The sequence below is a fragment of the Apodemus sylvaticus genome, chromosome 7 (genome assembly GCF_947179515.1).
Source record: "Apodemus sylvaticus chromosome 7, mApoSyl1.1, whole genome shotgun sequence".
NCBI classification, from domain to species: Eukaryota; Metazoa; Chordata; class Mammalia; order Rodentia; family Muridae; genus Apodemus; species Apodemus sylvaticus.
Window position 1 is genome coordinate 66869578 of NC_067478.1, and position 144179 is coordinate 67013756.

The 144179-nt window shown below is 42.3% G+C and overlaps 1 protein-coding gene across 3 annotated transcripts; it reads left to right on the plus strand.

The window, feature by feature from the left end:
- Positions 1-43632: 43632 nt before the first annotated feature.
- Positions 43633-118099, plus strand: Glce (glucuronic acid epimerase). 3 transcript variants are annotated; one of them, XM_052188103.1, is made up of 5 exons: positions 43633-43856; positions 78162-78251; positions 100777-101375; positions 102116-102361; positions 114215-118099. In XM_052188103.1, the coding sequence occupies exons 3-5, from the start codon at positions 100790-100792 to the stop codon at positions 115237-115239; spliced, it is 1857 nt and encodes a 618-aa protein (XP_052044063.1). In that variant the 5' UTR covers positions 43633-43856; positions 78162-78251; positions 100777-100789; the 3' UTR covers positions 115240-118099. The 3 variants fall into 3 exon arrangements, with proteins under 3 accessions (XP_052044063.1, XP_052044064.1, XP_052044065.1); XM_052188104.1 differs by lacking the exon at positions 43633-43856 and adding an exon at positions 55229-55312; XM_052188105.1 differs by lacking the exon at positions 43633-43856 and adding an exon at positions 55805-55825.
- Positions 118100-144179: the final 26080 nt, after the last annotated feature.

The following is a 144179-nucleotide window of genomic DNA, read 5'->3' on the forward strand; positions in this document are numbered from 1 at the left end:
TTTCAGGAGGAGGCTCAGCGGGTTAGCAATGCCTTAGAGTGGCTAGGCCAGGCATCTGCTTGGGATTTCTATGAGGCAGGCAACCTAGGAGAGCCCCCGTCACATATGGACACAGTGTTTGCACTGTAGCAGTCTCTTGTTGGCTGGGGTCATGAAACATATGCCCCACTAGTTCACATCACCCATGTGTCTCCCCAGAGACTCAGGCAGTGGGCACAACACCAAAGGTCTAAGGCACACGCGCTTTCACCTCCATTCTCTGTGCAGAGCCACTGCACAGAGGACAGTTGCATAGCAACAGCAGGAAGCCTGGCCCTCCAGCAGCCCAGCAGCAGAATGCTCCATGCATGGCAGAGAATCTCTGTGGGTCCTCAGGATTCTCCTATCAAAGATCCCAGGATGTGGCCCAGGAAGTGAGGTCTCTTCTTTTTCAGGGCCAAGAATGGAAAGAAATAGCCCTCAGTGTCTTCCAGCTGTGGTACCTCTCCCCAGCTCCCAAGCCAAGCTAATGTTTATATTCATTTTTATTTTGAGTATTTGTGTGGTATACGTATGTGTGTGTGTGCATGCTGCACACATGCATGCACTCATGTGTGTGTGTGTGTATGAGTATAGGCACATGTGCTTTGGCATGAGTGTAAAGGTCAGAAGACAACCTCAAATGTTGGTCCTCCCTTACCTTTGTCTTGGGTCCATTATTATTATTGTTGTTGCTACTACTACTACTACTACTACTACTACTACTATTACTGATGTACTTCTGAGGCCTAGTTTTACTCTATCACCTTCTGCCTCTGCATACTGAATGCTGGTTATAGGTTAGCTCAAGGCTGTCTGTCACAAGCTCACATTTAAAAAAGGACTCCTCAGGTGTGCCAGGAGCTGTGCCAAGGGTTTCACACATGTCATCTCCTTCCACACTCATCAAAACCTGCTAGCAGAGGTTAGAGAGATGCGCCAGGCTGGAGGAAGCTCTGGGCCCAGCTGGGAGACAGATTAGGTTAGAAGCACAGCAGAGTCCACGGCCCCTCCTTCAACAGTTGGACTTGCTCTGCCCCTAGCCTCCCAGTTCTAAAGCCCTGTGTCTGGGAAGCCCCTACCCCGGCTGCCTGGATCATGGTTTTCTCTAGCTGTCCTTCTCTGTTTCTCTCCATCATAATATGAGCTGGTGGCTTCAGGCACTCTTCTTGACAAGTTGTGAGGCTGAGATTTGAGGACTTGGGGATCACAACCACAGAGTCACCTCCAGCTGACCCAGCACTTAGTCTACAACCAAACTGTCCATCTCCAAGGCTGGTTGCCCAATGTGTCTTTAAAACCTCACGGTACACACTGTGTGTCTGTGTGGATTCTGGATCACTGTGGGCCCCTGGCCGCCCATTCAGTGCTCTTTAGGAAACTCTGGGCTGTACCTGCAAGGCAAGTTCCAGTCTCCTTCTTGGATTTAAGTTCTGGGTGACTTGGTAATGGACTTTACCGCTCTGCCTCGGCTTCCCCAGCGTAACGTGAGGCATCAGTCATCGGTCCCGTTTACTTTACTCTGAGTGACTGAGATGCAGAATAAGACCCAGCATGATGTCTGCAGATTGTGTGTTCTCTACAAACCTTAGGGCATTGACTCCTCAAATCCCAACAAAATCACCCAGAACATAACTGCTGGGGAGACAGGAGACTGAGCAATCGCCTCTAGGACAGTGCCAAGTGACCTGCAGTAAGTAGGATCAGGCCCCTGCCTCAGCTCCTTCCCCTGAGCCCTTCTAAGGGAGTCCAAGGGAGACCTGAGATGGAGCAACAACAGTCCCCAACTCTTTTTCCTTAAAGACTTTACAGAGTCTTGACCTAGATCCCTCCTCTCTGTCCGGGGTGAGACTTGAGCCTCGCTTATAGCTTATTGACCTCACTTAGCTGGGTTCAAATTCCAGTTCTGCTCTTTATTGTCTAGGCAACCTTTAGTTCCTCCTCTTGAAAATAAGAATGTAATAATATTTGTTAAATTTGTATAAGAACCAAAGTAATGCGATTTGGCCCAGCATAGCACTTAGTAAAGGCTCAAAATTAACAGTGTTACCTGAAAGGTCCTTTGAGTCTAAGGACTGAGTTCCAGCTTAGGGGCTAACCCTATCCCACAGCTGAGAGCACTGATGGCCATGAGCTCCTACTAGTGTGGCAGGGCTGCTACCTGGGTCCTGGGTTATTCAGATGACGTCCCTTGTTACCCATCTCTTCTTACCTGCCTTCCCTCCTGCCTCAGTTTCCCAGCCTTTGGAGATGGATTGCTGAGACTGCTTGGATGTGCTCCAAGCACCTCCTTGGTGCCCTCAGAAGAGCAGCTACTCTGCCCCCCCCCTCCCCCCCACCTAACTGCTGTGTGTTAATTACTGCGCAGGTGAAGGCAGCTGCCACAATTGGGCCACACCTGCTCTGGCCTGTCAGCCCTGTGTCAGACACAACCTCAGGGCAAATAGCAGTCCAGCTAATGAAAAGCCCAGCTTTGGCCCCGGAGCTGCGCAGCTGCTGGCTTTGTGTTTCTCTGCTGTTTGCTTGGTGATCCCGGCCTCAGCATCCAGAACCAGGGCCAGAGCCTTGGCACCGCAGTCCCCTTCTCCAGTGATCTGGTTACAGAGCACAGGCTCTGGCTCATCTTGAAAAAGCAGCTTTTTGCTATAACTTCAGGAACTCTGGGGAGAAAAAAAAAACTCTCCAAGCCTCAAATATTTTCCTACTGTAAATTTGAAATTCTACCAGAGGGCCAATGATTCAGAGCAGCAGTTCTTCGAGACCAGACATGTCTCCCGTGTAGTGTCCATTGGCTTGGTGGAAAAGCTGATTCTTGAGGCTGGGACTAGAGCTTAGTTTATAGAGTACTTGCTTAGCATGTGTGGAGCCTTGAGCTCCGTTCTCAGCAGCACATAATCCAGATGTGGTGATGCATGCCTGTGATTCCTGCTCTCCCAAGGTGAAAGGAGAGGGGAGGACCAGAAACTCAAGGTCATCCTCCAAGTATGAGCCCAAACAAGTCCTTTCTTACGTTGTTCTGTCAGGGGCTTTGTCTCAGCGAAGAGAAGATGTCTGAGGTGACTGCATGGAAGGATAGCACCAGTGATGGGGAGGTGAGAATCCTAGAAGTATAGACCAGCAAGGGGTGGGGTGGGGAGAAGAACCAAGAAAGAGATGCTCGCTTCAATCTCCCCACTCGCTCTATTCCGCAGGGACCGATTCTCAGTGCCATTCTTCCTACCCAGTTCCATTCCAAGAATGGTGCTCAACACTGTGCTCACTCTTGATTTGTCTTCCTAACCTCCTTCAGGTGCATGTCCCACAGGCTGTGAGTCTCCTTTACAGCAGTGGCTGGTGACTAGAAATATGGGAAGGCTGAGCTCTTCTGCCCTTCTGGATCCTTAGCTTTAAGAAAAGAGCTTTTGCAAGTCATGCTGAGATCACCTTGGAGACTGACTCTTGACCAGATACCTTGAGGACCTCCTGGTTAGTCCACAGGCAGACAGCCAGGAGCATCCCCAGAGAGGAAGACAAGTCCCTGGAGAAGCAGACATGTACAGTCCATAGCAGCACATTCAGTGGTGGCTTGAATGAAAGCACCGTCCAACCCACCCCTCCTGGGCTCAGATGTTTGACTACTTGTCCCCCCAGTTGGCAGTGATGTTCGGGTAGTTTTAGGAGGTGTGGTCTTGCTAGGAGCAGTTTCTGAGGTTTGGAAAAAAAATCTCCCACAGGTAGCATATACCTTTAATCCCAGCACTTGGGAAGTAGACGCAGGTGGATCTCCCTGTGAGTTTGAGACCAGCCTGGTCTACAGAGAGAGTTCCAGGGCGGCCAGAGTTACATGGAGGAACCCTGTCTAGAAAAACAAAACAAACAGACAAGCAAACTAAAGTCTCGCATCATTCCTAGTGTTCCTAGTGCTTTCTCTGCTCTTCTCTGTACTTGGAGTTTTAAGATGTGAGGTCTCAGCTTCCAGTTCCTTCAGCCATGCTTGCTTGCCCCCCCCCCCCCCCGCCCTCCCCTCCCTATCCCAGCCCCAATGGACTCAGCTCTCTGGAACTAAAAATCATCCAAACCTTTCCTCCTATAAACTCCTGTGGTCGTGGTTTTATCACAGCAATAGGAAAGTAGCTAATAAACTCCCCTTGATTTTCACTTGAGCCTCAGGAGGGGACTGAGCTAAGATCCTGCAGGCTCGCATGCAGGAGCTTTTAGGTCTGTTCCACTTCCCTCTTTTCCCGTTGCCAGTGATTTCAGAGTCAATGTTTCATCATTAATTTAAGGCTGTAATCCCGACTGGAGTTCCATCTCCATAGATTGGGTTCTGAGTTTAGGTCAGTCAGGGTTCAAATCTTAGTTCTACTGTTTGTTGGTCGTTGCGATCTGGGTTAAATATTTAAACTCTTGGAGCTTTGTGGTCTCCTTCGTAAAATGGAATCCATGTTTTATGCTTCCAGACACACATCTAAAGTTACTCATTATTATTTCATTATATTATTATTATTTCAGGGGTTAAATAGGTGTCTGGATTTCTCACAAGCGCGTCTTCGTAGTTACATAAAGAGATGTGTGTTTAGAGACAGAAGTGAGTGGTTGAGGATTCTAACATCGACTTGGATTGCTGGTGTTTCTATAAATGCGATTATAAAATAAAAATATAATATGGACAGAGCATTTGGTGGCACATGCCTTTAATGCCGGTGCTCAGGAGGTAGAGGAGAGGCAGGCAGGCCTGTGAGTTCAAACATAGCCTGGCTGACATAGGAAGTTTTATATTGAGACCATGCCCCGCCCCTCTCTCTGTATGTGTGTGTGTGTGTGTGTGTGTGTGTGTGTATGTGTGTGTGTATGTGCATAATTTTAATATTGAGTTTTGCCAGACAAGACCTAGGAATGCAGAGGATTTCTAGTATGACACAGTGTAACAGTATGGAAATGTCTCGTGTTTGTGTGTGTGTGTGTGTGTGTGCATAATTTTAATATTGAGTTTTGCCAGACAAGACCTAGGAATGCAGAGGATTTCTAGTATGACACAGAGTAACAGTATGGAAATGTCTCGTGTTTGTGTGTGTGTGTAATGTGTATTTGGCAGGGTGGGGCTGGGAGCATTACTAACCTGCATTCCCTTCCCTGGTTTACTTACTCCCCCTCCCAGAAGGGGGAAAGGCAGACTCTGACTTGCAATTCCTAGCAGTAGAACTGAAGGAGCCCATTACCTGGGCTCTTCAAAGGCGAGCGCGGAAAGAGCTACTTAGCCTCTTAATTGAATGCAGCCTCCCAGCTTCATCCAAGGCTTGGAGCTGTCCCCAGTCTCTGCGCCTGTCCCCTTGATGGTCATGAGTGAACTCTTTTATGTGTTCTCGTGAGGAAAGAGAAGAGTGCTTCTCTGTAACAGCCTCAGACACATGTTTGTGAGCCAGAAAGATCACGAAGCCTGTTTCATCAGGGTTGAATGAGAGCTGGGCGCTGAGGAGGGAGAGAGGCTCAGAGGAATCAGGCTCCCACAGGAACCTGAATTCTAACTTCCTGGCTGCTTGGAGATCAATGGTGGCCTTTGTATGTGCTTCCCAGCTGGAGGGCCTCAGGCTGGCAGGTGTTTTACATTATTAATAGTGAGATCTCTTTCCTTCCCGATAATCTACTCTCCCTCCACATGTATGGAACCACTTAGAAAAGCAGCCGAGACTATGTGAGTGTTAAGTAGTAGCAAGGCAGTGGCCCTTCTCACCGAGTGTGGCGGGCCTTGTGCCTAGGACCCTCTGGACTGCCAAGGGCCAGGAAGCTATTTTAATTTGGGTCTCTCTTCAAACCAGGATGAAAAGAAAGAAAACTAATGAAAGGAACAACAATGACTATAGTCTGAGGAATCAGCTATTTGTCTATACTAGTGCAATTACAAAATCTTATTTTGCTGGAAGGACCCACAAAGGCAAAAGAACATGGAGCTTGGGGAAATTATATTTTGGTCTTAGACACAGAGTTGCTGCCATATTTGTGGAGTCTGAAGATAAAGATGTGATTCTATCTTAGGTCTTGGTAACCCCTTGTCCTCAACTAAGTCATTCCCCTACATCGTAGTGGTCTTGGTGGTCCAGGGTTCTGAAGTGCAGAACAGGGCTGAGTGTCCTCCTCTCCTCTTCCTCTCTGGCCAGCATCTAAGGACATTATACAACTGGACCTTCATAAGCATTGAGTGGATGTGTGCCTATGGAGACAATGGGCTCTGTACTCCATTGTGCAGGAGTGAAGGCTTCCCCAGGAGCACTGAAGAAGCCTGCCATTATTTGTCCAGTTCCTAGGAAAAGTAAGTTAGTAAATAGCTGGGCTATTGAAGGTGTGTGGAGTCCCAGGCAATGGGCTGAGAGATCTGCACAACCCCACCAGAACCCAGCAAGGTGAGGCAGTCTGACTGAGGTACAGCAGCTGGTAGGGAGAGAAGGTTCCAGAAGTGAGAGGTGTGGCCCACCTGATTATCCAGCTCAGTGGACCCCTCAGCTGATATGAAGAGTTGAAGAGATCTGGGAACTAAAATGTCTTTTAATAAATACACTTGGGAGCCAGCAAGACAGCAGGGCCAGTAAAGGTGCTAAAAACTCAAGTTCAGTCCTAGAACTGGGGATGGGTAGAAGAGGAGAACTGGATCCACACAGATGTCCATTGTCCACACATGTGTCACCAAATACACACCTCTCCACACAAAAGCAAACTTGAAAAAACAGAAAGAGGGGGGCTAGAAAAGGGGAAATCATTTGAAATGTAAATAAATTATATCGAATAAAAAAATTTAAAAAAAATAAAATTGAGGAAAAAAAAAGAAAAAACAGAAAGAGAGAGAAAGAGAGAGGGGGAGAGAAGGAGGGAGGGAGGGAGGGAAGTAGAGAGGGAGGGAAGGAGAGAGAAAGAGAGAGAGAGAGAGAGAGAGACCAAGGATGGTGTTTCCCATTCCAGAGGAGGATCCATTCAGCTACATAATGAATTCGAGGTCAGACACGGTTTCATGATACCCTGTCCAGTGAGGAGCGGAGAGAAAGGAAGAAAGAGGGGGAACGTGAGGACATTTTGGTTGGGATCTGCTGTTCTTGATGTGCCACGGCTTGTTCCTTTTTCCCAGGGACTCATGGGAAATGAGGCAGTGCCAGAACTGGGCTGTGTATTCTGAGAACTGGGTTATATGTTCTGAGCTATCATTTACTGACAAACGTGTCTGCCTTGTGCTCCAACCCGCCTCCTCGTCCTTCCTCTCCTTCCTTTTCCCTGTTCTCTGTTTCCCGCTTCCAACCTCCCCTATTTCACCCATTCTTTATTCTCCTCTTTCCCTCCCTCTTTCCAGAAAGTTCTTTCTTCTCACCAAAGTGCAGGGACCATGTCTATCTAGTCTTCCCAGCCATGAGGACCCCAGGTTGGCATGTCAGGAAGGCTTCTGATAACAGCTGCTTCATCTTCTGGTCACATGATGCACGGGCTTGGGTGCCTCGTTTTGTGAAGTCTCTCTGGGTTGCCCCAGCATCATTTGTTGTTCATTTTCTGACCCTCTCGTTGTGTTCCTTCTGTGCCTTGGTAGAGAATGGAGGTGCTCCTTTTCATCTGGTCCATAGGAACAGGGTCCTGGGGTCATGCCCAGCCAGCTGTGGAGAGTCAGCCAGCTGTGGAGAGTCAGCCAGCTGGACTTCACTCTGCCAGCCTGCAGAGCTGGCAGGTCAGATGCCTACGGATACACGCCCCATCATCTGCAGGGGCAAAGCAAAGACAGCTTGAACTAGTGAAGGACAGCTTGGCTATGTTATACTTACCCTGTCGGGGAGAGGAAAATCAGGGCTCAGCCTGGAGGGTGCAGGTCTCTCTGTGACTGTGGTGGGAAGTAGAGCTGACTGAATGGCAAACAGAGCTTTCTCCCTCTGTGGAACTCTGCCCACCCCAAGCTACTGCAATTAACAATCAGAGAAATGTGCATTCACGTAATCAAAAAACCATCTTGAAACTTATCAGATGGGCAGTTCAATAATAAATGCTTTTGCTGTCTGCCTCCCAAGCAGGTGTTTTCAGAGCCTACAGGAAGGGTCCTCTAAGCTTTCTGAGGACATGGGTTGGGGGAAAAAAAGGAAGCCCAAATATATTTCTTGACACAGCAATTCATTCCTAAGAACGACCCTAAGAAAGGCATGCCGTCCAAGAGTGAGGACCTGGGTTTGAATCACCAGAGGCTACATGAAGTCGACATCAAGGTGGCCCAGCACGCCTGCCAACCCAGTGGGCTTGTAGTGAGATGGAAGATAGTGGGTCAGAAATTGGTTCTCTCCGGGTTCTAGAACCAGACACCTTAGCAGGCTGCAGGGCCACACCTTTCCTGGCTGCAGCCATTCTATGGGGGTGCTCCCTCCACTCTAGTCTCTGCCACCATTGCCACACATTCTCTTCTCCAGGTGACTCTCCTCTGTGTGTCCTTTATAAGGACATGAAATCCTGGATTCATCTGAATGATCCAGGATGGCCTTGTCTTGAGACCCTAGGCTTAATAGCATCCACAAAATCCTTGTCTTAGTCAGTTTCTCATTTCTATGACCAAAATGCCTGACAAACAACTGATGGAGGAAGGAGCCATTGTGGTTCAGACATCAAAGGGCTCTGTCCATTTATGGTCGGTCCATTAGGGTATCACGGCATCAGGAGGAGACGGCCTAGAAGGGCTTCTACCTCATGGCAGACATGAAAAATAACCTAGTGGCAGTGGCTTGGCTAATCATGGTGTGTGTGTGTGTGTGTGTGTGTGTATTCATTGATTTTCTTTTTCTCCCTCATAACCTTTAGCTTAGCAGAGTGCTGGGTACTTGGTACTTGAGAAAGAGGTGGGAGGGCCTAAATGTGTTGGATTGACCATCAAGAAGCCACACCCACTATGTGACATCTAGTCATTGCTAGTCTGTGTCTCTTGTGATGGAGAGTCAGTGAAGTCAGTGGTTTCTCAACTTTGTTTTCTTAGGAATAGAGCCCAACCCCAGCCCCACCCATTACAACTAAGCACAGAGATGGCTGGGGAGATGGCTCAGTTAGTAAAGTGCTTGCAGTGCAAATGTAAAGACCTGAGCTCAACTTCCAGAGCTCTGCCACTGCTACTGCCACCATTGCCACCACTACCACTACCACCGCCACCACCACAACCAGCCAAACAACAAACAAGGCAGATGGCAGAGATGGGAGACTCCCTGGGGCTTGCTGGCCAGCTTGTGGGGCTGAATCAGTGAACTCCAGGTTCAGTAAGAGACCCTGTCTCTAGTGCAAGGCACATGAGAAAGTCATTCTTTGGACACACTTTGCCCATGCTTATAGACATGTATGCACACACACACACACACACACACACACATGCACACACACACAAAGTAAAATGAAATAAAATAAACCCCAGCACAGCAGTGAGAAGAGTCCAGGAACAGCCCAGGAAACAGCCTGAGAGAGCACTGTGTTTCCACTCAACCTCAGCTGACCTTCAAGCTCACTAACATGTCAGATGCCAAATGTTCCATAAATACCCATCGGTAGCCAACTGCTCTGATTCCTTCCTGGCCTTTCCCAATGCCACATTGCCTGTGTCTCTCCACCTGGCAGAGTCTGGATGTTCCCTCCTCTTTCCTCTGTGGGCAAGGCTGCCCTGCTTCAAATACTGCCTGCCCTGTGTGTGCTACGGATGAGTCCTCAGGTCCAGACATTGCTTATAAAATTTCAAGGGTGTCTCCAGTCAGACCCAGGGCTCCCTGGGTAGGTGGAAGGCAGCCCTGAGATCCCCTGTTAAGCTAGCCAGAGTCTCTGCTGTTCTCTAAGTTTCTGGATAAAAACCCTCCAGGAGGTTTCCTGTATAAAGTCAAATATCTAGCCCCCAACATCCTTAGCTTCCCAACTAGGTGCCTCACTGCCTAACCAGACTTCAGGAAGCTCTCTTCAGCCCTCTGACCTCTACACCTTATCTATAAGATGGTGCTAGCAGCACCTACTGCTGAGCAGGTGTACTTCAGAGCATGAACCCTGGTTGTCTGTCACTCCCTGTGGCAAAGCTAGTGCCCTCATACCCCAGCACTCCTCCCTCCCTGCTGGAGATCCAGAAGCCCACAAAGTCACCAGCTCATGTCAGCATCTGACCTAGAAGGAGCCGGAGACCCCCACAACAAGGCTGTGGTCAGGCTCAACTCTGACAACTGATGTCCGGGCCTTCCTGGTTATTAATGCTGTAGTTATACCCTTGGCTACACAGATACAAGGCCGTGTGCCAGAGGCACTCTGCACTCTAGTTCCGGGGAGCCAGAGAAACAGTATTGTTTAGAATGGTCATGCGGCTGGGAGGAGGGTTCCCTTGGTCAGTGTCCGGATAACACACCTCTCTTTTGGCTCTTTCACAGTGCCGGAGTCCTCTCTCCGGGGCTGACACAGAGGTGGCTGTTAGTTTCCTGTGTTGTCTTTAAATGTTCTTGGATCTCCCAGTTGGTTTTCTGCTTGTTTCCTTGGTGGGTTGGCTCCAGATAGGCGGTGAGAAGAGATGAAGCCATTTGGCAGTGGTCCAGAGACGAGATTCTGTATTTAGCCGCCAAAGCTGCTGGCCACACCAGGAGCCCTACTCCAGGGTTGGGGTGGGCAGCACTCTGTTAGAACACACCCTTTAGTCCTCTCTGTCTCTGTCTCTCTCCGTCTCTTTCTCTCTTCCTCTTTCTCATCTTATTTCCCTTCCCCCCTCCTTTGTTCCCTCCCTCCCAAAATCAAGCCACACCCTTGCAGTTCTCCTCTGGAAAGGAGAGTTGATAAAAAGCGGTACTGTCGATTTGAAGCCCCTCCCTTGTCCCCTTACAGCTTCCAGGTAAGTTTATGGTCTCAGCTAGTGTCTGCCTCACCCACCCATCTGCTGAAATCCTGTAAGATAGAAACTCCCTTTGTTCTGGAGGGTCTGAGAGAAATGAGGGCCCACAGGCTCCGTATCTCCCCTTCAAGGCCCTTCACGGTTGCCCGTGATCAGGATGCTGTATCCGCTCTAATATTCTGAGACTGGAAAGGCCGACTCTTTCTCCCTTCAAGGTCTCATTATGACTGCCAACGGCCATGACCCTCTCTAGTTCTCTCTCAGTCCAGGGCTTCGTGATGGACGGCTGTGCTCATGAGCTGAAAACGCCCCTGGGAAAGTTTTTCTGAAGGCTGCTTTCATGTCAGTCCTTCCCTATAAACCTGCTGTCTTTCTTCGTTCCTAACATTCTCCAGTGGACATACGGAACAAGACAGCCAAGTACGTACTTTGAAGCAGTGTACTGCTGGGTACCGGTGCCCGCTGGCTCAGGGTGCCCCTCCCAGAGGATATGCCCATATCCTGACTCTCAAAGTCTATCAATATGAATTTCCTTACAATAAATGTTTATATAGTTTGAATATAAAATGGCCCCCACACACTCATGTATCACAAGAGAAAATTATCGTACCTCCAAAGAAGGAGACCTTTCTAATCTCTTTTTCTATAGATAAAACAAAAGCAGAAATTAGAAGTTAGGACAGGAAGGGGGTTTACATTTGGGGGGGGCCACGGAGACTCTGACCATGGGGATGTCCTGTATCACTCTGGCCCCCCAGCCAAAGACAATTCTCAGTACACTCTAGCCCAAATAACCCTGCCCTGGACCCAGTTAGACCTGTGACCTTTGCCCCACTGCACAGTGACTCTCACTAATCCATCTTGACACCTCAGGCTGGATGGTCCTGTGGAGCCTCGCCTCCCCCAAGGGCTGACAGGGGGAAACTGAGTGAGAGGGGAGGGTCTCAGCACTGACTGTAGGAACCCCAAATACAGCAAGTTACAGAGGACATCCCAATCTGCCGCCTCTGCCACAGTGTAGTTAAATTACTCTTCAGTGAGGGGAGACACCCCGAAATTCATGAATAGAAGGGAAACCTGGAAATGAAAGAAAACAGCATTATTAGGAAGCTGTGGTTGGCATTTCACTTGCCCCCATCCTAATGTCTGTAGGAAACCAGATGAAGACAAGTTTCCCTTACAGGAACAGGCAGGCAAGTTTGTTACCACCCACACACCCTCCATGGTATACCCAATCTTCTTCCAAAAAATATTTATAGCAGGTATAACTAGGCAAAAGCTATTATTTTTAGTGATTAAAAATGAATTTAATTGGGAGGCAGAGGCAGTTTGAGATTGAGTTTGAGGCCAGCCTGGTCTACGGAGTGAGTTCCAGAACAGCCAGGGCTACACAGAGAAACCCTGTCTCGAAAAACAAAACAAAACAAAACAAAAAAAAAGAATTTAAAATATTTAATCTTTTAGTATGTTGACGGGGACAGGGAGAAAGAGGAGAGAGAGGAGAGGAGAGGAGAAAGAGGAGAGGAGAATCGCTAGAATGACGCACAGTGGAGAGACAGAGATGGAAGGAGGGGAGGATAGAAAGGACAGACCCTCTATAGCACAAGTCCATTTATAAAGCAAGCGACCTTTCTCTCTTCCTCTGCTATGTTCTCAAAAGGCCTCTGCTGAGCAGTATTGATTGGAGAGCTGGCCACAGTCCCTGCCTGGCAGAATCCATCAAGGCAATACCTGCTTTCAAAGAAGATGGCTTTCTGGCGGCTGATGGATCAGGATCCAGCCAGTTCCTTACAAGAGAGTTTAGATTGCATCGTGCATCGCACCCCAAGGAAGGATGAGTGGGCTGCTTTTTCCTCTGATCTTATTCAGGAGGCTGAGCCTAAAAGACATTGGAGGATAAAAGCTCAAGGTTACCTGAGCTATGTAGTAGATTATAGGCTAGCCTGGTCTACATACAAGACCCCCATCCTCACCCTGCACCTCAAAAAGCAAGCAACAAGTTAAAAAGATTAAAAGTAGAAGAGAGATAGTAAGATGGTTCAGTGGGGGAAACATTTGCTATGCCAGAATGAGGACCTGACTCTGACGTCCCAGAACTTACACAAAGCCGAGCATGCTAGCCTGTGTTTGTAATCCCAGAGCTCCTACACCGAGAGAGAAGGGAAACCAAGCAGGAAGCTGAGACCAGATATTTTCCAGAAATTCCCAGCCGGCTAGCCTCTCGTACTCACTGACAAACACGAAAGAGGCCCAGTCTCAAACAAGATGGAAGGCTCCTTGTGTGTGGCTTGGCACATGTGTGCCCATACTCAAACACACCACACACTGGTCCGCAAATACCACACCATGCACACCACACACAGGCCCGTTCATACCACACCATACACACCACACACAGGCACATGCAAACCACGTCATGCACACTATACCGTGCATACATACTCGAAAATAAAAAGAAGCTGGGATGAGAGCTTTGAGACTTTAGATTTGCTTCCCCCTAGATGCTTCAGCACTAGGGCCACGCTCACTGTTCTGGGGAAGGCCCTGGAGTCCTACCCTGAGCTCATGGAGTGAACTGTTGATCAGCCAGCCAGCCAATCAGTTGACCAACAGGTCTGTATTGAGTACTTTAGGCGTTCCGAGGAAGTGCTTGAATGCTGCCCTTGAGGTTGTTTCGAGGGAGAAAATGTTTTTGTGCAATTTTAAAAGAGCCACTCTTGACAGCCGATCATGGCTTTAAACCATAAAGGAAAGTGGAACGGAATATCGGTGGTTTGGGTGACTGCCCTTATTAGGAAAGAGCTGGCCAGGTGATAGCCAGAGCAAGGTCACTTAGCCATAGGACTGAAGTGAGAAGGCAGCAGCCTGGCCCAAGGGCCCGGAGTCTAGAGCCACAGCTGCCAGGAGCACAGGCAGCCAGTGAACAAAGAAGGCTGGAGCTGAGACTTGCTGCTTTGGCTTTGATTCATCCCCTGTGAATCGCTAATGCTCCAGCGTACTTGGGAGATAGGTGTGTTTGCAAGGCCTTCCTGGCTGCCTGCTACTCACCCAGCACACGGGAATTGTTTTGCTTCTGAGCTGGTGATCTCCAGGAAGTTTTATATGTGTATATAGTTAGCCACAGGGTATCGATTCTCCCTTGGCTAATACAAAGGCAGAAGTTTTTATGCTGACCAGTCCGAGCCTGCTTTTCATCCACACATGAGAAATCAATTAATCATTCTGCCCCAACAAAGGGGAAGAACAGGAGAGTGGGATGATGGATCTTACTTCTGGGGACGACTTATGCAGTGTAGACACTCAGCCTGCAAAATAACCCTTGTGCCCCTTACTGTTATCATCACCACATTCTACATTATGATACTTTCCGTCCCTTTTTGGGAAGATAGGCATTTTCTGGAGCTGGGGAGAAGGTTTAGTTGGAAAAGTGTTTGCTCTGTAAGCCCGAAGAGCTTGTTCGGATCCCCAGAGCCTATATTTAAAGCCAGGCACAGTAGCATACACTGGTAATCCCCACTGTTGGGGAGGCAGAGGAGTCTGGGGTCTGCTGGCCAACTGGTCTAGCAGTATCAGAAAGCTCCAGGTTTACTGAGAGACCCTGTCTCGATATATAAGGTGGAAAGTGATTGGAGGAGACACCTGACCTTGACTTCTGTCCCCCACAGGCATATATACACTTATGAACACCCACCCCCACCCGCGCACACATACACACAATGGTGGAAAGGACACACAATTGTCCTGCTTCTTTTTGCTGCTCCAGGGCACTGCATGAGGCTCAGATTCCTTGTCTGTAAGATGGGAGCTGGGATTGAGGAATGGAGAAGACTGCTGTTTTCTTCTCAGTCGCTTGGATTTGGTGATTCCTCTCATAGCCTTGACCTCAGCTTCTAGGGCCCAAGCTGGCTGCCTGTTCTCTCAATGGTCCCTAGCAGGCACCAGCTCGAAGACTCTGCTCAAAACTGTTTCCTCCCACCCTTCCCCAGGGCCATCTTGAGCATCTGCCATCATTTCCTGCTCCTTGGCATGCATTGGGCACAAGGGGTGCCACCCTGTGGTGCCAGGCCAAAAGGCCAGAGCAGGGCAGATGGCAAACAGATCTGTCACTTGCCACCCTCATGTTGGCTGAAGTCTTGCTCGGCTGGCATCAACCCCTGCCACTCAGTTCTGCCAAATGGCCTTCACAGACAGAGCCCTGACAAGAGAATATAGTTTCTGTTTCTCGTAGCTTTTGATCTTCCAGCTGGATGAGGGCGCCCAGCTCCTTCTCGGCTTCTAATGTTCTCGGGTATTGATTGCATCAGACACATGAGAGGCTTGATGGTCTGCCACCCTGCCCGCACTGGTCAGAAGGGCTGGATGCCACAGCGGAGTCTAAGTCCTGCCAGGAGAGACTTAGCATGGCCACAGGGTATAGAGGGAGCTGTGGGCTAGAGCCTGGGCCTTTATCTTTCCTGCCCATCTATCTCAGAAATCTTTTGAAAAAGAGGTGGGAATCAATGATCTCTGGGGGAAATCCCACCTGCTGCCTCTGTCTCTGTTTCTGTCTCTGTCTCGTGTGTCTCTGTCTGTCTCTTTCTTTGTGTATCTCTGTCTCTTTCTTTCTGTCTGTCTCTCTGTCTCTCTGTGTTTGTGTCTGTCTCTGTCTTTGTCTCTTTCTCTGTCTCTCTCTGTATCTGTATCTCTGACTCTCTTTGTGTGTGTGTGTGTGTGTGTGTGTGTGTGTGTGCAGGTCAGAGGCCAACTTCAGGTGTCATTTCTCAGATGCCATCCACCTTGTCTTTTGAGTCAGGGTGTCTTACTGGCTCAGTTTGCTACCTGGGCTAGGCTGGTGGGCTACAGAGCCCCAGGGAGCCACTGGCCTCCACTTCCCTGGCACTGGTTTACAGTCACACACCACTATGCTTGAATTTTTTTTTTTTAATCCACAGCTTCTGGGGAATTGGACTGAAGTCCCCTCCGCATGCTTACGCGGCAAGCCTGTTGCTAAGTTAGCTCCCGGCCTTAAACAAAACTTTATTAGCATACAGCCATGTTTGCTGGTTGAAGCTGAAGTTGCACAACAAAGATGAATTGTTGCAACAGAGGCCACATGTGGCCTCCAAGGCCTAAAATGTTTGGTATCTGGCCCTTTGGAGCAGAGCCAGGCAAGACCTGCTCTCCATATCTCTTTGCGTAGACAATAGGGGTTATAGAAATGCCTGCTGCTTTCTGTTTTGTTACAGTGGTTTAATAATACAGATCTTATAGGCTCAGGTGTGAGTCAGACCTCAGAAGTGTTTGACTTGTGGTTTCCTTTACCTTGCATGGCTAGCACGGCATGTGTCATCTTGGTGGGTCTGGGACCGCATCCCACAAGCAAACACATTACTGTTTTAAAATCTATTTTTTTTTTATAGATTTTTTTATGTGTGTCACTGTGTGGGTTCTGGGACCTGAACTCAGGTCCCCTGCAAGAGCAGTGTGCACTCCTAATTACCAAGCTATTCCTCAGCCTCACATGAGCTTTTTCCTAGAGTGAAATAGAGAACTATTCCAATTTTATAAGTAAAACCATGAACAGGTTCCCTCCAATTTAGGCCAGTTTCTATGACAAAACGTATTCATGTCACATGAAAGGTGGCTGCCAAATGAGTTAAATGGGCCACTGTTGGACACCATAAGAGCTGTAGACTGGAGGCCGCTTGGAGTGGCCCCGCGTGGCTGAGGAGGAAGCAGAGCCTGGGTAGGTTCGTGTAAGGTTCTCTAGCAGGTAAAGAAGCATCTTAGGCCCTGACTGAAGCCGATTTGTCTCTGGATTCATTTCCCAGCCCCCAGAAGGCCCACGTTTCATTCTGTTGTCTCCTATGTCACCTTGCACAAAGCTTCTCTGAAAAGGAAAACCTATATTTACCTCTAACATTTCCAGAGGTTCCTTGCTTCAAATATCTAGTACTTAATTACCTGTCAACTGGTGACACCATCCCTCGGTGGTCTCTGCTTGAGGATGGAGCCTGGGCATTCATCTTTTCTGGTCTTCTCCAACGGGCTGAGTGCTCAGTCTCTGCCGATGACTCAGTACCAACTACAGAAGGCATGCAGCAAATGACTTGAGAGGTGGCTCAGTCTTTAAGTACAGGCAAGAGGACCTGAGTGCCATCCCTAGCACCTGTGTGAAAGAACCAGATGTGGCAGCATGAGCCTGTGATCTCTGTCCTTGGGAGACAGACACAGGAGGATTCCTGAGGGCTTGCTGGATAGCTAGTCTGCTGAATTGGTGAGTTCCAGAGCGAATGAGAGGCTCTGTCATGGATGGGAAATAATTTAGGACGATGTCAACCTCTGGAACGCACACACACATACACACACACATACACACACACACACACACACACACAGAGAGAGAGAGAGAGAGAGAGAGAAGAGAGGAAGAGAGAGAACTCAAATACATACACATATACACACATAGACAGATACAGATACAGACATAAATATAGACATAGAAACATATATAAACACTCAGACACACACACATGCACACACACAGACACATAAACACATAGACACACTTGCAAACACACAGACAAATATATACAAACAGACAAATACACACATACACACATAGAGACACACAGACATATACACACACATAGACATACACACAAGCATACACACAGACACAAACACAGAGATACACACAGAGAGACAGACAGACATAGAGATATACACACACATAGACACATACACAAACACACACACAGAGACTCACACATAGACAGACAGAGACATATACACAGACACATAGACATACACACGAACGCACATACAGAGACACACACAGAATCAGAGAGAGAGAAACAGAGACAGACAGATATAGAGACATACACACAGACATACACACACATAGACACACACACAAACATACAGAGAGACATACACATAGACAGACACATACACAGAGACATACACACACAAACACATACAGAGAGATACACATACACACAAACAGGTGCACAGTTTAATCTGGGCAGTAGGTCGATGTTTTCTGCCCAGCATGGGATGGAATACAGGGGGTTGTAGGTGTCTGACAATGGAATTAGAAACATGTAGGACACACCCCTTTGACTCCACTGTAAACCTCAATACTTCCTAACATCAGGGAACAGATTTGGAAACAGATGTGTTCTTGTGGAATTGAACCACGCGTGTGCCATCATTGTTGGGAAATATACCGCAGGAAATCAGTAGATCTGGAATCAGGTAGTCCAATCATCAAGGGTAACAAGCAGGCGAAGACAGCCATCCTTCTGTGGTTGATGTCAGCAGGAAAGCCAAAGATAGAGTCTGCATTTAGGAAAAGCATTTAGGAGAATCTTGTGGCTGAGGGCTCTCGTGGGGTTTGGGTAATACTGATGAATATGTGCGTTTTGAAATGGTCAGGAGTCGTCTAATAATCCATCACATATAAAGATGCCTTGGGGAACCACTAACCCTTTCTCTGCTGCGGTGGAGTCTAACCCCTTCCAATGACGGGTGCCTGGGCTGCAGCACCACTGATTTATCATCGTTGTCAGCCATGGCAGAGACTAAAAGGACCACCTGTGTGTGGTGCTTGATAAAGCTCTGCCCAGGGTGAATCTTCTCTCTGCCCTTAGTGATCGTCTGGCCCAACCTTTTCTATGAAACATACTAAGGGACCATGCTGGGCAATGGAGGGAGGGTGTGCAGTTGTACTGGTAATCTAGGTGGAGAGTCTAAGTTTGCTAGTTTATCAAGCCTTAAGCAAATTATTTCCTTCCCTAAATCTCACATTTTCATTCATAAAAGGGATTGCCAATAATATCCCCTTTTCATGGTTGTTGTAAGATATGATGAGATGGACACTATTAAACATTTATAAAAACAACTCTGGGTGTGCATGTACACACACACACACACACACACACACACACACCTACAAGGGTACTCACCCATGCAACTGCATACGGAGACCAGAAGGTAAGGTTGGGATGCCTTCTTTAATCATATCTGTCTTTTTATTATTTTACTTATTTATTAACTTTTTGAGACAAGATTTCTCCCTCAATTTGGAGCTTGCTATTTTCAGTTAGATTGCCCAGCCAACAAGTCCTTGAGGTTTACCTGTCTCCGTCCCCCAGTTCTGGGATTATAGAGGCGAGTGCTACCCTATCCAGCTTTTAACATGAGTGCTGGATGTTCAAAATCAAGTCCTCATATATATCTAGCAATCATTTTGCCCACTGATCACCGCTCCAGTGCTATAAGTAAATCTTAAGTCCCCTCCTTTCCTGCCCACTAGCTAGTCTCAAAAGGTAATGATAACCTAGATGGTGCTGTGATTGATTATGGATGCCCGCCACATGATCTAGAAGGAAGAGGGGTAGTATGTGTCCCATATGTAATGCATGCAGCAGGCATTAGAATCAATCATTATATCTTGCTTGTCTTAAATCTAGCTCTGAAACCTTCAACACAGTGTTCCAAGCTCCAATCATTTAGGGTTTAGATCATCATACACACAATTCCATCCACTCATCCCAGATAGTGTGGGATGTTTGGTTTGAACCTGAGCTCTGATCACAGTCAGGTCAAAAATGGTTGTTGAACTATCAGGACAGGCCCAGCAGGAATTTATTCACAAGAAGACCAATTAGCCACCTAGGAGAGAATTTACCCATCGGGAAGAGAAAGGGTGTCATACAAGATAAACTAAAGGTCAGAGGTCTGCAGTGGAAAGGAATCCAGAAGTATATTCTACCATTAGAATGACCTCTGCCCAACCCACTGGGCCAGTGTCTGAGCGCTTTTGGTGGTAAAAACTATCAAAAAATTATAAAAGCAGTTTTCCAATGGTAGTCAGAGATAACGGGGTATAAGGCAGCTACTGCCTTAGAGACAGGAACTAATGTGGGCCATGGGCAAAAAGGGGAATGGGCAGGGAGGGGCACGGGCAGGGAGGGGCACGGGCAGGGAGGGGCACAGGCAGGGAGGGGCACAGGCATCTTCTGCACAAGCACCAGGGAGCAGTTGTACCTGCCGAATGGCCTTTGGTGGTAGCCTAGGGTGCCTGGGTTTGGCCACTCCCTGTGGTGGCTACTATGTCATTTATAACGACTGAGGACCAGTACAGTGAAGTGTCACAGGTGAGCAAGCTAGTGTTTAGTGCTCTCAAATCCCCACAGACAGGAAGCCCCCCATGGGGGGGCTCTCAAATCCCCCCAGACAAGAGTAGTGTCTAACACTACTCCGAGCTCCCCACAATCCAGGCTCTGTAGCCCCGATAGTACCGTTTCTATGAGCTGGAATCGCCATGCATCTTGCTATTTTTTAAAAAAAAAAATTAAAAATATTATCTATATGGGTGTTTTATCCACATGTATGTTTATGTATCATGAAGAACAGAAGAGGGTCTCAGATCTTCTGGAGCTAGAGTTACAGACAGTTGTGAGTTGCCATGTGGGTGCTGGAAATTGAACCCTGATCCTCTAGAAGAACAACCAGTGCTCGTAACTGCTGAGCCTTCTTGTTTATGTTGTGAGTTTCCTTTCTCATATTTTCAACTCTGTCAGGTTAGAAGGAAAGGCTGGGTCAATTTCCCATTAATTCACTCATTAGTTAATTAAGTCGATAACTGTTGATTGAGCTCCAGCTGTTACTTTGCCCATTCACAGAGTTTCTTGACGTGATGTTTGTTGAACACCGGTGATGCTTGGAGCTGAATGATAGCAGAAGAAGAAAGATCTCAGCAAAATCTTTGCTCTGGGGGCCCAACATAGACTGGACAGAAGCTGTTAATAGAACTGGACTCTACTGACCTGTGGTCCCCCAACTTGCCCCTCAGTCAGTTTCCCCATTCACAGATTGTCAAAAGCCAGTTTACCCCCAAGACTCTGTGCTGTCTTGCGCTTTAATAGCTGGTCAAGCACACTGCTGCAGTGGCCACGTGATTAATATGGCATAAACAGAGGTAACCAGCCCACCTCACCCCACTGCCCCTAGTTACCCTACTCCTCTCACTTGTTCAATAGTTTCTGTTCCTTTGTAGCCTCCAAAGGGAAGAAGTATCCAAAATGGAAGAAGCGTCAGTGTGCTCTGGAACTCCAGCACCTCGTGTAAAGCCCCCATCCACAGCCTCGGCTTATCTCTTGCCTGTGGTCAGTAATTCAGCTACAGGCTGCTTCCTCTGCTCAGGACTCTTCTAGTCTAGCTCCACTGAGGCAGAGCCACATACCAAGCTCAAGTTGACCCAGATTATCCGGACACAGAGGTCAGAACTAGGATCATCCTGACTTAATGTACTAGCTTTTGCTTTCTTGATATTAGAATCATTGCTATTAGTTTTCTTTCCTGGATTTTCTTTTTATGGTAAACATCTCCAAGTCTGGACTGGGGAGATAGCTCTCCAGTTGGTAAAATGTTTGGTTGCAAGCCTAGGGACTTGAGTTCAAGCCCCCAGCACCCACACAGAAAGAAAGAAAGAAAGAAAGAAAGAAAGAAAGAAAGAAAGAAAGAAAGAAAGAAAGAAGAAGAAGAGAAGGAGGAGGAGAAAGAAGGGGAAGAAGAAGAGGAAGAAGGAAGGAGGAGAAGCCATAGCACCCAGGTATAGTTATGTGCTTACATTATTTTTTCTTTTTTCGAGACAGGGTTTCTCTGTGTAGTTCCAGCTGTCCTGGAACTTACTCTGTAGACCAGGCTAGCCTCAAACTCAGAAATCCGCCTGCCTCTGCCTCCCAAGTGCTGGGATCAAAGGCGTGAGCAGTGGTTTCAATGCAGGCACTCAGCCCTGGAGGGGAGGAGACACGTAAACCCCTGGGGCTTACTAGCCTAGCCCACTTAGCAGGCTCCAGACCAATAAGAGACCCTGTCTCCAAAAATAGGGCAGAGAGCACCTGAGAAATGAAAGATAAGATGTGTCCTCTGGCCTCCATAGGCACATGGACACACACACACACACACACACACACACACACACACACACACACACGCACACACACACACACACATCCTTAACTTTTCAAAATTTAAACATGACCTTTTTCCTACAGAGCCTTCAGAACCTGTGCTTCAGAACCTGTGCTGTCCCCATAATGAACCACTACAAAGACCGCTAACCAGGAACTGAGGCCAGCCACGCTGCTGTCTGGTTTTAAGTGACCATTACATTTCTCCTTGTGAACACTTGGTTAACCACTTCTGACACACTCTCCAATCTCATTAAGATGATACTAAACCGCCACAGTCCAGCCGGGAGTTTAACTCAGAGGTGGGATTTGCCTCAGATATGAGATGTTCTGGATTCTGTACCCAGCAGAGCAAAACTCATGCAAACCAACAAACAGAACAGCTATTTTATGAATTGAGTATCTATTAATATTTTTAAAATTACATTCTTGAAATTATTAGCAATTTAATTGTTGAGTGTTCACATTTGTCTTATATTCAGATACTTGGCTCAATTCTTATATTAGTTCTAAGAATTTGTTGCTCACTTAGGATTCTTAAAATACTTATAGTAATTCAATAAATGATTATTTAGAATATTTTCACTGCCTGTTTTTAACTTTAATTTACCTTTCTATGACCCAATAAAATTTTAAAACAAAAAATCCAAGTATTTATTACATGGATAAAATATGAATGTGTATAATAATGTTGAGATAAACTATGAGGATTATCTCATAGTCCAATATACTACATTCATTCATTCATTCATTCATTCATTATTAGTATCGATGTTTTGCCCATACATACATCTGTACACTACCCACATCCCTGGTACTAGGAGACAAAAGGCATCATTGGATGTCCTGGAACAGATAGTTGTGGAATAGCCACATGGGTGCTGGGAGTTGAACACTGGTCCTCTGGAAGAACAGTCAGTGCTTGTAACTGCCGAGCCTCTCTCCAGACCATTTTACAGGAAAGGAACTGCAGTTCACAAAGGACAAGTTGAGCTCATGGTGAAAGTTTGTGTGGCCTGGCAATGGACTAGGGCTCCTGAGTCCTGATCAGCTTCCTTTCCGCTATGTCACACAACCTACTGATTGACAGCCACCTCTGAGAAAGCAGAGTGGGGTCTTTCAAGTCAATTTCTGTCTAGCTCAGTGTTTTGTACTACTCTGGGGTTTTGAAACTTAGTGCATCTATTGGCTCCTTTTCTCCTTACTATGACAAAAGACTCAACAAAATCAGCTTGAGGGAGGAGGGATGAATTTTGTGCATAGTTCAGGGATCTAGTGCATTATGGCAAGGGAGACCCGGAGGCTGGAACCTGAGACGGCACTCCCAGTCAGGAAGCAGAGAGAGAGGAATGCTGGTGATTAGCTCGCTTTCACAGTACACAACTTGGAGTTCAGTCTCTTGGAGTTTCTCCTCGATACTTCAGTCTGAGGAGACCATGTCCAGCCTTGATTTTGTCATGTCTTACCATAGCAGATACTCCTGGTCTGTGCGCGCATCCAGGGGGCTCCATGCTCTGCGACCTACGCCAGTCCATTGCACTGCAGGCCTGGCAAGCAGAAGGCACCCCTGAAGCCAGTTGTACCTCAGTCTCCTCCCCTGAAGCCAGCCCAACCTCGGTTTCCTCCCCTTTCTTACTCCTAGGCTGTTGCCTTCCTTTAGAGCCCTCTCTCCCCCTTGCCTCTCCTGTGCCTTCGGAGCCCAAAATTCATTCCAGGCTCTACTGCCAGAATGGTACAAATTGTGGCAGATAGCACAAGTGGGTCTTTGGCTTCTTCTGAAACACACCCTTTCCTAAGAATCTACATGTTGCAGTGAGAGAACTCTGATGCAGGCGTGTCCAGACCCTGGGTCCTCTCCCTCCCCTGATGCTCGGTATTTCTCTGTCCTCAGTTTTCTCATCTGTATAACAGGAGGAGATGGAAACTCACAGCATAGTGCATGTCCCGTGCAAGGAGCCATCCCCGGGCCACATTTACAATCTTCCATTTAATTATCGCCACGAGCCCGTGGAGCAGACAGCATCCCTATTTGAAAGAAGAGAAAACTAATGTGGGCAAAGTTAATTTGCCAAGGATTACCCAGCTGGCAAGTGGCAGAGTTTCTTGACCTCCTGCCCTTCCTTGTTGGGTTATGATAAAAATCAAATAATTTAGTAATGACTGTGAGGCTGCTTTGAATGGTAGCAAGCACTCTGTAAATATAAGGGAGTATTATTAAAACACCCAGGCTCCCCATCCACTCCCTTTCTTTCTCCTTTTCTGGCACTTCCCTAACATATAAGCAGCTGCCTTTGGTCCAGACCTATCAAAGAAATGTCATGAAACCATTTTTCAAAATGTCAAATGCCCATGTACTTCCCCCCAAAGTAATTAAGCCCTTTTATTTTCTCCCAGTCTTGATGCAGAACCCTGGGAGCTTCCAGAACATGCCCTTTCTCCTCCATCCCGAACTAATGGAAATCAGGGCTGAAGGGTGAGGTTGCCTGGGACGCCACAAGATCCCATCAGTGCCACCGAGGCCTGGCCTGGCTTTGGCAGGCCTCCAGTTGTGACCACAGAACACTAATAACCGGGGGTCAGTTATTTATCCAAGGGCCAAAGACTCACAGTAGCATGGGCCAGTCCTAGCAGAGGCCAGGATCCCTTCTCCCAAGGTGGGTAGGTGCTTGTGGGCGGACTGCAGTCCTGACAGCTAGTCCCCTCATTCTGTCATCTCCCCTGGGTCACTGAAGTCATCCCTGCCTTTGTATACAACACCAAGCAAGAACATCCTGCCCAGAGGGCACCTGACATTTCAGTGGCATTATTGGGTGTTGACATTGAGCTCGATATTTGTACATACATTTTCCTATTTCATCTCCATGGCAACCTTTACTTTCCCTATTGTCCCTGACAAAAGAACCAAGGCTTATGCACTGTGTAACACAGTTAGCAAAGGGCAGAGCTGGAAGGAGAACGCAACTATTTCTTCAAAAGAAGTTTTGCATTTATTTATTTATAGGAGTGTGTGCACAGGCATGTGCCATCACAAACACTAATGTGAGGGTCAGAAGACGAGCTATTAAAGTCAGTTCTTGTGCTATATAAGTTCATTTAAGAGATCAAGCTCAGGTCATCAGATCCATAAAGTCATCTTGTCCCTAACCCAAAAGCCCAGGTGTTTCTAGGACATGATGTGTAGTGGTTTGAATGAAATGTCTCTCCAGTCTTAGGTATTTGAACTCTTGGGTCCTAGTTGGCAGTACTGCCTGGGGAAGCCTGAGGAGATGTGGCCTTGTTGGAGGAAGTATGTCACTTGAAAGTTTAAGACCTTCACCCACTCCCAGTTCCTCCATCTGTTTCCTGCTGGCAGTTCAAGAGCCCTCGGCTTCTGCTCTGAGTGCCGAGTGCCGCGTCTGCTGCCTGCTTCAGTGCTTTCCTGCCATGATAGATTTCTCCTCCTCCGGAACCACAAGCCAAACAAACCCTTCCATCTCTAAGTTGCTTTGGTTATGGTAGTTTATTACAGCAACAAAAAAGTAACTAAGCTACCACGTGAGCTTTCTTGCAGATAGCTTCTTATTTTTAAAAGCTCAATCAGGAAAGCTTAATGACAGATGCAGTCTTAGGAGGAGTGAATTCTCTGTTTATGGTTTTCCTAGTTTCACTCCTAGCTTCTCATCAGGTATAATGGAACCCAGCCTCAGAATCATCTAGAAGGTTTGAAATACACATTCTTGGAATACACTCTTGAAGGTTGACCACAATCCTAACATTGGTAGTGGTGTGTAAGGATTGGTATTTTTCAGCTTCCCCCATGATTTTAATAATCTCTCAGGCCAAACCCATCATTTTAGGCAGGCCCTTTCTTCAGTCTCTTTCCAAATTGCCTTCTATAGTCTAGCATCACTGAAGTTGCACAAGTCCATGGACGTCAGTTAGAATGAGTGGGATTTTCTTTCTCGTACCCATCACTATTTTGTTGCTGTTGCTGTTTTTATACATTCTTATTATGTAGCCCAGGCTAGCTTAAACCTCCTAAGTGTTGTGATTACTTACAGGTATGTACTGCCAAGTCCTTCTTACTCATCAGTATTTTTTTTCTTTTTTTGAGACAAGGTCTCACTGTGTAACCCCTAATGGCCTAGAACTTGTTATGTAAACCAGGCTGGCCTTGACTCCACAAAGGCCCTCCTTACTCGCCTCCCATGTGCTGAGATTAAAGGCTTGCAGCACTATGCCTAGCTTTAAAGATCTGTTTTTAATTATGTGTATTTCTGTGTCTGTGCATGTGAATCAATTACCTGGAAAAGCCAGAAAGGGCCTCAGATTCTCCATCCTAGGAGAAGGAGTTACAGGCGATTATGAACTGCAGACCAGTACTGGGAATTGGGCTTGGGTCTTCTGCAAGAATAGTATGTGCTCCCAACTGCTGAGCCATCTTTCCCGGGTCTCATGAGTCTCTTAACTCAGTTCATGCTCTGTGACCTCTGGGGGACACTGACCACCACAGCTTGCAGGATTTGCCCTGTCGTTTGTATTCCGTTTTCATCCAGCGTCTCTATTGGTTAGAATCCCCGCTTAGAAGGTATAGGAAAGGCACAACAGCGGTGCCTCATTTAGCACTAGAAATTGCTTTCTGTCTCTGGGGGAAGAATGGGTCCAGCAGTATCCCTGGGCCTTAGAGACCCAGGCTCTTCAGTGTTGTTGCCCATCCACAGCACAGTGCCTACGTTCCAATGAGTTGAGCCAGCAAGCTCCCATTTAGATGTTCCTGCCAGTGGGGGAGGGGAAAATAGGGTGAGGAGGAAATGCACGGCAGAGTTATGAGCACACCCCACTGTCTAGAACTTGATTGCATGGCCACACTCAGCTGCAATCAGGCTTACAAGATTTGGGTTTATTTTGCCCAGATTAAATCAGTTGATTATGCTAGCAGATGTGGAAAATGGACCACGGGGCACAACCTAGCAGCTTTGACTTTGACTTGAGTTTAAATTTTCCACTCATGCCCATGCTGCAAGCTTCACTGTAGAAGCTCAGTGGAAGCTGGGCCCTGACCAACTCTTTGTGACCCAGACATCCATCCTGCGAGGCATGAGATGAGAGCCACTGACCAGCATGGGGCTGGAGTGACGGGCAGAGCTCCACAGGTAGGCAGGGCTTTATCTGGTTTGTATAGGCTAGAGTCCAGGGGTGTCTCTAAACCTCTCTGAGCTTCAGTTTCACTGAACCATAAAATGTAATTGAAGGATGCTTCAGGCATCTAGTCCTACCCTCTGGTTTGGTAGAGTAGGAAGCTGAAAATTAGAAAACGTAGTTACCTGTCCAGGATAAACATGCGCGAACACACACACACACACACACACACACACACACCAACTTAATTATAATGTTTTGAAGTTCTGTAAATAGGAGAGCCAGAGATCAGGCCTCTCAACAACCAATTCAGGCACAGCATGAAGACATCTTATCGCATCTGCAAAATGGGGCTGCAGGGACAGGGTTATCTTCTTCAAGCTCCTCCCACCACCCCCCAACTCAGAAGCCCTGGTGCACATACTCAGCATCCCTACCACTCAGCCAAATGAAACACACAACTGGGGCAATTTCCAAAACTGGGACTGCAGCACCCATCTGGATGGCGATACATACTCTTCTAGCAGCTTTGAATGGTGAGCCAGAGGTGGTGGAGGGGAGAGTGTGGGTTGCAGAGTCAGCTAAGAAGTGAAGCTGGGTGGAGAAGCAGAGGGCAGAGACCTGGGTGATCCTAATACTTGACCAGAGGCAGCCATGTTCTGAGAGAGTCTGTAGGACACTGGTCTGGGTGCCACAGGGCCTCTTCCCTCAGGGACTTAGAACCCGGGTGGAACACAGATAAATGACAGTGGAGGAGGGTGTCTGTAACGTTCAACAGAGGAAATGTCACAAGGCAAACTGGCCATCGTAATAATAACAGCTTCCGCTTATAACTCAACTACCATGTGGGCTCCGCATCGCCATACGTATTTATTTTATAGGCTCGATCTCATTAAATTCTCACGACAAGCTTCTGGGATTACTGAAGGTCATACAGCTGGTAAGTGGTGATTAATTGTCGGAGGAGTGGTGTGAAGAACATAAATTATGGAGTGGTTCGGGAGGAGAGGAGCATGGGGATGGAGTGGTCTAAGGAAAGCTCTAGGGTTGGGGGAGGAGAGACTTCGGTGGGATTGCTGAGGCAGGTAAGATTGTGGGATTGGGGAGGGAGTGCAGAGGGCAAAGTCAGCCTGGATTTAGGGGTGCTGGGTGAATGAATTCCTAATGTCCCAGTTGGAGGATGGTAGGGCTCACCTAATAATCATTCTCCCAGAAAAGAATGAAAAAGTCAGTATTGTCCCTTGCGCCTCCATGGCCTGCTGCCAGAGGAAAGGGAGAAGGAAATGAGTAGAAAGCCCCCAAAGCAGTCTGTGTTGAGTGCCCTCCACCCAAGAAGCGAACTTCTTGGATTTAACCTAAAGAAAATGTCAAGAGACTCCGATGAAAATAAAAACAGTGTAACATTGCAAAGTAGGAAAGGAGCTTGTGCACCATACCCACGCTTTACGCATATCTACCACAGTGTTAGCTAGCTTGTCCAGCACATACTTCCGAGGACAATGAAACCAGGGCACAGGATACTGAGTGAGGCAGCAGAACCAAGTTCTTAGCTTAAAAATCTACAGATTTCGGGGTTGGAGAGATGGCTCAGTGGTTAAGAGCACTGACTGCTCTTCCAAAGGTCCTGAGTTCAAATCCCAGCAACCACATGGTGGCTCACAACCATCTGTAATGGGATCAGATGCCCTCTTCTGGTGTGTCTGAAGACAGCAGCAGTGTACTAACATAAAATAAATAAATAAATCTTTAAAAAAAAATCTACAGATTTTGTAAAATCATGTGTGTACCTACACATGTACAGAAGATAAGACAGAAAGGAAAAATACTGTACCATGATACACTTAAAAAAAAAAAAAAGACAGGCTAACAGCCCAGGTTGTACTTGAACTCTATATATGACTGAGGATGATCAAGAACTCCAAATCCTCCTCCTGGTACCTCTCAGATGCTGGGAATCGAACCCAGGACTTCATGCATACTAGGCAAGCACTCGCCCAACTGAGCTATGTACTCAGCACCCCTCCTTTGATTTGTCTTAAAGGCAGTTTAGTAGTTGCTGCTGCCAGAGTTTGGGGAGTTCATTTAAGCCTGATTTTCTGGGGCTCTTATGTAAAGCTTCCAGATGCACGCCCCTCCCCACCCCCCACTGAATCAGAAGCACTAAAGTCTCCCATTAATGGTCTCTGTAGCCATTTAGATAAATTGTCATCCATGGAGCCATAAATCCTAAGTGAATGACACTCTTATTCCAGGGGACAGGCACCAAAGCCCGTTTCAAACTCAGTGATGTATGGATCTGTAGCTTTGAAAATGTCAGGGGTTCTTTGTCAATATCTGAAGGACCTTCCCAGGTACTGGAACATCCCACAGCTAGTGAGAAGGCATTATTGTATTAGGGTGAAGAGTTTTCTCCCTTATCCTTCTGCCGGGTTTGGTTGGGGAGGGAGAATGCTTTTCTGCCTTCCACTGATAGGGTTGGGATATCAGCAGGAGGACAGTGTATCAGGTGTAACTTGATCTGAACCTCTCTCTCCATCTGCAACATAAAGGCTAATAACACCCGAGAGAGCCCCTCCTCTCTTGACCCCAGGGCAGCACCCCATCACCAGGTGACAATTAGGAGCCTCCATGAATACCAGTGACCAGTGATCAGGCAGAGCTTTGCCCAGACTTCTACTGAGCTCCAATCTCCATTCATCATGCAAGCTGACAGCACCCAGAGCCAGAGGATGAGCACCAGGCTCAGTCTTTCTATTTCTCCCAGTAAGATGATGGATGTTGCGAGGACTGAGTGGGAGAGAAGCAGGGGAGGGAAGCAGAGAAATGAAACGGGCTTGTCTTCCGTGAGCTTGGGCAACAGCTCAAAGTGTCTGTCTGAGACTCCCAGAGAAATATTGCACAATGATTTTGCTTGTTCCTGCTCGCCGCCTCCTGGCTCTTGGACAAGAAAGGCTCTACCTTCAACGGTTCTCTTTGTGGAGGCGAGGCAGCGTGACAAATTGGAGCAAGCGCACAGTCAGTTGTAAGATTTTTGCACAACTTTCTCTGGGCTGTGTTTTCTCATCCATGGAATGGCCAAGCTTAGGATTTTATTTATTTTTTTAATCAGAAATTGTATTTTAATTTATAAAACAAGTGCCCATGTCTCTCTCTTATTTAAAAGACTTATTTTATTTTTGAAAGGTGTATGTCTCTGTGTGTATATGCACATGTATGCAGGTGCTGAGGGAGACCAGAAGAGAGAGTTGGAGCTTCTGGAGCTGGACTCGTAGGCAGTTGGTTGTGAGTTGCCTGACATGGGGGGGGGGGAGGATGGGGGGGGCTGGAAACCAAATTCTGGTTCTCTGCAAGAACAGTAAACACCCTTAACTGCTGAGCCATCTCTCCACCTTCTGTGCCTTTATTATTCTGAATTTTAGAACAATGATTTTTTAGAATAAAAGCTTTTAGAATCTACAAGCTAGTGTACAGAGACTCCTTACAGCTGGCAAAATCCCAGCCAAGACAGAGTCCTTTGTGGAAACATCTCACCCTGCACTAAAGACAGAATCTAAGCTTAGCTAGCCAGCTGCTCAACTCCATGTGTTTGTACCATCCCTGGTTACTTCCGAGTCCTTCCAGTCTCTGGATGGGAGACCTTACTTAATTATTCCCAGAGCTGCTAACTATGTTTCCTAGTAAAACATGGCACATCCCATAATGATCAGCCCACAGAACTCTTATCCTCAGCATGCAGCAAGCCAAACTCCTAGGCACAGGGCAGAATGTAAATGTTAACAGCCTCATAGCTCATTGGTGTAAAGACTCTTTTATGAGAACCTAAATAACTGGTGATTTCCCAGAGCCTGCAGCCCCAGCAATATCCAGGCTCCCACTGGGAATGTGAGAACATATAGGGCCCATTGGTGTTTGGGAAGAGCCAGAGGACCTTATCAACACGTGCCTACTGTGGGTCACAATGCTACAAGGAAGGGAGAGGCCCCTTCCTTCAGGCCCCTTTTTTTGTTGGTTGGCATCACGTACTGCTGGATCTCTGAACTCTTCAGAACTGCTTCTTGTCTCCGTGAAGTCTCCCTGGCCTGGCACTAAGTGGCATTTGGCTGGTCACTAAACTCAGTGGCTCCTCTCAACTCTTCTCCCTGCAGCTTCTCCTTACTTGTCTTGTCCAAGGTCTCTTGATCCTGTCTTACACAGTGAGCTCTGATTTCCTGGTCTCCACTGTGCTGCTTGAGGTAGCTCCAGGGCTTATTTTCCTCTGCTGTGCTCACCAAGTCTTCTTGAGGGTGTGACTATCCAGCTGTTCCTGGAGTACGATGGCTTCACAGGACTGACATTCTATGATCTTCATTCTTTGTTCCTCTGACATTAGCCCCTGGGCTGGGAAGGTTCTGTCTCATTTCTCTACCACCAGTTTGGCCTGTGGTCCAAGTCACCAAGTACATTATGTCCTATCCTTTGGTTTGAAACTCTCTCTTAGCTGATTCCTATCTAAGTGTTCTGATTGTTCTGTTTGGAAAAATAAGGCCACGCTTATCCTTTCTATGCAAACTGTGTTCCCAGGGTCAGTGGGAGCTCCAATCCCTGACTTGCTTGGCCATTCTTGGCCCAGGTCAGACTATGGCTGCAAATACCACATTCACAGCCTTAACTTCTAATTTGGGCTCTGAGTTCTCAACCTGTCCATCTCTGGCCAGGTATTTTGTCTTTCTACAAGGACTATCTGTTGCTATCTGTTGCCGGGTTTGCCTAGCAACCTGCTACATCTCACTGATAGATACCAGGACAATCTTATATACCAGCAGCTTAATTAATAGTGAGGTCATCATTTACTTCGGGTCAACAGTTTACCACATCGTGATAGAAGGACCTACTAGCCACCCCCTCATCTTCTAGGACCTTGGGATCCTTAACTGTTTCTTTATATCCATATGGCCAATAGGTTAGGCATGCAATAGATGACTGAGACAGCAGAGGATACCTCAGGAGATCTTAGGGCCTGACAGAGAAGCAGCATTTATTGCCTCTATTCTCATGACTGGCTTGAGCCTAGTCAGAGCCTCCCCTAAGCAATGCAATCTTCTGAATTTCATGGGGGAATACAATGATGAGAGGTAAGCACAGTGGAGGGCCCTCTCCTCCCAGTCCAGCATGCCTCCCACCCTGGTTTCAGTTTGTCTAGTACAGAAAGGTTCAAACACTGGAGAAAACATCTTAGAAAATGTGGCCAGGGATATGGACATGTTTTGTTTCCTCGATTGATACCTGAGCAGGAGATGAGTTCTGGAATGAAGGTCACTTAGGAGTTCCTCAAGTCCTATATAATTTTACAAATTAGGCTCTTTCTGATGAATGACAGGCTTTCATGACTTCCTAGAAATATTTTTCTCTTCCCACTGGGGACTTGTTCAGAGAGGAGATACCCAAATGATAGATGCTCTCCAAATATCTAGATACAAGAGAAAAAAAATATGAGGAAAACTTTAGACTAAACAATGTAGATTCCCATGGAAACAATCTTTAGAACACACTAGAGGGATGGAATCATCATTAACATGGGTCTTATTTTGCAGATATCTAATCACAAAATTCAATTTCAGACCCTTCCATCATGAAACCTTTAAATTCTAGGGTTGTTATGAGCACATAACCTGCGCTGGCTCCCAGGGAGGTACTTACTTAGTACTCTTTAATGAGGGTAACACTTTCATTAAACAACTTACTGTTCCCCCCCCCCCCCCAACCCCGAGTGATTAATTCAAAATCAGTGAGAGGAAAGGTTAACATTAACCTATTAACACCACAATTTTACTAAATTATTCCACAAGTTTTTTTTTTTTTCTTCATTCTGTCTGAGAGTTGGAAGAATACAGAAGAGGGACATTTTAGTCAAAATGTGTACCAAGAAAGAACAAAAGGAGAGAGAGGTCTGTTTTTTAAATGGCGTAGAGAGAAAAGGAGAACATGTTCTTCATTATATAAAAGCAGGCTTTCTTACTTTTCTGTCCTAATACATGTGAAGAGATTCCTCAGATTAGACGCACTCAGTCAGTGACAATGATTCATTGTGGCTGTTCAAACCAAACCTCTGGGGGCTGCTGTGTTAGTTACTTTTCTGTGGCTGTAATAAAACACCATGACCAAAAGCAACTAAAGGAAGAAAGGGTTTATTTTAGCTTATGGTTCCAGAAAGATAAATTCCAACCTGTTAGGGAGGGCATGGCAGAGGAAGCTGGGTGATCACATTTTCTTCCTTTACCCACAGAAAGGGGTGAGAGGAGGAGGCAAGGTGTAGTGTGTAGTTTGTACTACCCTGCTGTAAGCTCTGGGCAGACTGAGCTACCAGCCACCACCCTGGTTCCCTTGGATCTGAGGATAAAAGACCACACAGACACAGACACACACATACACACACACACACACACACACAGACACACACACACACACACAGACACACACACACACACAGAGACACACACACACACACAGACACACACACACACACAGACACACACACACCTACACACAGACACAGCTCATTTTTAACCTGCCTTGGGGCTCAGTGGCTGGGCTATTCTAAGTCCCCCACAGCTAGTGTGCCTTTTCCTTTACTCCTTTTCAACACTCTAAATCTACCCTTAGCTTAGTTGCCTAGTTACCTTCTCCTTGCTCAACACCTTACATCTGCCCTTAGCTTACTTGGTTGAGCAAGTGGCCAATGGCTAGTGATTCTTTCTCCCTCTGAATCGTGGTGAATACCCTTTTTTCCTCCTGTGGCATACTTTCTTCAGCAAGGCTTCATCTCCTAAAGGTTATATATATACACATATTCCTTAAGCAAAACCGGGAACTGGGGAAAGTGTTCTAATACATAAACCTACTAGGGACATTTCTTATTCAAATACCACAGTTTCTAATAAATCGTTTGTCCCAAAAGTTTCTAAATGTATGTCAGAAAATGGCCATAGTATGGGTGCTGGATTTGAATCCTGTAGTGTCTGCCCACAGTACCCTGTCCAATGGTCTTTTAGGATTCTCACAATGCCTGTCTATTCTCAGGTTCCAGCCTTCTTGGAGAAAAGCTGTGTGCCTTCCTCATAGGAAGGCAAAACCATCTGATCCTGTAGTTGGGGAATCAGAAAGATATATATACCTTGAAGACTTCCAGAAAGTGTCTGCATTCCTTTCCATGAAGTTCATATAAAACAGAATAGAACGTACAGACAAACACGAACATCCTCCCTTGCACTTCATCTTTAGATGCTATACAATGGGTAATAATATGTCCATGTTATGTGACTAGGTGCCTCACAGCATTGTTCAGGAAGTGAGAGTAAGAGCAAACAGTAAATTTATGTTCAGTATGAACACAAATTTCTTCCATGTGTTTTTGATGCATGGGTGATTGTGTTCATGGATGTAGAATCAGGCTACAGAGAGCTGATTATACATGATGATGTATATCTCAGGGAGAAGAAAGCCAATTTTTTAAAAAACCTGAAACACAAGCCAAGCCTTCTTTATTTCTTGATTTCATTTCTTTCTGCAAATCCCTGCCAAGCATGTGCTAGGAACTAGGCATTCTCTCCAGTGCCAGAAGTGTTCTCATTGTATGCCTCCTACCCATCTCAAGGGTTTCCCCTTGTTCCTGCATAGCATCAGATCCCTCCCTATCTATTGCTCTGTGATCTGCACACCTGTGTCAGATGGCAGTTTCTTCATAATTGAGCCTTTTCCTTCTTGGAGGGAGGGAGAGGCTCTGGAGATTTAGGAAGTAGACACAAGGTCACAAGTCTGGAAAAGTGAAAATTCTCCAAGGCCCTTTCCCAGCTTTACAAAAGGAGCAAGGCAGCTGGGAGAAGACTGCTGGCAACCGGGCTGCAGAACGATATAGCAGGGCTACAGAACGATTCAGCCTGCAAGCCATGCAGAGAATGCCAGGGCTGGAACTTTGGTGAGTCCTCACTCATGTTGGGGTTGGCTTTCTCGTGGTGCAGCTGTTTTGAATTATCTCCACTCACCAATACCCTTTGTAATAACCCTAATGCAAACTCATTGGTTTTCCAAGTTGGACTTCAGTGCAATCATTAGCTTTGGTCTGTGATGGGTTGGTTCCCTATCTAGAGTGTCCACATGTACACATGTACATCCATCCATCCATCCATCCATATGTACGTGTGTGTGTGTGTGTGTGTGTGTGTGTGTGTGTGTGTTGTCTCCCCAGGAAAAATTTGTGTCATGTAACAACCTATTCTCAAGAAAGTTCATGAGTTGTTTGTACTTTGGTGCAAATATGAGTGGTCACGCTGCTCTTGGAAAATTAGCATTTTCCATCTTGTGTTTACTGTTATGTCAAATGACTGCAGTCATCACTCTGCAGAGGAGATAGTTTCAAGGCAAAAGAATTCCCACATAATCTTTACCTCTAACCATCTGTTGGGTGTCGACCACCCACTTAGACTATAAATGAGATTGGCCCCTTGTTGGCTTCTTTTTGTGTGTGATCAAAACAACAAATGGAATTGAAGGACCTCAACTACAACATGTTAGTATTGCTCTTAGATTGACAACACAGAGAAACTGACAACCTACTGCTTCCTACCTAATTCTTCTGATGTATTTCTCATCTCTGGAGAAAAGCCACACTGGAATTTTCCACACCTCTGATGAAGCATCATCTAATCTTAGCACATGCTTCTGAGTGAATTACCCATCAACCCCCCTCCACCACATTTAACTCCTATTCCTGCCTTAGACTTACCATAGCTGTCACTTCTGCTGGGACATTCTCTCTGATCCTCAAACACTCATGGGATTGGGATAGTTGCCCTGGCATGAGATTTCATAGTACTCAGTAATTCTCATAGCATGTATTATGGTTGGGTTTCTCTTCTCTTCTCTTCTCTTCTCTTCTCTTCTCTTCTCTTTTCATGGAAATATACCCCAATAATGTCAGTCTTTGCTTATTTCATCAAACTCCCATCTGAGTGTTGGGCTCAAAGTAAAACATCTGTGGAATGTGTACATGACCAATCTTGAGGTTTATGTTTCTAAGATATTCAATCACTAACATTGAGAGTTCCCGTATCTACTGAAATGCTGATCACTGGGCCTTGCTGAAAGGTTACCTACTGTTGAGGTTCACACATCTCAGAAGAAATCTGCTCTTGGAATCTGCTCTCCTTGTCTCATTCCTAGGAGGTCCCCACTTCAAGCCAACTTGTGAGAGCACACTGGTTATTCTTCCCTGGGTACTGGGTTGACCAGGTCACTTTCAGTCTTTAAAGCCTCTTGGTGGTGGCTTGGACTTGGCTTTGAACCAAGCTCCAACTGTGACTGACCTTTGAGTATGTCCACAATCTGATCCTAACCTGCATTTCAGTATTTATTCTTCTTCACAGGGTTGTCTGTCCTTTTTAATGGTCTTGAAGCTTTTGTCTGTATTGTTTATTCCAACAAGAAGCATTCACACCCACACCTTTCTGTGTATCAAGCTTCTACCCATCCCAAGAGCTACCGGTTTTCTCTCTATAATAGTTCTGGGCCACCACTGTTAGGACTCTTTCAGGCAGTGATCTCCAGATAAAAACAAACAAAAGACTGAGATGTAGCCCAGTCAAAGAGTGCTTGCCAAACATCCACAAAGCCCTGGGTCTGAACCCCAGCACCCTATAAATTAGATATGGTAATGCAAACCTGTAATCCCAGCACTTCAGAGGCAAAGGAGGAAGATCAGGAGTTCATGGTCAACTTGACTATATAAAAGATACTATATGTGTGACTCTCAGGCACGTGCCCCCCTTCAAAGATTGAAATTCCCTTTCTGTCTCTTCCAATAACAGTATTTTAATCATCTGCTGGGAATTCACTCTTTAATGAAGTGTGTAGGTCTAGTCCCACAGGTTTCAGGAATGGAAGGTTTGGCTGCCCATGGGAAAGTCCTCTGTCTGTTCTTTTCTTTCTTCTGCAGCAACTGTGTTGATTTTGTTGTGGTTTTGTTTGTCTCTTCCCTTCCATTCTTCATGATTTCCTTATGTACTCATTGTTTATATTTGACAGTGAGGTATTGAAGGGTGGAGAGCTAAGATTTTTTTCTAGGATCCTGTGGTTCAAAGAATTAACTTTAGTCTTCATTGCTAAAAACAATAGGATGTCTACCACACATTTGAGTCATAGAGATGTGAATGTATTCAGATGCATTTTCTTAGCTGAAAGTTAATTGTTAGTTAGTTGTAAATGGTCTATGAGTACGGCCTATCTATATGTCTCTTATATGTGTAAAATGTAGTTTACTGTGTAAGTGTATAACTTGGCTGAATGGTTTTCTTTTTATATGGATTTTCACCTTAGATCTATAATGGAGGGGGTGGCTCATGCTGAAGCACATGTTGGATGAGAGGACAACGTTGTGGACTCTGTTCTCTCCTTCTATCATGCGGGTCCTGGGGATTGAACCTGGGTCATTAGGCTTGATAGCAAGCCTTGATATGCTACACTATCTTGCCTCACTTTTAATTAGTTAGAGAAACTAATTCTTACTGAATTTTAATTCGTCGCGTGTTAATTCAGAGACATACTATCATATTCAGAAACAATTTCAATCTTCTTGCTGTCAAAAAAGACCTGTTCTTGTGTGAACACTTCATGTCCTCAAAATGTCACTTTTTTTGATAGAGGCCCTCTCAACTTTTCATTCTGGGATAATCTGGATGGGTAAGAGAATGCTTCCCCACCCCCACCCCCACCCCCTGTATTCAAGAAACATGTATTTTCCACATGATTGACTGAAAGTGGTGGGTTTGTGGAATGATCTGAGTGTTTGGAAGAAAACAGTTCCCCGACCACTGAAGAGCTACCATTAACTGCTCTGCACTTGCTGTCTGTCCAATTGCTGTAAAGCTCTTCGGGGCCTGGATTTGAGAGCATCAGAATAATTGTTTCCATCAAGAAAGGGCTTCTACTTTCTGTGGCTGTAGAGACCGTTGTGTTTTATATGCAGTGAGTTGTAGCTACTGCTCTGTTGTCCTTGCTTTTCAGGTGTCTGATGCTGTGGGAAGGAAGATTTCCATACAGGGGTAGGAACAGATCAAACTACTCTTAGCAACTACTATCACTACAGATTTGCTGCATCATAAATGATCTGGAATGAGGAGTTTTCAAACCATACACATGTATTATCATACACGGTCTTCGAGGAGCTTGGAGGGACTTTCGCTAGGTGGTCCTGACTCATCTCTTATGAGGTTTGGCCAAGCTGAAGTCTCTTGTGATGGCCAATCTTGATTGACTACAAACTGGAATCAACTAAAGAGCAAGCAGCCGAGCACATGCATAAAAGATTTTCTTGACCGGATTTTTTTTTTTCTTTTGAGACAGGGTCTCGCTCTGCAGCACTGGGCTATCCTGTGTAGAACAGGCTAGCCTCACACTCCAAGACATCTGCCTGCTTCTTCCTCCTGGACACTGGGGTTACAGGTATGTGCCACTATTCTCGGCTTCTGATTACATCATTTGAAGTGGGAAGATCCACCCCAAACCTGGGCCATACTTTCTGGTGGCAGCTCACATAAAAGTGCCTGGAAGGAGGGAGCTCTTGCTTTGTGCCTGTTTGCCCTCAGTCTTGATGGCAAGTTCATCTATCTTGTTCCTGAGGCATTTGTTTTTTGGTATTATTAGAGTCCATTTTTTGGGGGGAGGGAGTTCCAACAAAGTCTGAAGATTGGCTGAACATGTATCAAACAACTACCAGATTTTTGTCCTTTTCATCAGAATGGTCCATTGTTGGGCTAACCAGACCATAGCTGGTAAGCCATTCTAATAAATCCCATATATGTACATATAGTATCTATCTATCTATCTATCTATCTATCTATCTATCTATCTATCTATCATTATATCAGTTCTCTTCCTCTAGAAAGACTGATTAATACATTATCTTAAGGATCCATTTTGTGCTGAGCTGGGATCACCAAGATAGGCCACTTACACAGGGGTTACCTGGAGGCCAAGTCTATTTCCATGTATTGCCCTGTGTGAAGGTCCTTAAGCAGTTGGTTCCTATGAGTGTGTGAGAAAAAGAGATCAAGAACTGGGTCCCAGAAGTCACCAGCTTTCATTTCTGCCATACTGTTTGTTAGGAGTAAGTCAGTAGGTGTCCCTCATGTCTCCAAGAAGGGCAGCAAGCTCCCGTTCTTGAGAGAAGGAGCTGCAGTGAATCAATTGTGAACCTTTAAAAGTCCTCCAAGGTTGTTGTTATTTCCCCTTTCATGGCTTCTTTTCAACAAACAATCACGCAAACTGCAACAACAAAACAAAGTCAAAGGTGCACTCAGGGGTCAGTAAGTGACAGACGAATATCATGGCAATTCATACAGAATTTCAGTCTTCCAATCTAACCAAGTAGGTACTCTCTAAAACTTTAAAAGAGTAGAATTTGGATCTGAGATCTGTATTTCTTCTTCCAACTTAAAAAAAAAAGACTTTGTTTTATTTTTATGTTTATGAGTGTTTTGCTTATACATATGTGTGCACCACCTGCAAGAAGTGGCCACAGACCACATTGGATCCCACAGAACTGAAGTTGTAGTAGGTTGCACGCCTCCATGCGGGTGCTAGGAACTGAACCCAGGTCCTCTGCAGAATGGCAAGTGCCCCTTTCAGGTGAGCCGTTCTCTTCTTGCAGCTTTATGTGGAACACTGTCTTGTGTGGTCTTTGTGACGTTGAGGTGAGCCGAGGTAACGAGTGCCAGGGTTTGCTCTGGTGGTAGACTAGTAAAGCATCCCTGCCAACAGGGGGGTAGAACTGTTCAGTTGTAGTCTTTCAGACTAATAGGTCAGAATGCAGGCTGCAGATGGTATGACCTCAGGAAGGAACAGGCTGGTTCTCTTCTACTGCTGGTTGGCAAACACCAGTCACAGATGGTGGTGAAAAGGCTATGAGCAGACCCCAGTGCCAGGATCAAGCAAGTCCCGAAGCCACCCGCTAAAATCACCCTCAACACCACTGCCAAGTGGCAGAACCCTTGAGTGGAATTCTATGCTTTGATCTCCAAAACAGAGACCAAGGTGGCTCTGGTCCTGCTGTGGCTCGAAGAGCAAAACACAAGGAAGGAGGCGCTTGATACCAGATGGAGAGGTTGTGGGAACAGAGATGACTGTTAGGCCACAGATGGATGCATCATGCAGTAAAGACAGATGGTGAGAGAGGGCCCCAATCTACGATGGCGTTCTGCCTTTTCAGCACTCGCCCTCCCTGTGTGCCCTTCACACACAGCCTCCATCAGAGCTTCAGACTTCCAAAGCATTTTTATTTAGAAGTCAAACACAAAGTAAGTGCTCTGAGGGTGTATGTCCCTCTGGCTGAGAGCACTTCATCTCTGTTCAATTTTCTCAGCAGATTTCTGATACACTGATGATTGAGAGACACACTAGAGTGACCCAATCCATGAAACTGGAACACTGGAGAGAAGAGGGGCTATACGGATGTCAAGTCAAGAGTGCAGGTTTTTTTTGTTTTGTTTTGTTTTGTTTTGTTTTTTTGGTCCATTCCTGTCTGAGACAACAGAATAAGGGCTGAGTTCGTGGGAACACAGAGAACACATGAGTTTATTCTTCAAGATATAAATTGGTAGAACTCATCATTCCTAAGAGACATAATTGGCTCTGCTAATCCTCTCTTTAAAGGGACCCACCTTTAAAGGATTCTGCATTGGCCCTTCTACATAACCACAGGGATCCATTAAGCTGAGAGGTGAACCATCCAGCCTCCACACATGTGCACACACCTGTACCATGGCTCATGTGTGGAGGTCAGAGGACAGCTTTCAGGAGTCATATTTCCCCTATCACCCTGGATTCTCACAGGTGCTTTTTATAAGCTGAGCTCTGCCCTCTGCATTTGTAAAGTGCTTGTTAAATGACTATTTTAGAGTGAAAAGAAGCTTGGATAGGCGAGCCTGAGTGACCAGAGTGGCAGATCCTTTGTAGTGTGGGCCTGGCCCGACGTATTGATACTTCAAATATTGCGGGACCAAAATACCTGGCAAAGGAAGGGTTTGTTCTGACTCGCAGAGGGTACAATCCATTATGATTGGGAGTGACAGTGGCCCTACCAGCTTGAGTCAACTGGCCACCTTGTGCCCACAGTTTGGAAGCAAGCAGAGATGAATGCTGGTGCTCGGCTGTTTCTTCCTTTATGTGATCTAGGGCCCCGCCTATGAAGTGGAAATGTGGGAAATGCCTCCCACATTTAGGTTAGTTCTTCCATCTCAATTAGCCCAATTTAGAGCAGTGCTCACCGGCACGCCCAGAGACCTGCTTCCTAGGTGCTTCTAAAGCTCTATTAGGTTGATAATCAGTGTTAATGATCACAAGGGGCTGTGGATGTGTTGTGGGAAAGGCTTCTTTATGTTTTCTCTCTTTAACCTGTCTACTTCCAGCAGAAGACTCTGTCAACAGGATTTTAAATCCAACCTGGCCATTCATGTTTACCAAGTGCATTTGTCAAAAAAAGAATGGGTGGGCTGGAGAGATGGCTCAGAGGTTGAATGCACTGACTGTACCTCCAGAGGTCCTGAGTTCAATTCCCAGCAACCACATGGTGGCTCACAACCATCTGTAATGGGATCTTGGTGCCCCCTTCTGGAGCGCAGGCAGAACACTGTACATAATAAATAAATCTTTTTTAAAAAAATGCTTTTTAAAAATGTCATAGGATGTTAGCTTTTTTATGTTTATATTTGTGCATATGTGTGTATGTATGTATATATATATATATATATATATACATACATGTATACACACACACACCATTTGATAGAAGTGCTTTCACACCTAGCTTCCTTACAGCCTCTACAAATGTTTGAATTTGTTTAGGTTTCCCATTTAACACCAAATCAAGTCCAATTTCTGTGGCTTTGTCTCAGAACTTTTCAGTATCTGCTTCCTTTCTGTCCTTGCCTCCCACTCCCACCCAGCTTCGTGGGGATCTATTTACCCAACCATGGAACTTGCAGCCCGGCTCAGTTCACGTGCTTTTTATCTTTGCTCTGGTTTAGATTATTTTTTCTCAGAAAGGCTTTCATTTCTGCTTTTAATTTATATGGGCCAACCTAGTATCTTACCACCCGTAAGCTTCACAGCCGCTTCTCTTCCCTCTGGATTTTTCTAACAGCTTTTGTCTGCACCAATTTGTGGCTCTCAGAGTGTGCAGTGGTGTGTGGACATTTTTCTTATTATGCACAAGGTGTGCAATAAGATAAGGAGTCATCAATATTCAACCATTGTCAAACTAGGAGAGGAGAGTTAAAAAAAAAAAAAGTAGCTAAAGAATGAAAAGACCACAGCTAGGCAGGTGCTAAAGGAAGACAACCTGAGCGTTATCAATAGGCTTCAGCGAGGCCATTGGGGAAAATGTCCCACCAAATAGACCATTTGTCTATTAGGCTTTTGAAACGGTCGGGAGAGCAGGAGATTGTGTGGGCAAAGCAGCATTGTAGTAGGGAAATAAGGATTGAGAAGGTGGGCACCACAATACACTTAAATGTTCTCAAGACATAGGATTCTCAGAAGGACAGAGCAGCTTGAGTGGATAGAACCGGCAGGGCAGTTTTGTTCTGTTCAAAGAATAGGGGATAATGAGTGTGTTACGGGGATAAAGGAGTTAGAAATTGATAATGGGGGGAGCTGACAGAAGAGTCTGGGCCTGGCGGAGGTCCAACACACAAGGGCAGGAGTAACCTTGAGAAAGAGTAGGGCTACTTTTTTGTCTTGGGCAAGGGAGACTAGGGGAAGATGAAGGAAAGCTACAGGGTAGGCATAATAATGAAAGAAGGGACTTAAGCGTGAGGGGGAATGGCTGCCGTTATAAAGGAAAGGTTAGGAAAGCCAAGTTCCTGAGGCCAGTACAGATAAGCATCAGTTTCCACTCCTTTCTGATTTATTGAATGCCCCACCATGCTAAATATTACTGGGCCCTAGGGTCTGCAAAGATACAAGTTTTTGTGTACTTCTCGGATCTGTTAGGTCAGCACTTACCTGGGAATTTGTTTTTTTACCTTTGTAGAAGACTTGAAATAGAATGCACAAATGTATTAGAAGGGTCCTTTGTTAGACCAGATATACTGGGTTGGGGCTCAAAGTACCTGTGACAATATCGCCGTTTGAAATAAATACGGAAGAGAGGCCGAGATGGAGGAAATCTACCCTAGAGGAGGAGACAGAAATGAGTAAACTGAGGCTGTAAATCTTCAGGCTGGCAGATGGGATGTCCCTACTCACTTCAGATAGCAGTGTAAACGGAGGTAACAGTTCTTCAATTTAAACAGTATCAAGTTTAGCTTCTTTGTTATGTGTGTCTACGGCGGCCGAAAAAGACCAAACTTTGCCCAAACCACGTCATCTAAGACACCTTTGCAACTGCTCAGGTCTCCAGACGTCGGGTCAGCAACACCTTTGCCCGCGATTTATTGATGAGAGGCGGAGAGAATTAGCTTTACTCTTTTGCAATTGGTCACAGGAGGCTGAGAGTCCCGCCTCCTACGCTGCCACCGCTGACAGGTTTTCGGGACTGTCATTCAAGGACTCTCCGCCCCTCAGCATGGGCCCCGCCCTTTGATATGGCCCCACCTCTTGGTGACTCCGCCTTCGACGCCGTCGCTAACAGGCTTATGGGGCTGCCATTCGAAGAGCCTCCGCCCGCCCTCTCCTCCCCGGCATGGCCTCGCCCCTCACCGTGGCTGGGATCTCGCGGGAAGAGCCGCGGGCACGGCGGCGGCTCAGCTCCCCGGTAGCGCGCTGAGCGGGCGGGCTCTCCTCACACGAGCGCTTCCTCGCTGAGAGGCTGGAGCTGCGGCAGCGCAGGCCTGAGCCGCCGTGTCTCCGCCGCACGCTTCAGTTTTCCTCAGGGCTCTGGGGTCCGCTCGTCCGCCGACGCGCCTCAGGTGAGGAGCTCGGCGTGTCGTGGCTGAGGAGGCTATCGGGGCGGCCGTAGCAGGCGGGCTCACGACGGGGGCGGCTCCCGGGGATGCGCGGCGCTCCGAGTGCGGGGATCTTGGTGACGCGGCGGGGGCTGGGGTCCCGGGGCTCCTTTGGCTTTGGGGTGGGGGGTGGGTAGCTGCCCAGACGGTCCCGGGTCTCTAGGGTCGCGGGAGCGCTTCCTGTGTCCTGAGAGCCCGTGTGCTGGCATAGCGCGGGTCTGGGACTTTGAGACCATTTCTGGCGATCTCCTGCAGTTGGGGGGCTCAGGATATAGTTTAGCCTTGTCCGGAGGGCACAAGGAGCCCTATGAGCGGGGAGGGCTCCGCTTGCCATTCCTGGGATAAAGCAGGAGGATGTCAGGGTTCCAGAGACCTGGGTTTGTTTAAGGTCGCCATGGGGTGATAAGACGATGCCCGGGTCCCTCTCGGGAAGGAACGGACTGGGTGGGTGTGGGTGGGGGCGGGAAGCGTGCACAGGGAGAGCAGCGTTTGTATTGGGGTTTCTGCTTCGCCCAGAGGGGGGCGGTAACTGTGTGTGATGGTCCCCATTCTTTTTCGGGGCGACAAGGAGGGTGATTTTGCCGTGTGGGCGCGGCTCAGCGGTCTCTGGGTCTCCGGGGGTGCCAGACTCGCTTTCAGGAGCCACCCCATGGCACTGCTTGTGGCTTTCGTTTCGATCTGGTCTCTTTCTAGATGAGATTTAACTCAATGTCTAGTTGGACGCTTGATCGGGGCAGTTGCTTAGTTGGAGACACAGTCGGTTTGTTCTGCAGTTTTCTTTTCTTTGCCCCAGGATACCTTTGGGGACGCCTTGCTGGTGTAGCCTGAGCTCGGAGCTGTCTGGGGTATCTGGCAGTTGCGTGGGGATTTAGCTCTGAGAGTAGGGACTGCTGTGCGATTTGGGCTTTCTGTTCTAGGAAGTGTTTGATGGTCCTGCATGGTTAAATCTGTCCTGAATTTGTCTGGGTGTTAGGTAGTGCCGGGAAGCATCCTTTATAAAGCATTTGTGGAAGAGGGGTAACTGAAAAAAAAAAGTATAACATATTATATGTATATGGTCTCAAGTTCAGATTTCTGTAAAAATGTCATTGGTAACCTGTTAAGGATGCCCTATAGAGCTTTTAGAGAATCCTGGTGCATCTGTTTTTACCGTGGTTTGAATCTTAGAGTTCTTCAAGACTCTGTCAGACTTAGGTAGAACTTAAAATGACTTACCAGGTAATCTACCTGTGAGTGGTTTAAAAATGTGTGTCAGAATGTCTGTACATTTGCCTGAGAATCCTCCTGGTTAGGTAGTCTAATGTCACCTTAGTCTAAGGAAACATTGCTGAGGTGTTTGTAAACAGGAAATATGCTATAAGTAGGCAAATTGAAGTTTTGCTTTCCCAGTCTTTTTCTTGTCAGTTTTTTAAAAAAGATAATTTCTTCTGTCTTTTTAATCAGAAAGATTGGGGACAAGTTACTGAAGCTGAATTTTGCAATCATATAAAAACAAACAAACAAAGGGATGTACTGTAGTGCTAATTGGGCTTTGGGGCTGGGTAATAGATTGGTTTTCATTTTCTCACACCAAAGTATGGGATCATCTTTTATGATCATTAAAACTGATCAATTGTGCAAATACTTGCTTGAAACCAAAGCCCAAAAACTCAGGTAGATTTCCATCTTCAAACTGTTTTTTGAGAGAAAGACAAATGACAAAATAGCTAAATTTCAGAAGCTTCGATTTCTCTCTGTGTCTGTCTTCTCTCTCTCTCTCTGTGTGTGTCTGTCTTCTCTCTCTCTCTCTCTCTCTCTCTCTCTCTCTCTCTCACTCTCTCTCTCTCCAGACTTCTAAATCAGCATAGACTAGCCCATCGGCAAAGACAGGATCATCTGTTAGGTGTCATGATGCTGTGATTGCAGTAATGCATCCTGTGTCCAGAAGGAAGCAACAGATAAATAAAACCATTACATTTCAATGCTGATGAGGAAAACAGCGTCCTTGGGAATCAGCATTTTTTTTCCTTAAGTAATCCCTAAGTCTTAATTACCATCTGTTAAGATAACCAGAAGCTGAGTTCTATACCTTCAAAATTATTTTTTCAAAAATTAAATTATGATCAATAGAGTTTGAACATTAAGTAAATGTTGCCTCTTTGAAAATGTTTTTGTGATGTAAGCATGAAGAAAATCTGTAGAAACACAAATGGAACTTACCATGTTTGCAGGTGTTCTTAGGAGGAGGATGGGTGGTAGGAAGGTGTCTGATTTTAAACTTTAATAGTCCTTGAATTCATTTCAGTGAGCAGTGTTGCTCACATGAACATTAGATAAATCCAAAAATGAAAGCATTTCCTACACTGCAAGCTTGTGAACTATACAGTATTTACAGGCTTTTGTCAGTGTTGCCATACTTGCCTGTTTGTACTAATGAAAACTAAAGATCTTTCCATTACCTAAAAAATATAGGAGATAGATGGGCAGTGAGGTGGGGAGCACAACAAGATTAAAAAAATATACAGCTAAATGTTAAACTATTTCAAGATACTGAGTATTTGAATATATATATATATATATATATATATGGTATATACATATATATACCATACAAACACGCACGCGCGCGCGCGCGCGTGTGTGTGTGTGTGTGTGTGTGTGTGCGTGTGTGTGTGCGTGCGCTCTTGTGCTGACCAGAAAGATTTTTTTATTCTTTGGTCAAACATAGGCATATTTAATGGATGTATTTTTCTTGTGAGGCATATGAGCCATAAAAATAGTTTTATAGTTTCATTACTACAATGCTGAAAATGAGAGTAACAAAGTGGGTTTTAGATTATCATTCAAAATTCTAGAACCATAATGTTATATACTAATGCAGTTTCTAGAAAGGAAATTATGAGGCATGCATGCTAGCATCACTGTACTGCTAATAGTGTGACCTTTGATAATTCTTGGTCTCTCAGAGCCTTGGTTTCCATGTGTAAGTATATATATAAATAATGAATGCCAGAAAAGCCTTGTCAATACTTTGTACAAGCCTCAGTTCCAGGGATTGTACTGCATCAGTTTGTCTGCTGCAAATTCTACAATGAGACATTCAAAAGCAAAGAGTGGTTCATTATCAGGATATAACTAGTTCTATGTAACATAATATTTCCATTATATATGATTTCAGAAACTTCTTTATAGAGATAGGATTTAATTCTAGAATACACATTCATGAAGGTAAATGCTTTTCTTTGGATCATTTAGTGTCACATATTACAGTGGTCTTTTTTTTAGCATCTTTGTTTTTTGTATCTGATCCTTTACTGTGTGACAGAATAGCCATGCAGTAATGTTAGGTTCTTATTTAATTCTGGGGTAGAATGAGTGAGCTCTCTAGTCACTGGCCCTAGGCTTGCCCCCTGAATTCCATCCTTACGCTGCTTTCAACATAATGTGGATCTGTTCATGTGCCTTACTTAATACCCATTGTTCTTTAGCTCTAGGATTTAGTCCTAACTGTCATTACAAGGCCTTTCATCATCCCTTTGACTCATCTGCATTTTCTCCACCATAAACCTCAAGCTCCAGTTGCACTAATGAGAGCTGCGTACTGAATGAACCATCCTGTTTCCGTGATTCAGCCTGCAGTTATAGTCTTCCACTGCTTAGCATGCCTTTTCCTCCTGCTGTAAACACTGAGTTTTAATTCTATGTCACACTGTGCATTTTAGATCCTTCATCCTGTCTGGCACTTCTTCCCCCTTCCTGGGTTATTCTCTCAGGTATTCTTGATCATTCCTTCTGTAAGTTTATTTTTTACTGTAATTGTGTCTTTTGCTGAACTCAAGAACAGTTTTTTTCATTCCTCTTTCTTGTTTACACATAGGTGGTTCTCTACTTACATGTTTGAAATCTAGAAACCAGGCTCAGTGTCTTCATAATGTCCAAGATTAATTAACCTCACATGTCAGGCCTGTCCTGCTCTCCTAAGCTCAGCTTCATCTATATGATCTTTACATGCCTTACCCACACACTGATATTAGAACTGTAGTTCTAAGCCTCAAATTAAGAGTGAGACTCCCAGTACAATAGGAGTTAAGGTTATACAGTAACATTTACGGGAAAGTCCTGTAGAATTTTGAGGCAACTACTATTCCTTAGCTCTGGGATTGCTAGGTGGGATGCCAACTTTCTAGTCCTGGACATAGGTGATTGATAGGTGGTGTACCTTGATTGCTTCTTACATGGAAAACAGTATTTGCTAATGTGTGTGTATATTTACATTGGCTTCATCGTTTTCAATCCATTGCCTTTCAGTTTCAAAGCAAATCATGACATTAACTTGCTCTCAGTCATTACCTCCCAAGAAGCAGACAGTGAGTGTGTGTAGAGGTCTGTGTATACCACGTTCTATGCTGCTTCATACTACTACACTGCTTTCTGAGTTAGGTTGCTTATTTGTTTTAACTTACTGATAGGTATTTTACCCATTTTATAAATGGAAGAAGTAGGTTATAAAGTTTGTCTATTTGGTATGCCCCCATACCTCAAAAGGAGAATTTGTGATCACTTTGGCTTTAAAGACTAACCATAAAGCTTTAGCATATGAGGATTTATATATGCAGTAGTGGTTGAATAGCTTCCTTAGAATCACAGAGCCTATCTGTAAGATATTTTCTGCTAATCTAGTTGTGAACACTGATATGAATCTATTATTTGAGCTGGGAATGATAGCAAATATCCATGAGCCTTCATTGAGAAGGCTGAGGCAGGATTTTGAATTTGAAATCATCCTGGGCTAAATAGTGAGACTTAGTCTCAAAATACAAACCCCTCTTATTTTAAAGGAATACTAGATGCCTGATTTTTCCTTCCAAGAAAAGTGATGCCAAGGATCTTAGAGTCTTAAGGACATGACTCAGAGAAAACCCTGAACTTGGATCATGTCATGTGGGCCTCCTCAGTGCCTTCACTCATCTAGTTCCCTAATCTTGTTTTTTTTTTTTCTTCCCTTTTTTTTTCCCTAAAAAAAAAAAAAGCTTCACAGATTACTGAGTTATTAGTATTAGGCTACCAATAATCTTTTATGTGCCTTGATATGTGCCAACTCTATGTCAACTAAGAGGGCTACAAAATAGGCATAAAATCTAATCACTTTCCTGAAGGGACATAGTGTGTGGGTGTGTATTTGAATATGGTCATCTTCTAGTCCAATATTTCCTAATACTTTCCTAATGCTACAACCCTTTAACACGGTTCTTTATGTTGTGATGATTCCCCAACCATACATTTATTTTCATTGCTACTTCATAACTGTAATTTTGCTACTGTTATAAGTCATAAAGATCTGATGTGCAGAATATCTGATATGCGACCACAGATTGAGAACTGGTGTTCTTAACCTAGGAATAATTTTTTTTAATGGCTAGCCTAATGATTTTTGTTTTGTTTTGTTTTGTTTTGTTTTTTGGAGACAGTGTTTCTCTGTGTAGCCCTGGCTGTCCTGGAACTCACTCCGTAGACCAGGCTGGCCTCAAACTCAGAAATCTGTGTGCCTCTGCTTCCCAAGTGCTGGGATTGAAGGTGTGCACCACCACCGCCTGACAGCTTAATGAATTTTTGTACATGTAACCACCAATCTGGTAAAGATAAAGAATATCTATATGATATCATAAAACTTCTTTATTCTCTGTCCTAGTTAGTACTTTCTGAAGATAATTTACCTATCTCATCACCATTATTAATCTAGATTGTTTGCTGTTTGCTCTTGAACTTCATTTTTTTAAAAAAAAGCAAGTTTTTTTTAAAATGGTTTTCTTTATCAACCTTAGAGTCAGTAATTTATTTTTTGACCATTACTATGTATTATTTCATTGCATGTGGACATATGTGCCTATTCTGTTGTTGGATATTTGGGCTGTTGACGGTTCTTAGTTAGCTCTTAAAAACACAGCTACTAATAAAAGTTTTGTACATGTGTTTTAATGGACATATAGATTGACAACTCATAGATCTGTCTAAGTTGTGTACCACCACTCCTGGCCCATTTGCTCCTTAAATGGAGAAAAATTTTGAATGGTTATCACAACAATCATAAAATTTCAAAAACCTAAGTCTCAGATGCAGTCATTGTTACCTCAAGTTTTTGTGTGTACTTCTACAGATAGTAGGTGTTGATGTGTATACATCCATTTCCCAGCATGCTCAGGGAGTAGTTATCAGTGTCTATATATACGAAGTGGTATAGTGCCCATTTGCAGTATTCTTTAGGTTACTTGTATTAGCTCCTCATATAATGTAAAAGCTATACAAATAGGTATCAGACTCTATTTTTAGGAAACAATGATTAGAAAAAACTCCATTCATGTTCAGTGTAGGATTTTTCCCTCCAATATTTCCAACCCTGGGTTAGTTGAATCCTCAGTGTGAAACTAGTAAATATGGAAGACTAGCTATGTTTGTGGTGTATGTGTGTACAATGTGTTTGTATACACATAAATGTGTATCATATAATGTATGTGTCCATGCATATTGTAAAGACTGAATGTGCATATATATGTCAGAATATGAGATGAATTTTCAAGAACATTCATTTAAAATACTGTCTGCTTTAGATGTGGGATAGTATATCATATTGTGTACTAAAAATTAGAAAGGGTCTAAAAATGATTAGTATCTGGCTAGTGGCCCAGAAGGAAGAAAAGCAGGGTCTGGCAGCATTCAGCAGTAATTTTCTATAAGACAAGTGGCCATAGCTCTTTTTATTATTAGATCAATTCTTTGACAGTAGCACTTCTGTTTATAGTACTGATTCAGTACCTCTGTTCTTTGAAGGAAAACTGTGGGTCCATGCTCTGCCCCGCTGCTGGGGTGTGGGACAGTTTGTTAAAAAGTGGACAGTTGATATCTAAAAGAAATTATTTAAAGTACAAAAGCTATTTGGTGGTATTCAGAAGACATTTTGGAGAAAACTACATTAGACATTTCAGTCTTTCTTTGCTTGTAGTTAAAAGAGTTTTAACAGAATTTTCATGATATTTTTGGTTTACAGTGAGAATTGAAGTAGAAAAATTGCAAATAAAAGCCATCATTTTTCTAAACTTATTTGCCTAATTAAAAAGCTAATCAGCCTTGGTATTAACATTTTAAAGTATATATTTTATAAAATTTTCATGCTAATAATATAGAAGTAATTTATATCATACATCAAAGATCTTTTTAAGCTTGACTTAATGTGACTGCTGAATAAGTGATTTGAGCAATAAGAGTCAGATGGGATTAAGAGTGCTTGCAAAAGGGCCCAGGTTCAGTTCCCAGGACCCATGTCAGATGGCTTACAACTAACTCCAGCTTCAGAAAATCTGACACCCTTTCATAGACAGCCATACATGCATATACTCTCATACAGAAGCAGGCCCATACACATACACAGAAATAAATAATAAATAACATAAATAAATAATAAAATATACCTTTAAAACGTTAAACAGATATTGTTTATTTTGTACAAAAAATATTTTTTGTACAAAAATTTGGATTCTATGGTGTTGTAATGGTTTAGGGAGAAGATACTTACTCTGTCAGTAAGTTTTTTTTAAAGTCTTCTATTTCTTAAAATAAAATTTGGAGATGACTTTATTTACTGAAAACTAGCTGGTTATGTGACTCTGGATCAGTAGGGATAATATCAGATGTCCTGTTCAAGATTGATTATGCCCAATAGAGATATGTAATATTTCTTAGAGGTAGAAAATGCTCACCTTTTTTTTTAAGTGTTAATTTTTTTGTCTTTGAATTTGAGACAGGGTTTCTCTGTGTAGCCCTGGCTGTCCTGGAGCTCTGTAGACCATGCTGGCCTGGAATGCAGAGATCCAACCTGCCTCTGCCTCCCAAGTGCAGATTAAAGGTGTATTCTATTTTAAAATTGTATATTTTTTATATACAATTTATATACAAAAATAGCATAGAGAATTACTTTTACCATATACCCATCTTGGCATCCCCTAATGCTATAGTACCTTATATAATTGTGTATTTATCAAAACCAAGAAATGCAGGCTGAGTTTTGAAAAAGGACTTCAACAACTTTTGGTGGGAACACCTGTTACATATGAAACATGTTAGCTTCTGAAGTGTGTACAGTATTGGAAAACAAGGTCTTTACATGTAGTATTACTAACAAACTGGTAAGCTTGGTGTTGTGGCTTAGTAGTTTTTTTTTTTCCAGTAAACTTCTTTTAAAGTTCTTTTGGGGACTGCAATATAGACCACAAATAAAAAGCTATGTTCACATAACTTCATTGTTTTGCTCACTTGGTTTGTTTATTGATTGATTGATTGATTGATTGATATCCCTAGGCTGGTAGTCCTGGGTTTCTCTGTGTAGCATGTAGTAAGTGCTGCTTACTGATGTAGTCCTGGAACTAACTCTGTAGATCAGGCTGGCCTCAAACTCAGAGATATACTTGCCTTTGCTTCCCAAGTGTTGGGATTAAAAGTGTGCACCACTACCTCTTGGTCAACTTTATTGTTAAGTACACATAATTTTAACTTATAAGGTCAGTCAGTGACTTTAAGGGTAGATCCTTAAGTTGTTCTTATTATCACAGAACTCTGTTGCTTATTATTTTATTCCCAACATTTTAATAGTGTCTAATAGATAGCACATGCTACATGTTGTATTAGTGAGTAGATCAGTGACTGACTGAAGCCATATAGATACACCCAAGATCTAAGATAGAAGAATTGGATGATTACAGTTTTTTCATCTCTGCATTAAGTTTATTTTTTTGTTTTGTCTCAATTATACAGTGTTTGTCAAAACCAGAAAGTTGTTTTGGTTGTTATCTTAGGACTTATATTGCTCTGATGAAACACCTCAACCAAAAAGCTAGTTGGGGATGAAATTGCTGTTCATCACCAAAGGAAGTCAGGACTAGAACTCAAGCAGGGCAGGAACCTGAAAACAGGAACCGATGGAGGAGTGCTGCTTACTTACTTGCTTCATATGGCTTACTCAGCTTGCTTTCTTCTAGAATCCAGGACTACCAACCCAGGGATGACACCACCCACAGTGGGCTAGGCCCTTCCCATTGATCACTAATTGAAAATGCCTTACATCTGGATCTTTTGGAGGTATTTCCTCATGACTCTTTGATGACTCTAGCTTGTGTCAGGTTGACACATAAAAGCATCCAGTAATTGCAGTTGGCTTCTGGGATTTAGCTGAAAATGATTGATAAGAATGTTAGTTTCATCAGGTAGTGGTGTTACATGCCTTGAATTCCAGCACTTGGGAGGCAGAGGTAGGTGAATCTCTGAGTCCAGCCAGGTCTACAAAGTGATTTCTAGGTGGCCAAGGAAAGAAACCAAAGAAACCCTGTCTCCAAAAACCAAAAAATAAAAATTAAGTTTCTGGGGCTGGAGAGATGGCTCAGCAGTTAAAAGCAATGGCTATTCTTTTCTGAGGTCCTGAATTCGATTCTCAGTAGCCACATTGTGGCTTACAACCATCTATAACTGTAGCCCCATGTAATTCTCATGGAATCTAATGCCTCTTTCTGGTGTGCAGATGTACAAGCAGACAAAATACATAAAATACATAAGCAAATGAATACAGTTTCTGAGAGTCAGGGCATTCTTTGTTAAATTGAACAATGTTAATGTTCAATGTTAAAAAGAAGTCGAAAATGTGTTAAAGCAGAATTAGAAGCAGTAATTTACATTTGTTTATGTTGCATATGATGAATATAAGTGAGGTCAATGAAATGAAGTACCACTGTTTAGAGGAGTCCACTTGCTTTTTTAAAATAGCTTCACTGAGGTATATTTGACCTACAATAAACTGCACACACTTAAAACATACAATTTAATAAATTTTTGGAAACCTTTGTATTCAGGATTGTAAATAAACATCTCCAGAAATGTCTAAATGTAATCTTTCTGTCATGCCTCTTCATAGACCCATATTCTGCTACTTCAGACCATTGGCCTGCCTTTTGTCACTAGGTTGTTTTGCATTTTCTGAAGTTTTATATGTATGCAGTCAGTCAGATACTATGTGATGTGGGAAGGAGATATCTGACTTGACATAATCACTTTTAGATTCTTTTCTGCTATCTGTCTCAGTGATTTATTTCTTCTGTTATTGATGTTTGTCTTACTGATGCACTACCTGGCACTTTGTAATCCAGGCTGGGCTGACAATCTCCTTATAGCAGCTCAAGTGCTGGAATTATAGGGTATGTCTTAGGGTTTCTTTTGCTGTAATGAAACACCAAAGCAACTTGGGGAAGAAGTGGTTTATTTCATCTTACATGTAAATCCATCCTTTTGTAAATCCATCATTAAGGAAAGATGGGGCAGGAACTCAGGCAAGGTAGGAGTTAATGTAGAGGCTATGGAAGGATGCTGATTGCTGACTTGCTCAGCCTACTTTTTTATAGCACTCAGGACAACCAGCCTGGGAGTGGCATTGCCTACAGTCAGCTGGGCCTTCCCATATCAGTCATCAATGTAGAAAATGCACCACAGATTTGTTCAAAGGCCAGTTTGGTAGAAGCATTTTCCCTATTGAGGTTCCCTCTTCTAAAATTTTCTAGCTTTTGTCACCTTGACATAACACTAACCAGCACAGGTGTATCATCATGCTTGTCAATTTGTTATTTTTAAATTGTTTAGTACCAGAGCTAAACATACATGATACATATACACTAACAGTTGTGTATCATTCATTTGTTGACTTTGGAATGCTTTAAAATTTTATTTATAAATATAGCCATTGTGAACAGTAGTGTATCAATGTAATATAAAGTTTTCTTCTTTATTTTTAAGATAAATACTTAGGAATAGTAATGGCTAGGGTCCAAGTTACATTCATGTTTTAACTTTGTGGAGGAGTAGCATTATTATAAAAGGCCGATTTTCCTAATACTGCAGAGATAGCTTACAAATTAATAAGAGTAAAGAAAAAGCCAACAAAAAAAACTGGCAGAAACCATAAACATGTACTTCATGTCAAAAGAAATACAGATGATGTTAAGCATAGGAGAAATTTCCTTGGAAGCTAAAGATATTTTAGGAAAACATTTTCTCTTCCTCCCTCCCTGCCTCCTTTCCTCCTTCCTCCTCCTCCTCCTCTTTCTCCTCTTCCTCCCTCTCTCCCTTCCTCCCTCCCTCCCTCCCTCCCCCTTCTCTCTGTGTGCACATGTGTCTGTCTGTGCGTGCATGCGCGCACACGTGTGTGTGTGTGTGTGTGTGTGTGTGTGTGTGTGTGTCTGTCTGTCTGTCTGTCTGTCTATCTGTCTATGTATGTACAGGTTAGAGAACAGTTTGTAGACACCGACTGTTTCCTCTTACAGGGATTGAAATCAGGTCATTAGGCTTGGTGGCAAGCACCTTTATCCACTACATCATATTACCAGCTGAAAGCGGGGGAAAAAAACTTTAAGGTACTGTTTTATGTTTAGTCTGCAAGATAAGAATGCTTGGGTTTGTATAGTTTTTTCACTTGAAATGTAATCTGTAATATCAAGTTTTAAAAACTACTTTGTGATTCAGTTTCTTTGCCAATAAAATCAAAGCAATAATATTTCCTTGAAGGAATGTAATGAGAATTAGATGAGTTAATATACACAAAGCTCTCACAGCAATCCTTGACACACGTATGTCTTCTTTTAAAGAAATTATTCTGAACCAAGCATGGTGGCACATGTCTGTAATCCCAGCATCAGGCAGCTGACACAGAATTATTATTTGGAGATTATTCTTGGCTACAGAATGAGATCTGATCTCAAAGAGCACAAATCAAACTAAGAAAACAAAATAGCTAATTACTATTATCAAAGTACAGATTTAAACAAGGGTATTCTCACTTACCAGATTAAGCAGTAATGGCAAGGGTATGTGCAACTCCTCTTCTGTACTGTGGACAGGAATGGAAGCATGTGCAATTTCTTTGGAAGGTGAGTTGATTTACTGAAATGATAAATGTTCAAGCTTTTTAATTCAGTCATTTAAAAAGATTTCTTTTGCTCATTATAGCATTAATTATATTATCAAAAGCTATAAATGACTCTTAATATGATCTGGCTAAAAAATAATGGCACAGCTACACAATGAGGTGTTATATAGCCATAAAAAGAAAGATAAGCAGCATTAATGTCTTCATCCTCAAACATCTTTTTTTTTTTTTTTTTTTTTTTTGAGACAGTATGCCCCCATGTACCCTCAACTGGCTTGGAACTCACTGTGAGGACCAAACTGATCTTGGATTCAAAGAGCTATGATGGCTTTGACCCCCTAATGTACTATTATACCTGGCTCTACTCTTCAGACATCTTACTGAGTAGGGAGGGAAAAAGCTGCATAAATGTTTATGACATGCCAGATAAGAAAATTAATTGTATATGTGTAAGTGTACATAAACATGTATATAGTAAAACACATTTATTATTCAATATGCATTGACTTCTTAAAGAATATGCGTAAAAAGGAGACTAATTCTAGAAGAACTGAAAAAAAAGGACTTGAAGGTTAAAAGTCTGGGATGCTACACTGGCTTGTGTTTACATTTAAACTGCTACAGTGGCTCTGTGTTTCTGTTTAAATTGTGCCCTTTTCTGAAGCATTTATAGATCCTTAGACAGTTGATATCTTGATACAGAAAAGTCCCACTTATCCTTACTTCTGTTGGTAACATTTTATATCATTGTAGTACAGTACAAAAACTATGACACATGATGTAGTGTGCATATTTTTCTCAAATTACGTCAGTGTTTACATCTATTCACTGTGTGTTTATATGTTATACATCTTCAAGACTAAATTTTATCACATCAGTTTTACAATCGTTAACATAGTCAACATACACAACTGTCCTCTCACCACAAAAAAATCTCTGGGTCATCCTGTAATAGTCATATTTGTCATCCTAACCTCAAGCCTTAAAAACCATATACTCTTCATTTTAATAATAATAGTGATAATAATAATAATAAAATTAACATATTGACATATTAATTATTATATTAAATATTAACATATTGGTGTACTATAATTAGCATATTAATGTATTAATTATTGTATTGTATTAAATATTAGTATATTAATATTAATGTGATAATGATAATAATTATTATTAGCAGTAGTAGTATATAGGTGTTTTGCCTGAATGTATGTCTGTTCACCATGTGTATGTCTGATGCCTATAGAGGCTAGAAAATGGCACTGGATCTCTTGGAATTGGAGTTGCAGATGGTTGTTAGCTGCCATGTAGATGCTGGGATTCATACCTAGGTCTTCCGGAAGAACAGTGGTAAGTTGGTTGATAGGGTCAACAGAATTTGTTGACAGAGTCAGAAAAAAGGGTCCAGAGAATGAGAGAAAGCAAGAAGTTAAGCATAATGTGGAATTCTTGATATGATTGCTTGAAGGATAGAATTTGCTGTGGTGGGTAAAACTGAAGGAAAAGATTTTTGAGGAGAAAAGTTTTGGACAAAGTAATTTCCGAATACCAATTAAGTATCTAATTGGGGAAAAAAAAAAAAAAAAACCCTGCAGATGCCTGTATCTTGAAACAAAAGAGATGGATTAGAGATTTAAGTTTGAGAATTGAAAGAGATTAGACCAGATGGCTTCACAGAAATAGGGTAGAGAGCCTCCTAAGATGGAGATTTGAGCCACTACAGAGTTTAAAAGTTGGGTAGTAAGAAGCCAGAAAAGTAAACTTAGGAGGACCTGATTGAAGAGAAAAAACTAGTAGGTCAGTGTCCTGGAAACCAGATAGAGAAGAAAGTATTCCAAAAAGGGAGGACAAAACCTTGTCTAATGCTCTTGACAGTTAAAGAGGAGGACTAGTAATTATCATCATTTTTGGCAATGTGGAATTAGAATTCTAATAAGAACAGCTCTGATAATGTGGCAGTGGTAGTAGGAGATCTGACTGGAAAGGTCAAGAGAAAGGGGGAGAAGTTAAAAATAAGCAGAAAGCACCTGAGACATTATGTTGAAGAAATGGTGGTAAAGAGAATGAAAGGTTGGGAAAATATCTGTTTGTTTTTTAGATTGAAAACTGACATTTTTGTAGGGGCTGAGTAAGGGAAATTTTGATGGGGGTGGGACTAGGTAGTGAATGAGAATGGCGAGTGTGACTAGAAGACTGGGCCGTCTGACTCAACAGCTGGTGCAGTAATGAGAGAGCTGAGAATATTTGGGCACAGATATACTTAGATGGGTTTGTAAGCTTATAGAAGTTTGTATGCTTTATTTCTCAGTAAAATGGGAAATAGAGTCAGCACATGAAAGAGGAAGCAATGGGAGATTAAAAAACAGGGTATAAAGTAGTTGTGGAGGAGAGGGACAGGAAATAAAAAGGTATACTTGTTAGACATCTTTACAGAGTCACTTGAGCTTTCTGATCCTGAATTTAAAGAGAAAGTAGTTACTAACAAAGACTCTTTCTAGCCACATTGAACTGTGTAAGTACCAACATGGAATTGGCAGAGAATTGGCTTGGTTGGTACTGGTTTTTAGCCAAGATTGACAAAGTATAAAGGAAGAGAAAATTTGTTGAGGTTTGCGCAAGACAGGGAAGTAATAAATGGTTGAATAAGAACTTAACCTAAGGTAAGATGGGGATTGAGAATACAACAAAAGGGAAGGAGAGAGGAGTGGCGGCAGACTAAGCAGGTGTGGCACAAACCCACAGGCTCAGGACTTAGGAGAATGCGGCAGGGAACTGCACATTTGAGTTCATTCTGGACTACATAGTGTGTCGGTAGACTAAGATGAGTAAGTAAAGGGAGTGAACTGATAAAGTGTAGTGCTTGAATGTGTATATGGTTACATCATAATATGCATATATACATATTTATTGAATGTACATAGTTACATTCATTAACACATTTTAAGCTTTGACCATGGCATAAGTTACTCACATAACAATGGAATTAAAATTAACTCAGATTAAGCTTTGAGTATGTGTATTAGTGGATAAAATAAAATTAGAATAGGATCATGGGAAGAGAGACTGTCAAGGAATGTGAAGCAAGGATTTGGGGAGGAACCAAGGATAATGGTAGAATGAGCAAGCAGCTGTAGCCTTGAAGAAGTGAGTGGAGCATTTGAGAGGTAGTTGGAACAACAATAGTCAGGTGGCAGTAGAATCCAAGCTGAATGCTTTCAGGGAGGAGGGGACAGAAATGTGTGGAATGGACACAGGATACTTGTTCTACGACTGTGGTACGAGGAACTGGGAGAGTAAACATAGCACACAAGGAATCAGTAATAAGGGAGAACCAAGTAACAGACAAATGTCATATATGGATGGAGGCATAGACAGCAGGAAGAGTTGATGCTGATAGCAAAACTAATGCAATTTGGAATGATGCTTTTTACTTCCTGTTTGATGTTTTTGCAGGTCTTCTCTCTTTTAGAATCATATACAACTTAGAAGCATTCTCTGTATTTGACCGTCTAGAATTTTATCCTAAAAGATGAGTGCCATCTGATGTAGTAGCATATTCCTTTAGTCTCAGCACTCAGGAAGCAGAGGCAGGTGGATCTTTGTGAGTTCGAGGCCAGCCTGGTTTACATAGTGAATTCCTGGACAGCCACAGTTACATAGTGAGACTTCTATGTCAAAACAAAACAATATCATATCATCCCCCAAGACACTAACAGAGGGTTAATTTTGCCATCCCTAAGGTTAGCAGAGTATAATTTAACTTTCCCAGGACTGATTGTGAACATTAATAAGGATTTTTGTTGTAGCTGCCCAATTATTTTCTCCATTCAATTTGTAACATTGGGCATTCAACATAGAATAATGACAGGTCTCCCTTAATGGCTTGTCTCCTTCCAAGTCTGTCAGGAATATCTAAACCAGAGAAAAACAACATCTGTAAAAAATAAGCAGAGAGTTGTTCCATTTCTTTTCCAAAGTTTGTTCTATAATTTAATCCCTGCCTTTATTAATAGTATCTTTAATTTTTTTTACATTTGAGAGAACATTTTGTTTCACAGATGCCCTTTATATAATGTCAACTAATATTTGTTCCAGTTATGACTGTTTGAACATTAAGTGTAAAAAGAACCCAATTTAAAAAAAAAAAAAAAAAAAGCCTGTCTGTGGTGGTCCACGCCTTTAATCCCAGCACTTGGGAGGCAAAGGCAGGTAGATTTCTGAGTTCAAGGCCAGCCTGGTCTACAGAGTGAGTTCCAGGACAGCCAGGGCTACACAGAAAAACCCTGCCACCCCCCCCAAAAAAACCCCAAAAGAACCCAATTCAAGTAGCCTTACACAATAAGAAAACCAACCAGTTTTGCAGTTTCCAGTTTGGCTGGAAGTAGAGGCAAGGTAGGCTTCCAGGTTTTGTCAGTGAATGCATTAATGCAGACTCAGAAGATTCCAATTCTTTCTGTTGGTTCAGTCCACTTTGGATAGGAAAGAACCTTATGTTCTAAAGCAATGTTTTTCAACCTTCTGAATGTTGCAGTCCTTTATAATACAGTTCCTCATGTAGAGGTGACCCCCCCCAACCATAAAATTATTTTGTTGCTACTTCTAACTGTAATTTTGCGACTGTTAAAATTTTTAATGTAAATATCTGATATGCAACCTTAGAGGGGTCACAACCTACATGTTGAGAACTACTGTTCTAAAAGATCTCAGGAAGCTGATTTCCTCCTAACAGAAAGTACAGACATAATCAGAAACCACCAGAAAATCTTGTATGCTACTGATCTGATTCTCTTTCATCTCAGAATCAATTTATGGCAGTGAGATAGGCCCATTATTGAGCCAAAGTCAGTTCTCCAAGTTGCTGTCACTCGGTTGTAGAGTTTAAATATTCATGGTAACAATCATAATATCTATTACAGCTTCTGCCTTGGTTGTGTACTAGTGTCTTGAAGCTTTTTAATGTTTCTATAATGAGCCAAAATATGTTTGCTTCTGTTTTGTTGCTTTAGTTGCCATGGTCATGGGTTTCTATCATGTAAAACAATATGACACCAAACATTCCTTTCTGAAGAGAGAATGCTGACACAGTGAGAAGGTATGAGATAGATTACAAATTTGAACATGTAGCTACTTGTAACCAACATCCTTAGCCTTTCACCACCAGGTAGTTGACTTAGCTACCATTTCAATGGAAACTTGATTTCTATCTCTCTTCCCTCTCTGTTAAAAGTTGTCAGCACTGAGCCAAAATAAAAAGCAAGCTGTGTTATTATCAAGGTTCTATTTCTAGCTCTTGCCTTCCAGTAATATATGATCATAGGCAAACCACTTCATCTGCCATACCTGTTCCTCTCCCCATGCTTCATGAGCTGGAGAATGCTAAATCTTGCCAAGTGTTCTTATTAAATTAAATAAGCTGATGTGAAAAAAAAATTTTTTTTAAATAAAGTAGTGTGTAGTTAAAATTGTTTTTTACACTAACAAAAGAATGAAAGTTGCAAGAAAGAAACCTTAATAACTTGAGAGATATTGTTTCTAAGAAATAATTATTCTTAGTTTCTGAATGTCTAAGATACACTAAATATAATACTAAAGAGAAAATAAAAATGGAGGGAAGAGGGCTTATGGGACTTATGGGGAGAGGGGAACCGGGAAAGGGAAAATCATTTGGAATGTAAACAAAGAATATAGAAAATAATAAAATAAAATTAAAAAATTTTTAAAAAATTAAAAAAAGAAAATAAAAATGTGAACTGCTTCTTTGAAATTAATAAAGGCAGTTGTATCATAGATCAGCCATTTAAATACTTGATTTTAATTAGTGTATATACTAAATATTGCTTATAATTTTTACTTTAAAATATTGCCCCAGACAATCATAGTGGTGCACGCCTTTAATCCCAGCATGTGAGAGGCAGAGGCCAGTGGATATCTGAATTCAACTACAGAATGAGTTCCAGGACAGCCAGGGCCACACAGAAATCCTGTCTCAAAAGACAAAAAGCAAACTGTGCGCGCGCACGCGCGCGCGTATGTGTGTGTGTGTGTGTGTTTCCCTGACATTTTAATTTTTTTAAAAAAAATTCCCTTCCAGTGGAGGGAAGGGGACACCAACCCACCCACAAAACTTTCTGCCCAAAATTTGTCTTGCATACAAGATGTGCAGGGGTAAAGATGGAGCAGAGTTTGAGGGGATGGCCAGCCAATGACTGGTCCAACTTGAGACCCACCCCATGGTAGGGAACCAGCCTTTGACACTATTATTAATAATACTCTGTTATGCTTGTAGGCAGAAGCCTAGCATAAATATCCTCTGAGAGGCTTCATCCAGCAGCTGATGGACACAGATGTAGAGACCCACAGCCAAACATTAGGTGGAGTTCTGGGAGTCTTTTGGAAGAGTAGGAAGAAGAATTGAGGGAGCTGGGGGGGGGGGTGTGTGGTCAAGGATACTATAAGAAGATCTACAGAATCATCTAACCTATGCCCATGGGGCTTACAGAGACTGAACCACCAACCAAAGAGCATATAGGGGCTGGACCCAGAATCACTGCACATATGTAGCAGATGTGCAGATTGGTCTCCAATAGGCCCCCAGCAAGTGAAGCAGGGGCTGACTCTGACTCTGTTGCCTTTCCTTTGGATCCCTTTCCCCTAGCTGGACTGCTTTGTCTGGTCTCGGTGGGGGATGACATGCTTAGTCTTGGTGTGTCAGGGTGGGTTGGTACCCATGGTGTTAAACCTAAGATATATTTTTCCATCTGAAAAATATCATGTGTATTTGGAGGGTATGGGGAAATATATACTGTCTGCCCTAAATGCTAGTATGAAGATCACAACAGAAGTATGAAAGTATTTTTGGAAATGAGTAATTACACAACACAAGTGTAAAAACCGTTTGTAAAATTAGCTCGGTTTAATCAAGTCTTAGCTTTTAACTGTGGATTTAGCTTCTCATCTAAATACTGTATTCCTTTTATCGCTGATAGTTTTGAAAAAACTGAAAATAATGTCTAGGTTGGAAAATGGATGTAAATACATTGGTGTTTTTAGCAGAAGATGTAACCCAGTATGAAATAATTAAATAGCTTTTAACATCCCTGTTTTTTTTTTAATTATTTGAAAGTGTTTATCTTTTTAATTCTTAGACTTTAATATCTTTTAACTGCTGAATTCTGTGACATTGCATGTGAAGTTTCCACCTTGGATTATCAATAGAAAATTATTATTGTTGTTTTCTATACATATGTAATATGTATGTATGGGTATGTGGGTACACGTTCCTATTACATACATGCTAAGGCCAGAACAGTACATGGGGTATCTTCCTGTATGGCTCTCAATCTGTTTCCAAACCAGAGGCTATCATAGTTTAGGGTAGGGGACTGATCAGAGAGCTTTTGGGATCTGTCTTTCTGTTCTTCAGTGTTGGTGTTAGGGGTATCACAGCTGTACCTGGAATTTTTTTTTTTTTTTTTATAAATACTAAGGATCCAAATTCAGGCTCTCATGCCTTCTTACTACCAAACTATCTCTCTGGTCCTGAAAAATTAAAACAATCCAGTTGCTTATTGTCTGATTCTGAACTGATTCCTCTTCTAATTAGTATGTATGTATTCAGAAGAATGCAAACTAACTTAATATAATGCTAGTATGAGTATAATTAGGGAGTTAAACTTGTCAAAATGTAAAGCAATGATTGAAGTATGAAAGTAATATTTTGGTACCTTCAAAATTATTCATAATATTTTGCTGTATTGTCATAGATCAGTGAAAGAATCCCATTGGTTGCTATAGTCATTCTTAAATGCATGTCTCTTAGGTGCTTACATTCTAAAAGATGGAGTTAGAAAATAAAAGATAAAATACAATATATCAGCGATAAATACTACAGAGAAAAAGGTAAGAAAGGGAATGTGGAGAGGGCTGAGAGACATGGAGGTTGGAGATACGCAGGCTTGAGTAAGTGGCCATCTAGTAAAGCTTCAAAGCAATAATCTACATGAGTAACTGAGGGAAGAGCACTGGGATTACCAGATATAGCAAGAACATCTATAGAAAGTATGCCTGGAGTGTCTGAGGAGGAAAAGGACAATACACTGAATTATAATCAGGCTAGAGGAGAGCTGTAGAGATTAGAGAAGTGAAGTGACTTGTTGGGACTTGGCCGTTTGACCTGAGAATGATGCATTTGGAGAGTTTTAAACAGAGGAGCCATATGGCCTTATTATTCTTAATGGTGAGAGAGACTTGAGAGTTTAAGGCAGAAAGTTTAAGAGACTGTTGCAGTAATCCATGTGAGCCTCATAGAAGTGGAAAAACATTTAAGAGGTTTGGGTTTTATTTTTAAGTAAAACCAACAACTAAAGGATAAGAGTTAGGATGGAGGGAAGATGCAAGAAACAGAGCTAACTGTGGCTTTTGGTTTGTGCAACTGGAAACTTGGTGTTACCATTTACTAAAAGGAGGGGAGGACTGGTGGTAGAGGAGGCTGTATGTAGTGGGATTGTGCTGAAGTTGCTCAAGACTTTAATTTTGAACTTCAGTGCATATTAGATGTGCAAGTAAAATTTAGATGTGCAAGTAGTATTTAGTAGGTACTTGTATATGCTAGAGAACAGGTGTGGTGAGAAGACCAAATTATAAATAATTTGGGATATGTCAGTTTGTAGATGTTGTGTCTAAAGTCTGGAGATCACTTGGGGAGTAAGCATAGGTGAAAGAGGATAGGTCCATGAACTAAACTCCAGGACATTTTAATTAGTAACATGGAAAATGTTGGGCAAGTTTGGGAAAAATCTGATTAGTGTGGTTTCAAGAGAAAGTGGGAAAGGCTGAGGATGTAGCTAGATGATACCTACCTAGTACGCGCAGGACCCTGGGTTGATTTCCAGCAATGTTAAAAAAATAATAATAAGGTGAATGGGCAATTTTGCTGTAGAAGGATTTATTTCCTAGCTTGTTCATATGGTGGTGGGCAGAATTAATTTCTGTCTGTGGCCAGAGACCTCTGTTTTTTACATGTGTACTTATAAAACACTTCACAACTTGGGAGCTGATTTTGACAGAGAAAGCAAGAAGACAAGAAAGAATCCCAGCACAGAGCTTGGTAGTAGGAACATCAGTATTTAGTAACCTTGTCATATAGTGGCATCCTATCATTTATGCCATATTTGATTTTATTGTTGTTGTTGTCAATAGATTACTAGGTCCATTCTACTCCTAGAGGAAGAAGAGATAACATAAATGTGTAAATACCAGGTAGATCATAAAGTACATATTTGAAGTTTGCCGCTCAGTCTTCAGATACTGGTGCTGTAAGATGCTCATCTGGTTGCATGAGTTAGCCTTTTTTTCTAGCATATTCATAACTGGCAACATCCATTTTCATGAGAACTGGGTAAAAGTAAGAATTTGGTTTAGGACTATTAGGTAACATGCTTTGTACCCATGGTCCTGTTTTTTTCTGGTGATTCCTTTCATGAAATGAGTTAACAGTGTTGAAGTCATGCAATATCCAGTGACATGTGCCTAACATTGTGGAAGCTGAGTCAGGAGGAGGCCAAGTTGGAAGCCAGCCTGCGATACATAGCAAGACTCAGTGTAAAAGCAATCAGACCACTACCACCAAGAAAAGAAACCAAAATTTTATCTGGAAGAGCTCAACAAAAGTAGGAAAGCTATTAAAATCAGAAAATATGCAGATGCTTTTATAGAAATTTGAAAGATTGCTATATTTTAAGATAATTCAAGTTTTCATACATTTCCAGTGTAGATACTATTTTATGACTTGGAGGTGGATATATAAAAATCCATGCCGTTGAAGTATAGCTGAACTTGATATATATTGTAAAATAATCTTTTCTTGTAAAACTAAGCTTTTAACAGACCTTGGATTCCAACTGTTTCTTGTTACTGTTGCCCACCCCTTGGCATAGTTTATATGTTGAAGTCAGTTCAATCTTTGTAGAACTTAAAAACGTCATTCTAGACTCACAGCATGTTAAATATCACAAATAACTTTCCAGATAAGGAAATAGTCACACAGTGATGTACCCAGGCTTGTTCATGACAGAACCAGTGCCAGATGCCAAGCCTCCTGATATTATAAATTGCTCAGAATGAACCTTATAAAACTGCTTAGAATTTAAGAACCATCCCAGTCTCATCCCCAGACCTGAGTTTAGAGTGTAATTTGCACACTGAGATTTTTGAATGCTGCTGAGACAGTTCCACTTTGCAGCAGAGTTTGGGGACTTGTGCTTTTCAGGGAATTGGTGTACTTTAAAGACCTGAGTCAAATCAACAACGCAGACTCTGTCCATTCTGGTTTGTTAATCTTCTATTTGGCTAGGTTTGGCCAGGGAAGTAAGAAAAAAAATCTTTGTGTTAAGAAATTATCAATAATTTTGCTGGATAAACTTTCCCAATAAATTAATTTTGTCATTAGTTTGTAAATACCACGTGAGACTTCATAATCACGAACTAGAAGTTCTTTGACACTGATGAGGAAAGGAGAGAGTCTTCTGCCATCTGTGTTGTGGCAGGCTTTGCTGTTGTGTTAACTAGATAAATTCTAATTACTGTTAAACAGACTGTTTGTAAGGTTGTTGTTAATATTTTAGAGAAAGTGTGTAAATACGAAGTGGAAAAGAGGTGGTTCCAGACTTAGAAATAAAAGCCCTAGCTTTGAACGTAAATCAGTTCTAATCTGTAACAGGATTCTTTTTTTTTTTTATTCGATATAATTTATTTACATTTCAAATGATTTCCCTTTTCTAGCCCCCCCCACTCCCCGAAAGTCCCGTAAGCCCCCTTCTCTTCCCCTGTCCTCCCACCCACCCCTTCCCACTTCCCCGTTCTGGTTTTGCTGAATACTGTTTCACTGAGTCTTTCCAGAACCAGGGGCCACTCCTCCTTTCTTCTTGTACCTCCTTTGATGTGTGGATTATGTTTTGGGTATTCCAGTTTTCTAGGTTAATATCCACTTACATTTCTTGGTTTTGTGTTGTTTGTAGTTTGGTATAACCTCTCTGAGGTGCTCTCCTGTTCTCTGCATGTTGTAGACAAGGTAAAATGCTAACTTCTGATTGGTTTGTGGCATACCTTACCTTCTCATCAGCTCTCCTCACACCTTTCCCACTCCTTCCTTCCCTTACTCTCTCCCCTTTGACACTGGATCTCACTGTGGGCTAGGTTGCCTCAACCTCCAGAGTTCTGTGGTTTCAGTTAGCCCCCAGCAGTTTGTTCTTTTAAACATAAGTTGGTTTTGGCTTAGCTTTTTTCCTTCCTGAAGGATAGATGTGGGAGTGTGAAGTAGAAGTTAAGAATAGCAGAGCAGCCTGTGTGGTGGCACACACCTTCAATACCAGAACTTGGTAGGTAGAGATAGGCAGGTCTCTGAGAGTAAGGTTAGCCTATCTACATATAGAGTTAACTCACAGGTGAGCACACACACTGCGTGTGCTAGTACACACACACACACACACACACACACACACACACACACACACGGGAAATTTACAAATAATTGTTATTGTATAAATTAGCAAAGTCCCCTCTCTCTGGTTCAACACCTAGCAAGGAGTTACTCAGTTTAAACACACACACACACACACACACACACACACACACACACACACACACACACACACACACACACACATCAGCAGTGACTTGGGAAGCAGTATTCAACAGTGAAGAATTGCCAACCCAGAAGCAGATTATCTTCTTAGAATGGATGATATAGTATAGGCCTTTAATCCCAGCACTGAACTGTGAGTTTGCAGCCAACCTGGTCTACATATCAAATTCCAAATTCCAATCCAGCCAAAGGCTACAAAGTGAAATCCTGTCTTTAAAAAAAGGAGGAGGAGGAAGAAGAGGAGGAGGAGGAGGCGGCAGCAGCAGCAGCAGCAGCGGTAGTTTCTCAGTATGGCTTTTCTGTAAATAGGCTGGCATTTAAAATAATCGGATATACTGTTGTCTATTTGCTGCTCTTAAAGCTTCTGTCTTCATCACATGTTAGTTCACCATTGCTCTCAGTGAGCTGCCATTTATTTACCTCTTAATGAGGAAATTATAGGATTCTCATTAGTAGTTCCAAGACTTTTAAGGGCAGTTATTCTGAGTTTTCTCAGTGATCCCAAAGTAGTAGTGGGGAACTTTAGCAATGGATTGGAGTAAGGATAGATATATAAGATTTATAGATAATCTGCCCAGACATTTCATATGTTGCCATCACAGAACTTTTTAATCAGAGCTGTTAGGGAATAGCTATAATATAAATAAAAATTAAGCAAGTTTGCTCTATAATACATAAATGTATAAATATCACATGGATTCTTTAAAGCATAAGGTTCCTTATTAATTTTGGTGTATACTAAGCTCTTTATCTTAAACTCCTTGATTCTTCTGCAATTTAACATTTTTAAAAGTTACAATTTTTTGCTGTAAACACACACACACACACACACACACACAGAGTTGTATGTGCATATGCATGTGGAACCCAGAGGTCAGCCTCTTGTATCAGTATCTAGGAACCATCCACTTTGTTTTTTGAAACAGTCTCTTACTAACTAGCCTGAAACTCACCAAGTACACAAGGCTAGCTAGCCACTGAGCCTCAGATCTACCTGTCTGTCTCCCTAAAACAGAAATTACAAACATGCCAGCAGGACCCGTTTCTTTTACATGGGTTCTGGGAACTGAACTCAGGTTGAAGCAAGTGCTTTACTGCCTGAGGTGTCTCTCTATCCCTGTGGATAAATTCTCAACAGTCTGACTATTTGTGTTTCTCATAAGTAGCTGAAGTAGATACAGAGCTTCATTTCTGAAAGAAGTACTTCAGGAATAGTGAATGGAAAACTCACTGGATTTGCTTTCACGCAGATCAACCTCTGCTGTGTTACTGTTAAGGTATTAACTTGGGTGAAGGAAGGCAATTGCTGTCTTCATTTTGATAGAGACAGGTGGTTTAATGTGCTATATTCTTTAAAGAGTGCTTGTGAAATAGGAACTTCTTTTTAGCACCTTAGCAGCTAAGAAACTATAGTGTCCTATCGGATTTAATTCATGTGTAAAAATTCTAATTACACAGAAGTTGAAGAAAAGTAGAATCTTGTGGTAACAATGATAATGACAGAGGTCCTTTGTTTTGGGGTGCTACCCTTTAGTCTCCCCAGTTGAGATTATTTTAAAGACTCTTATGGTACCAAACAGTTACCTGGTAACCTTAGCTTACTGTCCATCAGAGCTGCTTAAACTTTTTCCATTTATAACTCCTTGTTGGCAAAAAATTTCATGAGAAATTATTTGTACATATTTAAAATGTGTACAATTCAGACATTTAATGATAATAATATATTTATTTTAAAACAATTCCTTGGTTTACATATAATTTTGCCATTCATTAAAGATGAAGGCAAGGTTGCATACTGATGAGATGTGTATCTTTTTTCATATAAGAATTAAATCTTGTATAAATATTTGACACTCCAAGGCATAGAGCATTTTACTTTTATTCAGAGTTAATAAGTATTTTGATTTTATAATTGTCAATGCTGAGAGAACATCATTTCACATAAATACCTGGTACAAAATGACAGAAGTAGGTTTAGGATCAGTTCAGAAGTTGTTGGAAATTTTGTATATTCCCATTCCAAAATATATTTAACATTTAAAAAAACCTCTAGACAATAAGTTCAAACAACGATTGTTTAAAATTGTTAAAATACTGTACCCCAATGTAACACAAAGATATGCTAATTTGATACTTCCATGCTGATAAATGATAGGAAAATATTAAAATTCTCTGAGTTCCATGGTTAAACCATTGCGTTTCTATAAGAGCAGAAGAGTTTTTATGTATATTTAAAGTGCTGCAATTCATAGTGTAGTGGTTTAGAATCTGAGCTTAGGTGTTGGAGGCAGTGTGTATTGGCATTGCATGGCATGAAGTTATGTGCACAATGTGAGTTGTTTTCGGAACCATGACTGCAGTGGAGTCCAAGAACTCTGCTAGAAATACTCTGGGCTCATTGCTTGTTGGATTTTGAATCAAGCCTTAGTTGTTGCACTTGTAGGACCTTTTACTCTTGCCAAAGTTTTTGTGACCTCTGCTTGAGTTATGCAACCACAGATGAGTCATAGCCCACTCTAAGCAGCTGTGTCTTGGCCTTCTTTCCCATTGCCTCGTACGTCTTCTAAAGGCCAACTATATTTACTCACTAATTTCCACAATCACAGGATTTTGTCTTGTTTTATTTCTCTTATTAAATGTTTAATTGATTAAAGTATTCAAATGGCTGTTATATGATGGCATTACTGTAAGCACTAAAGACAAAGAGATGTTTAGTATTATAGGTCCTGCACAACAAAGAACAAGGAAGAAAGAAATACTGATTGAAGTTTTCTTGATTCTTTGGAGAAGGGAGTGAAATCTCTGTGATTCTGAAAATTAAAATATAGGAACTACTTAAATGCATCCAGTGCCACAGAGAGACAGACAGCTAGGATGTACCAATCCTGGTAGAGCTGTTGCCAGGTGTCTTGCATTTTGAGGAGTCTGATTTGGTTATAAAACAGCCTTTTAAAAAGTAAATTGAACATCTAGTGAGATTATGTGAAACAATACTACGTAGGCACCGAGGCTTTCTAGTAGGAACTGTATGAATGAATGGTCATGCTAAACTGACCTTGAATTTTTACAAATACCACATATAGAGAACTTTGGTTAAAAAGAGTTAAGTAATTTTATGAGGTCCCATTTGTCAATTCTTGATCTTAGAGCATATGCTATTGGTGTTCTGTTCAGAAACTTTCTTCCTGTACCGATGTCCTCAAGGGTCTTCCCCAGTTTCTTTTCTATTAGCTTCAGAGTATCTGGCTTTATGTGGAGGTCCTTGATCCATTTGGATTTGAGCTTAGTACAAGGAGACAAGGATGGATCAATTCGCATTCTTCTGCATGCTGACCTCCAGTTGAACCAGCACCATTTGTTGAAAAGGCTATCTTTTTTCCATTGGATGTTTTCAGCACCTTTGTCGAGGATCAAGTGGCCATAGGTGTGTGGGTTCATTTCTGGATCTTCAATCCTGTTCCATTGATCTGCCTGCCTGTCACTGTACCAATACCATGCAGTTTTTAACACTATTGCTCTGTAATATTGCTTGAGGTCAGGGATACTGATTCCCCCAGACTTTCTTTTGTTGCTGAGAATAGTTTTAGCTATCCTGGGTTTTTTGTTATTCCAGATGAATTTGAGAATTGCTCTTTCTAACTCTGTGAAGAATTGAGTTGGGATTTTGATGGGTATTGCATTGAATCTGTATATTGCTTTTGGCAAAATGGCCATTTTAACGATATTGATCCTGCCGATCCATGAGCATGGGAGGTTTTCCCATTTTTTGAGGTCTTCTTCCATTTCCTTCTTCAGGGTCTTGAAGTTCTTGTCATACAGATCTTTCACATGTTTGGTAAGAGTCACCTCAAGATACTTTATACTGTTTGTGGCTATTGTGAAGGGGGTCATTTCCCTAATTTCTTTCTCAGCCTGCTTATTCTTTGAGTATGGGAAGGCCATTGATTTGCTTGTGTTGATTTTATAACCTGCCACTTTGCTGAAGTTGTTTATCAGCTGTAGGAGTTCTCCAGTGGAGTTTTTTGGGTCACTTAGGTAGACTATCATGTCATCTGCAAATAATGATAGTTTGACTTCTTCCTTTCCAATTTGTATCCCTTTGACCTCCTTATGTTGTCGAATTGCCCGAGCTAGTACCTCAAGTACAATATTGAAAAGATAAGGAGAAAGGGGGCAGCCCTGTCTAGTCCCTGATTTTAGTGGGATTGCTTCAAGTTTCTCTCCATTTAGTTTGATGCTGGCTACCGGTTTGCTGTATATTGCTTTTACTATGTTTAGGTATGGGCCTTGAATTCCTGTTCTTTCCAAGACTTTAAGCATGAAAGGATGCTGAATTTTGTCAAATGCTTTTTCAGCATCCAATGAAATGACCATGTGGGACCTCATAAAATTGCAAAGTTTCTGTAAGGCAAAGGACACCATCAAAAGGACAGATCGGCAACCAACAAATTGGGAAAAGATCTTCACCAATCCTACATCAGATAGAGGGCTAATATCCAATATATACAAAGAACTCAAGAAGTTAGACTCCAGAAAACCAAACAACCCTATTAAAAAATGGGGTACAGAGTTAAACAAAGAATTCTCACCTGAAGAATTTCGGATGGCGGAGAAACATCTTAAAAAATGCTCAACTTCATTAGTCATTAGGGAAATGCAAATCAAAACAACCCTGAGATTTCACCTTACACCAGTCAGAATGGCTAAGATTAAAAATTCAGGAGACAGCAGGTATTGGCGAGGATGTGGAGAAAGAGGAACACTCCTCCACTGCTGGTGGGGTTGCAAATTGGTACAACCAGTCTGGAAATCAGTCTGGCGGTTCCTCCGAAAACTGGGCACCTCACTTCCAGAAGATCCTGCTATACCACTCCTGGGCATATACCCAAAAGATTCCCCAGCATGTAATAAGGATACATGTTCTACTATGTTCATAGCAGCCCTATTTATAATTGCCAGAAGTTGGAAAGAACGCAGGTATCCCTCAACAGAAGAGTGGATGCAAAAAATAGTACAATGGAGTACTATTCAGCCACTAGAAACAATGAATTCATGAAATTCTTAGGCAAATGGATGGAGCTGGAGAACATCATACTAAGTGAGGTAACCCAGACTCAAAAGATGAATCATGGTATGCACTCACTAATAAGTGGATATTAACCTAGAAAACTGGAATACCCAAAACATAATCCACACATCAAATGAGGTACAAGAAGAACGGAGGAGTGGCCCCTTGTTCTGGAAAGACTCAGTGAAGCAGTATAGAACAAAATCAGAACAGGGAAGTGGGAAGGGTTGGGTGGGAAAACAGGGAGAGGGAAGGGGACTGATGGGACTTTCAGGGAGTGGGGGTCCAGAAAAGGGGAAATCATTTGAAATGTAAATAAATATATCAATAAATTAAAAAATTTATAAACAAACAAAAAAAAGAGTTAAGTAACCAATGTAAATAATTTTCCTCACCATGTATTTATGGAGTAAACCTAAATTATTGAAGCATACCATTTCATTTCTAATTGAATGTAATCTTAGAACAGAAGGCCTTGGGTAAGAGCTGTTCCCTACAGACCCTTGTCTTCCATTTGAAGTTAGTGCAAATGCAGACAAGAAAAGAACGACTATGAAATTGTTGCTGATGTTAGCATCACAGGAGAGAACTGAGTTTGCCTTAAATAGAAGTAGTTGGCTGAATATTTTTTTTTAAAAAATAAGTAGGATAAAGAATAATCAAAAGATTAAATGATATGAAGAAAGTGTTTGAGACATTGGGCAGTGTATTTAATTTTATTTCATTATTATACTGTGTAGACTTTGATGTTCTGTGATCTTATGAGTAATGTAATAATCATTTATTGGAAGCTTATAGTTGTGCTTCCTTAGTGAAAGATAAACAACAGTGTAATTACTTGTGAAATCCCTTTCCCACTTATTCAGCTTGCTTTTCCTCACCCTATTTATTCAAATACCTGCTTTCCCTGATAATAAACTCTTATTTTCCCCCATAATAAAAAAGCAAGTGAAGTATTGTATTTGATTTTCAGAATATTTTCTATGTAATACCCCACTTTCTACCAATTGTAAGTTAGGAGTGTATGTGGGGGATGGGAATCAGGGGTGCATATACATTTGCCAGAGCATCTGCACGTGAAGGCCCGGTTTGTATGTCTTTCTCCATTGCTCTATTTTCCTTTTTGAGACAAATCTCTCACTGCCCCCATTTCAGATAGCCTGGCTGGCCAGAATGCTCTAAGGGTATTCCTATCTCTTCATGCCTCTACCCCAAGCTTTTGGGTTACACCAGCTTTTTTATTTGGTTGCTAGTGATCTAAATTCTGATCCTCATATCTGCATAGAAACACTTTACAAATTGAGTCCTATCCCTGTCCTACAAAGCAGTATTCTTAAAAAAAAAAAAAGAAAAAAGAAAAAGAAAGAAAGAAAGAAAAAAAGCTTTTTGGGTTTCTTCTATTGGTGTCGTTTTGTGTTTGAGCTGGGATTTCACTATATAGTCCTGTTTGGCCTGAAAGTTGTGATTTTCTTGCTTAAGCCTTGCAAGTTACTGGATTTACAGGTGTATACCACTACTCCAGCTAAGTTTTATTAGTTGCATAAGACTAAGAACATTGGAACATTGTTGCTTTAATATCTGTTAAATTGTTCAGAGCTATTGGAGCAGCTGGGATGGAAGTCTTCCTGCTGCCATTTCCACCAGCAAGCTAGGAGACTCCACAGCCTTCTGTGCTTAGCCCGCCAGGAGAGAGAGAGATCTCCCAGCAGTGCTTTCACTTTTGAGCTCAGAGGAGTAAGGACATAGGCTCACAGGCCCACAGGAGGAACAAACTCCAGCCAGAGACAAGAATACCAACTAGCACCAGATGGCAAAAGGCAAGCACAAGATCCGTACCAACAGAAACCAAGGCTACATGGCAACATCAGAACCCAGTTTCCCCACCACAGCAAGTTTTCCCAACATACCCGAAAAGCAAGAGTTGGATTTAAAATTGTATCTCATGATGCTGATGGAGGGCTTCAAGAAAGACTTAAATAACTCCCTTAAAGAAATACAGGAGAACATCGGTCAACAAGTAAAAGCCCTTAAAGAGGAAACACAAAAATCCCTTAAAGAAATACAGGAGATCATGGGTCAACAGGCAGAAAAAGAAGAAACACAAAATTTCCTTAAAGAATTACAGGAAAACACAATCAAGTGAAGGAACTGAACAAAACCATCCAGGATCTAAAAGTGGAAGTAGAAACAAGAAATCACAAAGTGAGAGATCTTTGGAGATAGAAAACCTTGGAAAGAATTCAGGAGTCATCGATGCAAGCACCAACAACAGAATACAAGAGATAAAAGAAAGAACCTCACGTGCTGAAGATACCATAGAAAACATTGACTCAACAGTCAAAGAAAAATGTAAAATGCATAAAGCTGGTAACTCAAAACATCCAGGAACTCCAGGACACAATGAGAAGACCAGACCTAAGGATTATAGGTATAGACAAGAGCGAAGATTTACATCTTAAAGGCCCAGTAAATATCTTCAACAAAATTGTGGAAGAAAACTTCACTAACCTAGAGAAAGATGCCCATGAATATACAAGAAGCCTTCAGAACTCCAAACAGACTGGACCAGAACAGAAAGTCCTCCTGGCACATAATGATCAAAACACTAAATTCACAAAACAAAGAATTTTAAAAGTAGTAAGGGAAAAAGGGCAAGTAACTTATAAAGGCAGACCTATCAGAATCACACCAGACTTCTCACTAGAGACAATGAAAGCTAGAAGATCCTGGGCAGACCTCATACAGACCCTAAGAGAACACAAATGCCAGCCCAGGCTACTATACCCAGCAAAACGCTCAATCATCATAGATGGAGAAACCAAGATATTCCATGATAAAAGCAAATTTACACAATATCTGTCCACAAATCCAGATGGAAAATACCAACACAAGAAGGGAAACTACACCCTAGAAAAAGTAAGAAAGTAATCTTCTTCCAACAAATCCAAAAGAAGATACCCACACAAACATAAAAATAACATCAAAAATAACAGGAAGCAACGATCACTATTTCCTAATATCTCTTAACAATGGACTCAACTCCCCAATAAAAAGACATAGACTAACGAAATATCTCTCGTGTAAATCTTCAGTTTTATCAGAAAATGTTTGTAATTCCCCTTTTAATTAATTTAGCAATTTCTTTTATGTCTACCATTTTATCTGCATTATTTTTCATGATAGTCTTCAATTTTAATGTCTTTCTATATACTTCCTTTATTTTCTCAATGTAAATCTTTGATTCTATTACAAATGTTTTTAATTCTACCTTCAATTAATTTAGAAAGAGTTTTATATCTACCATTTTTATGTAAAATTTTCCATGAAATGGTCGATTTTAACATGTTTGTCTATTTATTTCTTGAATATTACCAGAAATAGTTTCCATGTAAATCTTTAATGTTATCTGAAAATATTTATAATTCTACCTTCAGTCAACTTAGAATTATCTTTATGCCTATCATTTTATCTATATAATTTCCATGATAATCTTTAATTTTAACATGTTTTTCTATACATTTCTATAATTTTATCAGGAATATTTTCCACGTAAATCTTCAATTCTATCATAAAATGTTTCTATCCTATATTTTGATTAATTTAGCAATGTTTTACATGTCTACCACTTTACTCCTTAATTTTCCATGAAAATTGTTAATTTTAACGTGTTTATCTGAAATATTTTCCATGTAAATCTTTAATTTTATCATAAAGTGTTTTTACTTCCCTTTTCAATAAATTAAAAAATTAAAAAAAAGAAAAAATATCTGTTAAATTAGTCAAGGTTCTACAGAGAAATATAGCTGTTAGAATGAACACATAACAGACATACACAAGACTTATTAGCATGACTTACAAGCTGTGATCCTGATAGTCCAACAATGGTTGCTTCCTGATGGAAAGTCCCAAGAATCTAATATTAGTTTGCTCTAGGACACTGAATGTCTCCACTGACCTTCAGTATACATTTGAATCCTAAAGAAGTAGGCTCTAATACCAGTTAAGGAATGAATTTGCCAGCAGAGTGAGGGCAAGCAGGCAAAAAGCAAAAGCTTCCTTCTTTCGTGTCTTTTTTCTAGACTGCCACCAGAAAGTATGGCCCATATGTAGGGTGGATCTTCTGAACATCAAATGATTCAGTCTAGAAAAAAAATCCCTCACAGGTACCCAGCTGACTTTAGTTAATTCTAGAAGTCATCAAGTTGACAGCAACTTTGGGTTTCAAACTCATTCCTCACTAGTTTCCTCCTAGTCCAAGATTCCATGTGACTTTTGTGTAATGTCTCCAATAGTCTATGACAGTTTCGTGTCTGTCTTTGCTTTACATGACCTTAATTATTCTGAGTACTAGGCAGGTGTTTTATAGAATGTATTTCATATGCTTTGTCTAGCACTTTTCCTCAAGACTGAAGTGTGGGTTTTAGAAAATAGCAACACAGAACTAAAAGTGTCTTTTCACCACTTTTTCTGGGCTTAAGTACTTGAAAGCAGTACTACTTGTGGAAGGTAGTGTTTGCTCAATTTTTCCATAACAAAGCAGTTTTGCCTTTCTGTATTCTAACCTTCGGAAATGAGTTACTGAATACAGCTCATACTTGGGCTGGGGCAATGAAGTTTCATGTCATGGAAAAGCAAATGGAAGTGTTTAAGGAATTTATTTTCTCTTGGTCATTTATATCAGTGTGTACAGTTAATCTGTTGATTTATCATTCAATCCAAACAGCCCTCCATTTATGGTGGCTAGATCCAGGATCTTCTCATCTTTGTGCAAAGCATGCACATTTTCCGGGTTTTCACTTTCAGTATAATGTTCAGTAAATTACACAAGATACTTAACACTTCATTCATGAAACAGGCTTTTATTAGAAGATTTCACGTACTTGTGGCCTGAGTAGTAGCCTAAGTGCATATAGACTATACTGTGGTCTTCAGTAGGCTAGGTATAATAAATACATCTTGTAGAATATTTTCAACATTGGGCAGGTTGTCAGTCTGTAATCCCATCATATTTCAGGCTGCACCTACAGTATGGTATCTTGCTACAGTGTTGGTCTCCTTGTTTAGTGGTCTCTAGGCTCCCCTTTTCCAATCTCTGATCAGAAAGGTGAACCTTTATTTGTTAAGGTACGCTCCCTAAAGCTGTGCTCATCTTCAGGACTAAGCAATAGGAGGATACAGAAGGGGATGGGGCCAGAACCTGAGACACACTTAGACTCATGATCTTTATTGCTATTGCTCCCACAGAGAGCTGCACTGAAGATGGAGGAGAGGGGTGTGTGTGTGTGTGTGTGTGTGTGTGTGTGTGTTTCCTATACTTTCTTGTGAAGATTTACCTCTTCAGTCACAGCTGAAACATGAAACTTCATTTGGGCTATATACACTAGTTGATACTAGATAAGAACAAAATAATGGTCATTTTAAAATAATGCTTTGCATTCTGGTCCTCTTATAGTTTATAGGATCTGCCTATTGCTGTTACTTTTTAGGATTCCCATGTATTCTATTCTAGGCATTTAGGTCTTAGAGCAACTGTCCCATTCAGTTGGTGGGACAGTTGGAGTGTTGTATTTGCTATATTTTATCCGCAACCAGAACCTTGCTTAAAGGATTTTCATTTTGTTGTAGGAATTTAACAAGAAACTGAAGTTTGAGTCAAGTATTTTTCGAATTGAAGCCAGAAATGTACTAAGATTTTGATTCTTTCATTTGATTAAGGTAAGATTATTTAATAAAATGTAATTGTACCCTGACATGTTTTCAAACATTTTAATGTTTATTTTATTAAAACATTTTTATTTCTGAGTCTCTAGAGATTTGTACCTAAAAACATTTGTATGGGTTCTTAAAGCATTTTATGTTTGCTTGATGCAAAACAAAGCCTGGGTTCATCCTTCCTACCACTTAAACCAGCTGTGGTGGGGTCACCTGCAGTTTCACTTTGGACACAGCAGGAGGGTTAGAAATTCAAGGTCATCCTCAGGTACTTAGCAGGCTGGAAGCCCCACTGGAATACCTGAGATCTTGCCAACAGAAAGTGGGTAGTAGGAGTCCTTTACCATTTAAATGACTAGTGTTTCTTGTAACAACTACCAGATACAAAGGAAGCAGGATAATATGGTTACTGAAGGTGTAATATATTAAAAAGAAATGTTTGCGGGGGGATAAAAGTCATCAAATTGGCGTACAGCCTGGCCACTTGTTTTAGTAAATAATGTTTTATTGGAACATAGCCATATCCACTCAGTAGTCTTTGTGGCTACCTTAGCACTTAAGTGCTGAGTTCATTACTTTAAATATGCATGTAATTGTCTAAGTACCTGTACCAAGCCTAAAATCTTGAAGTGAAAGCATTAGAAGTCCTAGTTTTCTAGCTAGATGTAGTGGAGGCAGAGGCAGGCAAATCTCTTGAGTGAGTCTACAGAATGAGTTCCAGACCAGTCAGGTCTACATAGAGAAATCCTCTCTCTCTCTCTCTCTCTCTCTCTCTCTCTCTCTCACACACACATACACACACTAAATAAATTAAAAATATAAAGCAATGCTAGTTTTCTGAGATAATTGATATATTAAACACAGATGTAATGTCATTGGTGATTGCATGCCAAGTGCTTATTTATTTCTATAGAGTAGTGCTGTATGCTTTCAAAACTAAAAGCTTACATAATAGTGGTTTTGTTCCTATTCTAAAAAAAGAAATTTTCTGGGCAGTGATGGCGCAGCCTTTAATCCCAGCACTTGGGAGGCAGAGGCAGGTGGATTTCTGAGTACGAAGCCAGCCTGGTCTACAGAGTGAGTTCCAGGACAGCCAGGGCTATACAGAGAAACCCTATCTTGAAAAACCAAAAAACAAGAAAAGAAAAGAAATTCATACCAACCATATTTTGCTTTACATAGTAAGATTAAACAGAACTAGTAAGACTTTGAGAGAATGATGATTGTTATTAATAGATGCCCTGATTAAGTAAGTTTTAAGTGAAAATATCCTAGTATAAAAGTAATTAGTGAGCCAGCCCGTGGTAGTGCATTGTAGGTTACTTGAGAGGCAAAGGCAGAAAGATTGAAAGTTTAAGGCTAGCTTGGGCTACATAACAAAATCTAGTAGTTAAAATAGGAATTACATTTCCCTCTAAATGTATTTGACCAACATCAACGCAAAGATGTTTGCAAGAAAAACTATGTAAACTTTATTTCCTTGTGGTAGATCCCTAAATAATACAGTATAACAACTACCAATAAAGCATTTGTATTCTAACAGTTGGTGTGTGAGTAATCTGGTGGTGATTTTCTGGGGGAGGATTTATGGAAGTTTCATGCAGGTAGTGTGTTAGTTTACAAAAGGGACATCAGCACACAGATTTTTATATTTTTGGATACTAGATCTAATTTAATGTTATTCCTAAAATTATGAATGTTTAGAAACATTAGAAGAAATTAAAATTGGAGTCAAGTTAGATATACGCTGTGCTTTTCAACAGTCTCTACAACACTAAAGAAAAAATAAAAGCATATAGTAATCTATGTAGAAATTATAATGCATTTCCAACTTCTATTAAAGAAATACCTATTTTAGATGCCAAAATCTGAAGGGGAAAAATAAGGATTTGGAGGGAACTCATTCTGGGTAACTTATTAAAAATAAACTTTCTGTAATTTTCAATGTGTTTAAAAAAAAAAACAACAACATTGGATTTGAAACATATATGTGACACCTAGCCTGAGGGAGTATTTGGTTTAAAATAGGTTTGGATGTGATGTTTGTGTTTGCTTTGCTCTCAGAAAACAAATTTAAAACCTTTAAAGGAAGAAAGCTGGAAATTTAAAGCATTGGTAATTATATTTTAAAAAACTTTGTATTGTTCTTTGTGAGTTTCACATCATGTATCCCAATCCCACTCATCTCCACATCCCTTCATAGCCCCCTCCACCCTTGCAACCTCTCCCCCAAAGAAAAAGCATAAAAACCATCTCATCATGGAAGCTGTAGCATGTCACAGTGTGTCCCACAATATATTCCCTTTTGTCCACATATTATTTCAATGAGTCTTTGGTCTGTTTCAAGGCCTCTGGCTTCTGCTACACCATCAATACTGAATCCTCACCAGGACTCCTCTTAGATATCCTGTTGTTGCCCTGTGTCATGGAGATCCTGCATCTTTGATCTGCAGAATTAGCCCCTTCATGTCTTCCAGCAGTTCATAGTTGAGGTAGATATTGGGGTAGACTAACTCAAAACCCTGGATCTCTGGCCTACACGGTAACTGAGCTGATCAGCCTGCCAGCTCTCCTACATCCATACCACCTGGGTGAGCTCTCCAGCACTGGCCCAGCGCTACACTTAGCAAGGGGCAGGGGCAGCTGTCCTGCTCTCATGCCCTCAGGGCCAGCCCACCCACACCCATGCCACCAGCGACAGCTCTACTGTGCTGCCCTGTCAAGGTATGGCTGCTCTCCCATGTGCTGTAAGATAGCGAGATACTGGGCCACCTCGCCTTACACCATCAGAGTTGACTCACCTGTGATCTCACCATCATGGCCAACTCTATCGTGCTTCCCAGGTAAGATCAGGACCCACTCTCTGCAGTCTGTGAGAGGGGCAGGGTCAGCTCTACACAGCTCTTGAGTATCAACGTGGTCCCAGGCAGCAGCCCAGACCAGGGACCTTCACATGGTTGTTAGTGGTAATATGAGTCACAGTCATAGACACAGACTCCTGCTGCTATATGGCCACAGACCCAGACATGGGCCTCAGCAGCAGCATGGACTGGAATTTCACCATGGCTTCAGGTGGCAGTTCACAGTAGGCTATCCCTTTCCACCCGCAGGTCTCCAGTTCTACCTTTCTTCATAATGTTCAAACTGTTTTACTTCTCTTTTTCTCCCATCTGTCTAGCATATAATTGTACATCTTAGTGGCTCCCACTTCAGTTGAGCCACCATCAGGTGGGCCTCTGGGTATCCTCTTCTGCCTGGATGGTATCTGGGTGCCCTAGGCCTCTTAGTCAAAAAGTATCACTTCTGTAAGCATTTCACTGGACTATCACAAAGTTACTGAGCATATGTTGAATTTCTGAATTTCAGCTAATTGTAATGCAGACATGTATTTTCTGATGCTTGGTGATTTGTTTACAAGAAAACTTTTGTCAATAAACTCATTTTATGATAGATCAATAAACTGTACAATGATTAGACCACCTTTATATTAACTATATTTTATTCTGTAGTAATGCTAAGCTTTAATGACTATATGTAGAATTGTCAAAATTTAATTAACATTTTTATTTTACAAATGACATGTTACAGTATACTTAATACAAATTCATCTACATACTAAGGATTAATTATCTCTATAATACTATCTTCAAATCAACAGAAAATATTTTAATATGACAAAATTATATGAGAAACGTTCTTGGGTATAAGAGCCCTAAGCCTACATAGACCTTTCCCTTAAAACTTGGTAAATGTTAATTAACATTTAGTAAAGAAAAAAATCCAAAATAATAAAAAAGAAAGAGTTCAAGAGTTAATGTTCTTTTAAAGCAATCTAGGATAAAGTAGATTGTAGATTGTGTGGGTAATATAAAAAACATTTGAATATATTTGTTTATTCCTTCTTGTGTTATAAGTAGATCAATACAAGTGGTAAATTAAAGAGCGGGATTTGGAAGACTTGAATCTGGAAGTTACTACTACCAGATGAGTTGTGTGACTTTGAACAACCACTAAACTCTTAATCTTTTACTCCATAAATTAAAGCATTAGAGTTTGGTTTCTAAGATTAAATCTTATATGATGTACTTTTGTTTTTATTTATGTGTGTGTGTGTGTGTGTGTGTTGAAAGATGTATAACATGAAATTTGCTGTCTTAGTCATTTTTAGTTGTATGCTGTTCAACTTTCTCTACAGTCCTTCATTTTAAAATTTTGTAGCCATTAAAATAAGTTCTTAGCAACTTCCCCTGGCAACCACTAGTCTTCTGTCTCTTTAATTGTGACTTTGTATTTCAATGTAACTATTACAAGTCATATAGTATTTGTTTTCTGTGTGTAACTTATTTCACTTAGCCTAATGCCCTTAAAATGTATCTATTTTATAGCATATGATAGAATTCACTTCCTTTGAAATAAGAGTAAAGGATGCCCCACTGTATGTATTTGCCTCATGTATCTATCTATTCATCCATCATTGGATATATGGGTCATGTGCATGAACAGTGCTGCCACCAATGCAGGTATACACAGAAATTGATGACCATGTTTCAGTTCTTCGGGGAGTGTGTCCAAGAACAGAGTTGTTAGGCCATAGAGCATCTCTGCTCTCTACAGTGGTGGCTAAGCTTTAATTAAGTTCTTTCTGTGTGGAGTTCATGGTGCTTTCTGGATGTTTCTATTCAACAAATTTGGGAGATTTGGAGCTATTTTTTTTTCCATACAATCTCTGCTCCTTTCTTTCTCTCCCAAAACTTCTACAGTCCATATATTGGTACACATTGTGGTGATCTTATTCCATAACCCTTGTTCTTTCTTTATTTTGTCAGTGTTTATACTCTATTAATGGTTTCTTAGATTCCATAATTAGTATTCAAGAATTTCTGTTTTCAAGACTTTTATCACCACCTAAAACTTAACTGTATGCAATATGCTAAATAAATGGACTTATTTCCAATGTGAGAGCCTTTAGGAGGTCATTATTCTCGATTTCAGTCCCAAATGAAATAGATTTGGGACTTTAAAAAGCTGGAGAAATGCTTTGCCATTGCACCATATAAGGGCCACTTAAAATGGTCAGACTCACAAAAGTAAGCAGTAGTTGGCAAGGGCTAAGTTATACAAGATTAAAAGGCTTTGTGAATTTACATGTTGTAAATGCTATGCTCTACACGTGACTCAGGAGGATAAAATGCAGTAAGGACATTTTCATTTATATGTACTATGAAAAGTAACTGCTTTTTAAAAATGCAATGTATTACTGAATACTTCACTGAAGTTAAGCATACAAGATAAATATATTTATAATTAATTTGGAAAGTATACTACTTAACACAAAATTATCAGACGTGAAAAGGCTGAAAAATATGATCCTTAGCAAGGACAAAAATCAGTCAGTACAAAGAGAAGCAACACGTGACAGGAATTATCAGATATGGACATTAAGACAACTATTACAGATGTACTTCATATGTTCAAGAGAACAAAGAAAATCATGAACATGCCAAGGAAAATGGAAAGAGACCCAAATAGAACTTCTGTAAAGGAAGAGCAATGTCTGAAGTGGAATGAGTAGCATGTTAAATATTTCCGGAGAAAAGGAAAAGTTAAAACCTGAAGATGTGGCAGTACGTGTATCCAGCTGGAATACCAAGGACTCTGGCTGCCCAGGCTTGGTCCCTGGAATCTCTATGGTAAACAGAGAGAACTAAAGTTGTCCTCTGATCTCTACATGGATATTATGGTACATATGTGCCAATACATATACTCTAAATAAATTAAAATGTGATCATTGTTTAAATGAAACAATAAGAGAAATATTCAAAGCAAATTAATAAGGTATAGCAAGCTTTAGAGGGAAATAGAGACAAAAAATAGTTCAGATAATGGCCAAATATTACTATGTTTGATTGAAGAATTTGAATAGTGAATAACACTACTTTTTTAGTTGTCTATGAATAACTAGTAAAATAATTTTTTTGAAAAGGAATTGGGGTAGAAAATGGAGGGATAAACCAGGTGGTGACAGCATACACCTTTAATCCCAGCACTTGGGTGGAAGAAACAGATGGGTTTCTGTGAGTTTGAGGCCAGCTCTGTTTACATCGGCTTTTATATAGAGAAATCCTGTCTTCAAAAACAAAAAGAAAGAAAAGGAAGGGATAGAAAACAGGTGTCCTGTCTTCACATTCAGTGTGTGCCTTTATTCTTCTTTTAGAATTCTGTCTTCCTAGAGATTAAAAAAAAAACAACTGTCTCCCCAGAAAGAAGTACAGCCTCAATTATGAATATTTACCACAGGCCGTATTATCCATGTTCTCTTGGACTGCATTTAGCTGCATTGTAGTTGGTATAATAGAAAAGGGAAAACTTGCGTGTCATGTTAACTTTTGATTTCTTAATCAGTATCTGTTAGCCTTTGAAATCTAAAAGTTACCAAATGTGAGTAATAATTTACTTTTCAATGGATGGTAGTTGGACCCAGGAACTCTACCAATTAGCTGCATCCCAAGTCTGAATAATAACTAAACTTGTGTCTTGAGGAGCTTTCTTCCTTTTTTTCAGGCGTGGAGCAGGGTATAGGCTATGTGATAGAGCTATAGTAGGAAGAGAATGCATTCAACTCTGTGTGAGGTATTTGTGATAGCTACACAAACACACGAAGTGGCCAAAGATGAGATTGAGGGGAAGCAGAAAGTATACTTGTGCTTTTTGTCTAATACTTAGGTTCAACTTTCACTTCTAAATAATCATGTTGATTATTGTGCGAACTGCTTACATAAATATCAGTAAAGTATGGTTTTAACTTCTAGATTATGTTATGTATAGGAAGTATATTTTTGTACACTAAGGAATAATTTTTGCATAAACTATTGCATCTGTTACAGCTGTATTATTTAACTAAACAGAATTTCTGTGCTGTAGTTTGCTTACATTTGTTTTAAAGCCAACAAAAGTATATCCTTCACTCTTAGCGAGGTGAAACCTTAAACAGGAGGTGGAGAAACATCCTAGAGGACTAAAATTAATCTAGCTTAGTCCCCTTCCTGTTTGTTTGGAAAATTGTTCATCTGGGAAAGCTTAGCTTAAATCTTCCTTAACTCCCATTTATGTTTGATAACATTTATGTTCCTGACCAATATATCATTCTGTGCAAAGGCCGATTATATTTTTTGTCTTGATTGCTGCTCTCAGCAACTTTTATGAGATAATAAAAATTACAGAAGCTTAAAGAAAAGTGCTCTTTTCAAGGGAACATGTACTCTGATTTTTCAGATTGCTTATTTGGAAAAGTAGCAATGGATGATTATTAAATATTTGACTAAATGAACTGTTAGATGAAGATCATTTAATTTTGCTGGCTTTCAAGGGTATAACTAGCTAAGCATTTCCCTCATTCTGCCTACTATGAGTATCTACTATGTGATAGGCACTTCATGGAGGTGTTCATTTTATCTTGTGACTATTTCATGAAGTAGATATATTTGATTTATAGATGAGAAAGATTTTTAGAAAAGATTATGTCTTATATATAACATTGCCTATCTTGAGGTTGCAAAGATGGCTCAGTGGTCAAGAGCCCTGGCTGCTCTTGGAGAGATCCTGGGCTTGTTTCCCTGCACCAACATGGCAGCTCCCAGCAGTCTGTGACTCCAGTTCCAGGAGTTCCACACTCTTCTGACCTTTGCCGGCACCATGCATGTGAGTGGTGCACAGTTTTATACATACAAAATAAATAAATTTAAAAAGAAAAATAATTTAAAGATTGCCTGTCTTAGCAAGATTCACATGTAAATCCAAGTCTGTCAGACCTTAAAGCTTGGATATTTCTCAAAATACACAACTTACCCTTTTGTTCTACCTTTGTTCATCTTACCTCCTCAACTAGTTTCTTGATTGTCAGAGCAATTTTAGAAACTTTGTGTGTGTGTGTTAGTGCATACACATGTGTATTTATATACCAGATGAAGTGATGATGTATGTCTGAAATTCCAGCAGTTAGGTGGCTAAGGCAAGAGGACTGGGAGTTCAAGGCCATCCTGGGCCTCAGAGTGAGACCATCTCAAAAACAAATAGATGGCTTATGTGCATTTATTCATGACTGATTTTACATGTTGTTTAAAAAGTCAGATTTGCTTTGGGGGAACATGGGGGAGGTTGAGGTACTTAGATTTGAACTCAGGCTTTATGCATGCTAGGCAAGTGCTCTGCATTGAGCTGTATCCTCCTTTTTTACTTATTGTTTTGAGACAAGTCTTACTAAGTAGACTCTGCAACTGAGTCTGGCTTGAAGTATAATTTGTATATAATAAAATGTGCCCCCTTTAAATATACAGTTCAGTGAGTTTTGTTATTTGCCCCCACAACAATAAAAGTCTAGAATATTTTTATTGCCCCAGCAAGTCCCTAATTTTTTTGTTTCCATCCTCCTTGATAGATTTCTCTTCTAACCACTAACAGAAATGGGATTATATGTAGTGAGTAGCCTTAGATTATGTTTTGAAGGTTCATCCATGTTGGGGTAGTGTCCTGGTTAATGTTTTACTGCTGTGAACAGACACCATGGCCAAGGCAACTCTTATAAGAACATTTCATTGGGGCTGGGTCATAGATTCAGAGGGTCAGTCCAGTATCATCAAGGCAGGAACATGGCAGCATCCAGACAAGCATGGTGCAGGCAGAGCTGAGAGTTCTACATCTTCATCTGAAGGGCCACTAGGAGAAGACTGGCTTTCAGACAGCTTGGATCAGGGTTTTAAAGGCCACACCCACAATGATGCAACTACTTCAACAAGACTACACCTCCTCTAATAGTGCCGCTTCCTGGGCCAAGCATATACAGATCATCACAGTAGGTATTGGAATCAATATGTTGTTGAGTTATATTCCATCGTACACATAAGTCATTTTATCCTGTCACCAGTTGATGGACATTTGGATTACTTCTGGCCTAAACTACCATTGATGCTCACATATAACCTATTTAATTTGGAATTTTGAATAACATTCTCTTTAGTGAGTACTTATAGATTTCTTCAGCTTATATCACCTAAAATAGGAGCTTCTTCATTGAAGGCTCTGTTAGAAATTGAAGTTAAAAAATTTCGTTGGCTGTTTTGAAATTTGAAGAGCAAATAAATGACATCTGGAACAGTTTTAAAAAAGTTTTTACATGTTCTAGTAATGCAAAGATAAATGATAAGAAATGAAGTTGAGCAGAAATGTAGTGTGGCAAACACTGGATTAAAGTTTAAAATTGGCTAAATGTAGTGGTGCATGCCTTTGATCCTAATATTAGGGAGGTAGAGGCAGGCAGACTTTGAGTTCTATACTGGCCTGGTCTACAGAGTGAACTCCAGGACAGCCAAGGTTACAGAGAGAAGCCTGTCTCAAAAAACAAACAAAGAACTTAAGATTGTAGTTAGGCCTATAATCTAGCTTTAGTTCATCCATTTGTTAGATTTCTACCTGTCCCATTTAGTAGTCCTGGGTCAAGTCATACTTTAAACAAATTAGTAACCTATATGAAAGGAAAATAGAACTCTGCAGTTTATCCAATTCAGTCACCTTCCTGTTTAGAAACATTTCCACACTTTCATGGGTACATATGTGATCTCATTTAGTCCTAGACACTTTTGGGGTGCCAGTGAGAGAGCTAGTATAAGAAGTGATTGACAGGAGTGGCAAAGCCTGGTGAGCCAGCACTTGACTGTTCTTATCTGGAAAATAGAGCCTGTCTCTCTAGTTCAGAGAAGAAAATGCGATAGCTGATAAGGGCTCAAAACTGCTGGTCTCTTCCTCTTCTCTTTTGTAAGACGCTCCCTTGTCTCCTATTCACTATTCTATTGAATATTTATTATTAAGCAAAATTTATAATATATTTTAAACAGTTTTTTAAGGTGCAAAGAATTAGGCCTGATCCTAATGTTGGACAGAAAACTCAAAGACAGTTAACTGAATAAACTTTTACTTTGCAAAGTGTCTCAGGTGTTTACTTGTCATAACCCAAAGTTGACACTGTTGCTTGATGTCTTCTTTATCATAGATATTAGAACAGCGAATACAGGAATAGGTTATTTTTACATGATGGTTCCCATTATATTCTGTCTACTTTTTTTTGTAAGATGCTTTCTGAAATGCCTCAGAATTGCTTCCCACGGTAATTACATTTTTAAAAAAATCACATGATTTTTAAAATCATCTACTATCCACATATAGATTTTTTTCTACATGACTGAGACGTGATGTCTTTAGTCTTTTAAAAGTTGCTAACCCAGCAAGTAGTGCACACCGTTAATCCCAGTATTCAGGAGGCAAAGACCTCTGATGTTCAAGGTCACCTTCATATACAAAGAGAGTTACAGGACAATCAGGGCTCCACAGAGAAAGCTTGTGATGGGGTAGTGACAAGATTTTAAAAGATCACTATTAGCCAACTTCTGATGAGCCTTCCTTGTTTTATTCCCGTCTTCTTCACAGGATGAACTGGAGAGAAGATGCTCTGTGAGAACTTACTGCTTTCAGCCCTTGTAGACTTCCTAGGAAAGCTCATACTGTGAAGCTCCCCTATTCAGGAGCCATGCAGAGCAAGCACATCATTAGACTCTTTTTCTTAGCCTTCCTAATGAGTGGAGAAATCTCAGAGCTGCAGAGACCTGCAACTCCTTTCTGAATTGATTTATTTACATAGCTTAGGCTTAGTTTAACACATTGCTTAGAAGTAAGCAGAGAGCCTTTCCCTTCAGTTCTGTGCACTACTTCAAAGAAGAATTTAGTGCCACTGCAGTGTTGCTTTTCTAGATGCAAAGCAGCCCTTTGCTCCTCCTTATGCTGCTACTGGAGAAAATTAAGCTGAAGACCTTAGAGACTCTTAAGGGGCAGACCTAGTGCACAGTGTTTCTGTACAAGCCAGGAGCAAGTATTCTCTTCTTGCTGGTTAGCAGAGATACATAGTGATTTGGAACCAGATAATATGATATATTGTGGCATGGTGGAAAGAGCTTAACCCTTTGAGGTCAGATAAGTGTTAGTATAAACCCTACTATGTATATAGCACAATGTATATGAGGAATGTTTTTTCTGTAACCTTTCCTCCCTTTAAAAATAAAAAATACAAAACAATCTTTTTGAATTGTTGAGGATTTTAACCCAATCATGCCTTGATAGACAGGGGTAACAGGATTGCTGTTGTGTGTTGAATGCTATTGCTGATTTTTAGCAGCAACTTAGGATGATGGGAAGATAAAGTTCCTTCAGTAACAGCCTAGTAAAGTAGACTGAAAGGCTGTGTAACTACACACACTGGCAAGAGCAGGCCTTCTTAGTTTCTGGATGAGACATGTTTCAACTTACTACTTATGGCTAATAGTGATTATTGTAGCAGGTATTGATAGCAACAAAATATGTAAGTAAAATTTGCCCTGCACCTTCAATTTAGAGAATGCCAAAAGATTTATAATTTCAGAAAGACTTAGCAATTATAGTCTTACTAGAATGTTCTTCGAAGTACCATATAGTCCTTATGGAATAAGGCTCTCTTCTTGCTTGTTAATCTAAGCATATACTATGCAAAATTAAAATTATTAATTGAATTCATATCTCACTGTGTGGTTGTTATGAACTTACTGTAATTGAGATACAAAAAAAAAAAAGATGTATTTAAGGAGAAAGTGGTTAATTTGTGCATCAGAAGGATTTCCTCTTGCTTGCTCCCCACATCTGTGTTCTGCTTCTTTATCATTGAAACCTGCTTTGGTGTTTGTTTGTTTCTTTGTTTTAGGTCTTTTGTTTTTAACTTACCACATTGCTGTCTGGAACAAAAAGTATTTCTCAGTCTTTCTTTCAACTTGAGGTAGCCGTGTTACTGAGGTTTGGCTAATGAGATGTCAGGAGTGTTATGTGAAGAAACTGAAGGGATGTCTCATTAAAGGGAACTGACTCCACACAGAGATGTGCTCTTCTGCCCTTGGGCCCTTCTTCTGCTTCCTGGGCTGCAATGCAGACATAAAGCTGAAGCTTCAGTAGCTTTCTTGGGTCATAGGTTGATATAAAAAGATTAAAAGTGGCTATGTTCTTGATGAGCATGTAGCTACATTAAAAGTTTCAGACTGCCTACTTTTGGGTTTCTTTTAAGTGAATAAAAAGTAACAGTGCTGTAACTTATGGTGTCTGTTTCTAACAATATAACCCAGTCCGCACAGACTAGAGTGTAGCTGGGCACAGGTATCTGATTCTCTCTAATCCCTTCTCTAGGTGCCATTGCAATGAAACCAGCACCAGTAGCCCAGGACAGCACCATATGCTTGAAAAACTGAAATGCCAATAAATTTCAACTGAACACTAGATATTCACACTGAATGGAACCAGACCCTAAAAATGGCTATTTCAGGTCTTACACAGAAAGTTACATGATGAACCTAGGATGTCTTTGTCATGAAAAATAGCAGAGAAGCCAGCAAAGCCATTGAGGTTGTGTGAAAGGACTTAGAGCTAATTCGAAAAGAGTGACATTGGCTAAAGTTAGAATAACTTGCGCATCAAACACTAGTAACTTGAAATTCATCAAATATGGTAAAGCTCTGAGCTTCTGTGTTGCCTTTTTAAAGGTTCTTTGCTCATTTTAGAGATTATTAAACAACCAATTCATTAGACAATTGCTAAATAAAAAATTCAGTAATTACTTTCCTGTACAACTATACATTGTCAAGCTAAGCAAATAGTAAGGCAAGGTTTTCTTTTCTGAGGTGTTCCAGCTAATGCATTGAGAAGGACTGATAAGGTGATAGGTGAACTGCTAATGCAGAGCTTTCTAGTGGCTGTGTGGGGCTGGAAGCACCTGCACATACAGGTTAAGTTTAGTATTACAGAGATAGTTCTACATCGTATACACCCTGAATAAATTTCATACCTCTATCATGAATTACTCCTGATGAACAAAAATCAAACCCAACTCTTATCAAATCTATAGATCCAGCTGCTGATTTATAGGAAGTACTGAAGACAAGATTCTGCAACAATTCAAAAAAAAAAAAAAACCAACTCACCATTCAGTACAAGGCAAGCATTGACTTTTAATGGATTTATTTTGTTGACAGCTTTATGCATGTATCTAACATTCGTATAACTCTCTCCCCTGACTTGTTTCACGTCCTCCTTCTCCCTGTCAGTCCCTTTTCCAGATTCATAATGTTTTGATTTGTAACCCAATTAGTTAAACCAAGGCAATTTGTGATCATTAGATTGGAACTATCCATTGGAGCCCGGTGGAGTCATCCATGCATTCCTAACTGAAGGGGGTAATTACCCCTCTCCATGAGGCTGTCAGTCGCAATCACTCTAACAGCTGATGGGTAGAGACCCCTGCATTTCTCCGTCATCCATGCCTTATTGCTATTAGGCCCATTCTTGTGCAGACCCAGTACAAGCATCTGCAGCTGCTGTGAGTTCACAGTGGAAGTGGCTACTGTGTCTTGTCTACAAGATAACGTTCATAGCTCTTCTCCTATCTTCTGGCTCTTCCATTCTTTACACCACTCTTCCACAGTGTTCCCTGAGTCTTAGAGGTATTCAAGAAGGAATGAGCACTTACCCATCACTTATTAGCACCATATATAGCCATGATTCTATATCACATTCCCTGAAAATAGCCTTCTCTGGTTAAGGCCAAGAATAGCAGTGGTCTCTGGGTATAAACATCAATATTTAGAATTGATAGAACATCAGTTTAGCTGAACAACAGTATTCAGCTTACCACCACCCCCCCCCCCAGGGCCTATGATCTCCTACCATAGATTTTTAACCAGGTTTACAGTGCCAGACATGGATTCCATCCTATGGGATAGGTCTTAAATCTAATCAGGAAGCCATTGGCACCTTCCTAACAGTAGTGATATAGATGGGTACATCTTACCTGGCAAGTTGCTCTTGTAGTTCACAGGATTCACAGCTAGGTAAGTTCACTGATGCCTTTGCTCCCATAAAAGATTGTTTAGTTCCTTCTTCCAGCTCAGCTCTACCTTGATTTCTCCGTATCAACAAAAACTTATACTCCGTATAAGAGTTTACTTCACAGAGATTTTACAAAGCATTTCTCCTCCCACTTCCCCATCCTATCTGTCCGTCCGTCCATCCATCTGTCCATCCGTTTGTCCGTCTGTCCATCCATCCACCCACCCACCCACCCACTTACCTACCTACCTATCTACTTTTGGTTTTTGAGATAGGATTTCTTTGTCCTGAAACTTGCTCTGTAGACCAGACTGGCCTTAAACTCAGAGATTCACCTGCCTCTGCCGCCCCCTACCCCCACCCCTGCATTACTGAGATTAAAGGGATGCACCATCACCACCTGCTGGAAAGCATTGCTTAGGCTTACATATGTACTCACTGATAAGTGGGTATTAGGCAAAGAGCTCTGAATACCCATGTTGAAACTCACAGACCATATGAAACTCAAGAAGAAGGAAGAACTAAGTGTGGATGTTTCGGTCTTGCTTAGAAAGGGGAACAAAATAATCATGGGAGGTAGAGGGAGGGGGAGACCTGAGAGGGAGAGAGGAGGGGGAGAGAGAAAGAGGGGCAGGATCAGGTGTGGGAGGAGACGGGAGAAGTACAGAGAGTCAGGAAATTGAACGGAGGTGTGTAGCAGTGGGGGATGGGGAACTGGGGGTAGCCACTAGAAAATTCAAGATGCCAGGGAAGCAAGAGTTTCCCAGGACCCAACAGGAATGACATTAGCCAAAATACACAACAAAGGGGAGATAAAACCGGTAGAGAACATAATCCAGTGGTTAGACACAACTCCTATTTGAGGGATGGGGCTACCCTCCCATCTCAAAAATATTAATCCTGAATTGCTCTTGTCTAAAGGAAATGCAGGGACAAAAAGTGGAGCAGAGACTGAAGGAAAGGCCATACAGAGACTGCCCCACCTGGGGATCCATCCCATATGCATACACCAAACCCAGACACTATTGCTGATGCCAAGAAGCACTTGCTGACAGGAAACTGGTATAGCTGTCCTGTGAGAAGGCTCTGCTAGAACCTGACCAATACAAGTGCAGATGCTCACAGCCAACCATGAGACTGAGCACGGGGACACCAATGGATGAGTTAGGGGAAGGGGTTTGCAGCCTCATAGACCAACCAGAACTCCCAAGGACTAAACCACCAACCAAAGAATATACATGGAGGGATCCATGGCTCCAGCTGCATATGGAGTAGAGGATGGCTTTACCTGACATTAATGGGAGGGGAGGCCCTTGGTTCTGCTGAATCTCGATGCCCCAGCATAGGAGAATGCTAGGATGGTGAGGTGGGAGTGGGTGAGTGAGAGGGGGAGCATCATCACAGAAGCATAGGGGAGAAGGGATGGGGTAGGGTATTTGCAGAGGGAAAACTAGGAAGGGGGATAACATTTGAAATGTAAATAAATAAAATAACCAATTATAAACAGAGAAAAATTGAGGAGATCATAGATATTGAAAATGAATTCACAAGACAGTAAGGCTAAGATGAAAAAAGAATACTAGCTAATAGAAAGACATAAATTAAAAGGGTATAGATAAAATAAGGACAATAGGATAGAAACTGTTTTTAAAGCATTAAGCAATAGAGTAGAAATTGAATTATGCAGTAGCCAAATTAAACTGCACCAGAATAGAGAACACATTTGAAAATTGAATTCATGATATAGAATACAAATTTGAGAAGCTTTTCCAAAATGCAAAGAGATGTAAAATATTTGAAGAAAGTAAAGAATGAAAAGATACATAGAATTTATATTCTAGAGAGACAGAGCAAGTCGAGTAGGGATTGATTTGTTATTAAACACTGAAAAAGGAAAAAGATGGAGGATTACTTGATTGTAATTCAAACAGGAGTATTCTCTAACACTTGCTATGTTGTTAATGGGACAAACAAGCCTATTCTGGTGAAAATTTTTTTCCTGTATTAAAATCATCTTTAAAAAATTAAAAACTAGCCGGGCAGTGGTGGCACATGCCTGTAATTCCAGCACTCTGGGAGGCAGAGACAGGCGGATTTCTGATTTCGAAGCCAGCCTGGTCTACCAGGACAGCCAGGGCTATACAGAGAAACCCTGTTTCGAAAAAAACAAATCCAAAAAAAAAAAAAAGTAAAAAAATAAAAACTATTATCATGCATGCAAACAAGAAGAGAAACAAGCAAACATATCAACACAGAGACTTACCTTAGGTTGTTCTTACAGTTAAATTGTATTTATATGTACATGAACAATTGATTTGGGGACAGAATTCAACCTTGTCTAAAAGAGCTGGATATGTGTGGTAGCACATGCCTTTAATCCTTAGTTCAGCACTCCTGGGTCAGAGGCAGGCACATCTCCGAATTTGAGGCCAGCTTAGTCTATATAATGAATTGCAAGCCATCCAGAGTTTTACAGCCTCCAGGGGAGAGGGAGAGGGAAAGCTGGGGGGGGGGGGAAGTGGAGAAAAAAATAAAAAAAGAAAAAAGGAAAACCTGTTAACATCCAAGATTAGTTGACTATCAGGGAATCATTCAGTTTCTGAAAGGAATATTGTGTATCTGCTCATAGATATTCTGTGATATATTAAGAAAGCAGGCCTCACAGTCTGGGAGCCAGTGTTCAGATCCCTTCTTAAACTTAGTTATGTGAGCCATCAAATTATATCTTCAGTGACTACTTAACATCACAAAACTTAAGGCTCACCATTTGTAAAATCAGGCAGACACATGTGAGTCTTGCTGTGCAGTCCGTACTAGCCTGGAACTCTCGGTCATCTTCAGCCTTCCAAGTGATAGGATTACAACCTGTACCATCATTCTGCATTAGGAATGTTATCTTATTTGAAGCATTATGAGCCACCTGTGTCAGAGATTGTGTTAACTTTGATACTAAAAAATTAAATGAGCTAGCAGAGCTTACTTTTATCCTATTGTGAATCATTTCTAGAGTATACTTGTTTACACTTCTAGAAGAGTCCAAAATATTAGGTCTTTTTTAAGTTAAATCCATACTGGATATTTAACCAATTGACTGTATAATTTAAGTCTTTAGTCTATCAAGCAGTAAACAGCAGTAATTAAATTGTGAATCTATTTTAAAGAATTGGCCAAGATACATCTCAGTGTATTCTGTTATGTCACTTATACTCATTTCTATTTGGTTTATGGTTTTCAGATACCCAAATACAGGAAAGAAAACACAGATGGCTGATTTTTTAATTTGCATTTCAAACAATGGTTATTCATTTAACAAATCTTTAACCAAGGCCTCCTTTGGACCAGATACAGTCTTAGGCACTGGGAGTGCAGTAATGGGTTGGAAATGGACAATAATCTAAGTAAGTGTTTCAGACTGAGTAAGGAGGTAGAGATGGGTGGGTACATGGACTGTCACTGAGGCCTTTTTAATTGACATCTGAGTGGTGGCTCAAGTGAAGTAAGGAAGGGGAGACCAAGTGGATACTAGGGAAAGAGAATGTTAGGCAGGGGCAAGTGCAAATCTCCTGGCTAGAAGCATCCCTGACATGAGTCAGTTTTCTGCTGATTATTCCTTGAAGGGTTTCTGGTCCTCATAAAAAATGAAAAGAGAATTAGAGGCTTCTTTGTTTTGTTTTGAGGTACTTTCTTCCTAACTTTTACAGCGCTCATATCATAGTGTTACTACGATACCCATCTGATGATGCTCACTGATTTTTTTCTCTAGGCACATGGTTAGTGTCTTCCTTACCTGCTACATAGCAATTGGAGAACAATAGCTTAACCTGTCCATTTGGGCATGTGTTGATCTTTTTCTACATATTACCTAAGAATAATCAGAAAAACAAATTGCTTTATATGTTAATAAAAGAACATAGGAAACAAACACAGTGTATGAATCTACAAGTCATAGCACTCATATCGTCAAAAACTGCCTGCAGTTATCATTTCATGAGGGATTGCATAATGTCATTTCTTGTTGTTTCTCTTCTACATTACTAACTGGCCTTCTAAGAAACAGAATACTACATTGACTGGGGCTGTTGAACCATTCTGAAGTATAGTTCTCAAAGTTAGTTAGTTACTAGTTTCACTGTTTTATTTGTTTATTTGTTTGGAGGGTTGTTTGTTTGGCGGGGCCTGATTTTATCCTTTTTGATTAGTGTAGAGACTTTGGATTATTATTGACTCTATGTGTTTTAGTTACCTCCAGACATAATTCTTTCAATTTTTAACAAATAAATTTGACAGAGGAACTTTAAGGCTGACCACTATTCTTTTAGCTGCACAGCACTGTATTTTTTTTAATTGTGGGAATGATTAAACATATAAGTATGTAACTTAGTATATAATATGCCTGTTGGTCAGATTTAACAGTTATTGTTATCTTTTTCCAATGTTGGTCTAATGCCCTCTTAAATTTTTCCTATGAGGATCTTGCTGTGTAACCCAAGCCAGCCTCAAACTCAGAATCTTCTTTTAGGCTCCTGAGTGCTGGGATTTTGGGCAGTTACCACCACACCCAGCTTCTACAGCTATTTTTACCCATGGGTTATGATTCCATTGAATTTTAAAAGTATATCTGTTATCTGTCACAAACCTGGAATCATCTAATTTTCTAAAAAGTCCCATTTTCTTTTCTTCCCCTTTCTTGTGTTTTTAGTAAGAAATGCTATCAGATATAAATCTTGGCATTGGGGTTATTGAAAATGTATTAAACTATGCTATTTTGGTTTTCCCATCATGTGCTATGTCATAGAATAGTGTTGTTCCATGAGCAGCTACTCACATTTGGATAGAGGAGGAAAGACACTCCTCAAAGATGAAACAAAGAGCCTTGTATTTCTGTGTTTAAAATTTTTTATTATTCTGTATGTTCGTGATATGTGGGTTGGAGTGCAGTAAGAGTGGAGGTCAAAAGAACTTTGTGGAGTCCTCTTCTTCCATCATGGGTTCTGGGGTCAAACTTGGCTTTATTAAGCTTGTGTGGCAAGAACCATCTTGTACCCAATATTTCTGTTTTAATGGTCAAAATGTCTGGCATAGTGGGTATATTATATACATGATAACATATGGGTGTTTTGGTTCAGTTTGCCTTTATTACAATTTAAGAAAATCTTTTATAAGCATGACCTTTGACAGATTTTCGTACCACACTTTGTGCTGTTCTGTTGTTTTTAAATCTCTTAATACATTTTCTTAATAGTGATATAATGATAAAACATTATTAGAATGAGTATTTCTAATACAAGAAGAAATACTAAATATATCCCAGATCCAAATTTTTTGAATACTGATTTGATACTATGAGTGGAAAATGATAATGAAACTTCCTCATGCACAAAATCATCAAAAATACTCTATAAAACTTGGAGCTGGTAAGATGGCTCAGTAGTTGTAATCACATACTGCTCTTGCAGAGGATCTGGTTTGGGTTTCCAGCACCCAGATCAAGCAGCTCACATCTACCAGCTTTAGTTCCAGGGGGTCCAATACTCCCTTCTGGTCTCTGGAAGTACCTGCACATGACACGTGGTACACAAACACATACATATAGGATAAATGCATTTTTAAAGTATATAAAGTTCATTTTCAGACTTTCTCTCATAATGTTTATATATATACACACACGTATATATATATGTGTGTATGTGTATATATATGTATACATGTGTACATATATGTGTGTGTGTATATATATTACAAATTAATTATATATAAATTAATTTGTAATATATATATATATGTATATACACATTACAAATTAATTTTGTGGCTAGATTTAAGTCCCATTTCTAAGATATCACATGAATGCAGAAATTCAAAGACCAGGAGAGAGCCAGACTTTTCTGGTCTCAAGCATTTCAGATACTTTACATGTATTACATTCCCAGCTTTCTAGTTCTGTATATATTTTCAGGACATGCACACATCTTTGCCTCCTTTCCTTTTTGCTGTTCCACTGAAATAATATGTCTAGAGATCAGAAATGAATAGATTTAAGTGACTAAGAGGATGACAGTTGAATAGACCTTTGGTACTAGAAGACCCAGTTGTACCTTGTGCTCACCCCTCCAGATTTCACTTGTCCCTGCTCTTGACTGCTGATAACTGGCTTAATTCCAGGTCAAACAACAGGCAGACTTTCTGTAGAGAAATTAGAAATGACTAGACTTCCAAAGCCATGTTTGTTCTGACAGAGGGACTACTGCCCTCCTATTCTCCACTAGAAGAGTGCTGGTATTAGTAACCTGGCCCACACAGAACTCAAACTCTCTCTACCCCCCATCCCTACAATCTAGCCAAAAAGCAGACCATCTTCACAGTAATGGAGAGAATCTAATAAGAGGTTATCAGGCATGTGAGGAAAAGAAAGTTTTTTTTTTTTCAAGACAGGGTTTCTCTGTGTAGCCCTGGCTGTCCTGGAACTCACTCAGTAGACCAGGCTGGCCTTGAATCAGAAATCTGTCTGCCTCTGCCTCCCAAGTGCTGGGATTAAAGGCTTGCACCACTGCCCAGCGTGAGGAAAACATAATGTTAGGAAAAAATAGACAAGATAACCAGAAAAAATGCCAATGCAATAAACAGAAGTAATCACAGAGAACTTTATTTTTAAAAAGGACCTCTGTAGCATGTAGAGAGCTACAAACACAGTACTTCCATTAAGCCACAGGAGGACAAACTGTCAGATAGAAAGTGCTCATCTGGTTCAGAAATAATCAGCCAGCATGACGCCTCTTGAAAACTGGAATTCCTGAGATGAACAAAAGCCCCTTAATGAAGTCATTCATAGTGACAGCTATTGGACTGCACGCAGCTTGACCAGTGACCTTTACTATTTTCAGATTTTGCCCTAAAACTTTGAAGCTAATCCAAACACAATCTACATCCTGCCAAACTGTTAAGGATGGGAACAAAAGGGCTGGAGAGATGGCTCAGTGGATATAAGCTCTTCCAGAGAACAATTCCCAGAACCTATATTGGATGGCTTACAACCACCTGTAACTCCAGCTGCAGGGAACCAGGCACTCTGGCCTCTGTACCCACACTCATGTGTACATACCCACACAGAGACATATACACTTACAAATAATTAAAAATAAACCTTGAAAAATATTGGAGTTAAATAATTGATTTTAGGCATTCAGGGTCTAAAGTTTACCTTCCCTTGGAATTGGAAGAAATTAGAGGGTTATATGTTCACTACTAACTTTCTTAACTGAAATTCTTCATTTAATTTTTCATAAAATACTTTTATTTGGGCATTTGTTCGTTTTATCCTGCTTAAAAGGTATATTGTGGGGAAAGTGAAAAGATATTATAAACAAAATAAATAATTGTGGAATCACACTATATATTAAATTACAGAGTGACTGTGACAGACATAGACTATGCTTTACATGGTTCACGCTGAGCAACCTCAAGTGTTCCATACATCACACGTAGAACTAGCATATAATTTCCCCTGTTCCCCTGGCACCCCTACATATATCATCATAGCTGACTGATATGTCAATAGCCAACAGGACCAACAGCATCAGTGTCTTCTCCCTTCTGGAATGACATTATCTGGCTTAAACTTAGAAGTATTCTGACTGCTATATTGAGAATAGACTTGGGGGTATAATACTAGGCATGCATGGGTAGAAGGGGGCCAGTTGGCTAGTGCTACAGGTAAAAAATGACCACAGCTTATCATTGTAACAGTAGTGAAGTTGTTCATTTGGGTCTCAAGTGAGCAACAAGGAATCAAAGTTTTTAGTTTGAATGGTAGAAGAGTGAGTGGGTTGAAGAAGATCTGGATAAAGCTATGAGTGTAACAGTGAAGAAGCTTATTTGGCTTCCAACTAAAGATGCCAGTTATTTGGGTTGGCTCTTGGGTATATATGTATCTGTACAAAGGAAGTCTAGCTTAGATAAAGAATTTGGGGATACTCTGCATGCAAGTTCCTATTAAGACATGAGGCCTGGGCAAGATCACTCAGAAATGAACAGAGGTAAGGAACCTTGCACTCTAGGGCTGGAAGGCCTGCCAGCATGTAAGGGAGGCTCAGAACAGACTGAAGGGGAGTGGCCGGTGGGGACTAAGACCAGTTCTTTGGTCTGAACAATGTTAAAAATAGAACCCTAAGATGTTTCTTTTAAGACAGGGGTTCTCTGTGTAGCTCTGGCTGCCATGGAACTCACTCTGTAGACCAGGCTGGCCTTGAACTTACAGAGATCCACCTGCCTCTGCCTCCTGAGTGCTGGGACTAAAGGTTTGTGCCACCACTGCCCAGCTATAAGGTGTTTCTTTAAGTTTAGGGACATAGTAAACATTGTTGAGATACCAGGGGAACACTGAATGGAAGTTTGGACATCTCTGCTTTATGTTTGTGCCAAGCAGCTTGCCTCTTATCTTTGTCTATGCTGAAAAGTTTGAGTTCATAATTTTGAACATGCATTTGATAAAATATCCTGACGTGCACATTGAATAAATTTATTTTAAATGAACTTACCTTTGAAATGTCAGTAACTAGAGTGCATGATTTTCTTCTTGCCTCCATAGGTATGGTCTGAATATGCGTTGTTTGGCAGCTCGGGTCAACTATAAGACTTTGATTATCATCTGTGCGCTATTCACTTTGGTCACAGTACTTTTGTGGAATAAGTGTTCCAGCGACAAAGCAATCCAGTTTCCTCGGCACTTGAGTAGTGGATTCAGAGTGGATGGATTAGAAAAGAGATCAGCAGCATCTGAAAGTAACCATTATGCCAACCACATAGCCAAGCAGCAGTCAGAAGAGGCATTTCCTCAGGAACAACAGAAGGCACCCCCTGTCGTTGGGGGCTTCAACAGCAATGGGGGAAGCAAGGTGTTAGGGCTCAAATATGAAGAGATTGACTGTCTCATAAATGATGAACACACAATTAAAGGGAGACGAGAGGGGAATGAAGTTTTTCTTCCATTCACTTGGGTAGAGAAATACTTTGATGTTTATGGAAAGGTGGTCCAGTATGATGGCTATGATCGATTTGAATTCTCTCATAGCTATTCCAAAGTCTATGCACAGAGATCACCGTACCACCCTGACGGTGTGTTTATGTCATTTGAAGGATACAATGTGGAAGTCCGAGACAGAGTCAAGTGTATAAGTGGAGTGGAAGGTTGGTATCTGTTTGCTTTACTTGGATTTTTCTGGCTTGATTATGTTAAGGACTAAGAAACTGAAGATGTTAGTTATACAACCACTATGTAACACAATGCAAAGAAGACTTTCATTATTGCTGTCTCAGCAAGAAGGAACAAGTAAAGTGTAAACCTACTGAAGCTTTCCAGTTGGTGTGAGTCAGGGCAGCAGTTAAAACCAGACTGAATAAATAGGGTTATTCCATTAATCTGCCTCAGAGTCTCATTAGTGAGGTCAAGGTACCAAGCTCCAGAAATTGTGCTTCAAAACAAGCTAGGTACTAGGCCAAGAATGTGGCTCAGTGATAGTGTTTGCCTAACATGTGCAAGGCCTAGAGTTCAGTCCCTGCTATCACAGAAACACATATATTTAGCAATAAAAACTGTGCTGATATAGGGACTAGGTGGACAGGGAGACCTAGGAAACTGGTAAGCTGTCTAGCACCTGAATTCTTTCTCCAAGTGTAATTCCCCAACATTAAATATTTTATCACTTAGTAAAAGGTCAGTTTATATATATAATCTTTTTTTAAAAATAAGTTGTTACAAAGACTACAATAATGTACAATCAGAGAACAAAACACACAGCATTAGAGCAGAAAAACTTCAGAGTTGCAGATAACCCTAAAACATTCCCCAGAAGTAGAACAGTGAAGAGTGGTTCTCAGAATGAGTCCTCTGTGACTGGATTTAGTGATCCGTTGTTTGTTTTTTATAGGTGTGCCATTATCTACACAGTGGGGGCCACAAGGCTATTTCTACCCAATCCAGATTGCACAGTACGGGCTAAGTCATTACAGCAAGAATCTAACCGAGAAACCCCCTCACATAGAGGTATATGAGACAGCAGAAGACAGGGACAGAAACATCAGACCTAATGAATGGACTGTGCCCAAGGGCTGCTTCATGGCCAGTGTGGCGGACAAGTCTAGATCCACCAATGTTAAACAGTTTATTGCTCCAGGTGAGTTTCACGCTGTATGTCTCTCTCATTTAAGTTGACCTAACAAACTGGGGCACCTTTAAAATTTTTAATGTTTTTTTTTTTTAGAAAAAAGCAACATAGTAACAAGCTCTTTATGTTACATAAATAAATGATGTTATCTAAGTTAAATCCTCCAAAATGGAACTGGGGGGAAAAGTCGGTGTTATAAAAAGGAGAATTTACTACTCAAAGAAACAAACTGTAGGATGATGGTAAAATGTAGATACAGCTATTGTGTGCAACCTGGGGTCTGAATACTCCAGAATGAAGTTCTTTGGTTTGGTTTAGTCTTTGGTACTAGAATTTAGCCCAGGGCTTTGTACATACTAAGTAAGCATTCTTCCTCTGAACATCCTTGGGGTGTGTTGAGGGTGGGGGCAGGACAGCAGAGTTGAATTTTTAAGTGATTCTGCCCTAAATTAAATTTTGTTTTAACTGCAAGAGACATTCTTTTCTGTACCTATTTTTTAAACAGTAGAATTTTCTTTTTGTGAAGAAATTACAGCATTACCAAATAGGCCTGTTCTCATACTGAATTTTGTTCATGCACTACATTATCTGAAACTTCATATAAAACCTTTTTCATTAATAAAATCACTTATGTGATCAAATTAACCTTATGCAACGTTTCCCTTTTACTGAGACAGTCTCATTAATTAGTATGTAATGTATTTTCCTGTACTAATCAATATCCATGAGAACTAATGAGTCCATTACTTAAAAAGACAATGAAATAATCTTAGCACCTCAGGCTTAATCTAGATGAAATGTTGTCAGATTCAGAACTCATTTCTCCCCCTCCAAACTGGAGGAGGTAAATAAAAGAGAAGCCTGAGGGGAGGAGCTCCTTTGTATTTTGTATTTTGTTTTTGTTCTTTATGAAAGACTGGAAAGCCACATATGGATCTACTCATTCTATATTACCCTGAGTAATGCATTTAGTGATATTAATGCAGTGCAAAGAAGGAATGACTTTCAGTTTTTATTGTGACTAGAACTTCTTTTCTCCCATGCCATTTTGTGGATACTTCAATGCATAGGATTCCTTAGCTTATAAAATACCTGCCATGGCTAGGTGAGAGGTTATAAGGAAATGCTTAAGAATAGTTGTTTTATAACTAGGGAGATTTTGCAGCAGGAAATTAATACATATAGCAAAAGAATATTTGGCTTTGGGTGAACCCAAGGAGTTTCGTTTTACATTGATAGTGTGGTCTAGATGTTGGTAGAAAATTATACCCTTCATCCAGTCTCCTAGAGTGTCTGGATGGTCTAATACTATCCTGTTGGCAACAACAGATTTCATTAATGCCTTGCAGGATGCAAAGTAGATTCAATAATTATGCAAAGAGGGATCTTCACCTTAGCCTGTCATTCATTCAGTGGTCAGTTGCTAGAGATAAACCACTTTTTGGGTGGTTTCAAGCATACAAAGAATTGTTGGCAGCCATATTGTTAGAAGGATATATCTACTCAGTTGTTCCCTGTTGGTAAGTCTCTTGGCATGCACAAATTATTGTGGGAGTTACACTATAAGGGTGAGGGAGAATGATTATAGATACATGAGAACTAGAATCAAGGAATTAAGGTGGCATCATTGAAACAATGGCTGTGAGGCTTGAAGATGATTAGAAAATACAGCTTGGTGGGAAGCAACCCAAGGCTTCATTGTTGAGAAGTCGACTTGTCTTAAAAGCACGGGTGCGTGTAAACAAGCTAAGGCTCTGGGAACCAGGGATTCTTCTTTCTTGTTTTTAACCCCCAAAGAAATTTGCTTTCTCCAAGGGAGCAAAATCATCTTGAGCAAAGAACTATTTTGTAAGCAAGATGTGCATGTGATTCCAACACTTAGGAAGCAGAGCCAGAAGAACACGAGTTCCAGAGCAGCCTGGACTCCACAGTGAGACCCTACCTGAGGAGATCACACTTGGTGCTGACCATTTATGTCTGCAACTTATTCTTTCTAATTTCCTTAAAATTTACACACACACACATCTGTCAGTCTATTTATATGGATGGAGAGAGAGAGAGAGAGAGAGAGAGAGAGAGAGAGAGAGAGAGAGAGAGAGAGAGAGAGAGAGAGAGAGAGTGTGTGTGTGTGTGTGTGTGTTGTGGCCCTAGCTGGCCCCAAACTCACTATGTAGTTGAGGATGGGATGACCTTTAATTCTTAATCTTTCTACTTCTCTCCCAATGTTGAAATTGCAAGCATGTGCCAGCATACCTGGCTCTCTTTTTTCTTCTGTATCCATTCTTCATTTGAGGGACATCTGGCATGTTTCTAGCTTCTGGCTATTACAAATAAGGCTGCTATGAACATGATGGAGCATGTGTCCTTGTGGTATGGTGGGGCATCTTTTGAGTATATGCCTAGGAGTAGGAGTGGTATAGCTGGGTCTTCAGGTAGAACTATCTCCGATTTTCTGAGGAACCGCCAAATTAATTTCCAGAGTAGCTGTACCAGTTTGCAATCCCACCAGCAATGGAAGAATGTTCCTCTCTCCATATTGATGCCAGTGTATGCTGTCACTTCAGTCTTTGATGTTAGCCATTTTTTGTGAGGTGGAGTCTCAGGGTCATTTTGATTTGCATTTTTCTGATGACTAAGGACTTTGAACAATTCTTTAAGTGCTTCTCAGCCTTTCAGTATTCTTCTATTGTGAATTCTCTGTTTAGCTCTGTACCCATTTTTAATTAAATTATTTGGTTTTGTGGCAGTTAACTTGAGTTCTTTATATATTTTGGGTATTAGCCCTCTTTCAGATGTAGGGTTAATGAAGACTTTTTTCCCAATCTGTAGGTTGCTGATTTGTCCTGTTGATAGGGTCTTTTGCCTTACAGAAGCTTTTCCGTTTCATGAGGTCCCATTTATCAATAGTTGATTTTAGAGCCTGAGCCATTGGTGTTCTGTTCAGAAAATTTCCCCCTGTGCAAATGAGTTTGAGGCTCTTTCTCACTTTCTCTTCTTTTAGACTCAGTGGTCCTTGATCCACTTGGACTTGAGCTTTGTTCAAGGTGATAAATATGGATCTGTTTTCATTTCCTACATACAGACTGCCAACTAGACCAGCACCATTTATTGAAGATGCTTTCTCCTGTATGTTTTTAGCTTCTTTGTCAAAGATGAAGTGTCCATAGGTGTGTGGGTTTACTTCGGAGGGTCTTCAATTCTACTCCACTGATCAGCCTGTCTGTTTTTATCACTATTGCTCTGTAGTACAGCTTGAGGTCAGGGATAGTGATTATCCCCTGAAGTTCTTTTATTGTTGAGAATTGTTGTGGCTATCCTGGGTTTTTTTGTTTTTCCATATGAAGTTCAGGATTGATTTTTCCATATCTGTGAAGAATTGCATTGGAATTTTGATGGGAATTGCATTGGATCTGTAGATTGCTTTTGGTAAAATGGCCATATTCAGTATATTTATCCTACCTATCTATGAGCATGGGAGATCTTTCCATCTTCTGAGGTCTTCAATTTCTTTTTTTCAGGGATTTGAAATTCCTGTCGTACAGATCTTTCACTTACTTGGTCAGAGTTACACCAAGATACTTTACACTGTTTGTAGCTATTGTGAAGAGTGTTGTTTCCATAATTTCTTTCTAAGTCTGCTTATCATTTGTGTAAAGGAAGGCTACTGATTTGTTTGAGTTAATTTTATATTCTGCCACTTTGCTGAAGTTATTTATTAGGGCATCACTTGTGTACACTGTTATATCACCTGCAAATAGTGATACTTTGACTTCATCCTTTCCAATCTCTATCCCCTAATTGCTCTATCTAGAACTTCAAGTACTATATTGAATAGCTAGGAAGAAACTGGGCAACCTTGTCTTGTCCAGGATTTTAGTGGGATTGCTTCTAGTTTTTCTCCATTTAATTTGATGTTGGCTGTTGGTTTGCTGTATATTGCTCTTACTATGTTTAGGTATGTGCCATGAATTCCTGATATCTCTAAGACATTAACATGAAGGGGTGTTGTATTTTGTCAAAGGCTTTTTCAGCATCTAATGAGATGACCATATGGCTTTTTTCCTTGAGTTTGTTTATATAGTGGATTACATTGAGGGATTTCAGTATATTGAACCATCCCTGGATCCCTGGGATGAAACCTACTTGATCATGGTAAATGAATGGTTTTGATGTCTTCTTGGATTCAGTTTGCAAGTTTTGCATCGATATTCATAAGCAAGACTGGTCTGAAGTTCTCTTTCTTTGTTGGGTCTTTGTGTGGTTTAGGAACCAGAGCAACTGCAGTGTCATAGAATGAATTAGGTAGTGTACTTTCTGTTTTTATTTTTATGGAATTGTTTAAAGAGTATTGGTATTAGCTCTTCTTTGAAGGTCTGGTAGAATTCTACACTAAAACCATCTGGCACTGGGCATTTTTTGGTTGGGAGGTTTTGATGACTATTTCTATTTCCTTAGAGGCTAAATGGGACTGTTTAGATAGCATGATCTTGATTTAACTTTGGTATGTGATATCTGTCTAGAAAATCATCTAAATTTTAAAATTAAATGATCTAGAACCTCATGCTTGTAATTAGCTTTCCCATAACATTCTTTTCCTTCCATTTTTACAACCTCTCCTCCTTTCTCTCCTGTTAGCTGTTTTCTCCCAGGCTTCTGCTGAGTACGTCCCCTCCTACCACCTTTTCTGCCTCATCCAGGTTTGAGTAGAGCTGTTTCTCATCTGATATAGTGAACATGTTGACAGTGAATGAATAAATGGTAGTAGCTTTATGTAAGGAGAATGACTTAAAAACTGTTCTGTTTTCCTAGCTTTACTGAGTGTAATTGACAAATGAATTTGTATTCATTTAGGGTATACAATATGATGTTTTGAAGCAGATACATGGTGAAAATTGGTTACCAGGATCAAGATAGGTAGTTTATACAGGGATGGAATTCTACACCCATGTCATGTGGCTCTCAGACACCTTTAACTCCACTTCTAGAGGATCTGGATCTGATAGCCTCTAGTCTCCCTGGGTACCTGCACTCATATACACAGCCTAGATACATCATTAAATAATTAAAAATAATATGTAATTAAAAATAATAAACTTTGTTTAATAACGTGAAAGCAAAAGATGATTTACATATCCATCACCTCATAGAGTTAGTGTGTATCTTGGTAAGAGTGTAGAAAATGTCAGCACATTTTAAGCATGTGATACAGTATTATCTGTAGTTTGCCATGTTATATATCAGGCATCTGAAAGCTTGTATTCTTTAGCTTCCATCTCCGTATTTCCTCCATTTTCTAGTTTCTGAATACACCATTCTATTTCTATGAATTCAACTTTCTTACTAATTACTTGTAACATTTAATGTAATCAGAGTATAGTAGCAGTATGCATGCCACATACAGTATCTGCCCTTCTGTCACCAGTTTCATAAGTATCAGCTCTCAGATGGCAGGATTTCTTTCTCTTTTACAACTGAAAATTACAAATTCACATTATACATTCACCTTTTGCCATACGTACATATTACCACACACATGTTGTTTGCATGTCTTGGCTATTTCTACTGATCTTTCAGTGAACATGGGGTATCTGTCACCAACATACCTCTTTGAGATAGTAATTTTGTCTCCTTTGGTTAAGTGGGATTCCTGGTTCACCTGAGTTCTGGTTTTAGTTTGGGGGAACCTTTATACAACTTGCTGTAATGGCTGTACCAATTTACATATGATTCAAAGTGCACAAAGATCCTTTCCCCCCACAGACCTTGATTAGTGTTTGTGCTTTTCTTGATAGTCCTATGGTGGGTGTTGCTATGGTTTTGTTTGTACTTCCCTTAGGATAAGGGATGGACACCTTTGCATATATCCAGTGGCTGTTTGTGACTTTGGAGATTGTCACAAATTAATTAAAGAGTTCTTTCATTTATTGCTTTTTTTTTCTATTGAGTTTCTTATATATGATGGATATTAATCCCTTCTCAGATCTATAGTGTGCAGATATTTCCTCCTGTTTTTTATTTTTCCCCTTTTTATTTGGTTGATTGCTATACTTTATAGTTTGATACAGTCTTACTCTTCTGTTTGGTTTTGGTAGTAGTGGTGATGATAGTTTAGGTACTTGTGCTTTTAGTGTCGAATCTAGAAAATGATTGACAGCATGTTTGCCATCCTTTGTTAAAGTACACATGTGCCATCTAGACCAAACAAAGTTTTAGTAGCTCCTGAAAATAACTGCTCAGAAAATAGGGCCCATGGGCTTGGAGGATTCCAAATAGCAGGAAAGTCAAAACTTCTGTTAGTAGATTGGAAGAAGAAGACCCCAGGCAGCAGGGTGTTCTAAGGAGAGCATAGAATTTTGCCTGCTGTGTTTCCTGTTTGCCACACCATCCCTTATTTTACCACTCAGACCCCCACTGTAGTCTGGCAGATCATATGACGTCGCAAGTAAGGCCAAAAGGAGGACATTGAAAGACTGTTTCCTATCATTGTTGGGAAAACTCCAATTGTTGACTGGTTGACTGGTTGAGGACCATGACTTCTTATCAGTCCTCTTTGTTTCAGAGCCCTTTTGTTAGTGCTAAAGGTTTAGAAAAATTAATAATCGGACCTTTAGAGAGGTTTGTTCATTACTGAATCCTTTGGACTCATCTGGTATATTAAGATATAATAAGAGGATTGATTAGACTATGTCAGTTAATTCAATTTTCATAAATAAAATGAAAAATTAGAATTCTGGGAGGAAATGGATTTTAGCTTGCCTTCATCTGGACTTTTAAAGATGAGGTGTTGTCTTCAATCTGCCAGAAGAGATGTAATACTTAATATTGATGTCAGATGAATGAGGTGTTACTCCAAGATAAAATAAATAAGACTCGGTCTGGAGAGATGGCTCAGTGGTTAAGAGCACCGACTGCTCTTCCAGAGGACCTGAGTTCAAATCTAGCAACCACAACTATCCGTAACAAGATCTGACTCCCTCTTTCTGGAGTATCTGAAGACAGTTACAGTGTAGTTATATATAATAAATAAATCTTTAAAAAAAAAAAAAGACGACTCAGTAGAGTCTACTGTGCTAAGTATAACTTAATCCTGTGTGATTTATATGTCAGTTCAGAATCCTAAAGCTCCAGATCTCACTTTACTGGAAAGGAGGAGAGTACTAGTTAGAGCAAGTGTGGTGATATCGTGACAGCTAAAGTGGACTTGAACTAAGTTCTTACTATTGTGGTCAATTTTTAAAGCATCATCCAGGCATTATTTGATTTGTAAGTCAGCTGTAGTGTTCTCATTCTTAATATAATTTCCATAATTGCCTGCTTTATCAAATGTAGTCATTAAGAGCTTTGGGCCACTGATTCCCCCAGAATTTCTTTTGTTGTTGAGAATACTTTTAGCTATCCTGGGTTTTTTGTTATTCCAGATGAATTTGAGAATTGCTCTTTCTAACTCTATGAAGAATTGAGTTGGGATTTTGATGGGTATTGCGTTGAATCTGTATATTGCTTTTGGCAAAATGGCCATTTTAACTATATTAATCCTGCCGATCCATGAGCATGGGAGGTTTTTCCATTATTTGAGGTCTTCTTCTATTTTCTTCTTCAGAGTTTTGAAGTTCTTGTCATACAGATCTTTCACATGTTTGGTAAGAGTCACCCCAAGGTACTTTATACTGTTTGTGGCTATTGTGAAGGGTATCATTTCCCTAATTTCTTTCTCAGCCTGCTTATCCTTTGAGTATAGGAAGGCTTCTGATTTGCTTGAGTTGGTTTTATAACCTGCCACTTTGCTGACGTTGTTTATCAGCTGTAGGAGTTCTCTAGTGGAATTTTTTGGGTCACTTAGGTAGACTATCATATCATCTGCAAATAATGATAGTTTGACTTCTTCCTTTCCAAATTCTGGGGGAATCAGTATCCCTGACCTCAAGCAATACTACCGAGCAATAGTGTTAAAAACTGCATGGTATTGGTACAGTGACAGGCAGGCAGATCAATGGAACAGGATTGAAGATCCAGAAATGAACCAACACATCTATAGCCACTTGATCCTCGACAAAGGGGCTGAAAACATCCAATGGAAAAAAGATAGCCTTTTCAACAAATGGTGCTGGTTCAACTGGAGGTCAGCATGCAGAAGAATGCGAATTGATCCATCCTTGTCTCCTTGTACTAAGCTCAACTCCAAATGGATCAAGGACCTCCACATAAAGCCAGACACTCTGAAGCTAATAGAAAAGGAACTGGGGAAGACCCTTGAGGACATCGGTACAGGGGAAAGTTCATGAACAGAACACCAATAGCGTATGCTCTAAGATCAAGAATTGACAAATGGGACCTCATAAAATTACAAAGTTTCTGTAAAGCAAAGGACACCATCAAAAGGACAAATCGGCAACCAGCAAATTGGGAAAAGATCTTTACCAACCCTACATCAGATAGAGGGCTAATATCCAATATATACAAAGAACTCAAGAAGTTAGACCCCAGAAAACCAAATAGCCCTATTAAAAAATGGGGTACAGAGTTAAACAAAGAATTCTCACCTGAAGAACTTCAGATGGCGGAGAAACATCTTAAAAAATGCTCAACTTTATTAGTCATCAGGGAAATGCAAATCAAAACAACCCTGACATTTCACCTTACACCAGTCAGAATGGCTAAGATTAAAAACTCAGGAGACAGCAGGTGTTGGTGAGGATGTGGAGAAAGAGGATTACTCCTCCACTGCTGGTGGGGTTGCAAATTGGTACAACCACTCTGGAAATCAGTCTGGCGGTTCCTCAGAAAACTGGGCACGTCACTTCCAGAAGATCCTGCTATACTACTCCTGGGCATATACCCAGAGGATTCCCCAGCATGTAATAAGGATATATGCTCCACTATGTTCATAGCAGCCCTATTTATAATAGCCAGAAATTGGAAAGAACCCAGGTATCCCTCAACAGAAGAATGGATGCAAAAAAATGTGGTATATATACACAATGGAGTACTATTCAGCCATTAGAAACAATGAATTTACGAAATTCTTAGGCAAATGGATGGAGCTGGAGAACATCATACTAAGTGAGGTAACCCAGTCTCAAAAGATCAATCATGGTATGCACTCACTAATAAGTGGATATTAGCCTGGAAAACTGGAATACCCAAAACATAATCCACACATCAAATGAGGTACAAGAAGAACGGAGGAGTGGCCCCTGGTTCTGGAAAGACTCAGTGTAGCAGTATAAGGCAAAACCAGAACAGGGAAGTGGGAAGGGGTGGGTGGGAGAACAGGGGGAGAGAAGGGGGCTTATGTGACTTTCGGGGAGTGGGGGGCTAGAAAAGGGGAAATCATTTGAAATGTAAATAAAAAATATATTGAATTTAAAAAAAAAAAAAGAGCTTTGGGACATGTGTATTCTGGTATATAGTCATGGAATCCAGTATTGAGACATTTGACTCCACATGCTGACACCATCCAGGCTGATTTGTTGCTCCTGAAAATCCTCTCAAGGACTGATAGCAGCAGAGGCCTGCTTTTATGGCTAGAAAAGGAACCTCTTTTGAGTATTCTTTTGAGCATATGTTTTTACTGACATTTGTCTTCCTTCATGGTACTTGGACCCAGAAACCTGGATTATAGGCCCTGCTACACTTGTAGTTGTTTAACCTCACAAAACCTGCAGGTCTTCACCTTTAAAACAAATAATCCATATTTACCAACCTCAGGACCAAATGACAGACTGTGTGGTTGTGTTTGAGAAATTTAAGCCATGTAAGGATTAAGATGTTCATATTTCCCTTTGATGTTTTGAAGTTTGTGCTGCAGGTTGTGTGTGTGTGTGTGTGTGTGTGTGTGTGTGTGTACACTTCTAGGTGTTATCCTTGCTGCTATTTGGTTTTGATATGCACAGTGTCTTTGGTCACTGTTAGCTGAGTATCATTCAAACAATCATCCTGCTAAGAGCCAATCATCACTGTACTCTAGCTATATGAGAGAAATTTGCTAAATAAGACAGCTTTTACCACTTTATTAGCATGTGGTAATTACTAGGTGGCAAAAAAATCACGATCATTTGTCACTGTTCTAAGCCACTGTCTTTTTTAAATTGTCAAAATTATACTGCAAAGTTAATATTGTCTCTGCTAACACTTGAAACTGGGACTTGGAAAGGTCTGTTTTACCTTTTCAGACCTCTGGCAGAGCAGGAATTGTGAAGGGTTTTTTAACCCCCTTCCCTCTTTTTATCTTCTACATGAGCCCATTGTTTAATTTCCAGTAATTTTGTTCACAGTTCCAAAGAATATAAAGAATAAACATCAGTTTCAACATCAAATTAAGAGGCAGACTGTTAAGTTCTAAAAAGTCTTTAATTTCTTTCGTTATTTCTTCCTTGACCAAGGTATCATTGAGTAGAATATTGTACAGTTTCCACGTGTATGTGGGTTTTCTGTTGTTTTTGTTGCTATTGAAGACCACTTTTACTCCATAGTGATCTGATAGGAGGCATGGGATTAGTTCGATCTTCTTATATTTGTTGAGGTCTGTCTTGTGACCAATTATATGGTTGATTTTGGAGAAGGTACCATGAGGTGCTGAGAAAAAGGTATATTCTTTTGCTTTAGGATAGAATGTTCTATATATATATATATCTGTTAAATCTAATTCGTCCAAAGCTTCAGTTAGTTTCATTGTGTCCCTGTTCAGTTTCTGTTTTCCTGATCGGTCCATTGAGGAAAGTTCCGGAGGACCCCACTATACCTCTCCTGGGCATATACCCAAAGGATTCCCCGGCATGCAATAAAGACAAATGCTCCATTATATTCATAGCAGCCTTATTTATAATAGCCAGAAGCTGGAAAGAACCCAGATGCCCCTCAAAGGGGGAATGGATACAGAAAATGTGGTATATTTACACAATGGAATACTACTCAGCAATTAGAAACAATGAATTCACAAATTTTTTTAGGCAAATGGTTTGATCTGGAAAATATCATCCTAAGTGAGGTAACCCAGTCACAAAAGAATACACATGGAATGCAATCTCTGATAAGTGGATATTAATTAGCCCAGAAGCCCTGAATACCCAAGGCACAAATCGCATAACAAATGACTCCCATGAAGAAGTATGGAGAAGGTCCTGATCCTGGAAAGGATTGATCTAGCATTGGAGGGGAATATAAGGACAGAGAAAAAAAGGAGGGAGGTGATTGGAGAATGGATGGAGAGAAGAAGGTTTATGGGACATATGGGGAGGGGGGATCTGGGAAAGGGGAAATCATTTGGAATGTAAACAAAGAATATAGAAAAAAAAGAATAGCAACAAACTATAATAATTATAATAAAAATAAAACCTAAAAAAAAAAAAAGAGGCAGACTGGACATTGTGAGTTCTGTCCTTTGTGTTCGCAGGCTGCTTGACTGTGTGTCTCAGTTACCCTTCTGTAAAGGGAAAGTAAGCAGTGCATACTCACAGCTAAGTGGGTGCCAAGTGAGGTCAGAAGGGAGGACACAGAATATAAACTGCATTAGAAATGAAATTTCATACATAGCCATGTGAATGTCTAAAACTTTAACTCTCTTGTAATAATATGCATTGAATTAGCTTTTGGCTATTTTTCTCCCTTTTATAGAATAAGTGTACTAGAATAATCAGTGATTCTTGATCAGTTGGCTTCAGGTCTAGAAAAGAGTTTTATCAGCAATTCTTAGTTATTTGCTCAGAATCCTTCCTGTGAACCTGACAGAGTCAAAGGTAAGGGGAAGCCATCATTAATTTTGTGGAGTTAATTTTGTGTGGTCAGTAGTTGTCAAGGATAAACACAATTAAATTTTAAGTATAAAAATACTTTTATGCTAACCAGTCCTTGGTCTGTTCACAGAAACTGGTGAAGGTGTGTCTTTGCAGCTGGGAAACACAAAAGACTTCATTATTTCATTTGACCTCAAGCTCTTAACAAATGGGAGTGTGTCTGTGGTTCTGGAGACCACAGAAAAGAATCAGCTCTTCACTGTGCATTATGTCTCAAATACCCAGCTAATTGCTTTCAAAGACAGGGACATATACTACGGCATTGGGCCCAGAACTTCGTGGAGTACAGTCACCAGAGACCTGGTCACTGACCTCAGGAAAGGAGTGGGCCTTTCCAACACAAAAGCTGTCAAGCCAACCAAAATCATGCCCAAAAAGGTGGTTAGGTTGATTGCAAAAGGGAAAGGCTTCCTGGACAACATTACCATCTCCACCACAGCCCACATGGCTGCCTTCTTTGCTGCTAGTGACTGGCTAGTGAGGAACCAGGATGAGAAAGGTGGCTGGCCAATTATGGTGACCCGGAAGTTAGGGGAAGGGTTTAAATCTCTAGAGCCAGGATGGTACTCTGCCATGGCACAAGGGCAAGCCATCTCTACCTTAGTCAGGGCCTATCTCCTAACAAAAGACTATGTGTTCCTCAATTCAGCTTTAAGGGCAACAGCCCCATACAAGTTTCTGTCAGAGCAGCATGGAGTTAAAGCTGTGTTCATGAATAAACATGACTGGTATGAAGAATATCCAACTACACCTAGCTCTTTTGTTTTAAATGGCTTTATGTATTCTTTAATTGGGCTGTATGACCTAAAAGAAACAGCAGGGGAGAAGCTTGGGAAAGAAGCGAGGTCCTTGTATGAGCGCGGCATGGAGTCTCTTAAAGCCATGCTGCCCTTGTATGATACTGGCTCTGGAACCATATATGACCTCCGCCACTTCATGCTTGGCATTGCTCCCAACCTGGCCCGCTGGGACTATCACACCACCCACATCAACCAACTGCAGCTGCTCAGTACCATCGACGAGTCCCCAATCTTCAAAGAATTTGTCAAGAGGTGGAAAAGCTACCTGAAAGGCAGTAGGGCAAAGCACAACTAGATCTTGAAACCAAAAGTGCATTCCAGCCTCTTCTGAGCTCAAGGGCCGAGCTCTGCGTCAGTGGCAGAGCTCAGCAGCACTTCGCACATTTTTAAATGCTGTGTGTTCTGGGTTTGTGAGTCCCAGCACTGTGAGAAGAGACCCTTACATTTAGTCTTTTGAAACAGTTGCATTCCATGGGTCAGGTGCTTAGAAAGGTAGGCAAGGAGAGTGCTCAGTCAGTGCACTGAACAGACGAGGCCTCTGCCCTGCTCTTCATGGAGGCCTCCGTGCAGAATCGCTCTCAGCTGGGGAAGATATTGGGAAGTCACTGCTGCTAGCCTGCTGCCCAGCACTTACCTAGAACTTAGTATGGAGTGCTTTTAAAATGTGATTATTTATATTTATACTGAAAGCAGGCTTTTAGAAATCAGTGTGCTGTACTGCAGTAAATGTGTGCGTATAGCCTGGGTCGTGGACTGTTTTTTTAAAAGTGTTTCTTTCCTGTAGATTCATTTCTTGAGGGGAGTGAGCATTTGTTGCATTTGTTCAATTATATATGGAAAATATTTTAAATCATGGTTTTCTTGAACTCTGTATATCTAAACACAGCCTGTGTTCAGGTTTCATGGTCACATACATAAGCACAACTAAAATGAAACTTGGTGACTGCACAAGAAATAACAGACTTGCTGTGTTTTATGAAGCTTGGTGTACAATCAGTAAAAGTTTGGTAGTCGTCTTCCCCACCCCTGCTTCAGTGCAGTGTGTCTGTGTCACTATCTGAAAGGTTGCACTTCACTTCATACTGTCCTCTAGTGCTTCTGTCCCCCGGGGGAGGACAAGGCCCAGAATGTTAATTAGAAGCCTAAACCTGAGACAGAACTAATGATTTGAAACTAACCATTGGTACTTCCTCCTTAAAAGAGAAGTGCTGGGTTAAATGTCATGCTCAGGAGTCACAGTAAAGTCTCGCCTGCCTGGGTTGTCACTATTGATTTTCACATCATCATTTCTGTCCTCGCTGTTTCTCTGAAGCTTAATTTTGAATGATTCCATCATTGAAATAGAAGAGATGCGACTGCAACTACTGTCTGTGTGCCATCAGATCTGTAAGTGAGTTTCAGAGTCCTCATGCCATGGACGGTGTCTGTTCTAAGACTTTGGGCATTAGGTAAAAGCAACAGAGATTGGTTTTGCTCTGGTTTTTGTTTAGGGTGTGATAATATGGAGACAGTTGAATAACATGAGCCTCACTTTCTAGGGACAAACAGTGGAGCTTACCATGCTGTTGGTCAGATGCACGTTTAAGACAAGGTGGATGATCTGCCCACTCATTGTACTTCTGTTGAATTCAGCAAAAAAAAAAAAAATGCTATTGAGACTGGAACACACACACATACACATTCGCGCACACACACATACCTAATGATACATATGTAAACTATATCAGCATCAAAGGAAACAGGAAAGATCTGTACTGAAGACAATACTAAACTGTTGAAAAATAAGCTTAGACTCCCAGTTTATATGACCACACCCTACTGTTGCCTACAACCTAACTAGTGTGGTCATTAGGTTCCCCCGCACTTACCTCTGTGGTTCTTACACACTAGGTGTTTCAGCAACATCTGAACATGCACATTTTGTCTTAGCAATAAAAATGAAGACTCCCTTTTTTATTTTCAGTACCTATGTTCAAAACAAGCTTACCCACCAGGGAACACTGTTCACTATCAGATTTGTTACTGAAGTGGCCCCAACTTCTGCTTTCTGTTTGCATACTGGTCTTCAGATGAGAGGAATCAGTGAAATCATCCTGGAACTGATTTTGTGACAAACACCAGTGCCTTACCAATGTGGTTGTCCTTTTCCACTGAAGAGGGAAAGTTGTTTTGTTTTGTTTTGTTTTTGTTTCTGTTTCTGTTTTTGATGTAGAAATGACAGTTCACTGCTATTGCTTTTCCACTGCCTTCCACATTGCAACAGTTACTTGACTTGTCTTGTGATCCCAGAATTCCCTAAATGGTCACACTGAGCCTGTGACAGCACTGTGAGTGCTTGGCTTGTCAGATGTGAGGATGCCTCTGTGTCGACGTGAGGATGCCTCTGTGTCACCTGGAGGTTAACAAATGAGACTCCGGGTGTGTAGGAAGTGTGACGTGGGATCCCCAGCATGCTCGACGGTGGGAGAACCAGGCATGTGTGAGGAACCCTGCCTGGTCCCAAAAGACTACAAAGTTCCCCAGGTTTTTAAATCATGTAAATGTTTACTTATCCTGAGTATAGAGAGAATGGGGAGGGTATTTTAAATTTTTGTTGTGATTCTTTAATTTTTTTTCTTTTCTTTAAGGATATTGGTTTGGTTCACTTCTCTGAGTTAGCTTCCATGTTGAATCTGTTGCCATTTCAGTAGTAAAACAGCCAAAAGTTTCTAGCAAAGGGCAGGTTTGACCTTTAGGAGTTACTGTATATAACGGCTTCATTCAAGAGTCACGCAACATCTGTGAGATGTGCAAAATGTCACAAGTACTCTCCAGATGGGCTAGGCCTCTGTCTTTGTTGGTGTACAGACTCTTACCAAAAGCTGCTGGTTTGTTCTTGTAATTGTTTCCTTGCTTCTCCATTGTACATGTGGGGTATATGCCATGTGTCAAATATGCAATAATGTGTTTACCGGATGCCCTTCTGAGGGTGGTCCTCTGTAAAGCTGTACAGCCTTTGCAGTCCAAGCACAATGTGCACATGTTAGTTTTATATACAGCAAAACTTGATTTTTTCAAATGGAAAGGTATTTTGTTTCTATACAAAGTTAAATGGGTTGTTTGTGCTTAATGTAAAGCTGCTTTATAAAATTGTAAAATAAAGTTTTTATCTCGAAAAGAAATGTACTTGGATATTTCTCTTCTTTTTCTGCTCAGTTTGTGATGATGTGAACCCAGCAAGCATTGGACCAATATTTCTTTTTGAACCTAAAGACAGGGAATCAGAGTAATCTCACAGGAGCCTTAGTCTGTAGGGGAACCACCGTACACCAGACAGGTCTAGAAAGTAAAGTGCTGCATGTACTCAGGCAGGAACTGAAGCCCATGTCGGGGCTCTGGGGTGAGGACAAGTGAGAGTAGGGAAGGAGCAATGTGAGCAAATACTTGGGTACCCCAGCTGGCTATGTGCATGCCAGGAGTCCCATACTGCCTGCCGTCTTTCTGGACTCGCCTCTTTAGAATGACCAGCACCACCTCATAGTCTCTGTGGCTTCATTTTGCTCAGTTCCACACACAAATCTATGCTGGACTCCAGCTGATCACCAGCCAGCTGTCAGCATTCAGTGGCTATGCAGGTCTCAGCACAGGGCTGTTCCTCTCTCTTAGAACTGTCCCTTGTCTTCCACCTTAGTTGAGAAACAACTGTGTGGTCACAAGCAGTCTTGGACCAGAGTGGATCACAGACTACTCTTGCTTTGATTTTGCAATGTGTGACAAAATTCAGAGTTGGCAATGAATCTCCTACTCATTCCTTCATTGCCTTTGGGGTGTGCCGTTCCTCCACACCACAGAGGTCTTGATACCTGAAGAGCACTTCTTTCCTTTCCCGGGGAGGAGGGGGGGTTTGGACAGTCCTGCCAGTAGCCAGGCTACTCAGTTTCTCCAGCAAGAATCCAAAATTTAGTTAGAACTTTTAGACTGAAGTAAAATGGTAGAAAAACAAATCTTGGCAGGGCTCCAAGGCCTGGATCCTGTGCATTCAGAGAGCAGGGGCTTCTACTCAGGTCCCATGTGTGCCTTCACGTCCCCCTGGGTGCTGCTGCTGGCTAGCTTTGGCTTCCATGACTTAGAACAGTTGCCTCTGCTGTTGAGGACGTGGTGGATCTCAATTCCAGAAATGAGAACTCTATAAAATCAAGTTGTAGCTAGTCTGTTTCTTTTGAGGTTGCTTTTCTGTCTTCTTTTCCTGTCCTCACATGTTTGGCTGTCTGGGTTGTCTGAGTTCTACTCTCATAAGGAGACTGACTAGTCCTACTGGATTAAGGATTTATCCTATGACCTTGTTTTTATATGTATCTCCACATACAGTCATATTTTGATATAATGAAGCTTAAGACTTCAGAATGCCGGTTTAGGGGCAAGATGTCACAATTCAACCCATAATAACCACTCTTCACATAAAACACAGAATGATCATTTCATAACCACTGAAAGTCCCAATTTAAGTGCTTAGAAAACACAAATGGGGCAGAGATTTTTTTTTACATCCAGACCAAAAATTACCCCCCCTCCTCTCCTTCCAGTCCTTCCCTCCAACCCTCCCCCCAACTCCTCCTTCATTTCTCTTCAGAAAAGGGCAGGTCTCCCATGTATAACCAGCAATAGTATATCAAGTTGCAGCAAAAGGAGGCACCTCCTTTCCTATAAAGGCTAGATGAGGCAATGCAGTAGGAGGAAAGGGTCCCAAGGGCAGGCAGGAGTCAGAGGCAGCTCTAGTTCCCATTGTTAAAAAGACCAAGTTACATCACTAATATACTTGCAAAGGGCCTAGTTCAGTCTCATGCAGGCGTCCTGGTTGGCACTTCAGCCCCCATTAATCCAGGTTAGTTGCTTCTGTTGGTTTTATTCTGGTTTCTTTGACCCCTCTGGCTCCTACAAATCTTTCCTCCTCTAATGCAGGATCCACCAAGCTCTGCCTGGATCTCTGCTTCCTTTTCAGTTACTGTTAAAGCCTCTCTGATGACAATTGAGCTGTGAAATATCATTAGGCATCATTTCATTGACTCTTTTTTTTTTTTCTTTTACCAATCGTGTTTGGCTTTATTCTACATCTGTAGGCTATCCAGCCTCAGGTTCCTGGCCCTCCAGGGTAGGCTCCCTCTCTTGGCACGGGTCTCAAGCTGGAGCAACCATTGGTTGGCTACTCTAACAATTTCTGCCCCACCTTTACCCCAGCACATCTTCTAGGCAGGACAAATTGTAAATTTAAGGTTTTGTGACTGGGTTGGTATCCCAGTCCCTCCATTAGAAGTCTTTCCTGGTTATAGGATATGGCCAGTTCAGGATCACTGACCCCATTGCTAGGAGCCTTAGGGTCACCCTCATAGAGTTTCCATTGCACTCGGTTTTTAGCTCATCCCAGAAATGCTCCCCACCCCCAATTCCACTTGTCTCTCAGTGCTCTCTACCTCTATCCTCCCCATACCTGATCTCTCCTGTTCCCATCCCCAGCCACTTGGAAATCAATATGCCAGTTTCTCAGAAAACCTGGGAATTGACCTACCTCAAGACCCAGATATACCACTTCTGGCAAAGACTGCTTCTCCTTACCACAAGAACACTTGCTCAGCTGTGTTCATAGCAGCTTTATTTGTAATAGCCAGAAACTGGAAACAACCTAGATGTCCCTCAACCAAAGAATGGATGAAGAAAATGTGGTGCGTCTACATAATGAAGTGTAACTCAGCTTTAAAAAAAAAAAAAAAATGACATGAGATTTGCAGGCAAATTGATGGAACTAGAAAAGATCATCCTGAATGAGGTAATCCAGACCCAGAAAGACAAACAAAGTGTACACTCACTCATAAGTGGATATTAACCATAAAGGATAACCTTACTCCAATCCAAAGACCCCAGAGAAGCTTATTAACAAGGTGAGGGGGCATGAATCTCACTGTGATGGGAAAATAGAATTGACTTCTTGGGTGGATGGCAATTGGGGGTCAGAGTCTGGATGGGGGCAGAATTTCCGAGCCTTACTTAGGGCTCAGGCAGCAGAGCTGCACGGCTCACTACCTCATCAGGAACTTGTCTTTGATCCTATGAGTTTTAATTATCTCATAGTGTTGTCCAAAAGAAAACATGTTCTTGAGAGGGTTGTTTTGTTTGTAAACTGAGACGGCAAAAGTGACATTTTAAAAATGTACCATCAGAGGTGGCTCAGTGGTCAAGAGTACATACTGCTCTTGCAGAGGCCCTGAGTTCAGTTCCCAGCACAAGTCAGGCAGCTCAGAAACACCTGTGATTCCAGCGCTCAGGGATCTGATGCCCTCTTCTGACCTCTGAAGGCATTGCACTTCCATACACTTGCACATGCTCAGACACACATACGCACATAATTTAAACAACTTGTACTGGAGATAAAATTCAACAGTTAAGAGCACTTCTTGCCCTTGAAGAGGACCTGAGTCGATTCCTAGCACCCATACGGTGCCTCACAACTATCCTTAACTCCCGTTTTAGTGAGAGTAAGCACAAAGGCTGTGCTTGCATAGAGCAACTACCTCATATATAAAACATATAACATGATATGTAATTTAATAAGAGAAATTTTTTACAAAGAATTTTAGAGCTGGAGAGATGCTCTGTGGCTAAGAGTGAATGTTACTTTCAGAACAATTCCCAGCTCATCACTGCCTGTGACTCCAGATCAAGAGGGTCCCACACCTGGCCTCCAAGGGCATCCCCGCACATACAGCATACACACACAAATTAAAACTAAATATTTTTAAAATAATTTAAAAAAATATGTTAACATAAATTACCACATTTTTATTTTGAATACAGAATTTAGAGATACCCCTAAAGTTACAGAGGGGTGGAAGAGATGACTCATTCAGTAAAGCACTTGCAATGCAAATATGAGGACCTGTGTTCATATCCCAGCATGCACGTAATAAGCTGGACACAGTGGTCCCTGTCTTTGCCTCCCAACATTTGGGAGGCAGAGACAGGAGCATCCCTAGGGCTCCCTGGCCATCCAGTCTAGACAGTCATCCAAGTAGAGTAAGCATTTCACCCTCTTGCATAGGGCCTTTCATGCTGCAGATATTGGAGCCACTGGTGTCGTTGAAAAATTCCACACACACCTGTGCGCGCTGTCCTGTAAACCGCCAGTCCAGCCTGACCCTTTGGTTACCCTAGCCTGCATGGTAGTCCGTATGTGACTGTTGTTCATGATGGCAGCAATCTAGCAGACAGTAGAATTCCTCCTTAATGGCAATGTTTTGTGGGAGGCTTGTTGTTTAACAGTTTTTGGATAGGGCCACACTATATTGCCCTGGCTGGCTTGGAACTCAGTATGCTGACCAGGCTGGCCCTGAACTCACAGAAATCAACCTTCCTCTGCTGCCTGAGTGCTGAGATTAAAGGCACACACCACCACGCCTGGTTTTAATAACAATTTTTAATCCCAAGTTTTCATTTTTATAAACTGTTTAAAACAGTCAACAATCTAGGGATAAAACGCTGATCTCCATTTTACCAGCCCATTAAGGATGTCAGGTTGAAATGGATGTGAATTTAAATGTTGTGTTGGTGATGAATTTGAATGTTTGCTGTTCTGTTTCTGGTGAAAAGATACATTTACCATCTGGAGCAAGTAATTGATCATTCCGATACGTAAACTGCACTTCCTGAATGCTAAGGAGCAGCCACTCAAAGTTGGTAATCCTTCTCCAGGAGTAGAAGGATTTTGCAAAAAAAAAAAAAGAAAAAAACAAAAAAACAAAACGATAGCACTGCAAAAAGTCATTAAGGAGGAGTAACCTCAGCAAACAGGCGGAGAAAGAGACTGGGAGGGATAGAACCGGCAGCTCCCACAGGAGGCAAAAAGTTAGGCAGGTGGTGTTAGGAAGCCCAGGGCTTGTGGGAGCTGAGAACCAGTCAGAGGAGCTGGTGCCTGCCTGGGATTTTGCTCTGGGATAAAACTGAAGGAGGAAGCTTTGGCCCCCTTTGGAGGCCACATCAGAGATCTGCATATCGGATATTTACATCATGATTCATAACGGTAGCAAAATTAAAGGTATGAAATAGCAATGAAAATAATTTATGGCTGGGAGTCCCAACACGAGGAACTCCATTAAAGGGTTTCAGTGTTTGGAAGGTTGAGAACCACTGAGCTAGAGAGTCAGTAAAGACTTGGCTGTGAAAGCATGTGTATCTGAGTTTGAATCCCAGATAAAGCTGTAATTTGCTGGAGAGGCAGAGATAGGTGGATCCTTGGGGCTCACTGGCCAGCCAGCCTAGCCAAATTGTTAAGCTGAAGGTTCAGTGGAAGACCCTGTTCATTTTATTTATTTAAAAATTTTAATTGTTTATTCTTACTTTATGTGTATCAGCGTTTACCTGCACATGTATGTCTATGCATCACAAGCACACTGAAGTCAGCAAAGAGCACCAGATCCCCAGGAACTAGAGTTATAGATGGTTGTAACTAGCCATGGTAGGGGGAGAATTGAACCCAGGTCATTTGCAAATTATCAAGTGCTCTTAACCACTGAGCCATCTTTCCAGTCCCCAAGACCCTGTCTCTAAAAGAGAGAGGAAAAGGGGGAGTGCAGAGAGGAGAGAGAGAGATCATAGGCCAACCTCTGACCTACACACACACACATTTCTAGTATCTAGAAACCCTGGTATCTATTGCTATGAGGCCTAGAGAGGACGGAAACTCCCCAGGGTGACCTGAAGCTGAAGTCTTGCCTGTAAACAAATACACAGAAACTGCACAATTTGAATGTGATGCCTGATACCATTTTCAACATCTGCGATAAAATCTCTGGAACCAGGTTGACTATAGTGGAAACCACAAGCAAACTCCTACATTCTGTCTGTATAGCAAGTCAAGATGAACTGGAGGTGGCGTCTTGCTTCCCTAGCTCCTGCAGGGGGCACCATCTCCGTGGGACTGGCTCAGTGGCTGCACACTGGCCCAGTATGCATGTTTTAGGTTTAGCTCCCAGCCCTATGGAGAGGAAAAATATAAAACATTACAACTTCAAGTTGAGTTGGAGCTAAAGCACTTCCACAGCCTTTGCCTGCTGTATACTTTCTACAGTCCTTCCTATATTGTCCTTTGTCCTTGGAACACCCTAGAAAGAGGAACAGGGGCCGTACAGCTCCAGACAGTCCCAGAGAAGGGCTGGGCCCTGGGGCTCCGCACTGATAGTGCTGCCTTCATGTTTGTTTCAATCTAGAAGTGAACACAGGAGGTTGAGGCCTCGGGGAGGGGAGGGGAGGCTGCATCTTGTCTCTCAGCTTGTCCTATCAGCCTCAGGTTTGGCTCTGAAGGAGAGGAGAAGGGACTGAGTCTCCTTTCCCTTTTGGTTAACAGTTCTGGATCACCTCTGAGCTCACACCCATAACCACACTGGGCAGGGTACCTGTCTGCTCCTGCTCTCTTGGTTCCTAAGGCTTTATGAGTCATTTTCCTCTTTTCAGGGAGTCCAATCTCTCAGTCAGACTAGGGCATCACCCAGAGGAGAGGAAAAGCCCCCATCAACCTAACACTGCCTCAAAGCTGCTGTTTCCCTTCAAACCTGTCTGTTCCCCAGAGTTCACACAGTTTGCTGATGAATATTCGGTCATGTTCGTGGATTAGAGTGAACCCCGGGGTACATAGCCTTCTGGGAATACAGAGCCCTCTGCAAGGCCAGCGAACACATCCAACCTGCAGGAAGAAGTCAGAGTAAGGATGGCGTGTCAGGGAACTCACAAACCAGTCTGGGCTAGCCTGATCCTTTTCTTGGTTCTGTCCTTCCTGCTCCCTCATCCCCTCCTCCTTTTTTATTGTTCATGTAGCTCAGGTTAGCTTCCAACTCAGTAGCTAAGGATGACTTTGAATTTCCTAATCCTCCTGCCTCTACATCCCAAGTGTTAGAATTCCAGAGGTGTTCAACTGAGCCCAACTCGGTCTGACCTTTCCAGTACCAGTACACGGAACACACCCAAAAGGCACTGGACCCACTCCTAAGATCCTGATCTGTCCTTGGGCTCCGAAGAAGAATTTGCAGGTCCTGGTTGAGAAAGTGGGATTCTGGTGTGAAGATGGCAGTCATGCTCTTTCCCCGCCCCTTTCCCTCAGCCCCTCTTCTTCCTCACCTCCTGAATCAGATTCCGCCCTGGAGAGTGAACCATGAACTGCCTAAAATATCAAGTTACTTGTAAGTTCTCCTCATCGCCTGGCATTGGTACGCACAGCACAACCAGCGCCTCTCAGGAGCGTTAGAAGAGGCAACGAATGGGTCCTGGGACACAGCGGAGATGAGAGTGAACGTGAGCGCGGCCTGGCCCTAAGGTCTCCCTGGCTGGCTCCTACCGCTAGGCTGCTATTCCCCGCTCCCTCTTTGGCTCTTTCTCCTCCATTCAGCAGTCTCTGAATGGATGGAAGAAATCATTTGATGAAGGCTTTCTGCCTGGGTCACAGTCACTCAGTCAGCACAGCCACTTCTAATCAATGTGCCCAGCCCTGCAGTGACAACCCAGCACCTGCCTGCTCTGTAAGCAGATCTCGTGGTAAATTCATTTTTTTCAAATGGCTAATTGAATTTAAATAGACTGAGAGGAAAAGGTTGTCCTCTGCTGACGGTGTGGATTCTTCCAGACCTCCACAGAGACCTCTGCCCCAGGCAGCCAGCCTCTGGCAGGAAGGCACAATCAGCCTCCGGGAGAACTCTGTGGATCCTGGGGACCTTTGCCAAAAAAGTACCCAGAGAGAATTCTCAGGGACTTCCTGTTTCTCCCCAGAGTGGTTAGGGATTTCAATACTTTCAGCCAGATGTCTAGAAGGATCCACAAATGCAAGTGTGTTCAGGGCTGGAAGGGTTCAGCTACTAAGGGGACTGGGTTCGTACGTGTGGCTCACAACCATTTGTAACTCCAGTTCCAGAGGATCCAATGTTCTGGCCTCCACACACATTGTACATGTACATACATGCAGATAAACCACTCATACACATAACATTAAATAAATCTAAAAGAAAAACCACTATACTCTTCATATTTAAAACACAAACTTGGGGCCCAGGAATAGCTCAGCTTGTAAAGTGCTTGTCTTGCTGAACGAGGTGCTGAGTTCTATCCCCTTATAACATCAGAGGAGGGAGGCCGAGACAGGAGCGTCCGTGGGGCTCACCTGCCAGACAGCCTGAACTACTTGGTGAACCGCCAAATTCTATCTCAAAAGACAAGATGGACAGTGTCCTGAGGAATAATACCAGAAGTTAACCCTTTGGTCCCTGTAAGCATGAACCTGCAAGGAACACACACACACATACACATATACACACATGCACATACATACATACATATACATATATACACATATACACACACACATATATACACACATACATATATGCACATACATACACACACAGATATACACACACAATATACACATTCACATATACACACACATACACATATATCTCCACACATACACACACCCACATACACACACTTATATAAACATACATATACACATACACACACACATACACATACATATACAAAGAGAGATAAAGAGGAAGAAGAGGATGAGGAGGAGATAAAGAAGACCACCACAACCTCATATGCTCAGAAGCCTTCAGAAACCTAGGCCACGAAGTGACAGGAGTGGGGGCTGGGCTACGGCAAGTAGGAAGCACTAAAAATTGTTTCAAAAATCAAATTACTTCTGGTCAAGTACAGCTTTACACCTGTAGTCCCAGCACTGAGGTGACTGAGACAGGAGGATAGCCTCAAGTACGAGACCAACAGTGGGCACAATTCTTCGTCGGGCTGAAGAAGCTATACTAACTGCCATGTGCCCAGGCTAGGCTAAGGCTGTCAGTGCCCGGACAGACGCTCAGAATAGAACCCCACCTCAAAAGGCAAAAATAAGGGCTGAGGGTGCAGCTCAGTGGGCAGGGTGGTGGCACGTACTCATAATCCAGTACCCAGGAGTGGAGGCAGGAGGGTCAGGGTCAAAGGCATCCATGGATAGCGAGGCTACCTGAGGCTGCCTCAAAACTATTATTATTATTATTATTATAATTATAAGTTACTACTAGATAGATAAAACAAAATAATCATTCGAGGGTCGATTTGACTGGGGGTGGGGGAAGGACCTGCACAGTGTCAGGCTTTGATGGGCATTTACCCTGGCCTTCTGTTCTCGGCCTCCTGTCTCACTTGTCACTTCCACGGGACTGAGCCTCACTTGGAAGATTCTCTCTGTTCCCACCGGCCATGATCTCAAGAGTCAGCTCAGCTCTAGGCTCCAGCTCAGCCACACTTCTGTTTACAGCTGCACCCACGGCCCTCCACCCCTTGGTTACAATCTGTGGGTGTGTGATCCCCACAATGTCTGAGCCAGCTATCCCGAGTCTTCTCTGATGGGATTACTAGAACTCGTTCCCAAGTTAGTGGCTCTCACAGGGGGCCATTTGACACATGGGGACCTCTGCTAATGTCTAGAGACCTTTTTTTGGTTACAATTTGAAGAGGGGGAGAAGTAGTGTCATGGAGTGCATAGAAGTCAAGAACTCTTTGGAATGTTCCAGAGAGCACCAGACAGCCACTACAATGGAAGATTACAAGGATGCTGAAACTCTCTGAGTCTGGGCCTTGGCTGAGCTCTCTTGGAGCCAAGCAATGACTTGGTACATCCTGTGAGCTCTCAGGGTCAGTGACATGGGGTCTGACCTGCAGTAGGCGCTCAGTGTGGACATGCAGGTGGGTCTCAGAGCAGGGGCGGGAACTAAAGAGAACAGCCCATGCTTGGTGCTACCTGGCTTGGTGCTGAGGACACTGGTGCACCAGGGCTTGTGACTCCCGATCAGCTCGGTCCACCAAGATGCTCCTCTGCTCTAGGAAGCCCTCCAAGGCACGGTAGGAGGAAGTGTTTGTTTTAGGTGGGCTCTTAAGATCACAAGAACCTAACAGAGCTTCTCAAGTTGGAAGACTCAGGATACAGATGGGAATGGAAAGTCAGACTCTGGGAAGAACAGGGCATCCTTGTGAGGGTGAGCTGGGTTAAGACACTTCGGCACCTTCCATAAGACAATGCAGATGCACTTCTGTCTCTCCCCCCATCCCGCCCCACCCCAGGTCCATCCAGACATTCCTGTTTCTCCTTATCTCGAACCCTATGAGTCCAATTCACCCACAGGGCCAAGAACCCATAGAACCTTTTATGAGCCCTGGGAAATGTTTTCTTTAGAATGAATATAATGACATGAGTTAGGGGTGTGGTTCAGCTGTTAGGAGTGCTGCTAGCCTAGCATTCATAAGGTTGGGTTCCCTTGGTACCATGGGCGTGGTTCACAGTATTCAAGTGTTGGGATTGACCTCATTGGGGTGATGGAGAGTAAAGGGCTAACAAAGGTTGGGATGGCTGCTCTTCCAGAGGTTCTGAGTTCAATTCCCATCAAGCCTGTGGTGACTCAAAACCATCTGTAATGGGTACATAAACAAATCAGAGAGAGAGCTCGCACTCGTAGAAGCCCATAAAAAGGCTAGGATTAGGTGGGAGGTGTGCTCAGCATTTATGACAGACAGCTGAACGAGGAGGCAGGAAGCTCCTCTCAGCAGGGGTCTCTGTGGGGGAGCAGCCCTGGGCTACTGCCATCAGGATAGCTGGTACTGTCTGCCCACACTCTCAAGGTCCATACTCAGCAAGGGGAAGGCATGCATGCCTTTGGCATGGTCTGTTCATGCCAGCAGTACACGTGTGCTCAGGATTTATCCACTTTCCACAGAAAAGGAAGGAAGGGAGGGAGGATAGCAACAGATTGAAAATTATGAAAGCTGAGTGTGATGATGGAGCCCTAGGTCCCTGGGATGCAGAGCCCAGGACTGGGACCAGTCTGGGAGACATAAGAGAACCTTGTCTTGATGATGGTAGTGGTGGTGGTAGTGGTGATGGTGGCGGTAGTGGTGGTGGTGGTGGTGGTGATGGTGGTGATAGTGGTGGCCGATGCACACAGACTGTCACCTGATAATCCTTTGATTGTCTGTGAAGGATGGGGCACAATGACCCTGCCTACCCTCTCTTTCCCTCCCTCTCTCCTTGTCCTGGGTGCAACTCCATTGCAAAACAGATCTGGTTTTTCTGTAAAAATCCATAGAGGAACCCTTAGGGACACAAACAGAGGACTGGGTGTACTCTGATGTTGATGAATGGTCTTTGGGAAAGCGCTTTCCGGAATGGACTCTATTAAGTCAGTTTAATTCTTTGATCAATTTCCTATAAACCCCAGTTAAACTATTTCCAATGTTTTCCTTTCTTCATTTCCAGTTGACCGAAACTCTTTTCATCAGAAACTAGTTCTTTTCCCCCTAAATTTTATAGCAGAGATTTGTCTGGTGGGTCGATGTTTGTCAATACCAAATCCTCACTGATAACAGTTTCTGCTGTGGCGGGTTTTGTTGGTTTTGTTTTGTTTTGTTGCCTGTATGTCTATACTGTTCATCTTCTGGGGTCCAATTCTGATCTCAGTTCTGCTGAGGACATTTGATGCTTTCATGAGCTCTGACAGACGCAGCCTCTCTAGTGCAGCCATCTGTTTGTCCGTATACTTGTGAGAAGACTTTAAGAGTCTGTGGCTTGCTGGGCAGGTGGCACACGTCTATAATCCCAGCACTTAGAGGGCAGAGGAGGAGGGGATCTCTGAGTTTGAGGCCAGCCTGGTCTATAGAGATAGTCAGGGCTACACAGAGAAACCCTGTCTCAGAGGTTAAAAAATAAAAAAAAAAAAAAAAAAAAAAAAAAAAAAAACGTCTGTAAAAGTCTATAGCTTTTTCTGAGACCAAAGTATGAAAAGAATGTGACTTAGACTTTTGAGATACAGCAAGAGGCTGCACTGGAGAGGAGGGGAGCGGAAGACACTCTGAGCTAAGTCCTGGCTGCGTCCTTGGCGTGTCCTATGGTGGGAGAAGCCCGTCAAGTAAGGACACGGAAATGCTGTCTTCAGTTCAAGCTGATCTTGTTGTTTGAAGTCTTAAATTACGAGGAGTCCTTTTGACACTCTTGGGGCAGCTGTGGCGTGCTGGTTAGCCAATACCTTGATATTAGTTAGTGTCACCTGGGAGAAGGGAACCGCCACTGAGGAAATGCCTCCATTGGGTTGGCCTGTAGGTAAGTCTATGAGGCATTGTTTAATGATTGATGTGGGAGGGCTCAGCCCACTGTGAGCAGTGCTGTCACCATCCCTGGGCAGTGGTCCTGGGCGGGGCCGGGGGAGTGGGGGAATAGGAAAGACAGCTGACCATGAGCCTGCTCAACAACCTGCCCACGGGGATGAACTGCTACTTGGAAGTGGAAACTGAAATCAATCATTCCTTTCCCATGGTGGTTTGGGTGTTTGTCACAGAACCGGAAAGCAAATGAGAACACATGGTCTCCATCTTGTGACGTGAAATATGATAACATGCACCTACCTGCCACCAGATCAGGCTGGACCAGCAGTTCTTGGAAAGCAGGGAAGGCCAGGACAACCAGGAGAGGCCTGGGAGGAACAGTGCATCTGTGTGGCCGTCCTCCCTTAGGAAGCTCTTTTAAACAGTCCGGGACAGCAGGAGCCACTTTGGGTTTGCAGATTGTACTGGCTAGTTTTGTGTGTCAACTTGACACAGGCTGGAGTTATCACAGAGAAAGGAGCTTCAGTTGGGGAAGTGTCTCCATGAGATCCAGCTGTGGGGCATTTTCTCAATTAGTGATCAAGGGGGGAGGGCCCCTTGTGGGTGGTGCCATTTCTGGACTGTATTCTTGGGTTCTATAAGAGAGTAGGCTGAGCAAGCCAGGGGAAGCAAGCCAGTAAGAAACATCCCTCATGGCCTCTGCATCAACTCCTGCTTCCTGGCCTGCTAGAGTTCCAGTCCTGACTTCCTTTAGTGATGAACTGCAGCGTGGAAGTGTAAGCTCAATAAACCCTTTCCTCCCCAACTTGCTTCTTGGTCATGATGTTTGTGCAGGAATAGAAACCCTGACTAAGACAAATTGGTACCAGCGTAGTGGGGTATTCCTGTGACAACCTGACCATGTTTTGGGGAGGACTGTAGAAGGACTTCAGGACTTTGGGCTAGATGATCCCATTCAGTGTTAAGAGCTCTGTGGAATGTTCTGTAGGAGCTTGGAAGATAATGTTGAGAACAGTGCAGAAGATGGAGGCCTGGCTTGTGAAATTTCAGAGGGAAGATTAAAGACTCTTACAGTGGCCATGTTTTGATTGGGAAGATTCTGTGGTTTTGGTTAGCTGGGGCTGAAGAATCAGCTGTGATTAGCAAGATCCCAGAACCACTAAAGCAAACCTTTGTGTTACTAGGACTATTGATGCTGGTTAGCTGGAGCTAAGAAATTAGCGGTGATTAAGAAGAGACCAGCATCACTGAGGTGAAATCTTCTGGGAAGTGTTTTCTGAGAGCACAGAGAGTGTGTTCCAGAGATAGCCACAGTTGTATTTTGTGTTGTGGCTGGACTTGGTACTGTGTAAGAGTCACCCAGATGGTACTGGTTTTGAAGGCATTAAGGGGTCATGAAGAGCAGCTGAGGCTCTTGGCACAGTGAGAGGCCACAGAAGGCCATTGGTGAAGGTGCAGCCTCAGTTGCAATTGATGGCCCAGGACTTGAAGGTGTCATGCATAGGATCAGAGGCTTGTCACCATGAAGAGAGCATATGAGAGGCTATTGGTGAAGCCTAATTACAGTGGAAGATAGCAGTATTTTGGAGATGCCAGTACCATGCAATGACCACCAAGAACAGCAGCAGCAGTGGAGTACAGGCAGCTGGAGCCTAGAAGACAAGGTGTGTGCTACAAAGGGCACAGCTGAAGAAGTGACCCAAGCCCTTGGAGGAGCCCGGAATATCGTAAGTTGGATCCCAGACATTGAATCATTGGAGTTTGAGTTTTGCTTTTGGTTGTGACTGTGCCCTGATATGTTTCCCTCTTGAAGGAAGAAAGTATTTTAGTGGAGCCCACAGTTAAGAGACTTTGAATTTTTAAAACTTTGAATTTTAAAGATATTGGACATTTTAAAGTGATTGAACTTTTAATATGCAAAGACTGTGGGACTTTTAAAGTAATTTAGATCTTAGGGATGAATAAGAAAGTAAGGGTTGAGGCTTAATAGTGATGAGTTTGTGTGTCAAGTTGACAAGGGGTCAATTGTACTGGATGGTTTTGTGTGTCAACTTGACACAGGCTGGAGTTATCACAGAGAAAGGAGTTTCAGTTGGGGAAGTGCCTCTATGAGATCCAACTGTGAGGCATTTTCTCAATCAGTGATCAAGGGGGGAGGGCCCCTTGTGGGTGGTGTCATCTCTGGGCTATATTCTTGGGTTCTATAAGAGAGCAGGCTGAGCAAGCCAGGGGAAGCAAGCCAGTAAGAAACATCCCTCCATGGCCTCTGCATCAGCTCCTGCTTCCTGACCTGCTTGAGTTCCAGTCCTGATTTCCTTTAGTGATGAACTGCAACATGGAAGTATAAGCAGAATAAACCCTTTCCTCCCCAACTTGCTTCTTGGTCATGATGTTTGTGCAGGAATAGAAACCCTGACTAAGACACAGATGATGCAAGGAAATTGGGCCAATAAGGAAATCCTCTCCTTTCGGACCAGGTAAACCTCCCTTGAGTGTCAGACCTTCTGAGAAGAAGGGGAATGGGGAAACCTGTGGCACACTCTCTGAGTTGGCAGAAACTGTCAGAATGGTTCTTATTATTTCTGCCCTCCACCCCCCCTACCCCCGGAGTAAGAGCACAGTAGGGGGTGGGTGGGTTAGTGTGGTGGAGAGGGCGCCTAGCCTTTACAAGTGCTTGGACTCACTCCTGTGTACCGTGGCAGGAACAGAGTCCAAGTGGAAGCCGATCATGGATTTAGAGATTTTGATCCAGTGACTCTTCAATGCGCTCTGTACCTGAAGGAGAGGAATTAGTATGTAGATATTTACTGCAGTGTTGTTTACAGCCAAGACACGGAATCAACCTATGCATCCATCAGCAGATAAAGAAAAAGTATTGCTACACTGGGAATGTAACTCAGCTGGTGGGAGACTGCCAAACACGCACAAAGCCCTGCTTCACCTCCAGCTCAGCACGAACCAGCGGGAAGCAGGCCTAGCATCCTAGGATTTAGGAAATGGCACAGAAGGCCCAGAAGTTCAAGGCTCCTTGAAATACCTGTCTCAAAGATAGAGAAAGAAAGAAAGAAAGAAAGAAAGAAAGAAAGAAAGAAAGAAAGAAAGAAAGAAAGAAAGAAAGAAAGAAATCTTAAAAAGACACAACCTATGTTCACAATCTTATCTAACCATTTAAAAAGAACAGGATAGAATTCTGCTGTTTATACAGTGGCAACTGCTGTTGAAACTTAAGTGGCCCAGGAGGTCATTATGTCACATGAAAGAAGTCACAGCAATAAAAGGTAGCTGCCACCTGAGCTCCCTCATCTGCTGGGATCCTTTCGAATGTAGATGTTTGAGATGAGCATGGTGGTTGCCAAGGGCTAAGTAATTGGACTGGTGTTGACCCAAAGATACACATTTGGGCTGGTGACATGGCTCAGCAGGAAGAGGTACAGTTCTGGCTAAGATGGGAGACCTGAGCTGGACTCTTGACATCCACATGGTGTAAGGAGAAAATTGAATTCCACATGTTGCCCTCTGACCTCTGCATGTACGTATACACACACACACACACACACACACACACACACACACGCACGCACACGCACACATACAAATGTAAATATTTTTAAGGACATACAATTTCAATAGAAATAAGCAATAGAGTGGCTCTAGTTAACTGGATTCTTGAAACGTTCTGAGAGCGGTTACAAAGCGTTCCATGTTGGGTGATGCCTGTGTTGGTTCAGCTCAGGGAGGCTAGCATGTATGTGTGTCACACGTGACCTCAGCAGTGAATGTCACAAACCTAGAGTCATCTGGAAAGGAGGACTGCCACCTGAGGCACTGTCCAGATCAAAGTGGCCTGTGGCTACTTGATGTGGGAAGGCCCAGCTGCCCACTGTGGGCGGTTCTATTCCTAGGTCACCGCTCTTGGACTGGTAAGAGAGACAGCCAGAGGACTGAGCGGTAAACAACAGCTCCCCGTGGCCTCTGCTTCAGTCCCTGAACCTTTGAAATTGCTCTTCCCTCGGGATCTCTATTTTTACTCATTTTTAATGATCCAAAGAGTCAAAAAATGCTTATTTGTGGGGCCAATGAGATAGTTCAGCTGGTAAAAGTGACAAGCAAGTCTGACAACCTATATTTCATCCCTAGAACCCATTAAAAGTGAAAGTAGGTGCTGTGGTGATAATTTTTGGTTTCTTTAAAAATTAAGTTACGTTATGTAAATTTTTTTTGTTTCAGTCCCAGGTGTGGGATAAGAGGCTGCATCATGGCGGGTTTTTATGATTTGCCTTCGGCAGTAGCAGGGGCGTGATCTTTGCCAGCTGCAGATAGTTTAATCGGGGTGGGGAGGGGACCCTGGAGACTGTGTAAGAGGAAGAGCCCCGAGAGCCCCTGGGGCTGCTACTGGGGCTGCTTCCAGTTGTTCCTGTTGCAGTGTGACGAGAAGTTAGAGATATCCTGATGAAGAAGATTGCACTTGCCCTAAGGGACTCAAGGTCCCTAATCAGCAGGAAGTCATCAACAGAGGTCTGTACCCCCTTTCCCCTCTAACCTTCTCTCCCTCCCTCCTGTTGGGTGGTTGGAAGGGATCTGGGTGGAATAAATGTTGGAACAGAGGTAGAGGTACAAGAACTCAATAAAATAGCTAAACACAAATATGCCAACAAGGTGCAGGGTTGAAGGGATGACTGCATGATTGGGAACACCAGCTGTTCTCAGAGGATCCATGTTTGGTCCCCCTGTAACTCCAGATCCAGCGCATCCACGCCTTTTTCTAACCTCTGTGGGTACCAGGCACACGAGTGGTGTTCAGATCATACACATAGCTGAAAAGCTCACACACACAAAATAAGTGATTTTTTTAAAAAAAAGCTAGATGTGGTGGTGTGCACCTATAATCTCAGCACCCACAGTGGGTGGGGGTGGGAACAGAAAGCCGGCCTGGAAGCTGGCTGGCCTCCTGGTCTGGGCCACTCTACAGTAGAAATGAGAGAGAGCCTGCCTCCTCATGGTGGAAGAGGAGAGCTAATTCCTAAGAGCTGTCATACTTCCACAGGAACACCTACACACACACACACACACATACACATACATACACACATACATACACATACACACATACATACACATACATACACACACATACACATACACACACATACACACACACATACACATACACACATACATACACACACACATACACACACATACACACATACACACACACACACACATACACACACATACACACACATACACACACATACACACATACACACACACACACACACAGATGTATATACATATTTAAAAAAATAAAATTTGTTATCCTCAAACTAGAACATTTAAATGCACTTTCATCATGGAAATTAAATCAACTGTAAAAATTCTTTTGAAATGGTATGTGGAAATGATTTTTCCTGAATTATTCAAGCATATCTTAGCCAGATGTGGTGGCACATGCCTTTGATCACAGCATTCAGGAGGCAGAGGCAGGCAGATCGCTGAGTTCGAGGCCAGCCTGGTCTACAGAGCAAGTTCCAGGCCAGCCAGGGCTATACAGAGAAACGTTGTCTCAAAAATAAATAAATAAACAAACAAATAAATGGCAAGTATCTGGTTGATTGAAGGGGCAAATATTCTAATTATCTGTAGTAAATGTCAAAACTTAAAATAAAAATATTCAAATCTGAGCTTCTCAATTTAACTTTTTGAAATTGATTTAAATTTAGCAAATATTTTATAAAAAGAATGAAATAGCTGCAGTTGTAACATTCAGTGCCAGTCAAGTAGTCTTGGCGGTGAGCTGCCCTGTCCCTTCTAAGATACTTCCCGAATTCCTGGTCACATGCGTCTTCAGTGTAGCAGTAACCACCAGCATTTACCTGCTTCTTGTTCTAACAGTCTAAAGAAGAGGGGCTGTTGGGCTTTGAATTGTTTTAGGGTGGAGGGAAAGATCAAGGGCTTGGGGGCAGGGGTGGTCTCTACTCTGCCGGCCAGCTCTGGATTGATCTATTACATCCAAGACTCGCCCTAGCAAACGTGCCAAGCGCAGGGTCCTAACTCACGGAGCTGGAGGACCGCTTCAAACCAGGCCAGAGGTTTCTGAGTCAACCTGGAGCTGAAGACTGCAGAGAGTTTGGAGGCCCAGAGAATTCAGTAGCAGAGTGAAGGTGTGAGCCGTCATGAGGGCGCCATCTGCAGGGCAGTGGAGGCACCGCGGAACTAAGTGGGAGAACAGAGACGGCCTTCGGGAGAATGCTGAGGGGAGCACAGTGAGGAGGGTGCAGGGAGGATGCTGGGGGAGCACAGTGAGGAGGGTGCAGGGAGGATGCTGGGGGAGCACAGTGAGGAGGGTGCAGGGAGGATGCTGGGGGAGCACAGTGAGGAGGGTGCAGGGAGGATGCTGGGGGGCGCACAGTGAGGAGGGTTCAGGGAGGATGCTGGGGGGCGCACAGTGAGGAGGGTTCAGGGAGGATGCTTGGGGGAGCACAGTAAGGAGGATGCAGGGAGGATGCTGGGGGAACACAGTAAGGAGGTGCTTCCTTGCTCTCCTCACCAACCAGTCAGCTGTTTTTTCTCATTCTTTCCTCTGGTGGAGTAGAGGGAAGTTCTTTCCAGTGTCTTACTGCAGACACCTCAATTCCGTGGAGACTCAGAACAAAGCAGTGCCTCTCCAAGATTTTTTATTTTTAAAGGCAGGCCTGGCTAGCCTCGAAATCACTATGGAGACCAGTTTGGCTTCTCTGCCTCCCAAATGCGGGAATTAATGACATGTGTCACTATGCCCAGTTTGAATTTCAGTTTCTTTACACTTTTTCAGATTTGACATAAATATTTTCAAACATAGCCATATTAGTTTTGTAAATTATTGGGGTATCTCAAGAGAGGGAAGATTACATAGCTGAGTCTTTACACTGATACCATTCAGTCTGCCACACAGAACTGCCATCCCGGAGCCCCGTCCAGGGTTTTCTGTGTTTAGGATTCCCTCCTAGCAGCTTTCCAGGGGCCACGCCCACGCCTTCAGCGCTCTAGCAGCCGTCCGCCCTCCGCCTCTGGCTGTCTCTAAGCTCTCCTCCTCCTTCTGGGACTCGAACGAAGACTTGTTTCATTCCCTTTTCTTCTCAAGCTCATTCCGCCCCGTGGGGATTTATTCTTGTCTGTGGCAACAAGAACAGCACCTAAGGTGCATTCGTCAATGTGGCTGCAGGTACCCACTGGCTGTATGTGGTGAGACACCGGTTCAGACCTGGGGACCCTCACCAGAGCCAGGGTCCTGCTTCCAGGGAACTGGCATTCTCTGAAATGACAGGCCGTGAACATGTGAACCAGCAATTTAACAGGTTAACTCCAGAGTCTGTGGGTGAACAGGACCCTGAAACAGCTGTGGGTGTGGGAAAGCTGGAAGCCCAGCACAGTTTGTTGTGGTGGCCACTGGGCCTCGGCGTCTCAGGGACCTGCTAGAGGAACCGCTTCTCTGCTAGCCCACACCTACTGAATACAAACCTCTGTACTTAGAGGTTCTCACCTTCTTCAAGGGGACTCTGCCAGGGTCTCCAAAGAGCCTTTCCAGGTAAAGGCCTGCTTATCTTGATATCAGTGGATGTCACAAATTGCCACAAATGTCGTGATCTAAAACAACAAGAATTTATTCTTTTTCTTGTCCTGGGGCTCAGAAGTCTAGAATTGGCTTCACTATGCTCAACTCAGATGCTTGCAGAATTGAGTCCTTCCAAAGCCCCGGAGAGACACCATTGACTGGCCTCTCCATCTCTGAGAGGGTGTCAATCCCTTAGGGCCTGGCTACGTCGCTCTAACCCTCACTTGTTCCTAAACCGATTGCTCTGATTCTAATCCTGCTTGGTCACTTATGATTCTATTGACCCCACCCTAGGAATCCAATATAACTTTTCCAACAACCTTAACTTACGATCCTTAGGTTGAGGATGTAGATCAGTTGGTAGAATGGCCATCTAGCATCCACAAAGCCTTGGATTCCATCCCCAGCACTACACAAGTGGGTCTTGATGCTGCATCCTAAATGCCTAAATGTCGGAGACAGAAGCAGAGAATCATAAGTTCAAGGTCATCTGTGGCTATATAGGGCATTCATTCGAGACAATCCTGGGCTATATAAGACTCATCCTCAAATAAATACACACACACACACACACACACACACACACTTGCACACACACATACTTTTACTTTGATTCTGGGGATCAAAATCAATGTGCAACATTGATTTTCAGTACTACCTACTGAACCAACTGGCCCCATGTTGTGAATCTTTTTGAGGAGGGAAATCCTCCTCAAGACGGGAGGTAGCCAGTGTAGCTGGCAGAGACTGTAATTCACGGAGTAGCCTCAGACCACTCTTGTAAGATCTTAGGATGCTACTAGATCTCCACGCTCCTTCTGGCTCAGTGGATTTCAGTGTAGGAAGTAGACCAGGAGTACTCAGCAGCAGTACCCAGAAGTAGACCAGGAATACTCAGCAGTGGTACCCAGAAGTAGACCAGGAGTACTCAGCAGCAGTACCCAGAAGTAGACTAGGAGTACTCGGAAGCAGGTTATGAGTATTCAGAAGAAGTACTCAGAATTACTCAGTGCCAGAAGAAAAGTGGATCAACCAAGCATGGAGAGATAAGCCTGGAATCCCACATTCAGGAGGCTGAGGCAGGAGAATCAAGAATTTGAGGTCAGCGGCTGAAGAGATGGCTTAGTGGGTAAAATGTTTGCCACATAAACATGAAGACCTGATTTTGGATCATCAGAACCCAGAAAAATGGTTGGGCATGGTGGCACATAACTATCCTTATGGCTGGGAGGCAGAGACAGAAGGTTCCTGCCAGTCTAACCAATGAGTGAGCTCCAGGTACAGTAAGAGACACCCTCCCCCCAAAAGATGGAAAGCAATAGAAGACATCCAACACTGACCTCTGACCTCAACAAGTATACACATGGATGTGGGGGAAAGTCCTCACCTATAGGCCATTCTGATGGAGGCATTTTTCTCAATTGAATTTCCCCCTTCTCAGATGATGCTAGCTTGTGTTATGTTAAAAGAAAGAAAAGAAAAGAAAGAAAACAAGGAAAAAAGACAAAGCTCCCTTCTGACCCTCTCTAATAGCCCTGGCTGCCGTGGAACTCACAGACACCCATGTGTCTCTGCCTCCTGAGCGCTGCCATGCCCAGCCTGCATCCTCACTATGAACAACAACAATCTGGAGAACTACTTACTGCTCGGGGCCCAGTTGTCTGCCTGAGGCCCTCTGTGAGCAGGAGAGGCGTCTCTCTATCACTCTGCACAGTAAATAGCTCGAGTCACTGCCTTACACGAGGGGCAGTGTGCAGAAGAGACTCACAGGTTGGGGTCTCTGCTGCCTGTGGAGTAACTCTGACACCCTGTCCTGGAACCCCTGCGTATCTGAAGCTTTGCCCTTGAAAGGCCAGTATCCCAGAGCAGCTGGCTTGTTAGCCCCGTGTTCACATGAACAACTGAATTCCAAGGCCTTCCCTGAACACAGGGCCAACGATACTATTGTTCTAAGCCCATGTCAAATATTTATAATACAAACAATATTATATCAATAGCAGGAATCAAAAAAATCACCCATAATTCCCCAAACCTAGAGAGTAGAACATTGGGTTTTCTTTTGATTTAGTTTTTATTTTTGGCTTCTCTTCTAGCTCTTATCCACCCACAAAAATCATCCCTAGTGCTGGGCTTCTGTCGGGAAGCAATGCCACGCTGGGCTTGGTATCCCCAGTGCTTTCCTCTGCCGCTGCTGGGCTTTCCCAGTCAGCTCTTAAACCTTTAAGCCAGGATGCTGTTGCTAACTACTGGGGGAGCTGGCCGCAGGCCGCAGCTGAATCTTCCTTCATTTAAACTGCTTTTCCTTTTCTCGGGCTGTTTCCTTAGGCCACCCTCTCTGGTGTGGGGCTGCAGGGGAGGGAAGAGGTGGCAGGCAGGTCTGCAGCTCTTCAAAGAGCTGAGTGTGGGGTTTTGCCTGGGGCTTGCAGAGAGCTGGCACTGGTGGGAACCAAGGGTCAGAGCAGGTCTCTAGAACCACTAAGCGAGCTGGAATTTGCCTAGGGCAGTCTTGAAAGGCCTTTATCCCTGAGGTGGAGCCCTGACTTCTGAGAGTGGCTTAGAGAGGCTGCACAGAGCTGGGCCGCCCCTGCCCCCCTGCCCCCTGCCCCCCTGCCCCTTCCAGCCTCAGTACCTGCAGGGTTTGATTACACAATCCAAGGTGGGGAGTAGGAGACCTCCCAGAGGAGCTGCAAGCCATTGCCTCCAATTCAGACAGTAAGTGTGGTTGTTAAAGTTGCTGCTGGGAAAAGCTGCCCACCATCCTTGTGTCCTGGAGCTTCTGAGGAAACTCCATGGGTTCTGTGTGTAACCGCAGTGGCCTGGACCTAACCTAGATCATGGTGAGAGATGCCAAGGAAGGAGACGTGGCCTCTTTCCTGATGCTTCCACACTCACACAGGCTGAGGTAGAGTGACTGAGGTCCCCACCCTCTTGTGCATTAGGGTCCCCAGAGGAGCTTATGAGTCAGCTAACACACACGCAGAAACCCAAAACTTGGGAAGCTGAGGCAGGAGGAAGGTGAATTCAAGGCTAGCCTGGGTTACCTAGGGAGGGCTCAAGACTTTTTCAGTGTGTATGTGGTGATTGCATGAGCATGTGGCTATGTGTGTGCATGTGCATGTGTGTGGATATGTGCACACATGTGCATGTGTGGAGGCCACCAGGATCTTCCTTTTCCACTCACCTCTTTTTTGAAAGACAAGGTAGAACTAATTCTGTGGCCTAGGACAACCTTGAATTTCTGATCCTCCTGCCTCTACCTCTTCTTCTATCTCTACTTCCCCAGTCTCCTGTGCTGACCTTCTGGGTATGCAGCGCCATATCCCATGTGTGTGTAGCGCTAGGAATGGAACCCAGGTTTCTCACACACCAGACAAGCACAGTACCAACAGAGCTACACTGCCAGCCTCCTGGTCTCAACACTGAAAAAACAACAACAAAAAGTGTAAGAGGAGGTTTTAAACAGGCTGAAGTGGTGTTGCTGGGCTGGTGTGCCACTCTCCTGGGAGGGCACACTACAGTTTGGATGCGGTTTGCATGGAAGAGACTCAGTAGCTGGGCCTGCTAAGTCTCTGTGGCAGTGTTGGGAAGTTATGGGACCTTTAAGAGGTAGAGCATTCTGCAAGGTCACGAGGTCATTGTCAGTGCCTCCCTCAAAACAGATTAATATTGGGACCCTGGTTCGTTGCTGAGAGAGTGGTTGTTACGAGAGCCTGATCCTTGGGTGCCCTCCTGCCTTCCATCTCGCCACAGGGTCGTTGGCCTCATACCTGCCATTCTGATGTCATTTGCCATGAGGCTTCACCTGATGTCAAATCAAAGGAACTGCCTAATCTTGGACTTTCAACCTCCAAAACTGTTAGCTATTTTAACCTCTTTTCTTTATAAATTACCCAGCCCTGAGAGTTAAGTAAGGTCTCCCCTGATGTAAAGCCAGTGCCTGGGAGTGGCAGGCTGGGCTCTCAGACAGGCCTGGACGTCACAAGGCTACTGGGCTACTCCAGCACTTTCCTGTTGTCCTGGGACCGTCTTATTCTTCAGGTAAGATAGGCCCTGAGGGCGCTCTGGCTGTGTCTCATGTTCAGGTGTATGTGTGTGTGTTTTACAGGTATTGAATATCTATATTTACATGTATGTGAGCCCATGTGTGATGGTGGGTACATTAACTGCATGCAAACACCCACAGTTACTGTAGGATGTCTTCCTTGACCACACGCTCCTTTATTTATTGAGGCAGGGTCTCTCACTTGAATTAGACCTTACCCATTACCTAGTGCAGGGTCTTAGTCAGTGCTCTATGGCTATAAAGAGACACCATGACCATAGCAACTCTTATAAAGGAAAGCATTTCATTGGGGCTGGCTTATGTTTCAGAAGTTTAGTTCATTATTGTCACGGCAGGCAGACACGGTGCTGGAGAGGGAGCTGGATCTGCAGGCAGCAGGAAGGAGAGTGAGGGACTGGGCCTGGTTTGAGCTTCTGAAACTAAAGCTTCCTCCAATGAAGCCATACCCACTCCAACAAAGCCACACCCACTCCAACAAAGCCACACCTACTCCAACAAGACCACACCCACTCCAACAAGACCACACCTACTTCAGCAAGGCCACAAGTCCTAATCATTTCCAATAATGCCACTCCCTATAAGCCTATGGGAGCTGGTTTCATTCAAACCACCACATCTACGAGCTGCTTGCTTTGGGCATTCCCTGTCTCTACCTCCCAAGTTCTGGGATTGAAGGAGGGCTCACCTAGGCAGCTTTTACATGAGGTCCAGTTCTCCCCAGGATGAGGCAAGCACTGTACTACTGAGCCCTCTCCCCAGTCCCCGAATTCTAGTTCCAATAGACACTGCACCTAGGAAACTTCCAAGCAACAGTCGGCCCTCTCCTTCCCACCCCCACCCCCACAACCCCCGTGTATGTCTTAGGATTGAACTCAAGTCCCCGGGCTTGGTGACAGTCACCTTTATCTGCTGAGCCATCTTGCCAGCCTGTTGCAGGGATCTGGACCATGCTTAGCAAGTGCTCTACCACTGAGCCACACTCCCATTTGTGACCCCATTTCTGGTGTTTTGACGTCTTTGGGGGTGTTTAAGAGTTCTTTCTGGGCTGGAGAGATGGCTCAGCAGTCAAGACCTGAGGCTGGTTCTTAGCTCTTTTGTCAAGTGGCTCACACCACCTGCAACTCTGCCTTCAGGGGATCAGATGCCCTCTTCTGGGCCTTCCTTTGGGTACCCAAGAAGATGAACTCTTGAAGTTTCTTCTTGGTGAGGCAAGGACCTGAGCCCTGGCCAAGAAGAGGGTCCCTCTTCCCCATCTAGAACCTTCTCCCAACCACACACACTCATCAAGGGCCAGTCTTTCATGCTCCACCTCTCTAAGGGCTGCAGTCAGGACATGGTCCATGCATGGGAAGGGACTTCTAGCCACCATGCCCCTACCCTAAGGGGGTAAACCTGAAGCTCTGTGCTCTCAAAACACAACACAGAAACACATGGCAAATGGCTTCTAGGTCCTGGCCTTCCAAGTGGCCATGGCATAGGGCAGGCTAGCAGAGAGAAGCATGGCTTTCTCAAGCCCCTTCTCTGGGAGTAAAGGGCTTCCAGAGGGAGCCCTTAAGGAAAGATATCAGAATGGGTGTACAACCAGTACTGTTCAGATAGCTGTGGTCAGACTGTGTGTGTGTGTGTGTGTGTGTGTGTGTGTGTGTGTGTGTGTGTGTGTGTAACAGATCATTTCCTGGGAGACATAACACATCTGCTCACCGCAGACAGGATGCCATGGCATCATCCAAATGGTCTTGGTGAACCCTAAGTTTTATTGGGGTTACTTATAGGAGTATAAGTGAGGGTTTACTTACAGGAAGCTCAAAGAGAGCGTCATCACCAAAACCTTCTTTGGTGTGCATGGACAGCTCACAAAAGCCAGGAACCTGAAGCCCGCTGCACAGCCTTCAGGCAGTTCAAAGGGCTGGACAGCGTTCCTTTCCAAGTGACTGGTCTAAACCACTTCTAGGCAGCTCAGCTGGTTTCTGGATACTTAGAAAGGCTGGGGGGGAGGCCGTCCCTCCTTCACGTGGGCTCGGGGTGCCCGGGTACAAATGTCTGCCTTGGCAGTTGCCTGAAGCACCGCTGTCCAAGAGCAAACTTTCAGGATCCGCCTCCAAGTAGCACCCAGGCTCCGCGGCTCAGCGGCAGACAGTAGGAGCAGCAGCTGATCTGGTCTCAGAGTTGTCTTTGCAGCCCAGCTTCCTTCCTCTGAGAGGAACTCTCAGCTTTTATTGTTATTGTTTACTCTGGCGGGGAGGGGCCTGGTGAACCTGGTCAGTTTCAGGGACTTCCGGGATCTATTTTGAATGGTTTTACCTTCCACTCAAGGAGCTTCCCACAAAATAGCACAGAATAGGATGTTTCAATCCCCGAGGAAACTGTTACTCAACAGACTATAAGGGAGACAGGAAAGGAACTCCCAGGCAAGTGAACG

Excerpts from the sequence above, each read along its gene's own strand:
- Glce (XM_052188103.1), top strand. The coding sequence starts at position 100,790 with ATGCGTTGTTTGGCAGCTCGGGTCAACTATAAGACTTTGATTATCATC. Across the intron at positions 101,376-102,115 it reads GTGTATAAGTGGAGTGGAAG|GTGTGCCATTATCTACACAG; the intron begins GTTGGTATCTGT and ends TGTTTTTTATAG. Across the intron at positions 102,362-114,214 it reads TAAACAGTTTATTGCTCCAG|AAACTGGTGAAGGTGTGTCT; the intron begins GTGAGTTTCACG and ends GTCTGTTCACAG.